A 144,179-nucleotide genomic window follows, 5' to 3' on the forward strand; every position below is an offset into this window, starting at 1 on the left:
TGCCACCGTGCCACCATATAATCATCTTTCTGGTCTATTTTGTTCGATTTCTCACTGTCTGAAGTGCTCTTAGCAGGAAGATGGACTGCCAGAAAAAAAAGTCACAGCATTAATTTGTCATGCATCGTAATTTCTACAGACAATTTCAAATACAGCAATTACAAAATAAATTAAAAAGGGAATAAAGAAATGCATGATTGACATTTGTAGAGCATCTTAATCTGCCATGAGAAATCACTAGGTTTGATCAGGTATTCTCACTTAAATAGGAATAAACTGCACCAACATCAAATGGAAAATCTACAGTCCAGGGATTTCTGAAAAGCGACTAGATGGTTAAGACGACCTACACTATCTGAGTTCCCTCCACTTCACGCCCTGTGCAGTATAACTAAAAAGAATTTGTAAAAGTAGTAAGGTGCTCTCATCAGAATTGTCATCCTGTTGAAATGAATTGGAGCAAGTCTTGCTCACAACAGTATTGATCTGAAGGAGAAAAGCTTACAGACAGGAAGTTGGCAAAGAATGCATTTACATGAACGCTGGGTCAATCTCTTCACAACATCAAAGTTAAATCTCAACAGAGAACTGGCTTTAAAAATTACAATTGCCTCAAAGCAATTTCCTAATTCCTGGAATTTGTTGGTACGCACTGCAGTCTTGTCTGACCGTCACTAACTGTTGTTTCCTAATCTTTAATAATAATGTCAATATTCTTTAAAAACATATTTTGTACAACACGTGCAGGCAAAAAGACAACATAGGTGCATATAAATCTTCACTTGCAGTAGATACTCTGGTCTGGTATTGTGTCTGGACAAAGTGCAGTTCTCTGAAAGTTAACATGCACAAGGCCCTGATCTGTCAGCCCATATCAACAGTTCCCAAGGTCCATGTGCTAACAAAGTGTTTCTGACGGGACCCAGCAGACCAGGCTACAAAGTAGTCTCACCGCCTGTGTCTCTCCAAGCCTTCTCATTATCCGTATCGTCATAATCTGACTCCATTTCTATCTTGACCTGTGGGACAGGGCATATGGCATTCGGGGAGTAGTTGAAAGCGGGGGAAGACGGACAGGAAATCTTGAGGTGTAAAGTTATACTGTGGAGAGATTTAGAGAGAGGGAAACATTATTCACTTCATTTACACACAGTTTCGTTTCCCCCCTCCTCCCCCTCCCCACCCCCAGCTAAAAGTGTGCCACTGAGAGCATCTCAAACAGCCCTATTTGTAGGCAAACTGGGACAAGAAAAGTCCCAGAATAAATCAAAAGCAGAAAATGCTGGAGAAGCTCAGCAGCTGTGACAGCATCTGTGGAGAGAGGATAGAGCCAATGTTTCGCATTGGATGACCCTTCGTCATAGCTCATCATGCTAGAGTTGGTGGAAACGGTGGAGGATGATCCTTTGAATGCGGAGGCTGGCAGGGTGAAAAGACAGGACAAGGAGCATCCCAAATCCCTGGGCTGTGAGTTTGTTTCAACCGCAATGAAGAACTTTGGGATGTTCTTCTACATTTAAAGTATGTAACGTAAATGCAAATGATTAGCTTGCTGGCACTCACTGTTCACACATATTTATTTAAAGTCCATTAAATCACTAACATCTTCTAGTTCTGGTGATATGTAATTGATCTGAAATGACAACTCTCTTTCTCCACAGGCTGCTGCTTGACGTGTTGAGTGTTTCCAGCATTTTGCTGCTTCTACCTACCTTAGAACAAAGAGCAAAGAAAATTACAGCACAGGAACAGGCCCTTCGGCCCTCCAAACCTGCACTGACCATGCTGCCCGATTGAACTAAAACCCCCTACCCTTCCGGGGACCATATCCCTCTATTCCCATCCTATGCATGTATTTGTCAAGAAGACCCTTAAAACTCACTATTGTATCCGCTTCCACTACCTTCCCCGGCAATGAGTTCCAGGCACCCACCACCCTCTGTGTAAAATACGTGCCTCGTACATCTCCTTTAAACCTTGCCCCTCGCACCTTAAACCTATGTCCCCTAGTAATTGACTCTTCCACCCTGGGAAAAAGTTTCTGACTATCCACTTTGTCCATGCCCCTCATAATCTTGTAGACTTCTATCAGGTCGCCCCTCAACCTCCGTCGTTCCAGTGAGAACAAACAAAGTTTCTGCAATCTCTCCTCACAGCTAATGCCCTCCATGCCAGGCAACATTTTGATAAATCTTTTCTGTACCCTCTCCAAAGCCTCCACATCCTTCTGGTAGTGTGGCGACCAGAATTGAACACAATATTCCAACTGCGGCCTAACCAAGGTTCTATAATGCTGCAACATGACTTGCCAATTTTTAAACTCAATGCCCCGGCCGATGAAGGCAAGCATGCCGTATGCCTTCTTGACTACCTTCTCCACCTGCGTTGCCACTTTCAGTGACCTGTGTACCTGTATACCCAGATCCCTTTGCCTATCAATACTCTTAAGGGTTCTGGCATTTACTATATATTTCCCATCTGTATTAGGCCTTCCAAAACCTTGTTCCATGCTTTCATCATTATAACTGCTTCCAAAATATTGTGCAGTAATCAGTGTTACTCCAACAAAAAAAGTGCTTCATATTTTTCAAGTCTTCCTTCTTATTTGTACATCCTCACACCAGTCAGCCTCCTTCTGAAGATTTCTTTGTACTCTCGCTGAAGTCTCCATGCTGTAGTGTGGACCCTAATACCGCATGCAGTCCTCACACTGAAGTCTTACTAAGGTTCTCTGTAGGCTTATCATTAGGAGCAGAAGAGGCTATACAGCTTCTTGAACCTGTTCTAGCATTCAAAGGACAAAGAGCAGTACAGCACAGAAACAGGCCCTTCGGCCCACCAATCCTGCGCCGACACATGATGCCTTTCTAAACGAAAGACCTTTTGCCTCTACACAGTCCGTATCCATCTATTCCCTGCCTATTCATGTATCTAAGATGTCGCTTAAACATTGCTGTTGTATCTGCTTCTGCCACCTCCTCTGGCAGCGCATTCCAGGCACTCACCACCCTCTGTGTAAAACACTTGCCTCTCACATCGCCTTGAAACTTTCCCCCTTTTGTCTTAAATCCATGTCCCCCAGTAATTGACATTTCTACCCTGGGAAAAAGACACCGACCATCAATTCTACCCATGCCTCTCATAATTTTGTAAACTTCTATCAGATCTGCTCCCACCAGATTCACCCTCTCCCCCCACTCGCCCCTCCACCACACCCCTAACATACTGCCCCAGCCCCACCCTCCTTTCCCAACACCTCACTTTCCCTTCCTGCCTTCAATGAGATGGTGACTGATCTACCTCAAATCCATTGATGCCTCTTGGCTCCATATCCCTTGATATGCGTACCTCACAAAAATGTTCAATACTTTACGTTCTAATGTCTCTTGTAAATAAGCGCAGAGCTCCATAACTGTACCCTCAAACATATAAACTACTTTTGAAATACTGTTATAGAGTCATCGGGTGGAATTTTACCAGCACTTCTGCCCAAAGTTCATACGATCCCTTCCGAGGCCAACGGAGAATGCTGTTCTCTGAGCCTCGCCCGCCCCTGGAATCGGGGTGGGCGTGCTGGTAAAATTCCAGCCATTGAGTCATAGAGGCTTACAGCATGGAAACAGGCCCTTCAGCCCAACTTGTCCATGCGGCCCAGTCTTTACCACTAAGCTAATCCCAATTGCCCACATTTGACCCATATCCCTTTATACCCATCTTACCCATGTAACTGTCTAAATGCTTTTTAAAAGACAAAATTGTACCCGCCTCTACTACTACCTCTGGCAACTCGTTCCAGACACTCACCACCCTCTGTTATTTAGAACAAGAACAACATTTTTATTTCAATGCAAGCAATTAAGACAACTCTATTGTTTCTCTGTTCTGCATTTTAGCCAAGGAGAGGAATACAATCTTAACAGAAATCCAGAGAATGCGGAACCATGCACTCAGATCTGGAATTTTGGCGATCTTTTATCTTGCAATTAGAGAGAAGTGAATAGATCAATGGGTACCTGCGGTCGAGTGAGTCAGAGTTGCAGGGTGACATTTCAGCTTGCATAACTCCAGCTAGAGGACCTTTCTCCTGGTAATTAATCACATTCACAGGTCAGATGAAGTAAAGATATTAAACAGACGCCATCTTTACCTCTCAACGTTGGGTGGTTCCATTGAGATCTTCAGTGTTAAATGGCACCACGGAGAAAAGTGAGATCCGTTGAACTGGTAAGAACAGCGGACTTTCCTGCTTCTCAGAAAACCAGTGACATCTAGTTCAACCCAGTCCTGAACTGCAGCCATTTAACACACAGCAGCTTGAGCAAAGATGCTCTGTACTTAGTAAGAAGCCTCACAACACCAGGTTCAAGTCCAACAGGTTTATTTGGAATCACGAGCTTTCAGAATGCTGCTCCTTCACTCACCTGATGAAGGAGCAGCACTCTGAAAGCTCGTGATTCCAAATAAACCTGTTGGACTTTAACCTGGTGTTGTGAGACTTCTTACCGTGCCCACCCCAGTCCAATGCCGGCATCTCTACATCATGGCTCTGTGCTCACTAACAAAAGTCATGTAGATGTGAAATTCCTGGCTAGGGGCGGGGAGGGAGAAGACGTTTGCTACCTATTTCCTCTTAGTTGAAGGGTCGTTGGAGCAGGGAAGACTGAGGGGCGACCTGATCGAGGTGTACAAGATTATGAGAGACATGGACAGAGTGGATAAGGAACAACTACTCCCCTGAGTTGAAGGGTCAGTCACAAGGGCATAGAGGTTCAAGGTGAGGGGCAGGACCTTTAGGGGGGATGTGAGGAAAAGCTTTTTTACCCAGAGGGTAGTGATGGTTGGAATGCGCTACCTGGGAAGGTGGTGGAGGCGGGATGCCTCACATCCTTTAAAAAGTATCTGGATCAGCACTTGGTACATCTTAACATTCAGGGCTATGGGCCAAGTGCTGGCAGATGGGATTAGGTGGGAAGTCAGGTGTCTCTAATGCGTCGGTGCAGATTCGATGGGCCAAAGGGCTTCTTCTGCGCTGTATGATTCTACCAGTGAGGTGATTTCTCTGTTGAGGGTGAAGCTCGGGTGCAGGTACTTGCCCAAGCGGATATGAAATATAATTTGATGATATGACTGATGTGGAAGGTCAAATTTAGGAAAGGTTAGAAGGGAGTGGTCATTGAGTAGGGCCTTCTATCTAAGGCTTAGCGTGGAACACTTTGTAAGTTAGTAACTTCTACTCTTGTGAAAAATTGGCACATGAGAAATATTTTTTAAAAAGCACAAATGTAAATCTTGGTCCTTCCCTCTGGTCAGGCATTGCTTCACTTGACAAAGTCCCCACTGTGATAGAGAGGAGGGAAACCTGGTCTGGGCTTAGATAGAGCAAAGCATCATGGAAGCCTCTGAACTGCACTCTGCCTAACAGGCTGCTTAGTTGTATCAGCAGCACCTTTCCCCGGCAACTGAGGATGAACAACAGACACCTACGCCAAAATTCCCACAGCATCAAAAACAAATTGAAAAACTGATGGAAATACTCTGCAGCACAGGCAACATCCGTGCAGAGAGAAACTCAGTTAAAGCTGCAGGCCTAAGGCCTTTTGTCAGAATTGGAGGAAGTTAGAGATGTAACAGGTTTGAGTTTGTATGGCGGGGTGGGGGGGAGGCCGGGGAAGGTCAAGTCCCAGAACAGCAGAGTTCAGCAAAGAAATTTTTCCCGCCTCAGAACTTGCTTCGAACCTATTACATCTGGAACATTTTTCAGGTGTACTTTCAATTTCACACACTACGTTCCCTGCTCGCCTCCATACACAGATTAGGTGATCTCATACAACTGTTTGTATTTTAATTCCCCCCCACCTCATGCCCGGCTGCCACCCCTGATATCTCTGTCCTCAACCTTCTACACTCTTCCAATGAGACACAATGGAAGCTCAAGGAACAGAACCTCATCTTTCCATTCCACATTTGTTGGACTCGGCACTGAGTTAAACAATTTCAGATGATGAGCATTGTGTCGAGTCTTTTGGGCAGAAGGTGCTATTTTTTTGTTCTTCATTTATGGGACATGGGTGTTACTGGCCGGCCAGCATTTATTGCCCATCCCTAGGTGCCCTTATTCAGAGGGCAGTTGAGAATCAAAACTGCTGTAGCTCTGGAGTCACATGTAGGCCAGACCAGGTAAAGACAGCAGATTTCCTTCCCTAAAGGACATTAGTGAGCCAGATGGGTTTTTCCTCCAATGATTTCACAGTCATTAGTAGATTCTTAATTCCAGATATTTTTTATTGAATTCAAATTCCACCATTTGCCGTGGCGGGATTCGAACCCGGGTCCCCCAGAACATTAGCTGAGTTTCTGGATTACTAGGCTTGTGATAATACCACTAGGCCATCGCCTCCCCCTATTCACCTCCCGCTATCCCATACATACCTCCTCTAAATATCTTTTGTTTCCTTGCATGTTCCATTACCATCCCCTTTTGCTTTGCACCATCACTCATAGAGTCATTGAGGCTTACAGATGGAAACAGGCCCTTCAGCCCGACTTGTCCATGCCACCCAGTTTTTAAGCTAGTCCCAATTGCCTGCGTTTGGCCCATCTTCCTCTACACCCATCTTACCCATGTAACTGTCCAAATGCTTTTTTAAAAGACAAAATTGTACCCGCCTCTACTACTACCACCTTGGGCAGCTCGTTCCAGATGCTCACCACCCTCTGTGTGAAACAATTGCCCCTCTGGACCCTTTTGTATCTCTCCCCTCTCACTTTAAACCTATGCCCTCTAGTTTTAGACTCCCCTACCTTTGGGAAAAGATGTTGACTATTCTTTTGACATTCAATCTCCCCCGTCCTCTATCCTACCTCCACTTTTCCCTTTTGTTCTTTCCGCCGCTCCCATGCTTTCTCTGCCTCTGACTTGCTGAAAATCTGCCGCATCTCCAACTTGATCCAGTTCTGACAGAAGGTCATCAACCTGAAATGTTCTTTCTCCGTAGATGCTGCCCGACCTGCAGAATATTTCCAGCAGTTCCTCTTTATTTTCAATTTTTCCACATCTTTGTAATAATATAGGTCGGAATCCTCCATTCGTTCACGCCAGCGGGATTCCCTGATCCCACCGGCAGAGCACCCCCCCCCCCACGGGTTTGCTGATGACATGGAGCGGCTTCAATGGAAAATCTCTGACAGCGGCGGGACTGGAGAATCCCGCTGCCAGCGAATGGCACCTCTTCCCCCACCCTTGGAAAACACGTGGCTGGGAGGCTGGAGAATCCCACCAATAATCAATTGAGTTGCAATGTTCTTGACTGAAGCTACCAGAGGCTTCGTCCACACTCTGTTCTATCAGTTTCATTCTTTCTCTCAGTGAAAGCCAAAAATAAAGTTGGAGAGATTAAAAAAAATTTCGTCTCATTTTATGAAAACTTCTTAATTTACGTTGTTATCTCTCTTGCTGTTTTTAGCCTCCCGGTGTGCTATGTTATTGATCTGTCTCTGGTTAGAATCTGAATAAAAAGATCATAGAGAAAAAAACCCACAGATATACAGGCAGCACAGTGGTTCGCACTGCTCCCTCACAGCGCCAGGGATCCGGGTTCGATTCCCGGCTCGGGTCACTGCCTGTGTGGAGTTTGCACGTTCTCCCCATGTCTGCGTGGGTTTCCTCCGGGTGCTCCGGTTTCCTCCCACAGTCCAAAGCTGTGCGGGTTAGGTGGATTGGCCAGGCTAAATTGCCCCTTAGTGTCAGGGGGACGAGCTAGGGTAAATGCACAGGCTTATGGGGAAAGGGCTTGGGTGGGATTGTGGTCGGTGCAGACGCGATGGGCCGAATGGCCTCCTTCTGCACTGTAGGGGTTCTATGAAAAGATGCCGGAACTGCACAGCATGAATCTGAAAGAACAATTCCGGTCAGAGTGTTGTGGGGAAGGGTTCCACCCAGCAGGCTGACCTATCTTTAAGATACTGACTCTGTCTTTCGAGCAGTCTCTGTGTTATTCCAAAAAGGAAATGCTCTGTCACTCTCAGTGACAGCAACCCCCAATGAAACAAACCCCTCATTTGTTCCACGCTATGCTATCCTTCGAACAGAGAAACCTACAGCATGGTACAAGTTGAAAACAATGGGAAAGAAGATAAGATAAATGAGCAAGTAATGATTAGGTGGAGCTACAAACATGCCTTTGACAAGGTACCGCATGGTAGGTTGTTGCATAAGGTTAAATCTCACGGGATCCAGGGTGCGGTATCTAAATGGATACAAAATTGGCTTCTTGACAGAAGCCAGAGGGTGGTTGTAGAGAGTTGTTTTTCAAACTGGAGGCCTGTGACCAGTGGTGTGCCTCAGGGATCGGTGCTGTGTCCACTGTTATTTGTCATTTATATCAATGATTTGGATGAGAATATAGGGGGCATGGTTAGTAAGTTTGCAGATGACACCAAGGTTGGTGGCACAGTGGACAGTGAAGAAAGTTATCTCCAATTGCAACAGGATCTTGATCAATTGGCCAGTGGGCTGACGAATGGCAGATAGAGTTTAATTTAGACAAATGCGAGGTGATGCATTTTTGTAGATTGAACCAGGGCAGGACTTACTCAGTTAATGGTAGGGCGTTGGGGAGAGTTAAGAACAAAGAGATCTCGGGGTACATGTTCATAGCTCCTTGAAAGTGGAGTCACAGGTAGACAGAGTGGTGAAGAATGCATTCGGCATGCTTGGTTTCATCGGTCAGAACATTGAATACAGGAGTTGAAATGTCTTGTTGAAGTTGAACAAGACATTGGTAAGGCCACACTTGGAATACTGTGTGCAATCCTGGTCACCCTATTATAGAAAGGATATTATTAAACTAGAAAGAGTGCAGAAAAGATTTACTAGGATGCTACTGGGACTTGATGGATTGAGTTATAAGGAGAGGCTGAATAGACTGGGACTTTTTTCTCTGGAGCGTAGGAGGCTGAGGGGTGACCTCATAGAGGTCTATAAAATAATGAGGGGCTTAGACAAGGTAGATAGTCAATATCTTTTCCCAAAGGTAGGGGAGTCTAAAACTAGAGGGCATAGGTTTAAGGTGAGAGGGGAGAGATACAAAAGTGTCCAGCGGGGCAATTTTTTCACACAGAGGGTGGAACAGTCTGGAACAAGCTGCCAGAGGCAGTAGTAGAGGTGGGTACAATTTTATCTTTTAAAAAGCATTTAGATAGTTACATGGGTACGATGGGTATAGAGGGATATGGGCCAAACGCGGGCAATTGGGATTAGCTTAGGGGTTTAAAAAAAAAGGGCGGCATGAACAAGTTGGGCCGAAGGGCCTGTTTCCATGCTATAAACCTCTATGGCTCTATGAGTAAGCATCTCGGGCTAGCTAACAAAGAGCCTTCATATTGACATTGGATGGACTGAAATGACTGCAGAAATATCAATAAAAGAGAAAGGTTAGAGGCGAATGGATCTAAAGATAGAATCATAGATCATAAAATCCTACAGTGCAGAAGGAGGCCATTTGGCCCATTGAGTCTGCACCGACCACAATCCCACCCAGGCCCTATCCTCATAACCCTACATTTTTACCCTAGCTCGTCCCCTTGACACTAAGGGGCAATTTAGCATGGCCAATCCACCTGACCTGCACATCTTGGGACTGTGGAAGGAAACTGGAGCACCCGGAGGAAACCCACGCAGACACCGGGGAGAACGTACAGACTCCACACAGACAGTGACCCGAGCTGGGAATCAAACCCGGGTCCCTGGCACTGTGAGGCAGCAGTGCTTGCCACTGTGCCGCCTGAGTTGAGTGAGTTCCACTTTCTATCCTTCATACACTTGAGCTCTTCAAACCTCTGCTGCCTAATTCCTAACCCCTGTGCTCACTGGCCTACAATGGCTTCTGGCTGAGTAATGACCCATTTTAAAAATGCTCAGTCTTTTTTTTCCAAACCTCCTTCACGGTCTAGCCCTTCCCTTTTTCTGTAATCTCCTCCAGCCACACCACCCTTTGAGATATCTGTGCTCCTCCCATTCTGGCCTCTAAACATTTTAACCATTTCATTATTGCCTTTGGTTACCAAGGACCTAAGCTCTGAAATTCTCTTGCTAAACCTGTTCACCTGTCTCCCTCTCTTTCCTCCTTTAAGACACTCCATAAGACCCCCTTCTTTGATCAAGCTTTCGGTCACCTGCCCTTATGTGGTTCAGTGTCAAATTTGGTTTGTCAACAGTTCCATGGTGCACCTTTGATGATACTGTGCCTTTAATAAATGTTTCTTGTGGGGAAGTATGTTTAAAATTCAGCTCTGTTTTACACGGTGTCAATTTGTCTGGGCACTAGGCAACTCATGTGCTGAGACTGCAAGGTAATGATTGATCTTAGCTGGGGATGTGTTCGTTTTAATCTGAGTTAATGCATTTTTGTTTAATTGGTTTTTCCCCTGGGGGTTTGAGAGTAGGATTCTGATTAGGTTGATTGACAGAGAGCCACGTGCTTAAGGGGAGGAACTGAGCTCACAGGGAAAAGCCGTCAGTTACTGCCAGGTTCTGAAAGAAGCAAGAGGTGTGTGTCTCTCTCTCTTTCTGGAGGCTGCTGTTTTGGACTTGCTGGGAGAAATGAATCTCTCTCTCTCCATTCTGGAGTCTCGAGGACTGGCAGCTCGAGTACAAGTACGTAAGTCCATGTGCTGCTAACTGATTTTGAAGAGGAGTTTAAGTCTATAAGAGGAACTTTGCTTGAATTAGAACTAATAGGGATAGGGTAGCAGTTAAGAATTGTAGCTTGTAGTGTAATGTTTGAGTATTTCAATTGGTAAAAGTGAAGTTAATTAATTCATTATAGTTAAACTGTATTGTTAAATAAAGTTTGTTTTGATAAAAGCTTCCTACGAGTTAGCACTGCTGCCTCACAGCGCCAGGGACCCAGGTTCGATTCCCGGCCTTGGGTCACTGTCTGTGTGGAGTCTGCACGTTCTCCCCGTGTCTGCGTGGGTTTCCTCCGGGTGCTCCGGTTTCATCCAAAGATGTGCGGGTTAGGTGGATTGGCCATGCTAAATTGCTCCTTAGTGTCAGGGGAACCTGCTAGGATAAATGCATGGGGTTATGGGGATAGGGCCTGGGTGGGATTGAGTTCGGTGCAGACTCAATGGGCCTAATGGCCTCCTTCTGCACTGTGTGATTCTATAATGCATCAATAGACTCACGCTTGGAGTGAAACAACCTATCCTCACGCTAATTGGGGTACACGGAGATTGGGGTACACGGAGTTAGGGGTAAGGTGTTGGCGTGGATTGGGGATTGGCTATCTAACAGGAAGCAGAGAGTTGGGATAAATGGGTGCTTTTCTGGTTGGCAGTTGGTGACCAGTGGCGTGCCGCAGGGATCGGTGCTGGGGCCTCAATTGTTTACCATTTACATAGATGATCTGGAGGAGGGGACTGAATGTAGGGTATTCAAGTTTGCTGATGACACGAAGGTGAGTGGGAAAGCGAATTGCGTGGAGGACGCGGAAAGTCTGCAGAGAGATTTGGATAGGCTGAGCGAGTGGGCGAGGATCTGGCAGATGGAATATAACGTTAGCAAATGTGAGGTTATCCACTTTGGAAGAAATAATAGTAAATTGGAATATTATTTAAATGGAGAAAAATTACATCGTGCGACTGTGCAGAGGGACCTGGGGGTCCTTGTGCACGAATCGCAAAAACTCAGTCTGCAGGTGCAGCAGGTGATCAAGGAGGCGAATGGAATGTTGGCCTTTATCGCGAGAGGGATAGAATCTAAAAGCAGGGAGGTCTTGCTGCAACTATACAAGGCACTGGTGAGGCCGCAACTGGAGTACTGTGTGCAGTTTTGGTCCCCTTATTTGCGAAAGGATATATTGGCCTTGGAGGGAGTGCAGAGAAGGTTCATCAGGTTGATACCGGAGATGAGGGGTGTAGCTTATGAGGAGAGATTAAACAGATTGGGTCTGTACTCGTTGGAGTTTAGAAGGATGAGGGGTGATCTTACAGAGACATATAAGATAATGAAGGGGCTGGATAGGGTAGAGGTGGAGAGATTCTTTCCACTTAGAAGGGAAACCAGAACTAGAGGGCACAGCCTCAAAACAAGGGGGGGCCGGTTCAGAACAGAGTTGAGGGGGAACTTCTTCTCTCAGAGGGTAGTGAATCTCTGGAATTCTCTGCCCATTGAAGTGGTGGAGGCTACCTCGTTGAATATGTTTAAATCACGGGTAGATAGTTTTCTGATCGATAAGGGAATTAGGGGTTATGGGGAGCAGGCAGGTAAGTGGAACTGATTCGCTTCAGATCAGCCATGATCTTGTTGAATGGCGGGGCAGGCTCGAAGGGCCAGATGGCCTACTCCTGCTCCTATTTCTTATGTTCTTATGTTCTTAATGCCAAAATAGAAAAGGCTGTTGTGATCCAGTTGGGCGACATAACAGACTCTGGGGTTTCTGCTCTGTACCCTGACATTTCATCAATCTGTGTAGATGTGAGTTGTAGTTGTAACACAATCACCCACACAAGCTGATAGGTAGAGTAAATTTATCTTGGCACTGGAAAGCATAGATGAGATGATAAGGTTCCCTTTTATGAACACTGGAATGACACTAAAGAGTCTGATATCCAGAAATGTGCACAATGTGATAAAAGGATATGCAGAAAAGGCTTGACATATGTTGGTGCCAGATTTCGAGAGTTGGTTCTGATAACTCATTGTAAAAAGTTTTGCAGGGACAAGTATCGCGTGATTAAGGTCGTGGCTCGAGTATAATTTGCTTCCTTTCGCAAACTAAGTTCCATACCTGCTTTCCTTGTACACTCTTGTACAATTTATCGAAAACGTTGAGAGCTCTGCAAGATGCAGGTCACTGCAGAACTTTTAAAGAAATCTTACTATTCTAACCAGATCACTATTGCATTCATGAAAGTCAATCAAATCTGTCAGTTGTGTTCCAACTGACAATGCTTGTTCCTTATTATCTAAGCTGATCTGATGTGTTTAAGAAATGTACTATTCATGAGGCCATCAAGTTCTCATTCACCTAACCTATTTTTTTTTTGCAGCAAATGCCGTTGAAAATTGAGCAACGTAGCTCTCGGGTCAGCCACGATGATAAAAGAGATTTCCCATGTATTTGTTGGACTTGTGAAAGGAATATCCAAGGAGCTGACCCCAGCCATGGCGGTACTTGGCTGCACAGGGGCAAACTGATCACTTTGGCAAATAGTCTGCGGCGATACAGTGAACAAAAAGGCAATCACAGAATCCTACAGTGCGGAAGAGGCCCTTCAGCCCATCGAGTCATTGCACCGGCGCATGAAAGGCCCTGACCTGCCCACCTAATCCCACTTGCCAACACTTGGCCCATAAACTTGAATGTTATGGCGTGCCAAGTACTCACCCACGTACCTTTTAAAGGATGTGAGGCAACCCATCTTCACCACCCTCCTTGGCAGCGCACTCCAGACCGTCACCATCCTCGGAGTAAAAATGATTTTCCTAAATCTCCCACCCCTCACTTTTAACTAGTGTCCCCTCATAACTGACCCTTCAACTCAAGGGAACAGCTGCTCCCTATCCACCCTGTCCATGCCCCTCATAATCCTGAACACCTCAATCAGGTCACCCCCTCAGTCTTCTCTGCTCCAGGGAAAACAACCCAAGCCTACCCAACCTCTCTTTATAGCTTAAATGTTTCATCCCAGGCAACATCCTGGTGAATTTCCTGGAGCTGGGGGAAATGAACAAGGTAAAGAAATGAATCAGGTAAGAATGCTAATAATGAACTGAGCGCATTTTGAGATTCAATCATTAAAGGAGAACGGAGATGATTAAGTTGTTAACCTGCTTTTAAGGAGCTGGAAGTGGTTAATGGCTTTAAAAAGTGTGGAAGAGACTAGTTGATTAGTCGAGTATGCAGTTAAGATGCTTAGGAGCAAACAACTGTTGTTGAGAACTTTACTCACTAGCTGTGCCCTGAGAGCCATTTTTCTGTGGTTCAATATGTTCCATAGGAATCTTTACTGGCACTGAGGGATTGCGAGTCTTGGGCTGGAAGGAAACCTGGAATTTCAGGCAGAATGACGCAGCATTGTTAGGCTGGAAACAAAATGAACTGTTGAGTATTTTAAAGTCCTAATAATCTGAGAGTTTGTTCTCTACTATCATACGGTGTACCTGTTACTCTTCTGCTGGCAAATTGAGGAGTGATGGTATGAGAGCTACAGAGTGGCTCTGCAGGCAAAATCGGACTTTAACCTCATCAACCTTTAGCTTTGGTTTTCTGTGTTGTTATTTGGTTCCCCCCTTCATACTGAATCTTTGTGTTTCTTCTGCTTATATTTCAGGGTAAAAGTTCTCATCCAACTTGCCCTCCGATTTTATCTATTTATTTCTCTTTTTTACTTTCTATCCCCAAAATGTAGCAACTCGTGCCGTGCTCTGATTTCCAATGTGAAGCCTGCCTTCTGGTATCTCATGGAACTGGCTGCCCTTCACACATAAGCCTGGGCCTCAGTGATCACCTTGGCCTAGGTTTGATGGGTGCACTTCCAGAAGAGACTATTGAGCACCAGTTAGGTCAGAAAATTTGACCTCTTTTCTTCCTCTGGTAAGGAAGGCGAAGGCTGAGTTTGGTCAACTTTGTAAAGAACAAAGACTGATGTTCGTGTGAGGCCCTTGTCATCTATTCACCCATTGACATTCCCCGGTTCTCCTCCCTCACCCAGTGGTGCACTAAGGCAGACTTTCATTTGGTTTCGCAGCTAATAATTCCTGGGACAGATCGTTAGTCTGTCGCTGGGGTTTATTTCTTGAGGGATGCCACTTCACATCAAGGGTGGCTGACCGGGAGTCTCTCCCACTCTTGTTGCAAACCATTGGCATGTTGGAAGGCTTTGAAGGTTGATACTCAACCTGTTCGGCTGCGTTATGAATGCATCTTCCTTGACCATCAAGTCCTGGGGTGGGACTCGAACCCGGAGCTTCTGGCTCAGGGGCAGCTACCCACTGCGCCACAAGACCTCACCCACTGACATATTGGATTTTAATTGTTATTCCAAAAAGATCTTGAATCAACAATGCCTAATTAGGACCTATTACATTCAGGTTCCCCAAATCTCATATTAAAATGATTTATAGAGTCACAGAGGTTTACAGCATGGAAACAGGCCCTTCGGCCCAACTTGTCCATGCCGCCCTTTTTTTTTCAACCACTAAGCTAGTCCCAATTGCCTGCGTTTGGCCCATATCCCTCTCTACCCATCTTACCCATGTAACTATCTAAATGCTTTTTAAAAGACAAAATTGTACCCTCTTCCACTACTACCTCTAGCAGCTTGTTCCGGACACTCACCAGCCTCTGTGTGAAAGAATTGTCCCTCTCCCCTCTCACCTTAAACCTATGCCCTCTAGTTTTAGACTCCCCTACCTTTGGGAAAAGATGTTGACTATCTAGCTGCTCTGTGCCCCTCATTATTTTATAGACCTCTATAAGATCACCCCTAAGCCTCCTATGCTCCAGAGGAAGAAGTCCCAGTCTATCCAGCCTCTCCTCTGTGGCACTCTTCAAAGAAGAACAGGGGAATCCTCCCTTGTGTCCTGGTCAATACTAATCCCAATTGCTATTTGAGGAACCTTGCTGTGTGTGCAAACTGACCATTTTGTTCCTACTTCACAAAAATGATAATGTTTCATAGCCATTTGATTGGTTATAAAGCATTTTGAAAAGTGCTGAAATTGGGAACAGTGCTAAATAAATTAAAGACTTTATTTTTCTTTTTGTTTCAATGAAAACAGCTCTGATTTCATAAAATCTTAGACAAGTACAAGACAGCTGAAGGCCATTTGGCCCATCAAGTCCGTATCAGATCTTTCAAAGAACTATTCATTTTGGCCTATTCTTTGCAAATCATCTCCCAATTTTTCCTCCTGTTTTTTTCCGCAAACTGAGGAACAGGCAGCACGGTGGCACAGTGGTTAGCACAGCTGCCTCACAGCGCCAAGGGCCTGGGTTCAATTCCCACCTCGGGCACTGCCTGTGTGGAGTCTGCGCGTTCTCTCCATGTCTGCATGGGTTTCCTCCGGGTGTTCCGGTTTCCTCCCACAGTCCAAAGATGTGCTGGTTATGTTGATTGGCCATGTTAAATTGACCCTAGTGTCAGCGGGACTAGCAGGGTAAATATGTGGGGTTACAGCAATAAGGCCTGGGTGGGATTGTTGGAGGTGCAGGCTCGATGGGCTGAATGGCCTCCTTCTGCACTGTAGGGATTCTATGATTCTATTCCGACTGGGACCAATTTGTAATTAAAGGCCGTGCTGTGAGATGATCCAGAGTTATGCTTCAGGCCACCAACTAGAATCCCTTTGTCCACTGTGAACATTTTATTCATTATATTATTTTGCTTCTGAGGAGCGTAAAGTTTTGAGCAACATTACCTTGGCAGCTTTCCGTTTTTTTTCCCCCAGGGATCGCATGAATCGATTTAAGATTTCAGTGAAATGGGGCTTTCCTGTACAGATCAGGTTGACCCCAGGCTTGTTGGTGGACACGTACTTTGTCCTTGGTGATTAGATGAGAGAAGACTGCCTGAGATTTGTCCAGGGACTGAGGAATTCTTATGTGTGCCTGTCATGTCAGGTCAAGGTAAGTAAGCTATGCTGTGCTGATTTAAAAAAATAACCTGCTTATATCCAACACCAGGATTGAATGATCAAAAGTGATGACTTGGGTGGGGGTCTGGAGAGCTAACACTCTTCATTGACCTCCACCTTCCAACCCACTCCCCCTCAATTCCCCCTCCACCTTTAAGATGCTATCTCTCTGACTCAACTTGTAGTCTGCCTGCCCTCATGTTGCCTTCTGTAGCTCAGTGCCAATTTTTCTCTGGTTCTGCTCCTGTGAAGCATCTTGGGATGATTTACTATGTTATAGGTGCTATATAAATGCAAACTGTTGTTCTGCTGGGGAGGGGAAATGCTCCAATAGCTTCTTTCTCATGCTTCAGTTTTAAATGAATGAGCTGTCAGCTTGCATGTGCTTTGTTTTTAATGTAGTGCTGTTCTGTGACCAGCAGAGTGCAGTATAATACCAGTGATGCTATATTGAATCTCACATGAAGAGAGCTTCCTCCTTCAACAGGTTCAAGGCAGTAATCCAGTTTAGATTTTTTTTACAGGGTGTGGGTATCAACGCCAGCCCATCCCTAATCGCCCCTTGAGAAGGTGGTGGTGAGCCGCCTTCCTGAAACTCTGCAGTCCCTGTGGTGTAGGTACATCCACAGTGCTGTTCGAGAGGGAGTTCTGGGGATTTTGACCCAGCGACTGTGAAGGAATGGCCAATATATTTCCAAGTCAGGATAGTGAGTGACTTGGACGGGAACTTCCAGGAGGTGGTATTTCCAAGTGTCTGCTACCAATTGGGTTTAGAAGGCGCCGCCTAAGGAGCCTTGCTGAGTTCCTGGAATCCACCTTGTGGACAGTACACACTTACTGCCACTGTGCATCGGGGGTGGAGCGAGTGAACGTTTAAGGTGGTGGATGGGTTGTCAATCAAGCGGGGCTGCTTTGTCCTGGATGGTGTGGAGCTTCTTGAGTGTTGTTGGAGCTGCACCCATCCAGGCAAGTGGGGAGTATTCCATCACACTCCTGACTTGTGCCTTGTCGATGGTGGACAGGCTTTGGGGAGTCAGGAGGTGAGTTACGTGCAATCTAATGGATTAACTAGGAATGATGATGGAAATTGAAGAAACTCCTTTCAAATAAGCGCAGAGTTTAATTTAATATTGTTCCTCTTCACATGCAATTCCCCTCCCTTTTTGGGGAATAGTGGGGAGGTGGTGGAAGGATTCCCATGCTGATTATAAGCCTGCTGAATGCTCCAACAGGTTGGATTTGATCCAAGAGGTAGGGACACTATCCACTGTGTCACAAGACCTCCATTGTTTGGACACTGATAATTCATGGGAAGGTATTCAGATTTAACTGTGTTTAAACAGAAGTTGACTGCAAGTACACTCCAGGTGATTTGAACTAAACAATATTGTGTTTCCTAGATGTACGGAATGATGTATCCATAGGTTAAACTTGATAGTGGGTATATTAACAGCTGAACATATTCCAATCAGAAGGGGTTGAAAGCTATATTAAGAACATAGCATGAATCAAAAGGTGTGTACGTCACTGCAACTCCCTGCATTCCTCACCTCATCAATGCTGTCCCTGTCTTGGTCTTTGGTCTTTGATTTCCTTTTCTTCTTGTCTTCCTCCTTTTTGTCTTTTTCGGGTAGGATGTCGTCTAGCCAAGCAAGGTCATGTTGGGAGAAAACCAAGTCCAGTAACTTCCGCACAAGAATGAGAGCAAGGATCTAGTAGGGGGGTGGAAATAAGCAGAAGACTTTGTAGGTGAACATTTGTGCAAAACCATCACAAACTGCTGAAGTCAATCGACACAAACGCAAATCCCTCTGCAATCGCAGTGTTCGAAACATAGAATCCCTACAATGCAGAAGGGGGCCATTCAGCCCATCGAGCCTGCACTGACAACAATCCCACCCAGACTCTATCCCCATAACTCCACCTTTTACCCCGCTGATCCCCCTGACAGCAAGGGGCAATTTAGCATGGCCAATCCACCTAACGTCCTCATCTTTGGAGTGCAGGAGGAAACTGGAGCACCCGGAGGATACTCACGCAGACACGGGAAGAATGTGCAGGTTCCACACGGACAGGGGCCAAAACCTGGGTCCCTGGCGTCCCCTCTTTGGTTAATGACTTTAATTATTTTTAGAATATGAACTCCCTGATTAAAGGCCAAATTGATGGGCCAATCAGGGAGCCTCTTGCTACTGAACCAGGAGTGTCAGTTCCTCTGGAACTCCGAGTGTAGATTGCAAACTGACAGCACCCTGTATGCTGTTGTCAGACTTGTAAATAAAGGGATTTTGGTGAGGGAACTTCTGCCTCCGAGGACTTATCACAGTAATATTGCCAGTTATCTTAAATTAGATTTCTTATGACAACATGAAAGAAAACCACTGCACTGTATGATAAATTGCAATACTACATAGAGAAAAAAATACATCATTAGAGACTTTGCATTACAAATGGTCAATGAAAATACTCTTTGTTTTAAATATTGTGATTCGGGAACATTGTGTATACTTAGAGGTCACTGATAAACACCAAACCCTGGTACTATTTAGATTACATAAATGCCTCATGACCTCAAAATCTATACTTGGCGAACATCCCCACATTATTGTATTTGGAATCAAATGATTATGGGCTGGATTTGTGGTGTCAAAGTTCCTTCTAGAGATATGACTTTTTACTTTGATAATGACTGGATTCCCCCACAATTGCTGGATGTCATTCTGTCTATTTCTAGAGTTCATTGGGGGTTAATGATGTCAATGTTTGTATATACATCTGACTAAAATAAATTGATTTCCCCATGTGTGATTTTAAGTTTGAAATAGCTTTGATTTCTAATTAATCCCTTGAATTTAAAAGTCTCATCCTTGTGTCTAAATCCCTCCATGGCCCTACTCCTCCCTAGCTCTGCAATCTCCTCAACCCTGCTAGAACTCGGTGTTCATCCAATTCCAGACCCTTGCATACAACTCGCCGCACATTGAGAGCTGTGCCTTGAGGTGTCCTGACCCCAAATTCAGGAATACCCACCCGGAAGCCCTCCATCTCTCCACCTTCCACTCCTAAGATGCTCCTTAAAACGTATCTCATTGGCCAAGCCTCCGGACACCTCCTTTGGCTCCATATCAATTGCTGTCTGGTTCGACCTTGTTAAGGTTGCTTTATAAAGCTGTTGTTTAAAGCCTGCCTGCGACATAAGTTCTAAAATACTGATGACATCTTACCATGATAGGAAAAATGATCGCTGCTACCGTGGATTTCAAAACCCAGAGAACACCCAAACAGATGACTTGCACCGTGGTAAATAAGTGGACCCGGCGCAACGGCACATGCCGGAGATACGTATAGTCTGGTTGGTGTTTGGAGGGCATCAGAAATAGTTTGCACCGATCCCAAAACTGGAGGAGAAAATATATCATGAGGACAAAAGTTTGAAATCACAATAAAGCTCAGCATACTTCAAATTGTTCATCTCAGAAATAGTTTAGCTCAATAACATCCTACATTCTCCCTAACACTGAGCGTCACGACTAGAAGGTAATGTCAGACCTCCCTCTGTGCACATTGTGTTAAAAAGTCTCAGCAGGATGATGGTGGAGCCAGAATGTGGGTTAGTGCTGAGTGAGTGTCGGCAGCAGTGTAACTTGTGTTCCAGGGAAACTGCCAAACCCTAATGTTAAATCTGGGTAAATGTCAGGATCCATCTGGGATGAATAACACGACTGTCTGCAGGTCCGTCCCAATCTGATCACTTCATCCAAAGCTAACTAATTTTTGGACTGGTTCTGATTTCCAGTTTGGATGATCTATTAACTAGTCTGTGCTTTGATATTATGTTCTTTATTACATATGGGACACAGAGCGTGAGCACGTGCCTGTGGGAGATGAGACATGCTGTGAATGAGGGGAAAGGGTGTATGAAGAGCTTATTGAAGGAGAGGCTTGAAGAAAGAGAACACCAAGTCTTTCACCCCTATACCAAGGTCGGACGACCGATTTGCCGTCAGGACAGCTGGGTACCTCCACCACCAGAGTTTCCTCTGGTTTCACCCTGCCCAGGCATAGTTCACTATCATGGGAGGCGATGGCCTCGTGGTATTATTGCTAGACTATTAATCCAGAAGCTCAGCTAATGTTCAAATCCCGCCATGGCAGATGGTGGAATTTGACTTCAGTAATAAGGAAAAAAGAAATATCTGGAATTAAGAATCTACTGATGACCGTAAAACCATAGTTGATTGTCAGAAAAACCCATCTGGTTCACTAATGTCCTTTAGGGAAGGAAATCTGCCGTCCTTACCTGGTCTGGCCTACATGTGACTCCAGAGCCACAGCAATGTGGTTGACTCTCAACTGCCCTTGGGTAACTAGGGATGGGCAATAAATGCTGGCCCAGCCAGCGATGCCCATGTCCCTCGAATGAATAAGAAAAATTGGCACTGATGAGAAGCATAGTTTAGTGGGATAGAGCGAGACGGAATAACAGACAGAACCCAGGAATGATAAAATAGAAAGTGGGATATGAGAGCAGAATGAGAGAGAGAGAGAGAATTTGTTTGTGTGTAAGTAACACTGGACAACATCAGCTGGTAACTGAAAAATTCTGAGCCTGTTTCCGCTTAAACGTTTCTCCAGAGGTACTAATCTGATTGATGGGGGGTGGAGATGATTCTCTGAACCTCATTGCACCATTATTAGATCGCGTCGATCCCGGGGGAATAGTGTGCGGGCCTAAAAAAACATTTCACACCCAGCGCCAAACAGTTTGCGATTTGCCTGGTCCCTTCCTAATGACGCAAACCCGAGAAATCCCACCCCCCCACTCCATGGTTTCATGCTTCTGCTGATTGTTCAAAAGCAATCAAAGAGAAGATATAATTTAAACTAAAGATAGACCGACCTGAATGCCATTTAAAGAAGCCACACCCATATAAAGGAATATTCCATAAAGCACTGCCATTGGAATGAACTGTAGATGAACAAAATAAATCATGACTATTAGACAAAAAAAACATGTTGCAGCTTAAATAGTTTAAAGCTATTAAATCTTCAGCACTCCCATTCCCAATCTGTGACTGCCTAATTCTGTGCTGCTTCAATGAGTGATAACAAATGAAAGAGCTCTCATTAATGACCTATGCATGACTCAAAGCCAGTGAACCATTTGCAGCCAAGGAACTATTTCTGAAGTGTAGTCACTGTGCACACAGTAAGGTTAGTGAAGTGGGCTGAGGGCCATGGGATCTTTCGTGTCCCCGCAGGAAGGGCAGACAGTCCTCAGGTTAATGTTACATTCGAAAGGCGGGAAGATGCTTGTCCCTAATTACCCTTGAAAAGGTGGTGGTGAGCTGCCTTCTTGAATCGCTGCAGTCCACATGCTGTGGGTTGACCCACAATGCAATTCAGGAGGGAACTGACCTAGCGACTGTGAAGGAACAGTGATGTATTTCCAAGTCAGGATGGTGAATGGCTTGGACTTATAGATGGTGGTGTTCCCATGTGCCTGTTGCCCTTGTCCTTCTGGATGGAAGTGGTCGTGGGTTTGGAAGGTGCTGTCTAAGGATCTTTGGTGAATTGTTGCAGTGCATCTTGTAGATAGTAAACACTGCTGCTACTGAGCGTTGGGAGTGGATGGGGTGTCAATCAACTGGGTGGCTTTGTCCTAGATAGTGTCAAGCTTCTTGAGTGTTGTTGGAGCTGCACTCATCCAATAATACTATGGCACTCCTTGGCTTCATTTAAAAAGGTGCTAACTCCTTTGTGATTAAAGGGGGTAAGTTGATTAAATGTTCTTTAATGGAATGCCTCAGCTTTGTTGCTAATCAGTCTGTAAAGGCTTACCTTCAGAATGGGAGCCAAGAACACAGAGACTCCTGTCAGAATGAACACAACAACACCAGTGAGCCTTTGCTCCCTGGAAAAGGAAAATAAACATTTAGGTCCTATGCCATGTACAATCAATCTTCATAGACTACCGTCCATTCCCTTGGTCTGCGTGGTATTTTATGCAAAGGGATATATTCCCTTTATTTCCTGCCCATCTCTCTCCAAATATTGACTTCTCGTGAGCGCACAGTTCCACAGTGACAGATTACCTCGCTTGATTTTGTTCCAATGACCATTGTTGCTGTGAATGTGGACTCTGGGCACTTGATTGTAGAGAACATTACAACAGAGTAGAATGTTGGCTGAAAATGTGGGATTGCTGGATAGATATCAGACCCAGTTTCCCTTCACCCCCATTCCTGCCATCTCTTCCCCCACCCCCCCCACCCATCCCCACAAATATCCAACCTGTTTCCTAGCACCAACTGTAGAACCCTATCACTGCTCTGACAGACACCAGTTCAGAATGGGATTCCCCTTGCCGATGGCTCAAGGCAGGAATCAGTTCGTGGAAGCAAATTATGAAAAAGTTATAGAATTTGGGAATGTAACTGCACAGAAGGGAGCCTCACGCCAGCTCTGTGGAAGAGCTATCTATCTTGTCCTTTCCCTGGTACACTGTTAACTTCAGCGAGGAAATGAAGAACATTATTCTCCTCTGGCAGCAGAAAATAGCTCCCTGACTTGACTGCTACACATTGATACATTGGACAATTTCCTTTGGATTTGGTCTGATCACATACACTGCTGTAATGGTTGAAGGTAAACAGAATGAGTTGCCTGGATTGGACAGACATTGCTAACACGCTGGTAGTCAAGAACTGAACGTTGTTTTCCACTCTCTTCAATAAAGCCTCAGCACGGGCGGCACAGTGGTTAGCACTGCTGCCTCACAGTGCCAGGGATCCGGGTTCAATTCTGGCCTCGGGTCACTGTGTGGAGTTTGCATGTTCTCCCTGTGTCTGCATGGGTTCCCTCCGGGTGCTCCGGTTTCCTCCCACAGTTCAAAGATGTGCGGGTTAGGTTGATTGGCCAGGCTAAATTACCCCTTAGTGTCAGGGGGATTAGCAGGGTGAATATGTGGGGTTATGGGGATAGGGCCTGGGTGCGATTGTGGTTGGTGCAGACTCGATGGGCCGAATGGTCTCCTTCTGCAACATAGGGATTCTACGATTCTATGGTTCAAAGCTGCCTGATGCTATCACTCTGCACCCACTCTGGGCATTAATTAATTTCTACATCACGTGCTACCCCCTAATCAGAAGACCCTTGCGGCTGGACAAGTTTCTTGTAACAGACTTGAAGAAAACCACAAACTACATGTTGTTCTCGGGAATATTGCCATCCAGGAAATCATTCTCAGGATGTTAATTGTCCAAGTACGTGACAGAATTTTGCGAGCGACTGTTAATTTGATTTGTGTAAGCTGACAAAATGGGCTAACAGTGGCTACTGGTACCTCTCCATCTTCTATCATCCCAGATTTAATCTGTGTATTTAGCTGAACAAAGAATGTTCGGGTTCAGGCTCTTTCCACTGGTTCACAGCTAGATGACCGTTCTCTTTGACAAGGTCCCTCATGGGAGGTTAGTTAGGAAGGTTCAGTCGCTAGGTATACATGGGGAGGTAGTAAATTGGATAAGACACTGGCTCAATGGAAGAAGCCAGAGAGTGGTTGTGGAGGATTGCTTCTCTGAGTGGAGGCCTGTGACTAGTGGTGTGCCGCAGGGATCGGTGTTGGGTCCATTGTTGTTTGTCATCTATATCAATGATCTGGATGATAATGTGGTCAATTGAATCAGCAAGTTTGCTGATGATACAAAGATTGGAGGTGTAGTGGACAGTGAGGAAGGTTTTCAAAGCTTGCAGAGGGATTTGGACCAACTAGAAAAATGGGCTGAAAAATGGCAAATGGAATTTAACGCAGACAAGTGTGAGATATTGCACTTTGGAAGGACAAATCAAAGTAGAACGTACAGGGTAAATGGTAGGACTCTGAAGAGTGCAGTTGAACAGAGGGATCTGGGAATACAGGTACAGAATTCCCTAAAAGTGATGTCACAGGTGGATAGGGTCGTAAAGAGTGCCTTTGGTACATTGGCCTTTATAAATCGGAGTATCGAGTATAAAAGTTGGAGTGTTATGGTAAGGTTATATAAGGCATTGGTGAGGCCGAATTTGGAGTATTGTGTACAGTTTTGGTCACCTAGTTACAGGAAGGATGTAAATAAGATTGAAAGAGTGCAGAGAAGGTTCACAAGGATGTTGCCGGGACTTGAGAAGCTGAGTTACAGAGAGAGATTGAATAGGTTGGGACTTTATTCCCTGGAGCTAGAAGATTGAGGGGAGATTTGATAGAGGTGTATAAGATTTTGATGGGTATAGATAGAGTGAATGCAAGCAGGCTTTTTCCGCTGAGGCTAGGGGAGAAAAAAACCAGAGGGCATGGGTTAAGGGTGAAAGGAGAAAAGTTTAAAGGGAATATTAGGGGGGGCTTCTTCACGCAGAGAGTGGTGGGAGTGTGGAATGAGCTGCCAGATAAAGTGGTAAATGCGGGGTCACTTTTAACATTTAAGAAAAACTTGGACGGGTTCATGGATGAGAGGGGTATGGAGGGATCTGGTCCAAGTGCAGGTCAGTGGGACTAGGCATAAAATGGTTCGGCACAGACAAGAAGGGCCAAAAGGCCTGTTTCTGAGCTGTAATTTTCTATGGTTCTATGGTTACTAATCAGTCCATATCCTTTACTTAAGTACAATTTTCATCCTTATTCTCCATTGTGCAGGGACAAGTCTGTCCAAGTTTAATAATTAGACCTTAATTCTGGTGGATCATTCACTAAAGAATGTGTAGGGTACTCACCAGGTTCCCCTATCATCTCAGAAGGCTGAAATCTGTTATACCAATATGTACGAGGATAAATTATTTGTGCAGAGTTTATTATCTGCTAAAGAATATGCAGAAGTTTTGTTTTAAGGCATAAAGTTACTAATGTAAAAACAGAAAATGCTGGAAAATCTCAGCAGGTCTGACAGCATCTGTGGGAAGAGAATAGAGCCAACTTTTCGAGTCTAGATGACCCTTCGTCAGAGCTGACTCGAAACGTTGGCTCTGTCCTCTCCCCCAAAGAAAATTGGGGGTGGCACGGTGGCACAGTGGTTAGCACTGCTGCCTCACAACGCCAGGGACCCGGGTTCAATTCTGGCCTCAGGTCACTGTGTCCATGTGGAGTTTGCACATTCTCCCTGTGTTTACATGGGTTTCCTCCGGGTGCCCCGGTTTCCTCCCACAGTCCAAAGATGTGCGGGTTAGGTGGATTGGCCACGCTAAATTGTTCGTTAGTGTCAGGGGGATTAGCAGGCTAAATGCATGGGGTTATGGGGATAGGGCCTGGGTGGGATTGTGGTTGGTGCAAACTCGATGGGCCGAATGGCCTCCTTCTGCACTGTAGGGATATGATGCTGTCAGGCCTGCTGAGATTTTCCAGCATTTTCTGTTTCTCAAAAATCGAGTAGGACATCGGAAGAAGAGCCCTCATTGTGACGTGGAAAGGATCAAGTAATTTGGAGCAATGTATCTCACCATGGGAGTAATATAAAATAATCCAGCTCAGTGCACACCTACCTCACCCCAAGAAACTGTGGCTGCTCTCCGGGTGCACTGGTCTCTGTTTCCATTTTTAAACCATCAAGGTGAGCGATGGAAATAACAGTTGCTGCTACGTACCATGGAAGGCCCATAAAAGAACAAATTGCCAGAAGAAGACCAACCCAGAACAGGTCCAAATGGTAACCAGCTCCTTTCTGCAGCAGAGATGGAAGAAATACTTCAGTCAAAGAACAACACTGCACAGGAATAGGCCCTTCGGCCCTCCAAGCCTGTGCCAATCACGTTGTCCTATCCAGACCAACCGCTTGTATCCCTCTATTCCCCGGTTGTTCATATGTCTATCACAATGAGTCTTAAATGTCGCTAACGTATCTGCCTCAACCGCCTCACTTGGCAGTGCATTCCAGGCCCCCACCTCCCTCTGTGTAAAAAACTTCCCCCGCACATCTCCACTAAACCTTTCCCCCCTTATCCTGAATTTGTGTCCCCTTGTAATTCTGCCCTGGGAAAAAGCTTCCAACTGTTCACTCTATCTATACCCCTCATAATTTTATAAACTTCTGTCAGGTCGCCCCATCAGCCTCCGTCTTTCCAGGGAGAACAATCCCAGTTTATTCAATCTCTCCTCATACCAAATACCTTCCATACCAGGCAACATCCTGGTAAACCTTTTCTGCACTCTCTCCAAAACCTCCACGTCCTTCTGGTAGTGTGGTGACCAGTCGAGTCTAACATTGCATTGGTTCTAGAACATAGAACATAGAACAGTACAGCACAGAACAGGCCCTTCGGCCCACGATGTTGTGCCGAGCTTTATCTGAAACCAAGATCAAGCTATCCCACTCCCTATCATCCTGGTGTGCTCCATGTGCCTATCCAATAGCCGCTTAAATGTTCCTAAAGTGTCTGACTCTGTTCTCTGAAAGTTTAACTCAATACTTAAACTGAAGCTCACGATGACTTATCATCTTGATCCAAAACAAATTTCAGACTAGCTTTCACACTCATTTCCATCATGTATCATTCAGAAAATTGCTTGATTGGAACCTGCTTGACATCCAATGTTCCCTTTGATATGAGAACTATCTTCTATACTGGCCTTGATGTGAACAAAGAACAGTACAGCACATGAACAGGCCCTTCGGCCCACCAAGCTTGCGCTGACACATGATGCCCTTCTAAACTAAGACCTTTTGCCTCTACGCAGTCCATATGGACTGGCATGGTGGCACAGTGGTTACCACTGCTACCTCACAGCGCCAGGGACCTGGGTTCAATTCCTGGTTTGGATCACTGTCTGTGTGGAGTCTGCACGTTCTCCCGTGGTTTACTCCGGGTGCTCCGGTTTCCTCCCAGAGTCCGAAAGACGTGCTGGTTAGGTGCTAAATTCTCCCTCAGTGTAACCCGAACAGGCGTGGGAGTGTGGCGACCAGGGGATTTTCACAGTAACTTCATTGCAATGGAAGCCTAATTGTGACACTAATAAATAAATAAAATTCCTCTATTCCTTGCCTATTCATGTATTTGTCAAGCTGCCTCTTAAACGTTGCCATTGTATATCCTTCTACCACCTCCCCTGGCATTCTAGGCATTTACCACACGCTATGCAAAAAACCTTGTCTCTCACATCTCCTTTAAACTTTCTCCCTTTTAGTCTAAACCTATGTCCCCCAGTAATTGACATTTCTGCCCTGGGAGAGAGTTGTGCACTTTCCATACCAACTCCAATCCAATTGGTCAATATTGAGGGGTTGGCAAACAAAATATCTGCTCCTATTCTGAGTCAGACCATCTTTTTTTGGTGCATAAAAAGAAGTGAAGGTGTAAAAATAATTTAGAATGTGTGATTATTCACGTCAAGAGATTTTTATTAAATGGAAGACAACCATTGTGTTGTGTCTGTCCTGGATCAAAGAACAAAGAAAATTACAGTACAGGAATAGGCCCTTCGGCCCTCCAAGTCTGCACCGACCATGCTGCCCGACTTACCTAAAACCCCCTACCCTTCCGGGAACCATATCCCTCTATTCCCATCCTATTCATGTATTTGTCCAGACACCCCTTAAAACTCACTATCGTATCTGCTTCCACTACCTCCCCCTGCAGCGAGTTCCAGGCACCCACTGCCCTCTGTGTAAAAAAACCTACCTCGTACATCTCCTTTAAACATGGCCCCTCGCACCTTAAACCTATGCCCCCTAGTAATTGACTCTTCCACTCTGGGGGGGGAAAAAGCTTCTGACTCTCCAGTCTGTCCATGCCTCTCATAATCTTGTAGACTTCTATCAGGTCGCCCCTCAACCTCCGTCGTTCCAGTGAGAACAAATCAAGTTTCTCTAACCTCTCCTCATAGCTAATGCCCTCCATACCGGGCAACATCCTGGTAAATCTTTTCTGTAGCCTCTCCAAAGCCTCCACATTCTTCTGATAGTGTGGCGACCAGAATTGAACACTATATCCCAAGTGTGGCCGAACTAAGGTTCTACAAAACTGCAACATGATTTGCCAATTTTTACACTCAATGCTCCAGCCAATGAAGGCAAGCATGCCGTATGCCTTCTTGATTACCTTCTCTACCTGCATTGCCACTTTCAGTGACCTGTGTACTTGTACATCCAGATCCCTTTCCCTATCAATATTCTTAAGGGTTCTGCCATTTACTGTATATTTCCTATCTGTATTAGACCTTCCAAAATGCATTACCTCACATTTGTCCGGATTAAAATCCATCTGCCATTTCTCCGCCCAAGTCTCCAACTGATCTATATCCTCCTGTATCCTCTGATGGTCCTCATCGCTAACCGCAAATCCACCAACCTTTGTGCTGTCTGCAAACTTACTAATCAAACCAGTTATATTTTCCTCCAAATCATTTATATATCTTACAAATAGCAAAGGTCACAGCACTGATCCCTGATGAACGCCACTTGTCACAGCCCACCATTCAAAAACACACCCTTCCACTGCTCCCCTCTGTCTTCTTTGACCAGTTTTGTATCCACCTTATCAGCTCACCTCTGATCCCATGCAACTTCACCTTCTGCACCAGTCTGCCATGAGGGACCTTGTCAAAGGCCTTACTGAAGTCCATGTAGACAACATCCACTGCCCTACCCTCATCAATCATCTTCGTCACTTCCTCGAAAAACTTGATCAAGTTAGTGAGACACGACCTTCCCTTCACAAAACCATGTTGCCTCTCGCTAATATGTCCACTTATTTCCAAGTGGGAATAAATCCTGTCTCACAGAATCCTCTCCAATAATTTCCCTACCACTGATGTAAGGCCCTCCAGCCCGTAATTACCTGGATTATTCTTGCTACCCTTCTTAAACAAAGGAACAACATTGCAAAGTTTATTTATTAGTCACAAGTAAGGTTTACGTTAACACTGCAATGAAGTTACTGTGAAATTCCCCTAGTCGCCATACTCTGGTGCCTATTCAGGTCAATGTACTTAACCAGCACGTCTTTCAGACTGGTGGGAAGAAACCGGAGCACCCGGAGGAAACCCATGAAGACACGGGGAGAATGTGCAAACTCCACATAGATGGTGACCCAAGCTGGGAATCAAACTTGGGTCCCTGGCGCTGGGAGGCAACAGTGCAAACCACTGTGCCACCGTGCCACCACAAGTTCATAAGCTTCTTCAAAGCACAGTGTTTGTGCAGTCAGCACCGGATTTAACTACAGCCCCTCCCAAACACTTGCACACTGTCATTGTAGGTTTAAGAAATTAAAACCTTGTTTCCCTGTGTTATTATGGGTGGAGGTAGGAGCTGGAGGTACGCGGGCATCCAAACTGGTGATGGATGCTCACAGCAAGTACTGGGCTGGGGGATATTAGGGAGCCTTGGTGGCACAAGGCTGGAGACCTGAAGTAGGATCCCAGATGGATGCGGGAGTGTTGGCAGTCCAAGCACCCAAGGTTTAACAGGCTAGAAGTTACAGAGGTGGGTTTAACTCTGGGGTGAGCAGGCAGGAAAGCAGACAGGCTTTCTGAGCTGAGAGAGCTACATCAAGGAACCTACGCCAATCCGGAAGGACTGGTTATCAAAATTCCCAGATTGATGAACAGCGAAACACTGTAGGGATAAACTTCAGAAACAGCACATTTACCAGTTTAATCAAAAAATCCTCAAATTGCCAGCAATCTAAATCAGCCTTGGCATAACACTGTAAAACTTTCTGTTTCCTGAACAGGTTTCGAATAGTGACCAAAAGAGAAAATGCTGGAAAATCTCAGCAGGTCTGGCAGCATCTGTAGGGAGAGAAAAGAGCTGACGTTTCGCGTCCAGATGACCCTTTGTCAAAGCCCTTTGCAGCTTTGACAAAGGGTCATCTGGACTCGAAACGTCAGCTCTTTTCTCTCCTTAGAGATGCTGCCAGACCTGCCGAGATTTTCCAGCGTTTTCTCTTTTGGTTTCAGATTCCAGCATCCGCAGTAATTTGCTTTTCAAATAGTGACACTCCTTACCCTTAACTATCTATTGCTAAGGAAGCAAAGCATCGATACCTAACCTACTTGACTAGGTATCAATCTCTCACCTACCTTCAATTTGTGCTCCTTCCGGTTCACGATTACCCCTGTGATTTGTTGATCCATGAAGATTAGAATGGTGACAAGAAGAGCTGGTAAAGCACTGGCAAGGTAGATCCACCACGGGTTTTTACCGAAGGGAATAACAAACCAGCCTCGGTCTGAACGGGTCGGCTGTGGGGAGAAGTTTGAAAAAGGCGGTGATTGAGTTAGTGCACAAGCTTTTCAAGTGTGATCTTGGGTTTTATAATTTTACATTTGTCGCAGCCTGGGGTTCTAGAGATAGTGCAAAACAACACAAATCTTGCAAGCCTAACGAAGTACTGAGGTCATTGAAACATTCCCCTGCCCACCTAATCCCACCTTGCCAGCACTTGGCCATAGCCTTGAATGTCATGGCGTGCCAAGCACTCATCCAAGTACATTTTAAAGGATGTGAGGCATCCCGCCTCCATCACCCTCCCTGGCAGCGCATTACAGACCGTTACCACCCTCTGAGTAAAAAGGTTTTTCCTCAAATCCCCCCCCTAAACCTCCCACCCCTCACTTTTAACTCGTGTCCCCTCGTAACTGACCCTTCAACTAAGGGGAACAGCTGCTGCCTATCCACCCTGTCCATGCCCCTCATAATCTTGAACACCTCAATCAGGTCACCCCTCAGTCTTCTCTGCTCCAACGAAAACAACCCAACCTCTCTTCATAACTTAAATGTTTCATCCTGGTAAATCTCCTCTGCACCCCCTCCAGTGCAATCACATCCTTCCTATAATGTGGCGACCAGAACTGCATACAATGCTCCAGCTGTGGCCTCACCAAAGTTCAATACAACTCCAACATGACCTGTCTGCTTTTGTAATCTATACCCCGATTGATAAAGGCGAGTGAGCCATATGCCTTTTTCACCACCCTATTAACCTGCCTTTCCACCTTCAGAGATCTATGGACAAACTCGCCAAAGTCCCTTTGTTCTTTGGAACTTCCCAGTGTCAGACCTTTCACTGTATACTTCCTTGTCAAATTACTCCTTCCAAAGTGCATCACCTCACGCTTTTCAGGGTTAAATTCCATCTGCCACTTATCCGCCCATCTGACCATCTCGTCGATATCTTCCTGTAACCCAAGACACTCAACCTCACTGTTAACCACAGTGCCAAACTGGTACCTCAAAAAAAATCAGATAAAGGAGCAAAATGGCTTCCAGTGGAAAATGTATAGGGCTGAAAAGAACAAACTAATTTTCCAAACAAAATCTGGACAGTCTTCTTTGAAGTTAGAAAATGGCTAACCTCACGTGGTAGATTTGAGATGAAAATTGTTTCTAAATAGAATTGCATTTGTTTTCACATTTAAATCCTTGTGCACTTAAGATGCTGATTGTCATTGTTAGGCAATGGAACACAACCGCTTGATAATTTCCAGTTTGAATGTTATCGAATGTGGCTTTGGGTTAGACCAGTGGTTCCCAAACTTTAATAAGATAGGGTACACCTCTATACTGTAAAAAGAATTTGAGGCACACCTCCTGTTTTTCTGTCTTTTTCCCTGACCGGTAACTTCATTTTTAACTTCTCCCTGCCCTCTCACCTGTTTTTTTTTCTAACCTCTTCCTGTCTCTCTCTCACTTAGAATCATAGAATCCCAACAGTGCAAAAGGAGGTCATTCGGCCCATCGAGTCTATACCAACCACAATCCCACCCATGGGACCTTTGTCTTTAGCTCCAAGTCCCATTGGCCATGTACAGGAGCCTGACCGACAGAAAAAATCTAAACCAAACATGTGTGGCTCATTCCCAGTCAGCACATGCACCCAAGCTTCATCTGGTCTTGGACATGCCAACCTCAGAGCTGAAGATGAAGGTTAGTTTTAGTTTAATTACATGAATTTTGAATCATTTTCAATCTTTTTTCACGGCACACTTGGGGGGGGGGGGGGGGGGGTGGCGGGGGGGTGGGGGGGGGGGGGGGGGGTGGCGGGGGGGTGGGGGGGGGTGGTCTTCAGAGCACACTAGTGTGCCACGGCTCACTGGTTGGGAACCACTGGGTTAGATACAGAATAAAGATAAACTATTTGCATAGAATCCAAACTCCACTGAATGGTTTGTTTTTGCCAGGATCTAATTACTATTTTAGGCATCAGACATTCTAAAAGCCAGTGAAATTTAAAGTTAGGTACATTGACCCGAACAGGTGCCGGAGTGTGACGACTAGGGGATTTCACAGTAACTTCATTGCAGTGTTAATATAAGCCTTACTTATGACTAATAAATAAACTTTTAAAAAAAAGAAATTCTGTGAAAGTAAGAGCAATTGTTTACTCTGCTATTGAAATGTAAATCAAGAATTAGTTAAAATAATCATCATGGAGCGGACATCAATCTCACCATTGAAGATTTGATTTGAACAAGGTGGAACGGTGGCACAGTGGTTAGCACTGCTGCCTCACAGCATCAGGGACCCGGGTTCGATTCTAGCCTCGGGTGACTGTCTGTGTGGAATTTGCACGTTCTCCCTGTGTCTGTGTGGGTTTCCTTCAGGTGCTCCGGTTTCCTCCCACAGTCCAAAGCTGTGCGGGTTAGGTAAATTGCCCCTTAGTGTCAGGGGAGATTAGCAGGGTAAATACCTGGTGTTATGGGGATAGTGCCCAGGGGGGACTGGACTCAATGGGCTGAATGGTCTCCTTTTGCACCATAATACATAGGAGCAGAATTAGGCCACTCGGCCCATCGAATCTGCTCCACCATTCAATCATGGCTAATTTTTTTTTTCTCATCCCCATTCTCTGCCTTTTCCCCATAACCCCTGATCCCCTTATTAATCAAGAACCTATCTATCTCTGTCTTAAAGACACTCAATGACCCGGCCTCCACAGCCTTCTGCGGCAAAGAGTTCCACAGATTCACCAATCTCTGGCTGAAGAAATTCCTCCTCATCTCTGTTTTAAAGGATCGTCCCTTTAGTCTGAGGTTGTGCCCTCTGGTTATAGTTTTTCCTACTAGTGGAAATATCCTCTCCACGTCCACTCTATCCATGCCTTGCAGTATCCTGTAAGTCTCAATAAGATCCCCCCTCATCCATCTATACTCCAACGAGTACAGACCCAGAGTCCTCAACCGTTCCTCAATAGACAAGCTCTTCATTCCAGGGATCATTCTTGTGAACCTCCTCTGGACCCTTTCCAAGGCCAGCACATCCTTCCTTAGATATGGGGCCGAAAACTGCTCACAATACTCCAAATGGGGTCTGACCAGAGCCTTATACAGCCTCAGAAGTACATCCCTGCTCTTGTATTCTAGCTAGAGGTTCTATGATTCTTCTATTCCAAGGTCTCACACATTGCAGGACAGTGTGACAGTACACCACTCAAAGCATTTCCTAATTATTGGATTTATCAACTTGTAACTGTGAAAAAAAAGGCTCTTGGGATTTACCTTCAGCTCAGTAGGCACTCGAAGTTTAGGAGTGTTCAGTCCAAAAAGTAAATCAATCCCAACAAAAATCAGAATAGACGTGAAGATAGAAAAGTCACTGATAAGTTTCCGGAGCTAAGACAGACCCACAGAACAGATGGCAAAAGGTGAGGTATCACATGAGAAGAGAATAAGAATTAATGAGAAAAAGAAAGAGGAAATATTAAAATAAGTACTTTCAACATTGGTTCGAGGAAAGTCAAGTCTTCCCAAGTTACTCCAAGATCTGGTAATCATGATGGCTATTGTGCTTAAAGAAAACAAGCCCTGAAGATACATTTTGGGAGAGAAAACATCCTTGAGTTGCTGATTTACAGAGTGCATCAAGACGGAATGAGAAAATTGATTTGACCCATGTTAACTCGCTGAATTAACTGAAAGTCCCTCTTATTCACGCCCTATTGGTCAACTCCGTCGCTGCATCCCACTGGATGAGTGAGTTGAGGTGAAACAGCGAGTGAAGTGAATAGGGACTTCGATGAATTGCCCTGTAGGAAAAACAAAAATGTATTCTTTCCCGGTTAGATTGTCCTCACGAGCAGGGTGTTACATTTGCCACATTTGACCTGCACGAGAGACCAACAATTTCAGGTCTCAATGCTCTGTGATGAGCTGCTTAACTGGTGTTAGCGTTCTTGTGCCGTTAGCGAGATGCCTTTTTGCCATGAAGAATGGTGGCAAGAGATGGTGGCACAGTGGTTAGCACTGCTGCCTCACAGTGCCAGGGACCCAGGTTCAATTCTGGCCTTGGGTCACTGTCTGTGTGGAGTTTGCACATTCTCTCCATGTCTGTGTGGGTTTCCTCCGGGTGCTCTGGTTTCCTCCCACAGTCCAAATACATGCTGGTTAGATGGATTGGCCCTTAGTGTCCAAAGATGTGCAGGTTAGGTGGGTTGGTCATGGTAAATTGCCCCTTACTGTCAGGGGGATCAACAGGGTAAATACGTGGAGGTTACAGAGACAGAGCCTGGGTAGGATCGTTGTTGGTGCAGACTCGATGGGCCGAAAGGCCTCCTTCTGCACAATTCGGATTCGATAATTTATAATTTTACCTGCACAGGAGACTGGCAATTTCAGGTCTCAGGTGGCATAGTGGTTAGCACTGCTGCGTCACAGTGCCAGGGACCCGGGTTCAATTCCCAGCTTGGGTCACTGTGCGGAGTCTGCACGTTCTCCCTGTGTCTGCGTGGGTTTCCTCCAGGTGCTCCGGTTTCCTTCCACAGTTCAAAAGACGTGCTGCTAAATTCTCCCTCAGTGTAACCCGAACAGGTGCCGGAGTGTGGCGACTGGGGGATTTTCACAGTAACTTCATTGCAGTGTTACTGTAAGCCTACATGTGACACTAATAAATAAACTTTAAAAAAAACAATACTCTGTAATGAGTTGCTTAACCAGTGTCAGCTCCAGTGCCGCGGTGAGCTACTTTTATGGCAGAGCAGAGAAAGCTGAAGTAGGTGCCAGCCCAAAGCTATCTATTTTGACCATCCTCCTTCACCCCCATTACCGCCATTGTGCCAGAGAGAAGATCCAGGGGATAATTATGGTGTATGAAAAATGTTTCTCTGATGGGGGATGCAAGTGATTGAGCTGGACAGTAAGGAGAAGAGAAATTGCCTTGGTGAATAACTGAAGGTTTGGCTTTCATGACTGGGAAACTAATGTAAACCAGCAACCCAAAGAGAAAGACAGACATTCATTCAAGGTGATAGTGTGTGCACTTTAGATTCAAACAAAGTTGGGAGCATGCGTTCGAAACTACGCAGAGCAACAGGAAAACAGCTAGTGATATGAAATAGCCAAATTCTATTCAGACCTTGATTTCACTGGGAACATGCAGTTTGGGTGTATCCAATCCAACTGCGGCATCGATTCCACAGAAAACAAGAATTGAGATCACCGTGGAAAAGTCAGTTATCAGTCCTCGGATCTAATAGAAAATAAAGGGATGAGTATACATGGGGGAAGGAGGCAAGCAGGGAAGGCGGTACATGTACGCAGGCTCAGGGTCACAAGTGCAGGTACAGTGTTGAGGAATAATAATCTTTGCCTACACTACAAGGCTACAATTAGGGAGGAGGAGCAGTGACATAGGCAGACTCAACATTTGAATTACCAAATTTATGGATTTTTATCGAAAATTTCAAGGCTTGAAAAATAACTAGTCTCTATAGCTAGTCCATGCTTCACTGACCTGAATCGAACAGCGAAAGGACATTCCTTGGGGAGGGGAGGTGATGGCCTCGTGGTATTATCTAGACTTGTTCCAGGGACACGGGTTTGAATCCCGCCATGGCAGGTGGTGGAATTTTAAGGGGCGGCGCGGTGGCTACACTGGTTAACACTGCTGCCTCACAGCACCAGGGACCCGGGTTCAATTCTGGCCTCGGGTCACTGTGTGTGTGGAGTTTGCACATTCTCCCCGTGTCTGCGTGGGTTTCCTCCGGGTGCTCCGGTTTCCTCCCACACTCCAAAAATGTGCAGGTTAGGTGGATTGGCCATGATAAATTGCCCCTTAGTGTCAGGGGGATTAATAGGGTAAATACGTGGAGTTACGCGGATGGGTTTTGAGTAGGACTCAATGGGCCGAATGGTCTCCTTCTGCACTGTAGGGTTTCTATGATTCCCATGTGCCAGTCCACATGCAATTGCTAACATGACTGGCAGCCTTTGCATTTGTTACGTTGCCGACAGTTCAGTTATGAATCGTGTCTGGAATCAAAGAAGACTTTGAAATTTGGTGTTTGTGCTCTGTTTCATTTTGTGAACAGAGATATCTTGCCAGCTCTGTAACTGCTTATCAGCGTTTAACTTGAGGACGGCAAGCAGCGCACTTGGAAAGGTCAGTGGGAAATAGGCTGGCAAATGTCATCAGATTGTCAACTGAAACATTACTTGTTTGAACCTTCTCTGAAATTTGGGGAAAACGAAATCAAAATGAACACCATTTAAGCATGGACTATAAATGCACATTCTGCACTTTTGAAGTAACTTCAATAATGTTCAACAAATCTGACTTTGTACTTGTCAGCAAGGTTCTTTTCACCCAGTGGACAATTCTGTTGCCCTGCCTGTACCTGTTAATAATCTGCAAGACCCCATGATTCTTATCATGTTGGCTGGCTTGCACAGATAGACAGATGCCGATTCATGGCTCTGTACTAAGTGACTGCCTTTATGGAGAGGTGCCTGGATCTCACAGGCCATTGGGTTGAGGGAAGAGCTTGGGAGCATAGAGCCTGCCTTTCTCAGAAGATCTAGGAGAACAGTGGCCCAAGTTAGAAACAGGTCATTCTATTATGAACTTGGTTCAAAATCCAGAGGTGTTTCAGTCGAACACTTACCTTGGTAGGAAAATAGCCACTAAACTTGAATTTCTTGAGGGTCACAGTCATGGAGTAGGTGCCAAAAAAGAGGATGAAAGACATTAGGGCTAGGTCTGGAATGTACTTGCAGGACTTTCCAACCAGCTTGCCACCATATGTGAAGCATTCCTTTTTGCTGAGTTGACTCCAGTCCAGTGCTGTTGCATTGACAACATTGTACTTGGGAAAGAAAGAGGAAAATAAAGATTCTTGAAGAAAACCCTCATCTGAGAATGCATTATCTGGCTCTGTATAAAGACTCAAACTGCTGTCACTTAAACAGGGAGCTTCTAAGCTACAATACAAGACAAGCAGTGCAACCTCCCCTTGTCTATCGCCCAAAGAAAACGTTGCCATATGATTAGAGAAAGGTGTGATTTACAGGCGAGGGCTACACTGCGACTAATCTTTCAGAGACACATCAAAACATCCTCATCCCCATATGCAATTGCTAACACGACTGGCATGCCACAGCTGGTTTGAGTAGGTTAAACAGTGGAAAATATAACTAAGTTGGGATGGCGTTGTTAAGGGGAAAGGTGACATCACTCCATATCTCTGTAAAGGTCATAGTTCAATGTGATAATCCATAATAAGATCATGGATGACAAGGGTTTATCAACAATACTTTGGATATAAAAGATCCTATGACACCACATTGAAGAAGATGTGGAATTTGGGCATTTGTACTCAGCGAAAAAACTAAATTTCTCTGGCACCATCTGGATCAGTTACTCCTCCCAAGCTGCTAGAAAATTGAAGCAAATGGTTGATATCTCAACTTTGGCATAGATGTGTTGAAGTGTTATCTCCTGTTGGCATTGAGTTTTCTTAAAATTCATTCTTAGGGTGTGAGTGTCACTGATGAGGCCAGAGTTTATTGACCTTTCCTAGTGATGATAGTCCTTCACAGACTGTGTTGTGAAAGTGCTTCTTTCACAGTGCTGTTTTATAGGAACTACCAGGATACTGACCTAGTAAACTGAGCTAGGATAGTGGGGCGGCATGGTGGCACAGTGGTTAGCACTGCTGCCTCACAGCACCAGGGGCCCGGGTTTGATTGTCTGTGTGGAGATTGTACGTTCTCCCCGTGTCTGCGTGGGTTTCCTCCCACAGTCTGAAAGACGTGCTGATTAGGTGCATTGACCATGCTAAATTCTCCCTTAGTGAACCCGAACAGGCACCGGACTGTGGCGACTAGGGGATTTTCACAGTAACTTCATTGCAGTGTTAATGTAAGCCTACTTGAGACACTAATAAATAAACTTTAAACTTTAGTGGCAATGGAGGAGTGGTTACACATTTCTAAGTCTAAGAATGCTGTCTGCTGCCCTGAACATTTGAGGACAAGCGTTTGCGAGGTGCTTTTGTGGTTACAGAAATTTCCACCCAGTTGCAAGAAGGAGGAGAGTTTGGGTTGTGAGAGAGAGAATATGGGCGGGAATTTCTGGACCTTCCCGCTGGCGGGATCATCTCGTGTTGCCAGAGGCAATCCCCACGGCGGGTTCTCTGGTGGTGTGACAGGCAAGCCACACAAAACTCCATGGACATCGGTGGGGCTGGAAAATCTCACTGACGATCAATGGCAATCCACCATCGGAAAACACGCCACCGGAGGGGGAGCAAAAATCCCGCCCTATACTTTTCCTCGTTCCAGCATTTTCTGGCATTGTGCAAACCACCCCGTCCTACCTGCTGATAGAGACAACAGCTTGAACTGAAATGAAGAATGATGGCAGTCAAATGATGGAAATGAAAAACTTACCAAAGAAATGTTAGTGTTGTTCAGAGATGGTGAATCTGAAGCATTGAAGAAAGTTGTAGTCACTGTGAGGTAACAGAATAGCGTGTTCAGTGTCAGTAGCAAAATCTCAGCCTTACAACCTTTATTGAGGTTGAAACTTCCTTCCCCTTGATGGGGGTGGCATCGTAATTCATCGCAACCAATAACACAAACAACCAATCTACTACAAAACTCAAAACCTGACCTCTGGCAGCGGAGATGACAACCCACCATTTTCTTCCCTTCCTTTCCAAATCAGCAAAATGTTTGACTTTGCTGCCACTCAGACTAAAGGAAATTGAGGATTGATACCTAACAGTCCACGTAACTCATTCATAAACAGAAGCCTGCAAGTTGTCTTATGTTCCATCCTCCCTCTTTGTTTTTATTCATTCATGGAACATGGGTGTCGCTGGCTGGGCCAGCATTTATTGCCCATCCCAAGTTGCCCGGGGGCAATTGCGAGTCAACCACATGGCTATGTGGTCATCAGTAGATTCTTAATTCCAGATTTCTTTTATTGAATTCAAATTCCACCACCTGCCGTGGCGGGATTCGAACCCGGGTCCCCAGAACATTAGCTGCATTTTGGATTTATAGTGTAGCGATAAGACCACTGGACCATCACCTCCCCCAGAAGTTTGCAAGTTGTCTTACTTTCCATCCTCCCTCTTTGTGTCTTGAGGTCACGATAACACCATCAGCTGTAGCCCAGTGGGTAGCAGTTTAGCCTCAGAGTCAAAAGGTTCCTGGATTCAAATCCCACTGCAGAACTTGTGCCTAAACCTCCAGGCTGACACTCCAGTGCAGCACTGAGGTAGTGCTACACTGTGGGAGGTGCTGTCTTTGGAATGATTTATTAAACTGAGGTCCCATCTGCTCTCTCAACCCTGTAGATCAGACTCTGCAAGCGCTAGTATCACATTTAAATAACTTGGAAAAAGGGTGAATATCTGCATTACTTGGAACTGAATACTCTGAGAAGCTTAAATAATTGATGAATCTCACAGTCGAAATGTTGAACTGTTTTTTTTGTTTTAGATGTAGTTCAAAGGAGTATTCCGCACAAAACAAAATATATTATCCACCTGGTTGTAATAAGCAGTTGAATTTTTCTTTAATCTTATATGGATTTAAAAGCCATGGGCAGAATTCTCCCCAAAAAATGCTCAGTGTCGAATTAATTTGTTGGGAAAATGAGAGTAATTCACTGTTTTTTTCAGTGGGAGTTCAGACTAGAACCTCCCACACTCTGTGCAATGCAGAGGGCACCAGTGTGAACATCATTAAGTTTCAGGGGGCGGGGCCTATTCCCTCTGGAGAGGCTGAAATCAGCGGGTCCCTGCGCATGCACAGTGGCCCCGAACTGTCAGTCTCCCTGTTTGCTGGCCAGTTCGATTCGCTGGCCAGCCTGGGACACCCATCCCAGCCTGCCCCAATCTCCAGCCCCCCTCCCCACGCTCCCAGGCAGTGACGCTCCCCCCCCCCCCTAACGCCTACCACCCCTGGAGGCAGATCCCCCCGCCCCCAGCTAACTCTTCCCTACCCCCAGCCCGCTCTGATCACTGGCCTCCCTCCTGCCCCCCCCCCCCCCCCCCCCCCCACCGATCCCAATGGCAGAGTGGGACCTCCCACCCCCACCAATTGACCCCAAGGCCCCACCTCATCAGGCCCCAGCCGCTGCCCCCATATGCCCCATCTCCTTGGCTCTGCCCCATGCCCGGTGGGCTGTGCCAAGGTGCCCCCTTGAGAATCGCGCCCCAATTGTCCTTGAGTAAGCATCCTGTTTAAATCTGATTCATATTACTTGCAGTGGAAGCAAAAACTTGTCCATTGATTGGAACAAACTGTTGATTCACTAAAGGTCTCAGTGAGGATTATTTCCTTAATGTTCTGCAGTTCAACTTGGAAATCGTACATTTACTGTTGCTATCCATAGAGATAGCCCTGGAGAACCCACAACATAGGGCTAGCTTGGGCTTGAAAAGAGAAGGCACTATGTAGAAGTGTGAACATAAAACCACCCTTCTTTTGAAATTCCTACCCTCAATTAAATGACCCTCAAATAATTATCAATTGAGGCATTTCAATAACCCATGGAATGCCCATAGATTGGTAATTGTACAACCAGTTCAGTTTGTCCACATTTAAAATAGTTCCCCAAGTGTGAAAACCCATCTCAGTGAATTTGGAATCAGTCGTTATTTTTTTGTCTCATATACTGCTTTGAAATGCACTTCTTATGATGTTTAAATTGCCATAAAGGACTCTGACACACATTCACCAGGATGTCAACTGGATTAGATTATGAAACACAGTGGTTAGCGCTGCTGCCCCACAGCTCCAGGGAACTGAGTTTGATTCCCGGTTTGGGTCACTGTTTGTGTTGAGTCTGGACTTTATCCCCGTGTCTGCGTGGGTTTCCTCCGGGTGCTCCGGTTTCCTCCCACAGTCCGAAAGATGTGCTGGTTAGATGCTAAATTCTCCCTCAGTGTAACCCGAACAGGTGCCAGAATGTGACGACGCGGGAATTTTCACAGTAACTTCATTGCAGTGTGAATGTAAGCCTACTTGTGACACTAATAAAAAAACTTTAAAGAGAGTTAAACTAGGCTTGGATGCTCCAGAAAAGAAAATATATTGGGGTGATTCGATTGATGATTTTTGGATTCTAAAAGGAGTTGATAGGGTAGATTAAAAAAAACCTTTTGCTGCTGGTAGGGGAATCTAGGACAAGAGGTCATAAACTCAACATCAGAGCCAGGCCAATGCGGAGAGAAATTAGGAAACACTTGTACACTCAAAGCATTGTAGAAGTGTGGGGACTGTCTCTCATCAAACCCAGCAGATGTTAGGTCAATTGATCATTTCAAATATGAGGTCGATCGCTTTTTTTGCCAGCAAATGATACCAAAGGATGTGGAATCAATGTAGGTAAATGGAATAAGGATACAGGTCAGCCATGATCTCATTGGAAGGGGGAATAGGCTCGAGGGGCTGAATAATTTACTCCTGTTTCTATGGCAATCTAAACAGCAATCTGCACGACAATAAGGGCGCGTTCTTCCTCAAGAGAACGATGCCACTTAATTGATGCATGGTTTCTTTGTGATTCAGAATAGCTAGACTCCCAATGTGCAAACTGTAAATGGGAAGGGTTAGGGAGAGAGATTTATCCACAACAAATTTTAATAGAGAGTTTCTGCAGTCCCAACACTTGTTTTAAGAGGCAGGAGTCCCCGTACCATCAAACATCATCAAACGAAAGGTAAATGCGAGCAGTTTCCATCCCAGATCTTATCCAAATGGTCAGAGATAGTGTGAGGAAAGAAAAGACTGACAGGACTTAAGAGGGTTTTCTTGAAGATACTTACCCAGGATTGACAGTAGCCAGAGTTTGCAGCAGATAAAAAGATAGTAAATAATCAGTTACAAAAGTCACATTAACAGTCGTTGACAACAACATGTCCATTTGAAGAATAAACATTTTGAGATAAATGATTCCCAGTGACCCGCAGAAGTTGTCTTCCTAATATTAAAAAAAAAGCTTCAGGCCAGAGCAGTCCTGTTTCTCTTGGCTGCTGCTCTGGTCGCTTCCACTCCATATATTATTACCCTAATATTTCAGAATATTAGAGTTATAGAGGTTTGCAGCAATGGAAATGGGCCCTTTGGCCCAACTTGTCTATACCGCCCTTTTTTTTAACCACTAATCTAGTCCCAATTTCCCACTTTTTGCCCATATTCCTCCATAACCATCTTATCCATGTAACTGCCTAAACGCTTTTTAAAAGACAAAATTATACCCGCCTCGACTACCACTTCTGGCAGCTCGTTCCAGACACTCACGACCTTCTGAGTGAAAAAATTGCCACTCTGGATCCTTTTGTATCTCTCCCCTCTCACCTTAAACCTATGTCCTCTAGTTTTAGACTCCCCTACCTTTGGGAAAAGATGTTGACTATCTAGCTGATCTGTGCCCCTCATTATTTTATAGATCTCCATAAGATCTCCCCTCAGCCTCCGACGCTCCAGAAAAAGAAGTCCCAGTCTATCCAGCCTCTCCTTATAACTCAAATCATCAAGTCCCGGTAGCATCCTAGTAAACCTTTTCTGCACTCTTTCTAGTTTAATAATATCCTTTCTATAACAGGGTGACCAGAACTGTACACAATATTCCAAGTGTGGCCTTATTAATGTCTTGTACAACTTCAACAAGACGCCCCAACTCTTGGATTCAATGTTGACTCAGGTGTGTGAACAGTTGTGTGAGAGTCACAACTTTCACCTCTGTCTGTGGACATACCTTGGTGTTAACTGAAGCTCTTGCTGATGCAGTACTTTCAGGATACCAGCTGGACAGTGATGCAGTCTCTGCATCAGCACCTTTCAAGGATCTCTTGTACGCAGGGGTAGATGTGGGAATTCTGCAAGTGTGAAAACACTTTAGGCCCAATTAAACACCCTGCCCACCCTCTGGGAACTGAGTAGGTGGGTGGTTCCTATTGATTATATATTTACTGATGCACAATAATTGAAGTAATTGGGATCCTCTAGCCTTAATGGACATAAAATCAGGTGGGATTTTCCATTCCCCTCCTCCCCCGTGACCCATTTATTAGCCAGCGGCACGACCAGATGTCTACGGGGTTTTGTGTCTCCCATACACTCCACTTCCAGGGAAATTGCTGCAGGGGGATGGTTGGGCAGCACGGTGGCACAGTGGTTAGCACTGTTGCCTCACTGCGCCAGGGACCTGGGTTCGATTCCTGGCTTGGGTCACTGTCTGTCCGGAGTCTGCACATTCTCCCCGTGTCTGCGTAGGTTTCCTCCGGGTGCTCCAGTTTCCCCCCGACAGCCCGAAAGACATGCTGGTTAGGTGCATTGGCCATGCTAAATTCTCCCTCAGTGTACCCGAACAGGCGCCAGAGTGTGGTGACTCGGGGATTTTCACAGTAACTTCATTGCAGTGTTAATGTAAGCCTACTTGTGACGCTAATAGATAAAAACTTCTAAAACAAAATTCATCATCGGCGAGAAGATCCCTTTGGCTGGAAGGGCTGGAAAATTTCGGCCAAGTGTTTGAAAAATTGTCTACTTCAGGTTAATCTCGAACAGAAATGAGCAAGGAGTAGAAATGGAAGTATGAAATTCTGAAGGAGGATGTGAACTAGTTTTGATGTTAAGGCAGTGCAACTCAAATGTCTTCCTTCTTGACCGAGTTAACGGCGGACTCACCTGAATCTGGAGCCGCGCACTCACACTTGTAAGTGGTCACATAGTCTGGTTTGTAGCCAGAATTGATGGGGTAGTATTTGAAGGCCCCGATTATTTTTTTGATGGCATCATAGATGAAGATGAGGCTGATGAGCATGGAGAAGCCTTCCTCTGTAAAACGGGTGATGTACTTAATGATGAAGCTGGCATCCGTGGCAACAAGAAGAAGGCACTGAAGGGCAGAATGGAGACCAATCCAGAGACGGAATTCAAGGTAGTCCAAATCGTTACCTCTGCAAGAGAGATAGGTCCCTTTAGAGTGAATGTTACAAGGCTTAAGTAGGTTGTAAGCACTACATGTTGAGTGCAATTGTGACAGACTAATGCCTATGGGGATGTTGTTGTCTGGTGAGTGAGTTAAAAGTAAATTATTTGTAGTACCATTGATGGAAATCAAAATTCCATTTCCACTGGTGTTGGCACTGGAAGCAACTGACCATGAGGTTGCTGGATTGTCATAAAAGTCCAGCAAGTTCCCCAAATCTCCTTCAGGGAAGGGAATCGATCGACCTAACCTGTCACTTGCCCATAACCATGCTGTGATGCTCAGTTGCCTCTCAAGTTGCCTTGCAAGCAAGTTCAGGGCAGCCAGGGATGGGCAATAATTATGAGCTATTCTGCACTGCCCACATCTTACCGCTAAATGTTTTTGAAAAGGCAAATGGCATTCAAATGGCTGTTCTAAGGCACAGTCCAAAATTTTGGGTGTTTTAAATGAAAACATGGCAAATGCAAAGTCATGGACAAGCACCTCTCTGCCAGCGACAAGTCCTTTAGGTTAACTAACGTGTGATTGAGGTTGCGATCCAGTTATGTGGGTTAAGTTGTATAGGGCGGGCATGTGGTTAGTACAGCTGCTTCACAGCGCCAGAATCCCAGGTTCAATTCCGGCCTTAGGTCATTCTTTGTGAGGAGTTTGCACATTGTGGTTGTGTGGGTTCCTCCGAGTGCTCCAGTTTCCTCCCACAGTCCAAAGATGTGTAGGTTAGGTGGATTGGCCATGTTAAATTGACCCTATTGTCAGGGGGATTAGTAGGGTAAATGCATGGGGTTACGGGAAAAGAGCCTGGGTGGGATTGTGGTTGGTACAGACTCAATGGGTTGAATGGCCTCCTTCTGCACTGTAGGGATTCTATGATCTATGAAGTTGGTCTAAACCAATCTGCCAACCGGTCAAAAAGCCTCCACTGGGCATCTGGGAAAGGGTAAGACAATGGGTGCTTCTTTAACCAATCAGATGGAAGAGTGGTTAATGAGCAGTGCAGAATCTAAGCTAAGAATTGTCAGTTAGAATCGTGAATTCAATGTCAAATCAGGTAGACAAAGCCACATAAAGAGGGGGTAAAAATGAGAAATAAGTGAGAAAAAAAATAACTTCATTACACAAACAATTGTAGAAGTAAATCTTCTGAGAGGTTTGCTGGGATTTTACCGCCACACCCACCCTGGAATCGGGGCGGGCACGCCTCACAGAACGGAATTCTCTGTTGGGCCTTGGGCGGGATTTTACGAGCCTCGCCCAAGCGAAAGGTCGTTAAATATCGGTACTTGCCTGGCATTAGCACTGCCAGGCTATTGAAAGGTAGCAAACTTGGTCAAGGGGAGCAAATTCAAACTTTGTTTCAATGTGAGTATTTATTTGTTTATTGTGAGTCCCTATTTATGACATAAATACAAGCACTTCACCCCATTCAATACATTTGGACAGTGAATAAGACATTGAGATGGTAGTAGGACATCTCCCACCATAACTTTTGGATTTTGGCATTTAAATGTGCATGGATGTTCGCTGCAAATTGCTGTCCAGTAGTTAACAGTAAGAGTTGTTAGCCAGGCCATTATTTTTGCAGCAAAACTCAACCTATTGCGTCGTTCTTCTGTCGGAAGAACAATGCTCTTAGAGTTGCAAAGTAACATTGTAAATAGTGAGATCTACATTTTTTTTCTCTCAAGGTCATTTGATAGAACAGTTTAAAATTATAACCATTACGTTGAAATACCATTTTGAGAAGAACAACTCCTCAAGTAAATCCCAGCTCATCAGCCCGATCACCAACTCAAAACGTTCAACATACCCCGAAATGATGGAGTCCTGCCTCAGAATTGCTGCTTTGTTAAAATAAGATCCTGACTTAACATTCCAGCGACTCCCCTTGGCAATGAGGAAATTACAATGACAGACTTTCCCCTTCACTGTGGACACTAATGTTTAAGTGACCAAAATACTCACTTGCTGAAGTCAAACAGAAGCTTTTCAAAGATGAGGATTGGACCTGTGCTACTCAGGATGGTGAGAGGTTGTCCACCAAATAAACAGAACACAGTGCCCGTGAACGCTGTGCCCAGAAAACTTTCAATTACACCCTGTTTGTGAAAGACAAAACAGTCTGTTAGACTGAAGTAGGAGTCATTAGGCTGCAATTGAATTCAATGTAACGGAGGATTATCAACTCGTTGCCAATGCTGAAACTAATCTGGCTCAACACACTTCATCACGTAGTGTGACGTCTGGTTATGTTATTGTCGCTGCTGTTCATGTTGTACAAAGTAAACGGGAATGATACATTCATCCACAAGGTCACCTGATAGATTTAGTTGAGGAAACCATTTGGCCCGTGCTAATCACCCTTCCAGATCCAGCCTCCAGCCATCCCGACAACATACATTTATTTTCACAATAATCCTGGCTTTTACTATCAACTCTTGCCTGACCCGGAATTCTATTTCACTTGGTGCTAACTCTTTGAGCGTGACCTTACCGGCCGTTTATGCCACGCTTCCGCTGCAGAGAGGTCGGAGAATTTGGCACCCAGACAATTCTCCGTTCATTGCAGCGGAATGGGAAAATCCTGCTGGCATGAACGGTCATAAAATTCCGCCCTTTGCCTGATGATCTACTTCCTGATACTGTCTGAAATGTATTTTTCACTAATTTGAGCTTGCTCCCCGTGTCCAACTGGCATGATTCCTTCTGGAATAATGCTTTATTTAACGTTGTCAACATTATTTATCACCTGGGGTGGCACGGTGGCACAGTGGTTAGCACTGCTGCCTCACTGCGCCAGGGACCCGGGTTCAATTCCCGGCTTGGGTCACTGGCTGTGTGGAGTCTGTACATTCTCCCCGTGTCTGCGTGGGTTTCCTTCGGGTGCTCCGGTTTCCTCCCACAGTCCAAAGCTGTGTGGGTTAGGTGGATTGGCCATGCTAAATTGCCACTTAGTATCAGGGGGACTAGCTAGGGTAAATGCATGGGGATGGGGCCTGGGTGGGATTGTTGGTGCAGACTCGATGGGCCAAATGGCCTCTGTCTGCACTGTAGATTCTATGATTCTATGAATTGCTTGTCACCCAGTATCGCTTGCAGTTGGTTCCTTTGGAGGGGACAATAATAACCCAATTCTGTTGACAACCAGGACCAGTCTCATGAGTCCTCTCTGCAATACCTCAAGGCTAGGTCGGAGCAAAGAATTGCACAATGTAAGCATCATCTCGACTGACTTGGACTGCGCTGTTTTGGCTAAATACCTGGATGTTCTGTTTGTTTTTTGGATTGTAGCTTCAGATCAAGTAATGTTAAGCACTACTAAAACACCTGGCTATTTCCACTTTGTTCAGGGCCTTCTGCTGCACCATAGAATCTGATAACACAGGACGATCACCGTGGGTGTAGACTCCTTGAAAAGAGTTATCCAATTAGTCCCACTGTGACTGTTCTTTTCCCCGAACCACGCATAGGTTTCATTTTCAAGCTTATATCTAATTTTCTTCTGACACTTGCTATTGAATCTGCTTCCACCATCCTTTCAGGTACGACATTCCAGATCACTGCACTCACTCATGGGACATAAGCATTAGTGGCAAGGCCAGCATCTGTTGCTCATCCCTCATTACCGTTGCGAAGGCTCCTTAACTCTGATAGCCATTTCTTTTTCAATGTGAAACGCACTCTTGTCACTGCCCATAGATAAACGCAAAAAACTCTGCGGATGCTGGAAATTGGAAATACAAACAGGAAATGATGGAAAAACTCGCAGATCTGGTACTATCTGTGCGGAGAGACACAGAGTTAACATTTCGAGTACGCGCGACTCTTCCTCAGGGTTTAAAGTTAATTTTTAAAGTTTATTTATTAGTGTCACAAGTCGGCAACAGATGCTGGCCTTGCCACTAATGCTTATGTCCCATGAGTGAGTGCAGTGATCTGGAATGTCGTACCTGAAAGGATGGTGGAAGCAGATTCAATAGCAAGTGTCAGAAGAAAATTAGATATAAGCTTGAAAATGAAACCTATGCGTGGTTCGGGGAAAAGAACACTACAATGAAGTTACTGGGAAAATCCGCTAGTTGCCACACTCATGTTGCCTGTTCGGGTACATTGAGGGAGAATTTAGCATGGCCAATGCACCTAACCAGCACATTTTTAATGTTAATGTTTATTTATTAGTCACAAGTAAGGCTTACATTGACACTGCAATGAAGTTACTGTGAAATTCCACTAGTCACCACACTCTGCTGCCTGTTTGGGTAAATGCATCTAATCAGCACGTCTTCCAGACTGTGGGAGGAAACCGGAGCACCCGGAGGAAACCCACGCAGACATGGAGAGAACGTGCAAACTCTGCACAGATAGTGACTCAAGTCGGGGATTGAACCCGGATCCCCGGCGCTGTGAGGCAGCAGTGCTAACCACTGTGCCACGAGAAGCTGGAGCTTCTTCGTGCCTGAGATGAGTCATATGGACTCGAAACGTTAGCTCTTGTTTCGCTCTGTATAGATGCTGCAGAGTTTTTTTTCCAGCGTTTTCTGTTTTTATTTCCTTGCCGCTGCACAGTCTGTTTGTCAGTCTGTAGACTCCCGTGCATCAAAATGATCAAATTCTGCTTGATGGTAAGTCCTTGGAATGTTTTGGAGGCACAGTCCAAGACTGAATGCAGCTTGTGCATTGATGTCCTGAGATCCTGAATGAATATAGTAGTGACTCCAGCTACACCACCCAGTTAAAAAACTGCTGGCATTGATGTAAGCTACTCACAGCGCACATATTTGCATATGAGTGTTCTGGCTGTTATAGGGACCACTCCACATAACCTTTTTAAAGTCTCCAAGTCAGTGAGTTGAAGTGGAAAGCAAATTAAAGCTTTCCTTCTTCTGCATTTCAATCTCTTGTAGCTAGTGTGTCAGGGAACAGATGAACACAGCACCAGCTGGTTACCGTGGCAGCTGGTGGCACATGCTCAGAGTGCATTAAAAATGATAGATCTTGGCCACACAAGCCTCCACAATACTTGCAAAATAGCAGGCGGCGGTAAGACGGATCCCAAATTGTCAACTAGATTTCAGAGCAATATCCCTTCCACCTCTCTCTGACAAGCAGACAAGCAGTCCAAAGATGTGCGGGTTAGGTTGATTGGCCAGGTTAAAAAAATTGCCCCTTAGAGTCCTGGGATGCGTAGGTTAGAGGGATTAGCGGATAAAATATGTGGGGGTAGGGCCTGGGTGGGATTGTGGTCGGTGCAGACTCGATGGGCCGAATGGCCTCCTTCTGCACTGTATGATTCTAATCAGGAATGATCCGAAAATAGCCGTGCACAGACACTGCTGAGCAAGAAAGAAAGTTTATTTATTAGTGTCACATGTAGGCTTACATTAACACTGCAATGAACTTACTGTGAAAATACCCTAGTCGCCACACTCCGGCGCCTGTTCGGGTACACTGAGGGAGAATTTAGCACCTAACCAGCACGTCTTTCGGACTGTGGTAGGAAACCGGAGCACCCAGAGGAATCCCACGCAGAGAGGGGGGGAATGTGCAAACTCCACACAGACAATGACCCAAACCAGGAATCGAACACAGGTCCCTGGCAGCAGTGCTAACCACTGTGCCACCGTGTCATGGAGATGTGTCACCAAAGTAAGTGATACTCTTCACCGAGGCTATGCCCTCATTGAGTGGCAGCAAATGCTGATGGTGGCACAGTGGGTCAGTGGTATGGGCGGTATGGTGGCACAGTGGTTAGCACTGCTGACTCACAGCACAAGGATCCGGGTTCAATTCCCGGCTTGGGTCACTGTCTGTGCGGAGTCTGCATGTTCTCCCCCCCCCACCGTCTGCGTGGGTGTCCTCCAGTTACTCCGGTTTCCTCCCACAGTCCGGAAGACGTGCTGGTTAGGGTGCATTGGCTGTGCTAAATTCTCCCTCAGTGTAGCCGAACAGGCGCTGGAATGTGGCGACTCGGGGAGTTTCACAGTAACTTCATTGCAGTGTTAATGTAAGCCTACTTGTGACACTAATAAATAAACTTAAATGTTTTCTCTTTTAGTTAGCAATGGTCTTCATTTAATGATAAACCAAAAAAAAAACAATGGCCGGAATTTTAGCGCCCCTCTGCGGGAATCGGAGCGGGCGAGGGCCGGACAATGGGAAGGTCCATTGGCCATGCTAAATTGACCCTCGTGTGTCAGGCAATTAGCAGGATTAATGTGTGGGGTGACGGGAATAGGGGCCTAGGTGGATTGTGGTCGATGGGCCGAATGGCCTCCTTCTGCTCTGTTGGATTCTATGAGTCTATGATCTTGGGTGGGATTTAACGGTTTTGGGACGAGCAAGGCTGTAAAATCCCGCCCAATGTTTTCACCTCAATTACAAGAGTTTCTAGAGATCAGATGAACTTAATGAACAGCTTAGCTTCAGGGAAGACCATCCACACTCTTGTTCTATGACTGAACCATCTTTTGGGCCTCTAAGTTGCTCACCTCACTCGATTAGTTAGTGTGTGTTTGGGCAAGTCAGGACACAAGGTTTGAAGTGACAGCATGATGTAGTTATCACCTGATAATTGTCTGTCGCATCCCCCAGCAGTCCTCCAAAGGTGATGGCATTCGTGATGCAGCCCAGGTAGATGAAGAGGATGGTGGAGACAGACTGAATGTGGAACGCCTCATAGAAATCACTCAGCATCCAGGGTAGCTTCCTTTTGATATCCAACACCAACCCTCCGCAAAACCTGCAGTCGGTGAGAAACACTTCAGTTCAGGGCAGCCGTTTATTCAGAAAAAACTGGAGGCATCTTAGTCTACATACCAAAGTATCTGCAGTCTAAATTGGGACCTCCAACTTTTTACTCTGTCATCTTTGTTGACACCAACCCCACCCCCTCCCCCCACCCCCCCACAATCTCTCTCTGCTCAGGTTTTAAATGGATTATTACAAACCCCTCCACTGTGTATGGATTTTATATATTAAACACAGTCTGAGGATTCAGGGTAGACCATTTAGGACGGAGGTGAGGAGACATTTCTTCACCCAAAGAGTGGTGAGCCTGTGGAATTCATTACTACAGGAAGTAGTTGATGCCAAAACATTGAATGTATTCAAAAGGCGCCTAGATATAGCATTTGGGGTGAATGGGCTCAAAGGTTATGGGGAGAAAGCAGGATTAGGCTATTGAGTTGGACGATTAGCCATGATCGTGATGAAGGGTGGAGCAGGCTCGAAGGGACGAATGGCTTCCTCCTCCTCCTATCTTCTATGTCTATTCTATGTTTATGTCTAAACAGATCTCGATGTGGAGTTGCCGGTATTGGACTGGGGTAGGCACAGTAAGTAGTCTCATGAAAGCTTGTGCCACCAAATAAACCTGTTGGACTTTAACCTTGTGTTGTGAGACTACTTACTAAACAGATCTCATGTTACTCCATGATATAATAAAGAGGACTTTGTACCAGTATCTTGATGTATAAGGCTGTCTTGGTTCAAACCAAGAGGAGATGGTTGTATTGTCACTGCTAATCCAGAGACACAGGGTAATGACAGATGGTGGAATTTGAATTCAATTAAAAGTCTACTAACGACCATGAAACCATTGTCGATTGTTATAAAAACCCATCTGGTTCACTAGCGTCCTTTAGGGAAGGAAATCTGCCATCCTTACCTGGTCTGGCCTACATGTGACTCCAGAGCCACAGCAATGTGGTTGGCTCTCAACTGCCCTCTGAAATGGCCGAGCGAGCCACTCGGTTGTATCAAATCATGAGAAAAATTGGGCAGGGAATGGAACTGGACAGCTCACTGGAAATGACAATGGAAAACCCAGCCTTCTCGCCCCGACAAAGTCTTCCTTACTAACACCTAGTCCCAAAACTATCTGATTCCAATGTGGGATCATCGACCAGTTGCTGATGCTGGACAGTGTTGTTGGGGTTGTGCCACAGGTCCCACCCCAGGTCCACAGAACTCCCCGGCTCTGGCAGGTTGGTCCAGATTAGTCACCTTGAGATGAAGCATTTTCTGGGTGGCTGGGTATATCTTCTACCAGTGGCAGATCTGGAATTTTGTGCACTCTTTCTAGCAATCGTGCTGTGCTAGCTTCACGACGGATTCCTGGTGGCCCAATGTTGCTGAGCACAGGTAACCAAATTGGGTTTGTTGACTGGACTCAAGGCTGGGCATCCATAAGGAAATTTGGCATGTCCGCTACGACTCTCACCAACTTTTACAGATGCACCATAGAAAGCATTCTTTCCGGATGTATCACAGCTTGGTATGGCCTGCTCTGTCCAAGACCACAAGGAACTACGAAAGGTCGTGAATATAGCCCAATCCATCACTCAAACCAGCCTCCCATCCATTGACTCTGTCCGCACTTCCTGTTGCCTCAGCAAAGCAGCCAACATAATTAAGGACCCCACGCACCCCGGACATTCTCTCTTCCACCTTCTTCCGTCGGGAAAAAGATACAAAAATCTGAGGTCATGTACCAACTGACTCAAGAACAGCTTCTTCCCTGCTGCCATCAGACTTTTGAATGGACCTACCTTGCGTTAAGTTGATCTTTCTCTACACCCTAGCTATGACTGTAACACTACATTCTGCACCCTCTTGTTTCCTTCTCTATGTACGGTATGCTCTGTCTGTATAGCACAAAGAAACAATACTTTTCACCGTGTGCTAATACATCTGACAATAATAAATCAAATCAAAATGAGGCACTGTGGGCCATCAGCTGTAGCAGAATTGTACTCAATCATCATCTGTAACCTGATGGCTTAGCATATCCTCGACTCTACCATTCCCTCCAAGCCAGGGGATCAACTCTGGTTCAATGGAGAGTGCAAGAGGAATGCCAAGACCAACATTAGCATACCTCGGAATGAGGTGTCAACCTGGTGAAGATACAATGCAGGACTAACTGCATGCCAAACGGCAAAAGCAGCAAGTGATGGACATAGCTAAATGATCCCACAACCAACAGATCGGTTCTAAACTCTGCCGTCCTGCCACAGCAGCCACGAATGGTGGTGGACAATTAAAAGCTCGCTGAAAGACGAGTCTCCACAAATATTCCCATCCTCAATGATGGAGGAACCCAGCACATCAGTGCAAAAGATAAGACTGAAGCATTTGCAACAATCAGCGGCCTCGTCTGGAGGTCCCCAGCATCAGAGATGCCAGTCTTCAGCCTATTCGATGTATTCCATGTGATATCAAGAAACGACTGAAGGCACTGGATACTGAAAAGGCAATGGGCCCTGACAATATTCCAACAATGGTACTGAAGACTTGTGCTCCAGAACCTGCCGCAGCCCCTAGTTAATCTGTTCCAGTCCAGCTACAACACTAGTATCTAGCTGGCAAATCCAACTGGCCAATAGCCGCCCCATCAGCCTATTCTCGATCATCAGTGGAGTGATGGAAGGTTTAATGAATGGTGCTATCAAATGGCACTTGAACAAAGAGCAAAGAACAAAGAAAATTACAGCACAGGAACAGGCCTTTCGGCCCTCCAAGCCTGCACCGACCATGCTGCTCAACTTAGCTAAAACCCCTAAAAGAACAAAGAAAATTACAGCACTTGCTTCACAATAACCTGCTCAGTGACACCCAGTTTGGGTTCTGCCAGGTTAACTCAGCTCCTGACCTCATTACAGACTTGGTTCGAACATGGCCATAAGAGCCTAATGTTCGAAGTGAGGTGAGAGTGGCTGCCTTTGACATCAAGGCAGCATTTGACCGAGGGTAGTGTCAAGGAGCCCTAGCAGAACTGGAGTCAATGGGAATCAGGGGGCAAACTCTCCCCCTGGTTGGAGTCATACCTGGTACATTGGAAGATAGTTGTGGTTGTCGGAGGCTAATCATCTCAGCTCCAGGACTCACTGCAGTAGTTCCTCAGGGTAGTGTCCTAGGCCCAACCATCTTCAGCTGCTTCATCAATGACCTTCCCTCCGTCAAAAGGTCAGAAGCGTTCGCCGATGATTGCATAATGCTCAGCACCATTCGCAACTCTTCAGATACTGATTCAGTCCATGTCCAAAACAATCCATCACACAATACATTATCGATTATAGGTCTCTCAGCAATAGGGAAACCGTGGAAACCATGCTATTCATAGCACATATTGATCTCACTCTCTCACAGTACAGAAAGCAGATATTAACTGGAAATTTGTCCTGATTATCCTTTATCACAAGATTTTTATGAATCTCAGAAGCAGTCCATATCTTAATGCAGCCAGACCTGGACAATATTCAGGCTTGGGATGACAAGTGGCAAGTAACATTTAAGCCACGCAAGTGCCAGGCAATGACCATCTCCAACAAGAAAGAATCTAACCATTGCCCCTTGACATTCAATGGCATCACCATTGCTGAATTCCCCACTATCAACATCCTGAGATGCTATATATTTAAAAGGATTGCAAGTTGCTTTAAGAGCTGATTACATGATTTGATGTAATCATGATTAGGGTATTTGCAGAGGCTTCTGTTTTACTTTCAGTTTTATATTCTGTAGTGCAGAGAACATCTCTTTCAATAAAACCTGTTGTGTGTTGGCTTGAATCCGCATGTGCAAACCATGTTCCTTTCTTTCTGCTGAAACCCACAATGCCTGTCATTGTCAGAACATTACATGGGGAATTACATCTTAACCAGAAATTACACTGGACTAGCCATATCAATACTGTGGCTACAAGAGCAGGCCAGAGGCTGGGAATTCACCTCCTTGCTCCCCAAAGCCTGTCCACCATCTACAATGCACAACGATTGTAATGGAATACTCTCCACTTGCCTGGATGAGTGTAGCTCCAACAACATTCAAGAACCATCTAGGACAAAGCAGCCCCGCTTGATTGGCACCCCATCCACAAACATCCACTCCCTCCACCACCCACACACAGTAGCAGCAATGTGTTCCATCTACAAGATGCACCGCAGCAACTCACCAAGGCTCCTTAGACGGCACCTACCAAATCCATGACCGCTACCACCAGACAAAGGGAGCAGACACATGGGAACACCACGACCTGCAAGTTCCCTCCAAGCCACACACCACCTTGACTTGGAAATATATTACTGTTCCTTCACTGTTGCTCGGTCAAAATCCTGGATCTCCCTTCCTGTGAAACCACTGTGATTGCTACACCATATGGACTGCAGCTTTTCAAGACAGCAGCTCACCATCACCTTCTCAAGGGTAATTAGAGATGGGCAATTAATGTTGGTCATTAATGGTCAATTAATGCCCACATCCCACAAATGAATTTTTAAAAATGCACACAATTTGAACTTTTGAACACAGTAGTATTCTTTCTTACTTTATAAGTTGCTTATCAGGATTGGTGGGCAGAAGGGAAATTGGGATTAGGGAGGAGTGGTGGGTGGGAGTTGGCTGGATGGGGAATAGTGGGCAATACTGCGGCGAGTAACTCACCTCCTGACTTCTCAAAGCCTGTCCATCTACAAGGCACATGTCAAGAGTCTGATGGAATACTCCCCACTTGCCTGGATGGGTGCAGCTCTAATAACACTCAAGAAGCTCGACACCATCCAGGACAAAGCAGCCCCGCTTGATTGGCACCACATCCACAAACATTCACTCCCTCCACCACTGACGCTCAGTAGCAGCAGTGTGTACTATCCACAAATGCACTGCAGCAACTCACCAAAAATCCTTAGACAGCACCTTCCAAACCCACGACCACTTCCATCTAGAAGGACAAGGGCAGCAGATACATGGGAACACCACCACCTGCAAGTTCCCCTCCAAGCCACTCACCATCCTGACTTGGAAATATATCGCCATTCCTTCACAGTCGCTGAGTCAAAATCCAGGAATTCCCTCCCTAACGGCATTGTGGGCCAACCCACAGCACATGGACTGCAGCGATTCAAGATGGCGGCTCACCACCACCTTCTCAAGGGCAACTAGGGATGGGCAATAAATGCTGGCCAGCCAGCAATGCCCATGTCCCATGAATGAATAAAACAAATTCACCCTCCTGCCTACTGCTCCTGACCCAATCCCACTCCCATCCACCATAAGCCTCTGACGTGTTTTCCTATAATTTTTCTAATGATGGGTTTTTTAATGCGTTCGGTAATGATGGTGACACTTGCTCATTATGACTAACATTTCACCTCGTCCTAAAGGATTCTCACGCCCATAGTGGTGGATCCCCTTGGGCCCTTCATTAATGCAACACATTGTCTCTAATGGCTACTACAGTGCAACTTCTCCAAATGGAACATGTACCTTCCTGTCCACATCAACTCTTCCCCAAGTTCATGTGGTGCTGGCATATCATCGTCATCACTTCCTCCTCCACCTCCTGCGGAACCATTCATCTGTCCTGCCTCACTCAGTGAGTAAACAGACTTCCTGTTGTCAAGATATGGATGTGGGGAAAGTGAGAGAGTGAGAGAGAAAGAGAGGGAGAGATGGTTAGTCCTCTATTGTCTTGATCTCTGTTCAAAGGTTTAAATTTAAGTTTTAAGCTTATTTATTAGTGTCACAAGTAGGCGTACATTAACACCGCAATGAAGTTACTGTGAAAATCCCCTAGTTGCCACACTCCGACGCCTGTTCGGGTACACTGAGGGACAATTTAGCATGGCCAATGCACCTAACCAGCATGTCTTTCGGACTGTGGGAGGAAACCGGAGCACCCGGAGGAAACCCACACAGACACAGGGAGAATGTGCAGACTCCACACAGGCAGTCGCCCAAGTCGGGAATCGAACCCGGGTCCCTGGCGCTGTGAGGCAGCAGCGCTAACCTCTGAGCCACCGTGAAGGTAATCAAACCATGGGTAGAAGAACTGATTTGTTCTCGCTCAAAGTCAGCTAGAGAATGTCCTGCATTTTTGCTCTCCGCTTGATTGTTGACAGATTATCCGGGGATGGGAAGTGCACACCATTACCTCAATGAAGAAGCCCTGCGTATTGGCAGGAGTCAAAGAATTCTTACCTTTTCTCAGCTGGTGTTACTTTCTTGGGAGGCTCTATCCTGATCTTAGGATCCCATTCTCCAGGGGGCAGGACAATAACTTCATCAAGGAATTCGTCAATACCTGCAATCAAGTCATCTCTGTCTCTGGCCTTGTAAGCCACATCACTGAACAGCTGGATCCCAGTAAAACAAAGACAGAATGTAAATGCCAGGCACACGCAGTAAATTAATAACCTTAATAATTGGTATCACAACAGCGAGGTGTATCCACAAATGCTACTGGGGCGTACAGTATAAAAACCAGCAAGTCATGTTGCTATTGTGTAGAACTTTAGTTCGGCCACATTTGGAATATTGCGTACAGTTCTGGTCACCATACTACCAGAAGGATGTGAAGGCTTTGGAGAGGGTATAGCAAAGGTTTACCAGGATGTTACCTGGTTTGGAGGGTATTAGCTATGAGGAAAGAGTGGAAAAACTTGGATTGTTTTCACATCGGAGGCTGAAGGGCGACCTGATAGAATTTACAAAATTATGAGAGACATGAATAGAATGGATAGTCGGAATCTTTTTTCCAGGATAGAAGTATCAATTACTAGGGGACATAGGTTTAAGGTAAAAAGGGGGAAAGTTTAAAGGAGATGCGAGAGGCCAACGTTTTACATAGAGGGTGGTAAGTGCCTGGAATGCACTGTCAGAGGAAGTGGTAGAAGAGGATACAATCGCAGCATCTTGACAGACACATGAATAAACAGGAAATAGAGGGATACGGACTGCGTAGAGGCAGAACGTCTTTAGTTAGAAAGGCGTCAAGCTGATGGGCCGAAGGGCCTGTTGCTGTGCTGTACTGTTCTTTGTTCTCTTTGTTTTTTGAGAACAAGATCCCCAGCTTGTGGTGCAGACCCAATCTTTACTTCCTCCTCTCTCAGATCAAATTTGTTCTGACTAAAATTACATGAGAGGAAATCAGCACTAAAGAGAAACCCTTTTGTAAGAGAAACTCTTTAGTGCTGGGTGTAAAGGAATGTGACCAAATATTAGCAAGGGCACAAGAAACAAGAATACCAGCAGAAAGAAGCACAATAGTAAATCATAGAATTGTAGAATCCCTGCAGTGCAGAAGGAGGCCATTCGGCCCATCGGGTCTGCACCCCCCGACCACAATCCCACCCAGGCCCTATTCCCGTAACCACACATATTTACCTTGCCAATACCCCTGACACCAAGGGGCAATTTAGCATGGCCAATCAACCTAACCTGCACATCTTTGGAGTGTGGGAGGAAACTGGGGCACCCGGAGGAAACCCACGCAGACATGGGGAGAATGTGCAAACTCCACACAGACAGTGACCCGAGGCCGGATTTGAACCCGGGTCCCTGGCGCTGTGAGGCGGCAGTGCTAACCACCGTGCCACCCCGGTGCAGAAATGGCCTTAATCTATGGAAGAAAGCTTTATTCAGGCCCTTTAAATCTACTGGGTAACTAGAATCATGATTCTGCTGATGTAAATGTCTGGAGATCATTTTCCATTCATACCTCAATCTATGATCACACAAGCTCTACTTTTGCTAAGAGATTTTAATTTGATAACTCACATCATCTACCATCAGTGTTGCCATAGCTCTTCCAATCTCGCTGTAAGATTTACCTTTCCCTTGAGGACCCAAAAGAATAAAAATAAACCTGTTTGGGAAAGATACCAGAATGTTAAAACTGTGAGTGAAGGCCAATTCCTCTTCCCTCATTCCCTGCTAAGCGATTTATTTTTAAAACGGAAGGAAAATTGAAGTACATTCACAAGTTAGGCTGCATACCCACTGTCCTGTATCTAGCCTGACATCACTTAATGCACCTCGGCAGAGAGCTAATTGCTTTTGCAGTACTGTTGACCCGTGGAGAGGTCTCAGACAGATTGAGTGTACTTAAAACACCAGCACTGCGATATTCAATCGAACCTTGTGTCAGCTATCCAACAGATGATTATGCTCTCAACTGAACAAGCAATTATTCATGTCAGCTGAATTATAGCCCAACCTACATTCATGCTTTGAATTAATTCATTTTTGGAAAATTAACTTACAACCCATCAGAACTTCAGTAGATAGAATTGTGCAACGTCATCCTTCAAAACAGAAAGTTAGCATTGCTTCTGTATTGTCCATGAATGGCAGCGCACTCATCTCAATTGTATAATGTGCTTCTATTATTACTGGGCTCATCAACATGCCCTGTAAGTGCACCAGTACCTTGTTGGAACTGCCACTTCCGTCAGTCCACCTAACATCGTCGATTGCAGGAGACGGACAAAGGCTACAAACGGCTTATCCAGGAAGTCGACTTCTCCGACAAGGATGTTTGAGGCTTCCGAGTCTCGAGGTATTTTCTTCTTGAATTTGTTCTTAAGCTGCAAAGGGTTCGAGATGAGTTAGAATTTGGAAAAGAGGATTTCTATTGAGCAGAAGGTGATAAAGGATGGCCACAAAATATGAACTCTAGCTTTTTTAATGCATTTAGAATCACTGACAGGTTAATTACTCCTGCAGTTTCCCTACTCCAGTGCTGAAGAAAGGCTGGTTATCAAATGGATATTGCCGGGCTCCATTAGCTCTTCAGCATGTGACAGGCAGTCAGTGGAAGATACAGACTGACTGGCTCCCAACAACACGATCCCCAAAGATCATGTACTCAAAGGGTAGGATTTTCCAGCCCGCTTGCTCCCTGAGTCAACAGATCTTTGCATAGTTCGCGTCCCGCCCACTACGATTCCCGGAATTAGGAGAATTCTGCCCAAAATGTTGTTAACAAATAAAAGAAAGCAGCACTTCCAGCTTTTAAAATTCTTTTGTGGGATGTGGGCATCACTGGCTTGGCTATTATTTTCTCGCCACCCCTAACTGCCCTTGAACTAAGTGACATGTTGGGTCATTTCAGAGTGCGGTTGAGAGTCAACCACATTGCTGTGGCTCTGGATTGCATGTAGGCCAGATCGGGTAAGGACAGCAGATTTCCTTTGTTAAAGGATATTAGTGAACCAGATGGGTTTTTACAACAATCGATGATAGTTTCATGGTCACAATTACTGAGAATTTATAATCCATATTTATTTTTTATTTATGAGATGTGGGCATCACTCGCTCATTGGGCCAAATGGCCTCCTTCTGCACTGTAGGGATTCTATGATCTATTTTTATTGCCCATTCCTGAGGGCATTTAAGAATCAACCACATTGCTGTGGCTCTGGAGTCACATGTAGGCCAGACCGGGTAAGCACGGCAGATTTCCTTCCCTAAAGGGCATTAGTGAACCAGATGGGTTTTTCCGACAATCGGCAATGGTTTCATGGTCATCAGTAGATTCTTAATTCCAGATATTTTTTATTGAATTCAAATTCCACTATCTGCCGTGACGGGATTCGAACCCGGGTCCCCAGAACATTAGCTGAGCTTCTAGATTAATAGTCTAGTGATAATACCACGAGGCCATCGCCTCCCCTGTGTTTCTGAATTTAAATTCCACCAGATGCCGCGGTGGGATTTGAACCCATGTCCCCAGAGCACCGGCCTGAGCCTCTGGCCAACTAGTTAATTCCACTAGACCACCATCTCCCCAAACCTGTTACATGTACTAATGTCGGTTCAAATTAACAGTTACCAAAATTGAACGTTTCAATGTCAAGATGGTTCATTTCATAATGCACTCTGAACCAATTAAACACTGCATCACCCGCAATCCCAGGCCTGCTAAGACAACTGAACCAGCTGCTGACAAATAACAGTTCTTTGTGGTTTTGAGAGTACCTGGCTGCAGATACCTGTCTGACCTGGACATCATAGAATCCCTAAAGTGCAGAAGGAGGCCATTTGGTCCATCGAGTCTGCACCTACTCTCCAACAGAGCAACCCACCCAGGCCCTATCCCCACAGCCCCACATATTTACCCCACTAATCCCCCAAACCTACACATCCTGGGTCTCTAAGGAACAATTCAGCATGGCTAAGCCACCGAACCTGCACATCTTTGGACACAAAGGGGCAACTTACAAAGAACAAAGAAAATTACAGCACAGGAACAGGCCCTTTGGCCTTCCAACCTTGCACCCACCATGCTGTCTGACTGAACTAAAACCCCCTACCCTTCCGGGGACCGAAAGAACAAAGAAACATCTAGCATGGCCGATCCATCTAGCCTGCACATCTTTGGAGTGTGGGAGGAAACCGGAGCACCCGGAGGAAACCCACGCAGACACGGGGAGAAGGTGCAGACTCCGCACAGACAGTGACCCAAGCCGGGAATTGAACCCGGGTCCCTGGCGCTGTGAGGCAGCAGTGCTAACTACTGTGCCTCTGTGCTGCCCAAAGGTGGTGATGATGTTGAAGACTCAGGGTTTGGATGAGAACCAAGTCTCCTCTTGAAAAAAAGCATTGCAGTAAAACACAGCAACTGAGCTTCAAACTCACACTGTTAAGCAAACAGGGAAACATTCCCACAAGCTCCCCACAGATGTTGGCTGCTGCTGGATCCTATATTGTTCAATAAGCCAGCCAACATGTAGAGGCCTATAAGCAGGGTGTAAAATCAGGAATGTGAGCAGAGAACTAAGCTCCATTCTCGTGATTCCAATCAATGGCAATCTGCTACTTCATAATCTGATTAACAATTGAAAAATGTGGCATATTTTATTAAAACTAAACCGAGGTGAACTGAACTTGAGTGTTTTGTTTATTTCTTGACCATATTTATGTAACTTTTTTTTTCCTGAGCTGCTAACTTTAAAAATCACAGGCGAGAAAGCTTATGTTGAGTGTGAATGGCAGATAATTTCCAGGTGACTTAACATAAGCCTTGAGTTGAACTGTGTTGGGTTATTGAGTTTATCTGCTGTTACCGCCACACAATACCATTGTTCTCACTTTTACATTTTGTACCTGCGCTTCTTCTAAATAAATCTTTAGCTCTCCCAAAGACTGGATGGAGGTATCATCTCTTTAAGAGCGCATCAGGCGTCCCTAGGTTTTCCCCGACTGTGCTGAGTTATCTGGTCTCAGCTGATTCCCAGCGGGGAGAAGAGTGAGCGATGACTTTACTCCTGTCAAGCGATGTGTGGATGTTAGACGGCCTGTCAGCACTCTGCTTCAGTTCCAGCAATGAAGAATAACCACTGTCGGCAGCTTTGACGCACTCATCCTTCAGCCAGAGCCAGAGCATTGGAAAGAATCCTCACCTCTATGGTCTGTGCTGGCGAGCAACTATGAACCAACATCTTTAGTGTGCCTGTAGTCTGAACTTTCCTGTCCCGCCCGCCACGGGAATCGTAGCGGGCGGGACACAGACTGTTGACCTCGGGTGGGATTTTCCGACTTCAGGACGAGCGCAGCCTGAGGTTTTTGAACACTGTCCTTCGCCCCAGGAAAACTCTGAGACCCAATGGTGTGAAGAAACTGAGCGAAGGTTCACATTGTACATGATGATGTGTCCTCTCATGTTCTTCAAGATACAGTGAAGTCTCCCCCCACCCTGGGATTTAAGATTCAAAGGCGAAATGAAGCAAAAGATGTAGGCTTTTAAAGATTGCCTTCTGAAGATAAGCACTGTGTAGCATTTTTATTTGATGGGGCGAATATGACTTGATTACAAAAGATTTAATATTGAGACAGAGTCCATGGCTGGAATTTTACCATCCCGCCCACCACTGGAATCGGAGCGGGCGAGGGGCGGACCATGGAAAGCTCCACTGACTCGCATGGGGTTTTACGGTTTTGGGACGAGCGAGGCCATAAAATCCCACCCCCTGTGTTTCTTTTGAAAATAACCTCTCCAGTCTGATGCATGACATCAGTGTTCAATGCATCAACAGAGTTGGTTTGATTAAGTCCTTCTTATCCAGAACGTGCTCAGAATCAAAACCAATGCCTCGTTACTGAAACTCTCATCTGTTCATTGAAGCTTTGCCGATCGTTTGATACGAAGTGAAGCTCTTGACTTGTCACATGAACCTGCTGGCTTATTCCATGTGATCAGTTTCCAAGGTGACCCCTGGAGAGCTGAGAGCTACTGCGCGCGTACATGTTTCGATGATCGAATCACTTGGACCATTTGACAGCAGCGCAATCAGTAATGGGCTTTTAAATTCCTACATTCACAGGGATGACTCCAGAATAACAGCCATTCGAGTCTGAGTGGTCGTTTGTTACTAATTTGACCAGTTCAGGGGGGTCAGTGTGAAACTTTCCACCAGTTTCCCCCTAATTAGCCTGGATTTTTAACGTGTCTTGTCACTCTCTCATCGGACCAGAATAACAAGAGTGGGTCATTCAGCCCCCGAACCTATTCTGTTCTTCAGTTAGATCGTGGCTGATCTGTATCAGGAAACGCCATGTCTTTAGGGATGTGTTTATATTGTAAAGCTCAAGGCATTGCAATTAGATGTGATAGGCTAGATAGAACAATGCTCTTTTTCCATCTGTTATTGTTTGTATGTTCCTATGTGCCTTTTTTAGAACATGAGGCACATGTTTTTCTATAACATGGATGATTTTATCTCAATAGTTGGTTGGAGTAGTTTGGTCAATGGCTTAATTTTTGAATGCAGCACAGATAAATCCCACTCATCATTGGGCCTTGGAGCGCTGACTGCAGGTTCCACAGCTGGAAGTCAACAGCCTTTCAACTTCCGATCCCTCCATTGGAACACGCCCAATAACACATGGGAACAGTGGAGTGGCACAGTGGCACAGTGGTTAGCACTGCTGTCTCACAGTGCCAGGCACCCGGGTTCGATTCCCGGCTTGGGTCACTGTCTGTGTGGAGTCTGCACGTTCTCCCCGTGTCCGTGCGGGTTTCCTCCAGGTGCTCCAGTTCCCTCCCACAGTCCGAAAGGTGGATTAGGTTGATCGGCCATGCTGAATTGCCCCTTAGTGTTCGGGGGACTAGCTAGGGTAAATTCAAGGGGTTATGGGGATTGGGCCTGAGTGATCGGTGCAGACTCGATGGGCCGAATGGCCTCCTTCTGCACTGTAGGATTCGATGGAACACTGCCTCCGTCATCAGGCCCAATAATAAGTCTCTGGATGTAGAAAGTGCTCTAGTTTATTCTGCCCATCATGCCTGAAGACTCAAAACACTGCTGTGTTTAGGGTTGTAAAGAAGGTGTACAGTGTGTTAGCTTTTATTAGTAGAGGGATTGAGTTTCGGAGCCATGAGGTCATGTTGCAGCTGTACAAAACTCTGGTGCGGCCGTACTTGGAGTATTGCGTACAGTTCTGGTCGCCGCATTATAGGAAGGATGTGGAAGCATTGGAAAGGGTGCAGAGGAGATTTACCAGGATGTTGCCTGGTATGGTGGGAAAATCGTATGAGGAAAGGCTGAGGGAATTGAGGTTGTTTTCGTTAGAGAGAAGAAGGTTAAGAGGTGACTTAATAGAGGCATACAAGATGATCAGAGGATTAGATAGGGTGGATAGTGAGAGCCTTTTTCCTCGGATGGTGATGGCTAGCACGAGGGGACGTAGCTTTAAATTGAGGGGTGATAGATGTAGGACAGATGTCAGAGGTAGGTTCTTCACTCAGAGAGTAGTAAGGGCGTAGAATGCCCTGCCTGCAACAGTAGTGAACTCGCCAACATTAAGGGCATTTAAATGGTCATTGGATAAAGATATGGATGATATTGGAATAGTGTAGGTTAGATGTGCTTTAGATGGGTTTCACAGGTCGGCGCAACATTGAGGGCCGAAGGGCCTGTACTGCGCTGTAATGTTCTATGTTCTATGTGTCTCTTACTTCCTCAGCCAATCGCTGATGGACGCAGAGTTCCTTTTTAAAGCTAAAATCAGATGCTCATAACCCATGAATTCCTCTTGAGGTAAAGTCGTTATATGGGACAAATGTGGCTGTAAACTTCCCCAAGACCCCCCAAACAATTGAGATAAATGAGCAATTCATCTTTTGTTCTGAGCATTGGCAGAGTAAAGAACATTGATAAGAATTCTGGGAGAACTACTTGTTCTTCTTTGAAAGGTGCCGAGGGATTTTTTTCTCTTAGAGTAGGATTTAGTTATAATAATTTAATGACTGCAATGTTTTGAATAGGTGGTTACAATGCTGGAAGCAAAAGGATGAAAGTAACTACCCTCGTCGGTTGACAAACTTTCTAATGAACACTTTCTGAGACTTTTGCCACTTTGTTTTGTTGGCTGGGATACATGGAAGTATCCCAGGTTCAATGTAGAAAATGCACTGCACATAAATTCCTGAGAGTCTCAGGGGATGTGCAAACTTCATCAGTGGTATTGCTTGTTGGTCATTTAACAAAGACACCCCCAATTCAACATTGTAAATGCACCAAGTGCTGTTTTTTCCCAGTTGTGGGCCACTCACAAGAGCATTGCCTCAGAGGCCAAGGCTGTCTTTTAATGAAGTCCACGCACACTCCTGTTGTCGCAGGATTCATGGGGTTACCTCTCAGGAGAAGCAACTCAGGTTAGTCCTTCTGCGCTCCTCCTCACAGCCAAGAGAAATGAAGGCAGTTGTAGTTTGCCTTGCTGTGCGCTAACCAATACAACACCCTGAAAAACTTCACCCCAGGGAGAGAGAGGAGAGTTTCGCTGTGTCTCCCATCAGGAACAATTCAGCCAACATGAAGTCTGAATTGTTGAATGGTTTCAAGAGGGAGAGAGACGTAGTTCTAATAAAAAGAGGGAACAGATGGGGATTTGAGACCAAGGAGAGATCAGTGATGATCTGATTGAATGGCGGAGCAGGCTCGAAGGGCTGAATTTGCCCACTTCTGCTCCTAATTCCAATGTTCCTATGAGCGTGAAAATGGGGCTGATTTAACTTCAGAACAGAAAGTATCCAATCATTCAGACAGGCAGTGCATGAGAATGGTTTTCATCCAAAGGCCACAGTTTGAGACTTACCTGGTCCGTGCTGGGAGTGTCTGCAATGTCGTTCATGCTTCTGCTTTGGGCACGGCCTGTAATGCAGAAAGACGACATGATTACCTTCCTTAATTTGGAACACACTCAAACAGAGAAAGAAAGGGTTGAGAAGACTGCGGAAGGAATGAGTTGATGGATTGGGGACTGAAGGAAATCCTTCAACTTATTCGTTTGGACATTGACCAAGGAAAGATTGCATGCGTGGAGGCTACATGCGGTGCCTTCATCGTAGTTACCCAGTTACTGGGTAACTTGTGTAGGTGACTTACGTAGCCGTCCATAACTGGGAGACTGCCTCATCCCCAAGTCTTCAGTGGAGCGGTAAAAGTTAGTCCCAGCGCCAGGCATTCGGTTGGGACTGCGAGCTGCAGGCAACGTGGTAATTCAAAGAGTTAGTCAGGAAAGAAACAAAGGTATATAGTTAGGGGAATCATTGGTACTTGTGTACACGAAACAATTTTCTCTCGATCTACTGGGCCCTGGAATGTCTTTCCCACTTTGGTTACCAGTATCAGCTTATGAAAAATAAAGCACACGCAAGCAAACCTATCTCCCTGTGCTATCCACACCCTCGGCTCTCTGTGAGACAATCCCTATTAGATCCCCCCAGCCTCAGTGCTGGAAGGCAGCACCAGCTGAGAGTGGAATCCTTTTCAAGTTCTGTTTGCTTCCGAGTGGCAGAAAGTGTTCCGAGAGAAGGAACTCCCCCCTGTCTTTTCCATTCACACGAGTCACTGCATTATCTGGAGCCCTGGAGCAATACAACAATGACTTGCAATCGTGTGGCACCTTTGATCACAGTCAAATGCTGCTTCACATTAGCGTTGCCCAACAAACTTTGACATCGCACCACATCAGGAGATAAAAAAGAAGTGACCAAGAGTCATAGACTCATGTTGGCTGAATTGACTCCATTGACTCCGTCTACACTTCCCGCTGCCTCGGGAAAAACAGCCAGCATAATCAAGGACCCCGGACATTGTCTCTTCCACCTTTTTCTGTCAGGAAAAAGATACAAAAGTCTGAGGTCACGTACCAACCGACTCAAGAACAGCTTCTTCCCTGCTGCCATCAGACTTCTGAATGGACCTACCTCGCATTCAGCTGATCTTTCTCCACACCCTCGCTATGACTGTAACACTACATTCTGCACACTCTCCTTTCCTTCTCTATGAATGGTATGCTTTGTCTGTGTAGCGCGCAAGAAACAATGCTTTTCACTGTATACTAATACATGTGAAATAATAAGTCAAATCAAATCAAGTTTGGTCTGATGGAGTTCCTAAAGGAGAAGAGCGAGGCAGAGAAGAATTAGAGAAGTAGAGGGATCATATACTTGTACATGTTGTTAAACAAGGTAAGAATGAGATTATCCGATACACAAGGCACCATCTGCACAAGAGGTCCAACCACATACTTGAAGATGATAAAGTGTGTGACTGAGCTACTCTCTGTATAAACACACTGCCCCAAGCAAAAGTTAGCAAGCAACAAGCTTTGATACCATTACTATTCTAAAGCAGGCTACTGTATAATACGGAAGATCACTGCCCCTCAAGTCTACTTTCTCAGCAATCCCTCCAAATGGGGCCTTGCTTTCTGCTTGACACCCTCCTCAGGATTGTTCGGACAAATATTAGGACATCAACAAGCAGGGAAGTAGCAGATGCAAATGCTACTTCTTATTGTTCACCAGCACAGTTTGGTGGAGCTTTATTATGTTCTACCACCTTGTAGGTCAGAATCCTTTTTATTTCCCACTTGTCATAGCAGAGACGTTTAGGTAAACAGCTTGGCATTTCTAGCCTCTTCAATGTGTCACATAGCCAACTCTCATTTAGTGAATACATGACAATTAGCCAATTGTTCCCCCATACTCTCAGTTCAAACTCGCCATGTTTACTGATTTCACAAGAGTAGATGCTGGAATTCTGAAACTCTCTCATAGGAACATAGGAATTAAGAGTAGAAGTGGGCAAATTCAGTCCTTCGAGCCTACTCCGCCATTCAATCAGATCATCACTGATCTCCTCCTGGTCTCAAATCCACGTCCCCATCTGTTCCCCATATCCCTTTAACCCGTTTTTTAAAATCAGAAATATACCTATCAAAAGAGAAAATGCTGGAAAATCTCAGCAGGTCTGGCAGCATCTGTAAGGACAGAAAAGATCTGACGTTTTGAGTCCAGATGACCCTTTGTCAAATATATCTGTCTCCTTCTTGTAACCATTCAATGATTCAGACTCCACCGCGCTATGGGGCAGCGAATTCCACAACTTCACCACCGAGAAGTAGTTCTTCCTCATTAGTTTTAAATCTACCGCCTCTCAGCCTATACATCTTGTTCCAGATTGCCCCACAAGGGGAAACATTTGGTCTACGTTTAATTTATCAATCCCTTTTAGTATTTTATACACCTCGATCAGATCCCCTCTCATCCAAACTCTCTGACATAGGATGTAGATGCTGAGTTTAGCGAAATGTTCACAACTCACATAAATATATTTTCCTCAGGTGAGAGCATCAGGAGTAAAAGTGGGTCAGTGGAGCTGGGGCAAAGAACAAAGAAAATTACAGCACAGGAACAGGCCCTTCAGCCCTCCAAGCCTGCACCGACCATGCTGCCCGACTGAACTAAAACCCCCTACCCTTCCGGGGACCATATCCCTCTATTCCCATCCTATTCATGTATTTGTCCAGATGCCCCTTAAAACTCACTATTGTATCTGCTTCCACTACCTTCCCCGGCAACGAGTTCCAGGCACCCACTACCCTCAGTGTAAAAAACTTGCCTCGTACATCTCCATTAAACCTTGACCCTCGCACCTTAAACCTATGCCCCCTAGAAATTGATTCTTCCACCCTGGGAAAAAGCTTCTGACTATCCACCCTGTCCATGCCTCTCATAATCTTGTAGACTTCTATCAGGTCACCCCTCAACCTCCGTCGTTCCAGTGAGAACAAACCAAGTTTCTCCAACCTCTCCTCATAGCTAATGCCCTCCATGCAACGTCCTGCTAAATCTTTTCTGTACCCTCTTCAAAGCCTCCACATCCTTCTGGTAGTGTGGCGACCAGAATTGAACACTATATTACAAGTGCGGCCTAACTAAGGTCCAATAAAGCTGCAACATGACTTGCCAATTTTTAAACTCAATGCCCCGGCCAATGAAGACATGCATTGCCACTTTCAGCGACCTGTGTACTTGTACACCAGATCCCTCTGCCTAACAATACTCTTAAAGGTTCTGCCATCTTTGGTCATCTTTGGTCCAATTGAGTGGTGCAGCAGATTGTGGGGCAGAATGGCTCTACTCCCTCTTCTTTTAAGTTGACTATATTTTAGTCAAGCATTGAACTGGGATACTCAGAAATTACCTCTTAGGTTACAGAAAGTACAAGTTAGCCACAAGCGACACTGAATATTCAGAAACTGACCAACATCGAAACATCGAAACTAGAAGCAGGAATAGGCCATTCAGCCCTTCGAGCCTGCTCCGCCATTCATTATGATCATGGCTGATCATCGAATTCAATATCCTGATCCTCCGCTTCCCCCCCCATATCCCTTGATCCCTTTAGCCCCAAGAGCTATATCTAATTTCTGCTTGAAATCAGACAATGTTTCGGCCTCAACAATAAAAGTTAGAAGGATTTTGGAGACTTTTACCTTTTAGAACAATTTATAAAATACACAGTCTGACATTTTAATTGCTGAAATCAAGGTTTTGAATAAAACGGGCAGTAATGAATTTGAAGGAAGTCAGTTGATGGTGAAACCTTAAATGATGCAGGGTTTTTTTAATAAAAGGAGTTCTCTTTCCACCGCAAAGGTTGCTCATGACTGAGACATCGCTGCCAATCTGGAATTGCTGCCAAATGTGGATGCTGTTCAAACAGGAGAGGTGATAAGAGAGAGACCAAACCCATCCCTTTGATTGAAGAAGTGTCATTAGTGTTTACCGTGAGGACCTCAGTACACATCATGTAGATGGGTCTGGGCAGTTCTCCTTACCTGATGATGTTGTTGATGATTTCCCAATGTCAACGAGGGACCGATGGATGGGTTTCTTGGTTTGGTGACGATGTTTTCTCAGGAGGATGTATGATATCTGTTCTCGGACATCTGCTTTAATAAGACCATCTTCAATTTGCTTGTCAATAATGTCATCTGTAATTATAGACCCGTTGGTCATTTAGTGGTACTGACTGGGCGTTAGTGGGGCTAATTGTCCTCTCTTACCCTTTCTTTAATGCAGAAACATTCAAGCTTTTCAACTTATTTGTGACCCCTCAATGAACAGGTGAGAAAGCAAACTGCAAACGTACAGCCCTCCACTCTGCAGAACTTCCTCACTTTCCTACAAGAAGACTGAGAGGAAGATGCTTAACCCTCTTGTTCCACAATGCTAAATCTACCATTATAATGGCGCACAGACTCAACAAGACTTTCTGGCAACAATGTGCCTCAACTGGCAGTTGTCCTAATTTTGTCCTTCAAACACTCCCACCCCTTATCCTACTGTATCTGAAAGCATGGTGCTGAGCTTATTTCTTCTATCCTGTTAAATAGTTTGCACTATCTTTACAAGGATCCATCTGCCACATCTGCTTTGAAGGCAGGGGACTCCATCTTACCCAAACTTAATCAGAATGCCAATTAATCACACTCAGTTTCTGACGAGTGTCATATTTAACATATAATTAGCAGTAATGTTGCCTTTGGTATGCTGGTGTGTGGGAGAAGCTGGGAGGCATCCTGCTTTATTTTCATTCCGTTGGAAACATTTTCACACAGATTATAGTCCAGGTCATGTGCACTGACTTACTTGCTTTGAATGATTTTTAACCAGTTAATGGCAAAATAAAAGTATAACAATGTTTTACCTATGATCTGTGGCAATGAATATCCATCCAAGTCTAGCAGTACTGTCTCTGTCTGGAGACATGTCCGCAGCTCAAACAGACTGTGTAGAGATAACGTAGACACATGAGGCTTACTCCACCTCTCGCCTCCTTCTTCAACCTTCTCTTCAAATTTTACCCATCTTGAAATTAAAACAAAGGAGAAAGTTTATTTATTAGTCACAAGTAAGGCTTACGTTAACACTGCAATGAAGTTACTGTGAAATTCCCCGAGTCACCACACTACGGCGCCTGTTCGGGCCAATGCACCCTAACCAGCGTGTCTTTCGGGCTGTGGGAGGAAACCAGAGCACCCGGAGGAAACCCACGCAGACACGGGGAGAATGTGTAAACTCTGCACAGACAGTGACCCGAGCTGGGAATTGAACCCAAGTCCCTGGCGCTGTGAGGCAACAGTGCCAACCACTGTGCCACCGTGCAAATAGAGAATGAGAATGATTTAGCACATGCATTTCAAACAGACTCTTTAGTCTGCGTTTAAGAAGAGGATTTCAGTCTCTGTCGGTAAAATTGTGCATTATGCACTGAACCCTGATATTATTACAACAACAATATATAACAACAAAGAACGGCAGATGCTGGAATCAAATCAGAAAGTGCTGGAAACACACAGTGGTCTAGGCGGAATCTGTGGAAAAATAAAGAAAGTTAACATTTTGAGTCAATGACCTGATGACAACCTGCAAGGTTAGAAACATTTATATAGCGCCTTTAACATAACAGAATATCCCAAGCCACTTCACAGGAACGTCGCCTGGAATTCTCTGGGCGTTCACGCCGGCGGGATTCCCCGTCCGTGGGTTTCTCTTCAACACTATTATTCCAAGGAAACTCATCTCCAACCTCCATGGCCTGGGCCTCGGCACCTCCCTCTGCGACTGGATCCTGAACTTCCGAACCCACAGACCACAATCAGTAAGGGATAGGCAACAACACCTCCTCCATGATCATCCTCAACACCGGTGCCCCACAAGGCTGTGTTCTCAACCCCCTACTATACTCCTTGTACACCTATGACTGTGTGGCCAGATTCCCCTCCAATTCGATTTTGTGGCCGTAGTGGGTCGGATCTCAATCAATGACGATTCAGAGTACAGGAATGAGACAGAGAATCTGGTGAATTAGTACGGCAGCAATAATCTCTCCCTCAATGTCAACAAAACGAAGGAGATAGTCATCGACTTCAGGAAGCGTAAAGGAGAACATTCCCCTGTCTCCATCAATGGGAATGAAATAGAAATGATCGAGAGCTCCAAGTTTTTAGGTGTCCAGATCACCAACAACCTGTCCTGGTCCCCCCATGCCGACACTATAGTTAAGAAAGCCCACCAAAGCCTCTACTTTCTCAGAAGACCAAGGAAATTTGGCATGTCCGCTATGACTCTTACCAACTTTTACAGATGCACCATAGAAAGCATTCTTTCTGGTTGTATCACAGCTTGGTATGGCTCCTGCTCTGCTCAAGATCGCAAGGAGCTACAAAAAAGGTCATGAATGTAGCCCAATCCATCACGCAAACCAGCTTCCCATCCATTGACTCTGTCTACACTTCCCGTTGCCTTGGCAAAGCAGCCAGCATAATGAAGGACACCACACACCCCGGATATTCTCTCTTCCACCTTTTTCCTTCGGGAAAAAGATACAAAAATCTGAGGTCACGTACCAACCGACTCAAGAACAGCTTCTTCCCTGTTGCCATCAGACTTTTGAATGGACCTACCTCGCATTACGTTGATCATTCTCTACATCTAGCTATGACTGTAACACTACATTCTGCACTCTCTCGTTTCCTTCTCTATGAACGGTATGCTTTGCCTGTTCTCGCGCGCAAGAAACAATACTTTTCACTGTATGTTAATACATGTGACAATAATAAATCAAATCAAATCAAATCAAATCCCGCTGGCATGGGGTGATGTCAATGGGAATTCCCATTGACAGTGGTGGGACCAGAGAATCCCACCGCTAGCAAACAATGCGCCGCCTCCTGCCAGCAGGAAACACGCAGCTGGGAGGCTGGAGAATCACGCCCGTTATCAGAGCAAAAATTACTTTGAGCCAAGATAGGAGACTTAGGACCAAAGAAACCCAGTCTCCATGGAGGAGGGAGATGGAGGGAGGCAGAGGGCTTTAGAACATAGAACATATAGAACATAGAACAGTACAGCACAGTACAGGCCCTTTGGCCCATGATGTTGTGCCGAACCTTTTCCGAAACCAAGATCAAGCTATCCCACTCCCTATCATCCTGGTGTGCTCCATGTGCCTATCCAATAACCGCTTGAAAGTTCCTAAAGTGTCTGACTCCACTATCACTGCAGGCAGTCCATTCCACACCCCAACTACTCTCTGAGTAAAGAACCTACCTCGGACATCCCTCCTATATCTCCCATCATGAACCTTATAGTTATGCCCTCTAGTAACAGCTACATCCACCCGAGGAAATAGTCTCTGAACGTCCACTCTATCAATCCCCCTCATCATCTTATAAACCTCTATTAAGTAGCCTCTCATCCTCCTCTGCTCTAAAGAGAAAAGCCCTAGCTCCCTCAACCTTTCCTCATAAGACCTACCCTCCAAACCAGGCAGCATCCTGGTAAATCTCCTTTGCACTCTTTCCAATGCTTCCACCTCCTTCTGATAGTGAGGTGACCAGAACTGCACACAATATTCCAAATGTGGTCTCACCAAGGTCCTTTACAGTTGCAGCATAACCCCACGGCTCTTAAACTCAAACCCCCTGTTAAGAAACGCTAACACACTATAACCTTCTTCACTGCTCTATCCACTTGAGTGGCAACCTTCAGAGATCTGTGGATATGAACCCCAAGATCTCTCTGTTCCTCCACATTCCTCAGAACCCTACATTTGAACCGGTAATCCGCATTCAAATTTGTCCTACCAAAATGAATCACCTCGCACTTATCAGGGTTAAACTTCATCTGCCATTTTTCAGCCCAGCTCTGCATCCTATCAATGTCTCTTTGCAGCCTACAACAGCCTTCCACCTCATCCACTACTCCACCAATCTTGGTGGCATCAGCAAATTTACTGATCCACCCTTCAGCCCCCTCCTCCAAGTCATTGATAAAAATCACAAGTAGCAGAGGACCCAGCACTGATCCCTGTGGTACACCGCTGGTAACTGGTCTCCAGTCAGAAAATTTTCCATCCACCACCACCCTCTGTCTTCGATCAGACAGCCAGTTACCTATCCAATTGGCCAAATTTCCCTCTATCCCACACCTCCTTACTTTCTTCATGAGCCGACCATGGGGGACCTTATCAAACGCCTTACTAAAATCCATATATATGACATCAACTGCTCTACCTTCATCGACACACTTAGTTACCTCCTCAAAAAATTCAATCAAATTTGTGAGGCAAGACTTACCCTTCACAAATCCGTGTTGACTATCCCGGACTAAGCTGCATCTTTCTAAATGGTCGTAAATCCTATCCCTCAGGACCTTTTCCATTAATTTACCGACCAACGAAGTAAGACTAACTGGCCTACAATTACCAGGGTCATTCCTATTTCCTTTCTTGAACAGAGGAACAACATTCGCCACCCTCCAGTCCTCTGGCACTATCCCCGTGGACATTGAGGCCCCAAAGATCAAAGCCAAAGGCTCTGCAATCTCATCCCTTGCCTCCCAAAGAATCCTAGGAAATATCCCATCTGGCCAGGGGACTTATTGACCTTCAGGTTTTTCAAAATTGCTAATACTAAAATTGCTAATGCTAAAATTGCTAAATTGCCAATTTAGGGAGCAAATTCCAGAAGTTGGGGCTGATGGTGGGACAACAGGAAGTGGGGAGTGGTGCTGCACACTCGAGGCGAGAAGAAAGAGATGTACACAAAGATACACCAAGATCAACACATACACACACATGAGAGCACACCTTCAACACACTGGAGCAACCCACCAGGTACAGAAGTTGTGTAACTGATGATAGACAAGGCGAGGCAAACCAGCCTCCCATCCATTGACTCTGTCTACATTTCTCGCTGCCTCGGCAAAGCAGCCAGCATAATTAAGGACCCCACACACCCCCGGACATTCTCTCTTCCACCTTCTTCCGTCGGGAAAAAGATACAAAAGTCTGAGGTCACGTAGCAACCGACTCAAGAACAGCTTCTTCCCTGCTGCCATCAGACTTTTGAATGGACCTACCTCGCATTAAGTTGATCTTTCTCTACACCTAGCTATGACTGTAACACTACATTCTGCACTCTCTCATTTCCTTCTCTATGAATGGTATGCTTTGTCTTTATAGCGCGCAAGAAACAATACTTTTCACTGTATGTTAATACATGTGACAATAATAAATCAAATCAAATCAAATCAAATCCCGCTGGCGTGGGGTGATGTCAACGGGAATTCCCATTGACAGCGGCGGGACCAGAGAATCCTGCCGCTAGCAAACAACGCGCTGCCTCTGCCGGTGGGAAACACGCGGCTGGGAGGCTGGAGAATCACGCCCGTTATCGGAGCAAAAATGACTTTGAGCCAAGATAGGAGACTTAGGACCAAAGAAACCCAGTCTCCATGGAGGAGGGAGATGGAGGGAGGCAGAGCGTTGGGGCTGATGGTGGGACAACAGGAAGTGGGGAGTGGCGCTCCACACTCGAGAGGGGGAGAGAGAGACACACACAAGGATACACACAAGTGCAACACACACAAACACACACACACACAGCAACCCACCCATTACAGAAGTTGTGTAACTGATGATGGACAAGGCATGTTAAATGCGTCAGCAACACAAGTTAGCAAATCGCACAACATCAGCGACATAAAATTGAAAATGGTGGAAAGACTTTGAGAGTGAGGCAACATCTGCGGAGAGAGAAACAGAGTGAACTTTTCAGGACAATGACCTCCCATCAGAACCGGATGAAGTTGGAGACTTCAACAGCTTAGAAGCAACCACTAAGCCAGTGGAGAGTGGGTCAGGGGGGCAGGGTGAGGGGGTGAATGGGTGGGCTGGGGGTGTGTGGTGGGGCTATGATGGGGTAGTAGGGAGGAGTGATTAAATTACAATATGTCTGGTGAAAGGAGGTGGGGACAGGATCTCTAAAGAGCTGCAAATGATGTGATTTGATTTGATTTATTATTGTCACATGTATTAGTATACAGTGAAAAGTATTGTTTCTTCCGCAATATACAGACAAAACATACTGTACATAAAGTACATAAAGGGGAGAAGGAAAGGAGACGGTGCAGAATGTCGTGTTACAGTCATAGCTAGGGTGTAGAGAAAGATCAACTTAATATAAAGTCGGTTCATTCAAAAGTCTGATGACAGCAGCAGGGAAGAAGCTGTTCTTGAGTCGGTTGGTACGTGTCCTCAGACTTTGTATCTTTCTCCCGATGCTGGAAGGTGGCAGAATGATTCAGCAGAGTCATTTACAGCAATTATTTTCTGAGATCATAATTCAAATTTAGGCTGTTTGCAACACGGGAAAATGACAGGAGGGTGTTTTACGGAGTTGCGGTGGCATTTCGCCTCTCTGCTGTTGTAAGGATGAAGCTGTACATTCCACAAGGCATACCAGAGAATGAGAGTCGATTAAACTGTGTGGGATTGGCAAGTGTAGACAGGATCAGAAACTCAGCGGCAGCTGGCGTGCGGACTGTTCATTTTGAAATCTACAAATTCCATGGGATTCCACCCGACAAGCTCTCGCACCACTTTATGCAGTGGTTCGATATCATGACAATTAATAAACAATGTCAAAATCAAGAGTAAGGAATGTGACTTATTGCTACATTGTCATCAGTGCCACAAGGCAGGAGGGGAATTGATGTTTCTTCCTTTCCTCGCACAGGCAGCTCCTACTCAGTGGCTGTGCCATGAGTTGGGGAAGAGTAGGTCCAGTCTCACTCACTCAGCAGTCGGGGGGAAGGCTGGAGGGACAGGCTTTTGGGTAATTTTGCATTTTCTGCAGCAGAAGGGGAGTTTTCCTCTTCTCACTAGATGCACCCACACATATAAAATCGCAGGCTGCAAACTTCAGCGCGGTGGAGTCTCTTGCTGGACTTGCGTAAAAGATGGCATTTGCGCCGTTTCTGATGTAGCCCGTGCTAGACTCTTAGTGAGAAAATTTACCCTGGAGCGTGTGCCCAAAACATGCAGAGTAGATACCCTGTGACACTAGTCGCAGTGTCTGCTAATCTAACATCACTGCTGCCCATTGTAACCTCCAGCTAACACAGAGTCATAGGCTGGTACAGCAGATAATAAAGAAAGCAAATGGGACGTTGGCATTTATAGCTAAAGGAATAGAATATGAAGGTAAGGAAGTATTGTTGCAACTATACAAGGCATTGGTGAGGCTGCACCTGGAGTATTGTGCACAGTTTTGGTCCCCTTATTTGGGGAAAGATGTAGTGGCATTGGAGGCAGTTCAGAGGAGCTTCACCAGGTTGATTCCAGAGATGAGGGGTTTGTCGTATGAAGAGAGATTGAACAGTTTAGGCCCATACTCTCTGGAATTTAGAAGAATGAGGGGAGATGAAATTGAGGTATTCAAGATGATAAAAGGTATGGATAAAGTAGACGTGGAGCAGATGCTTACTCTTGTGGGGCATTCTAGGATGAGAGGTCATAGTCTTAGGATAAGGGGCGGCAAATTTAAAACAGAGTTGAGGAGAAACTACTTCTCCCAAAGAGTTGTGAATCTGTGGAATTCGCTACCCCAAAGTGCGGTGGATTCTGGGACAGTGGGTAAATTTAAGGAGGAGTTAGACAGATTTTTAAATGGGTTGAAGGGTTATGGGGAGAAGGCAGGAAAATGGGAATGAGGAGCATATCAGCCATGATTGAATAGCGGAGCAGACTCGATGGGCTGAATGGCCTAATTCTGCTCCCATATCTTATGAACTTATGAACTAATTCTCCAGCCGTTCACGTCCCGTCACCGCTGCCAGTGGATTTGGCGCTCAGTCAAATCTTCATTCACTGCAGTGGGATGGGAGAATCCCGCTGGCATGAATGGCCAGAGAATCCCGCCCATAGTCTTGTCTCAAACATACGCAAAGAAGAAAGGCACCATCAGTCACTCTCAGGTTGGTCACTAATTGATTCTCATTGGCTCTGTCTGAGTTTGTTTTAAGGTCTGCATTTCAACTCAAGCCCCCAATTTTGACATCTTTGACTGGACCCTAAATGAGAACATAAAAGTTGAACAATACTGCAACACACTGCGACTCAAGTCAATCCCTGCAAAAACAGCATCCAGCTTAATCCATCTTCACAATGCAAAAGCCAATAAAGAGCTCAACTTTGGGTCACTATCTGTGTGGAGTTTGCGTGTTCTCCCCGTGTCTGCAAGGGTTTCCTCCGGGTGTCCCAGTTTCCTCCCATAGTCCAAAAGATGTGCTCGTTAGGTGGATTGGCCATGTTAAATTTCCCCTTTGTGTCCAAAGGTGACCAGGTTAGGTGGATTGGCCATGCTAAATTGCCCCTTAGTGTCCCAAGGTTAGGATGATTAGTGGGATGAATACGTGGGGTTATGGGGATAGGTATTGGATGGAATTGTTGTTGGTGCAGGCTCGATGGGCCGAATGCCCTCCTTCTGCACTGTAGGGATTCTATGATTCAAGTGAATGGCTACAAATGAAAGCATCATCCAACTCCAACATAACTGGAAATGAGAAAATGGATGAGGCATTGAACAGGTATTTTGTGTCGATCTTCACAATGGAAGACACAAGTAACATGCCAAAAATTGATGACAGGAAGGCTCTGGCAGGTGAGAACCTAGAAACTATCATTATCACGAAAGAGGTAGTGTTGGGCAAGCTAATGGGGCTAAAGGTAGACAAGTCTCCTGGCCCTGATGGAATGCATCCCAGGATACTAAAAGAGATGGCGGGGGAAATAGCAAATGCACTAGTGGTAATTTACCAAAATTCGCTGGACTCTGGGGTGGTTCCCGCAGATTGGAAAACAACAAATGTGACGCCACTGTTTAAAAAAGGAGGTAGACAAAAGGCGGGTAACTATAGGGCCATTAGCTTAACTTCTGTAGTAGGGAAAATGCTTGAATCTATCATCAAGGAAGAAATAATGAGACATCTGGATATAAATTGTCCATTGGTAAGACACAGCATGGGTTCATGAAGGGCAGGTCATGTTTGACTAATTTGGTGGAATTCTTTGAGAACATTACATGTGCAGTGGACAATGGGGAACCTGTGGATGTGGTGTATCTGGATTTCCAGAAGGCATTTGACAAGGTGCCGCACCAAAGACTGCTACATAAGATAAAGGTGCACGGTGTTACGGGTAATGTATTAGCATGGATAGAGGATTGGTTAACTAACAGAAAGCAAAGAGTGGGGGTAAATGGGTGTTTTTCTGATTGGCGATCAGTGACTAGTGGTGTGCCTCAGGGATCAGTGTTGGGACCGCAACTGTTCATGATTTACATAGATGATTTGGCATTGGGGACCAAGTGTAGTGTGTCAAAATTCGCAGATGACACTAGGATGGGTGGCAGAGCAAAGTGTGCAGAGGATGCTGAAAGTCTGCAAAGGGATATAGATAGTCTAAGTGAGTGAACGGGGGTCTGGCAGATGGAGTACAATGTTGGTAAATGTGAGGTCATCCATTTTGGTAGGAATAACAGCAAAATGGACTCTTATTTAAATGGTAAACAATTGCAGCATGCTGCTGTGCAGAGGGACTGGGTGTCCTTGTGCAGGAATCTCAAGGAGTTGGTGTGCAGGTGCAGCAGGTAATTAAGAAGACAAATGGAATTTTGTCCTCCTTGCTAGAGGGATTGAGTTTAAAAACAGCGAGGTTATGTTGCAGCTGTAGAAGGTGCTGGTGAGACCACACCTGGGGTACTGTGTACAGTTTTGGTCTCCTTACTTGAGAAAGGATATACTGGCACTGGAGGGGGTGCAGAGGAGATTCACTAGGTTGATTCCGGAGTTGAGAGGGTTGGCTTATGAGGAGAGACTGAGTAGACTGGGGCTATACTCATTGGAATTCAGAAGAATGAGGGGAGATCTTATAGAAACATATAAGATTATGAAGGGAATAGATAAGATAGAAGCAGGGAAGTTGTTTCCATTGGGAGGTGAAACTACAACTAGGGGCATGGCCTCAAAATAAAGGGGAGCAGATTTAGGACTGAGTTGAGGAGGAACTTCTTCATCCAAAGGGTTGTGAATCTGTGGAATCCCCTGCCCAGTGAAGCAGTTGAGGCTACCTCATTGAATGTTTTTAAGGCAAAAATAGATAGATTTTTGAACTGTAAAGGAATTAAGGGTTATGGTAGCCATGATCTTACTGAATGGCGGAGCAAGCTCGAGGGGCCAGATGGTCTACTCCTGCTCCTAGTTCTTAAGCTCTTATACCTTGGAGTGACTCTAGATAGGACACTGACCTTCCGGGAACATCTAAAAACAACTTCAGCCAAGACCCAGAAACAACTTGATTGCCAATATGGCCAAAACAACTTGAGGTGCTGCTACCACACTCCCTGAATTGCAGCCCTCACACTCTCATACTCAGTAACAGAATATTGCGCCCCTGTTTGGTCAAAACACACAGAGTGAATGTTACCATGCGAATGATAAAGTTAAGTTAATTTATTAGTGTCACAAGTAGGCTTACATTAACACTGCAATGAAGTTACTGTGAAAATCCCCTAGTCACCACGCTCCGGTGCCTGTTCAGGTACACTGAGGGAGAATTGAGCATGGCCAATGCCCCTAACCAGCACATCTTTCGGACTGTGGGAGGAAACCGGAGCACCCAGTGGAAACCCACGCAGACACGGGGAGAACGTGCAAACTCCACACAGACAGTGACCCAAACCGGGAATCGAACCCGGGTCCCTGGTGCTGTGAGGCAGCAGTGCTAACCACTGTGCCACTGTGATGCCCTGGAACACCACACTCAGCACCACTCCTTTGGCTCCCTGTCCTGGCAAACATCACTCCACCATATATCTGTCGACTTTCAATAACCCATAAAATGATGGAAAAGGTTTACAATGCCCCCCCCCCCCCCCCCCGCCTGCCAGTTCAGCCCACGCAAAGTGCAACCCCGTCAAGAAGTCCGATCCGGAAGAACCCTCCCACACAGGACATCCGTGAAAATTCCAGCTGGACAAATGAATGGGAAATCATTGGACACGACAAACAAGTAGCTGATCTCAAATCCAACACAGCTGCTGCCTGGTTTCAAGCTCAGTAAGAAGTTTAACAACACCAGGTTAAAGTCCAACTTTAAAGTCCAACGGTCACTGTTGGACTTTAACCTGGTGTTGTTAAACTTCTTACTGTGTTTACCCCAGTCCAACGCTGGCATCTCCACGTCATGGTTTCAAGCTTCCAGGGAAAGAGTGGTCCCCCCTCAAGAGGTTCAGGACCAGCCACGGCCCCATGCTTGTCCACTCTCCACAGATGGGGCATTAATGCCAACCCCATATGTGCCTGTGGGAGAGACCAAACTATGCGTGGCATCATAGAAGGGTGTCCAATCTACAAACTCAGCGGACGCCTATCCGCACTCAACACAGCAGGATCAGAAGAACCTGCTTAGCTTAGAGACTTTGTATTCGCCAAGACTTTGTATCAATTCCAGCCTCGTGTCACTGTGTAGAGTCTGCACATTCTCCCCATGCCTGCGTAGGTTTCCTCCGGGTGCTCCGGTTTCCTCCCACACTTCAAAGATGTGTGGGTTAGGTGGATTGGCCATGCTAAAATTGACCTTAGTGTCAGGGGCATTAGCAGGGTAAATGTGTGGTGTTCTGGGAATAGGGTCTTGGTGGGATTGTGGTCGGTACAGACTCAATGGGCCGAATGACCTCCTTCTGTGCTGTAGGGATTCTATGATTCTGAGTAAATAAGGTTTATGCTGCTCCTTAAAGTTGTTAAGTTGACAGGAAACGGTGCTGTTGGTGACGGCCTTGTTTTCAGGCTTCAAGATTTCAGACCATTTTCTGGCAGTCATGGATGTTGTAGTTACATCTCCCTCGATAACAGAATGACAGGGAGGTTGATCTGACGCAGCTCAGAAGAAGACAAGCGGGTGGAGGGGGAGACTAAGGGCTGCAGCAGGAAGCCATATTATGCACCCAGAGTCTTCAGGGAACAAATCCCTTTGCTTAGCCTCACCAAGGAACGGTGTGCTTGTCTCAGTTTTACGATGGAATCTACCTCTTGAAGGTAGACTGCAGCCTCAGAACTGGTCGAGGAAGGAGCTGCCAGTGGCTGCGAAGATGAAAATGGCACGGAGGAAGATCTGTGTGTTAGGGGTTGGTACCCGGCTGAAATGGTAACATCTGAAACATCTGGGGAGGCGGTGGCGTCGTAGCATTATCACTGGACTGGTAATGCAGAGACGCAGGGTAACGCTCTGGGGACTCTGGTTCGAATCACATCACAGCAGATAATGAAATTTATGGGTGGCAGTACGGTGGCACAGTGGTTAGCGCTGCTGCCTCACAGCGCCAGGGACCTGGGTTCGATTCCCGGCTTGGGTCACTGTCTGTGTGGAGTCTGCACCTTCTCCCCGTGTCTGTGTGCGTTTCCTCTGGGTGCTCCGGTTTCCTCCCACACTCCAAAGATGTGCGGGTTAGGTTGATTGGCCAGGCTAAACTGCCCCTTTTAGTGTCAGGGGGCTAGTAGAGTAAATAAATTGGGTAATAGGGATGGAGCCTTGGTGGGATTGTGGTAGGTGCAGACTCAATAGGCTGAATGGCCTCCTTCCGCACTGTAGGGATTCTATGAACTCTATGAACTCCAAGCCAGTTTGTCATCCACTGTTGTAGAGGGGAGCTGACACTGTATGCCAGAAGAAGGAAGAACTTAAATTATCACAGACCAGATAGACGTAGGCGGAGTGTGCACGTGACTTTGCCATGAGTGCGGGCTTCTCCACATTGCAGGCTGCCAGAGATGCATTACAGCGTGGGCGGCACTGTGGCGCAGTGGTTAGCGCTGCTGCCTCGCAGTGCCAGGGACCCGCGTTCGATTCCTGGCTCGGGTCACTGTCTGTGCGGAGTTTACACATTCTCCCCATGTCTGCGTGGGTTTCCTCTGCATGCTCCGGTTTCCTCCCACAGTCCAAAGATATGTGGGTTAGGTTGATCGGTCATGCTAAATTGACCCTCAGTGTCAGGACTAGAGAGGGTAAATAAATGGGGTTATGAGAATAGTGCCTGGGTGGGATTGTTGTCAGTGCAGGCTCAATGGGCCAAATGGCCTCTCTCTGCATTGTAGGGATTCTATTCTAACCTATTAGGCTTCTATGTCCTGAAGGTGCTCAGCACATCATGATGGTGAATGCCTGGTACCCTGGCAGTCATTATGATGCCTTCATTGACCTTGGTGAGACCACATTTGGAATATTGTGTGCAGTTCTGGTCACCTCACTATAAGAAGGATGTGGAAGCATTGGAGAGAGTGCAGAGGAGATTTACCGGGATGCTGCCTGGTTTGGAGGGTAGGTCTTATGAGGAAAGGTTGAGGGAGCTAGGGCTTTTCTCTTTAGAGCGGAGGAGGTTGAGAGGCGACTTAATAGAGGTTTATAAGATGATGAGGGGGATAGGTAGAGTGGACGTTCAAAGACTATTTCCTTGGGTGAATGTAGCTGTTACTCGGGGGCATAACTATAAGGTTCATGGTGGGAGATATAGGAGGAATGTCCGAGGTAGGTTCTTTACTCAGAGAGTGGTTGGGGTGTGGAATGGACTGCCTGCTGTGATAGTGGAGTCGGACACTTTATGAACTTTCAAGCGGTTATTGGATAGGCACATGGAGCACACCAGAATGATTGGGAGTGGGATAGCTTGATCTTGGTTTTGTACAAAGCTCGGCACAACATCAAGGGCCGAAGGGCCTGTACTGTGCTGTACTGTTCTATGTTCTATGTTCTATTGTCTGCCAGTGGGCAGTACCATTCGTATTTGAGCCAATACACCGAACCGGGGAACTATTGGGAAAGAAAGACTACACGCCAGCCACCTTGCCCAGGTTAGACCTCTACAACCTGAACATTGTGAAAGCCACACGGAATTGAACACACACCGCTGGATTATTTAAACAACATTGTCACTAAATCCATACTCATCACCCTCCCCTTACCCTTTCTTAATTGATCCTATTTTCAATCCCTACATTACAACATTGAGGGTCTGAATTACCAACAATAAATACACAGTGCCTGATAAATGCATCTGATTTTAACTCAAAGTGATCTCACTGGCATTTTGGGACATTGTCATGTTGTGAAAGGTGCTATATAAATGTAAGTTAAAAGCAAAATGCTGCGGATGCTGGAATCTGAAACAAAAACTGAAAAAGCTGGAAAATCTCAGCAGGTCTGACAGCATCTGTGGAGAGAGAATAGAGCCAATGTTTCGAGTCCAGATGAGCCCTCATCTGAGCCAAAGACAATTGGAAATGGGATGAGATGTGGGGCTGGATAGAGGGTCAGTGATAGGTCGAGATAAGGAAGAGATTGTATGTGACATAAATGCAAGTATTTATTTTTTTGATTGTGATGATACTGTGCCTTTATAAAATGTATTTCAATCATGTTTCTCTGCAGAATATTTCCAGCAGTCCCTGGCATTTTGTCAGAGCCGCTTTGCCTGCAACTGCTCTCCTCTATTGTTGCTGAAGCAGTATCATTGACTTCATGTTTGTTTGATCTGAACTAATGCAGTGTTCTGCTGTTTTGGTGTTCCCCGAGGATTGCGGAATGGAGCTTGATTCGGATAATTGACAGGTCAGGTCATATGACTGGGGACCGCTATGTTTTCACAGAGAATTCCAGCTTAGTTGTTTCAGATGCTGCTTTTGAAGCTACAGAAAGAGAAGTATCCTTTCCTGTCTCTGAAGTCTAAAGACTGGAACCCAGAGACTAGGTTGACTTCTCTGTTTTGCTGTCTTGGAGATATACACTTCTCTGAAAAATGCTACTTGAATCTGTGTCCTTAGGCGTTAAAAGCTGGACATCTGGTATCATGTGAGCATACTTACTTTAGTGCTAACTAATTCTGAAGAAGGGTAACCAAAAGAGAAAATGCCAGAAAATCTCAGAAGGCCTGGCAGCCGTAAGGAGAGAAAAGAGTGGACATTTCAAGTCCAGATGACTCTTTGTCAAAGCTGGGTCCATGGGGTATTGCTTTTAAATTGGAACAACAGAGATAGCTAGCTATTAAGAGTTATACTGTATCATGTGTAAGTATTGTAATTGGTAAAAGTTATGCTGATTAATTTGTTGTATTCTAACTGTGTTCTTAAATAAACTTGTTTGATAAAAGCTCCCTAGAGGGTCACTTGAATCATACCTGGAGTGAAAGACCTTATGCTCACCCGTGTCAAAATCAAATGTAAAACTTAACGTCTCGGCTAACTTAACAAAACAACTTGGAGTTTCTGGCCTGGGGTTTAACACGATCCATTTCCCTTTTTAAAGCTTATAACAGATTTCACCGATGTGGTTACAGGGCATTCTACTCAAAAACAAACACTTAAATATTCATGGAAAACAATGGAGTGTGGGTAATTCCCTCCCCCTCTCCCTCTCAATAGCCATGGACACCAGATCTATCCAAGACAGTTTACCAAATTGTGTGCCAAGTTCCAGGGAAGAAAGAAGCTTATGGGAGCCATATTTTAATTATAACACGATTTCTGGTTTCCTTGGTGCAGACGGGTCTTCTTGTGATTTATTGGTATACATAGTTATCAGAGGAAAATATAATTAAACAGGCACAAAGGGCCCTTTTAGGAAAAGAAAAATTGTTAATCCTAAAATCTAAATTATGACTTAAGTCATGCTGCAGATTACAGCTATTTATTGACTTCAAAGAGTTGTGTTTAGCAAATACATTTTGAATAAACAACTGAATAACTTCCCCTCCTCCTGATGTCTCTGCTTAGCATGCAAGCAAATCTGGGAATATTCTGGTCATTGGGTTAGAAACTACAGGAACTACTGTTTAACAGTGAAGCAATAGTTGCATGAGGGAACATGACATGCATAGACAGCTGGGATCAAGTGAATCCTTTCAAGAGTATAGAGGGTGCAGGAGTAGAGTTAAGAGAGAAATCAGGAGGGAAAAAAAGGGGACATGAGATTGTTTTGACAGATAAGGCAAAGGAGAATCCAAAGAGCTTCTACAAACACATAAAGGCCAAAAGAGTAACAAGGGAGAGAGTAGGGCCTCTTGAGGATCAACAAGGTCATCTATGTGTGGATCCACAAGGGATGGGTGAGATCCTAAATGAATATTTCCCATCAGTATTTATGGTTGAGAAAAGCATGGATGTTAGGGAACTTGGGGAAATAAATAGTGATGTCTTGAGGAGTGTATGTATAACAGAGAAGGAGGTGCTGGAGGTCTTAAAGCGCATCAAGGTAGGAAAATCCCCGGGACCTGATGAAGTGTATCCCAGGACATTGTGGGAGGCTAGGGAGGAAATTGCGGGTCCCCGAACAGATATTTGAATCATCGACAGTCACAGGTGAGGTGCCTGAAGATTGGAGGGTGGCAAATGTTGTGCCTTTGTTTAAAAAGGCTGCAGGGAAAGCCTGGGAACTGTAGGCTGGTGAACCTCACATCTGTAGTGGGTAGGTTGTTGGAAGATATTTTGAGAGAAAGGATCTACAGGCACTTAGAGATGCAAGGACTGATTAGGGACAGTCAGCATGGCTTTGTGAGTGGAATATCATGTGTCACAGGGGTAACCAAGAAGGTAGATGAGGGCAGCGCAGTTGATGTTGTCTACGTGGACTTTAGCAAGGCCTTTGACAAGGTACCTCATGCCAGGTTGTTGCATAAGGTTAAATCTCACAGGATCCAGGGTGAGGTAGCTAAATGGATACAAAATTGGCTTCTTGACAGAAACCGGAGGGTGGTTGTAGAGGGTTGTTTTTCAAACTGGAGGCCTGTGACCAGCGATGTGCCTCAGGGATCGGTGCTAGGCCCACTGTTATTTGTCATTTATATTATTGATTTGGATGATAATATAGGAGGCATGGTTAGCAAGTTTGCAGATGACACCAAGATTGGTGGCATAGTGGACAGTGAAGAAAGTTATCTCGGATTGCAACGGGATCTTGATCAATTGGGCTGACGAAAAGCAGATGGAGTTTAATTTAGATAAATGCGAGGTGATGCGTTTTGGTAGATTGAACCAGGGCAGGACTTACTCAGTTAATGGTAGGGCGTTGGGGAGAGTTTCAGAACAAAGAGATCTAGGGGTACAGGTTCGTAGCTCCTTGAAAGTGGAGTCACAGGTGGACAGAGTGGTGAAGAAGGCATTCGGCATGCTTGGTTTCATTGGTCAGAACATTGAATACAGGAGTTGGGACGTCTTGTTGAAGTTGTACAAGACATTGGTAAGGCCACGCTTGGAACACTGTGTACAGTTCTGGTCACCCTATGAGAGAAAGGATATTATTAAACGAGAAAGAGTGCAGAAAATATTTACTAGTATTTGATGGTTTGAGTTATAAGGAGAGGTTGGAGAGACTGGGTCTTTATTCCCTGGAGCGAGGCTTAGGGGTGATCTTATAAAGGTCTACAAAATAATGAGGGGCGTGGATCAACTAGATAGTCAATATCTTTTCCCAAAGGTATGGGAGTCTAAAACAAGAGGGCATCGGTTTAAGGTGAGAGGGGAGAGATACAAAAGTGTGCAGAGGGGCAATTTTTCACACAGAGGTTGGTGAGTGTCTGGAACGAGCTGCCAGAGGTAGAAGTAGAGGCGGGTACAATTTTGACTTTTAAAAAGTGTTTAGACAGTTACATGAGTAAAATGGGTATAGAGGGATATGGGCCAAATACGGGCAATTGGGATTAGCTTAGGGGGTTAAAAAAAAAGGGCGGCATGGACATGTTGGGCCGAAGGGCCTGTTTCCATGCTGTAAACCTCTATGACTCTAATAGAAATTGCAACATCGGCTATCACACGCTGCATTGTGGGCAAGTCGGCAAGCGCGAGAAAGGGGTTGGCCACCATTTCTGAAAAGGATGGTCTCAATCTCTGTGCAAAAACTCGGTGTCAGGTTGGTGCTGAATTCCTCCGTGTTCCTTGAAACTGACTGTTTTCTGGCAGGCTTCCTAATGTCCCAAGCCTTTCATTGTGCATCTCCATCATCATTCGTCTGTAAACTGCCCCTCCACGTCCTCGTCTAAGTGCTCTGCAGAGGGACTCATGTAGGACCTCACCCTCTGGTGAGCTGGCAGTAGCGCTATTCTTGCCCCCGGCACTCGTTGCCCCACTTGTGTCCAGTGTCTCCCCACAAGCAGATCCCACCTCCAATCTCTCCTCTCAGATATGCACAGTGTCAGGATCTGAGTTGGTGGCTGTGACTGTGGGACAGCTGATGGTGCTATCTCTTCATCATCACTCACTCTTTGATGGTCCCCCACTGAATGCACTGGGGATGGCACAATGGTTAGCGCTGCTGCCTCACAGCGCCAGAGACCCAGGTTCAATTCTGGCCTCGGGTCACTGTCTGTGTGGAGTTTGCACTCCCCGTGTCTGCGTGGGTTTCCTCGGGGTGCTCCGGTTTCCTCCCACACTCCAAAGATGTGCAGGTTAGGTGGATTGGCCATGCTAAATTGCCCACTTGTATCGGGGGATTAGTAGGATGAATGTGTGGGGTTACTGGAATAGGGCCTGGGTGGGATATGGTTGGTAGAGATGCAATGGGCCAAATGGCCTCCTTCTGCACTGTAAGGATTCTAAGATTCTATGAAAAGGTGCAAAAGTGGTGCATGGAAGGGGGAAAATAAGAAGTGTGTCTTTGCACCATCTTTAATTTGTGAATCAGAAAAGATTGTGTGGCGAGAGGGAAGTGAGGTTTGAGAAGGAGGATTAGTTATGAGGATGCCATCAGCTCCAATGGTTTGTGTCCTGCTGCTGACTACAACCTCAGCAATGGCCATCTGAATAGTGTCCTGTACTGTCTCCTCAATGGGGGTTAGGACATACAGTCAAACCACTGCCCCCCCCGCCCCCCCCCCCCCCCCCCCCCCCCCCCCCCCACCTCCAGTTAGCTCCTGCTAGCTCCAGCTGTTTTTTTTATTATTTGTTCATTCAAAGGAATGTGGGCATCGTGGTCACTGGGCTTCCTGTGGCAATGCATCCTGGCCTTCAGGGCTTGACCCCTGGCCATTATCTGCTCCCTCGGGAGTCCCCTGAAGATAGATGACACTTCCCCTCCTTTCCATCTGCTATGCCCAGGCCTCCAGTGCAGGCTCTGAAAACCTCGGAGCTCGCACTCTCCATCGCTGCGCCATTCTTCATCGCTTCCCAGGATTAAATTCGCTTCCCGCACAACTTCCGGCAGCTACTCCAGCCACAGGGAAGCTCCCACTTTGCGAGGTGCGGGTTGGCTTTAACCAGTGTGGTCTCGCTTTAAGTGGTGTGAGGAAGTTACGATTTGGGGCCCCCCTGCTGATGTGTCCAGCCAATGAAGAGCACAGTTAGCAGTAGCTGCACACAACACTCATTCAAATGAGCAGGCAATGTGAAGTTGGCATGCGGCCTGCATTCCACTGAATGGGCACAGGCTGATCGTACATTGCAATCGGCATGACTGTTTTCAGGGGGCTATCCAATTTAGCCCCCAGTGTTTCTCCTCCTCCTATCCCCCCTTCCCCTTCCCTCCTTCCTGCACCCCACCAATCAGGTACTCTTTCTCCCCTTGCATACATATATGGGACCTTCATTGCCATGGCAATGATTCACACAAGGAGGCTGAAGTTTAGAATTTGTGTGGTCTCAATAGCCTGAGTAACTGTTGTGCCACTCTGCATTACATTCGGAGCAAAGATAAATTAGAGGGATTCTGACAGTCAAGATTTCAGTTTCTCATTTTCTTTCGCTCTTCTGCACAGTCCTAACTTACTTCAATTATATTTCTAGAACTTGTTCTGATCAGAGGCTTCCTGTCACTGCTGACGTTAATCCATTGTGTCTTGCCGTTGCCACTTATTTATGTGGTATTCCTTCATATCGTCCTCAAGTCCTTCAAACAGAGTAGCAGCAACCCAGAAAACCACTGCTTGTGTGTTTGCACCACAACAGTTCCATCACGCTGGCTGCCCATTCAAACAAAAGAAGCTACAGAATGGCATAGAAAAGGTTCATTAAACGGAAGTAAATCTCGCTGGACTTTAAATCACTAACCTGGCAGATTCCTTCCATTCTAGCTCGTCCCCATCGTGCTGTAGAGTATCCATCTCTGTAAAAAGGGTCGGAGTTGGGCCATCATACTCTTCTCCAAGAATGTATCTCAGACGCTCCGCAGCAGGGGACACTGTATAGAACAGAGGGACATCATCACATTCGATTCATGTCTGCGGGAGAGTATCAAATATTAATGGGGAGGGGACAGAGGAACCACTAGCACTGCCCTTATACATCTCTGAACATAAGCTTGCTGTTGACTCTTTCCATGGATCTCTGGTGACTGGACCCTCATCTCCAATCGATCTGCGCATCAAAGATTCAATTCCTGCGGTCCCCCACCTCTGCTCCATCAACAGGCCAATTGCTGGCAATTTTGCTCTTTACACGCCACTCAAGGTTTAGAATGGAGGTCATTGCTTTTGGGATCATTTGTCGAAAATGGCTATCGCCAAATGCCAGTGGCATGAGGAGGAAACAGAGCACCGCGCCAGCCTTTGATCCCAGTCACAGTTGAAGTTCTTTCCACTTACTGGCACGGAGAACACTTCAAAAGCCCTCGCATTGCTGCAGTGCCTCTGAGCATTCAATCAACTTATTTTTTTGCAATTCCCCTGTCAATGTGTCTCCGACAAGCTGAACCAAGAAAAGGAACGAAGCTCGAGGTTACAAGGCAATAAAGTGACAACAATGAAATATCTGTAAGGCTGGAATTGAAACCAGTATCCTGTGTTTGACTCAATGGTGTGTGTCTCCAACATAACAGGAGACCTGAAGAGGAATCGCTTATCCCTGGTAACTGATTGTCAGATTCTGCTAACTTCCCATTCCAGAATTGGTTTTGCCTTTTCTTGTTGCTGATAGTTTCTCCCCTTCGCTTGCTCGGTGAATCCAGAATGTCTCTCGATGTACACTATCCGTAACTGCAGCCCTCGCTGTCTTCTCAATCACTTTGATGCTGCACTTACTTATTCCAGCTGCATTGCTCATTACCTATAAGAGGCAACAGAGCAGGACCTAATCGATCTTGGCCCATTCCTCTGGGCTCTGGATAACTGACCTTAATAACTGAGAGGAGCTTGTCACCAACCACTCGGAACAGTGACAACTTGGCCATCGAGCCTCACCACACTTCAAGGCCCAACACCTTCACGATGAGGCAGAGCAGTGACAGAGAAGGAACGAAAAGGAAGCAAATGCTGCCCTCCCTATCCCACTACCTGCCCCATGTATTGGCAGGGCGGAGAATGGGCCTGTTCAGCCACATGAAGGCCCATGGCAGAACCCTCAGCAGACGTCAACTGAGGGGCAACTGATGACTCTGCACATTTTCGGGTATCTGTCATTCACAAGGCCATTCCCTTACCCGAGATAAATTAGCCGACTGATTCCATCTGAATGATTCGTCCCTATTTTTGTGTTCTCTGTCAAAATAGTTCCATTAGCGCTCTCATCCAAATCAGAGAGGAACATAGAATCTTGTCATCATTAGGTTTCATTCAAAGCTTCCCCCTTGATAAAACCATCTTATTCACAAGATGTGTTCACAGCAGACTTCCTATCCACCCTCATATCTGCCCTAGAAGCCCCTGCAGCTGAATCTTTCAATAAGTTGCTTTAGTCAGTTGTGGAAAACAAGGTAGACAACATCAATAGGAATGCCAAGGGCCACTATTTTGACCGTTTCCTTCAAGAACTCAATTAGGTTAATGAAACGGGACTTACGCTGTCTGAAGTAATACAGGGAATCCTTTCTAACTATCAAACACTTCAGGTGATCGTAAATCTTACCCTATGTCAAACTGATAATTGCCAAGGTCTGAATTTATAGAATCTTAGATTCCCTACAGTGCAGAAGGAGGCCATTCGGCCCATTGAGTCTGCACCGACCACAATCCCACCCAGGCCCTATTCCCGTAACCCCACATATTTACCTTGCGAATCCCCTGACACTGGGCTCAATTTAGCACTGGCCAATCCACCTAACCCACACATCTTTGGAGTGTGGGAGGAAACCGGAGCACCCAGAGGAAACCCACGCAGACACGGGGAGAACATGCAAACTCCACACAGACAGTGACCCAAGCCGGGAATCGAACCCGGATCCCTGGCACAGTGAGGCAGCAGTGCTAACCACTGTGCCACCATGTCTCCCCAAAGTGGGGGAAATTCCCCCCCCTTCTTAAATTATACAACCACATGAACCCTCTTCCAATCAATGGGAACTAACCCAGATTCTTTAAGCATTCTGGGCCAGCTTCGATTGACCTCATGAGCCTCTTACTCTTCAGTTTCTCAACTTATCTCGACTTTCGCTCTGCGCCTACTCTGCACGAGGGCTACAGCGTCACTTCAGGAATTCAAACTGACGCAAAGTACCCATTTAGCTCAGCACTCATTCACTTGGCCGCACACCTAACCTGACCTAATAACTCCCTCAAAGGAACAATAACGTCTTTGATTGATTCCTGACTTCGAACGTAACTGGAAAATAGTTCACCATCGCAACTACAGTTCTCCACTCTGAAGTTATAACACTGCTCACACTGCTGGCCTTCATTGTCCTGAGCTACCTTTTATATTTCTCTCTATTCTCCTGGCCCACCTGCTGGGGAATCCAGAGCCACTCGGCACTGGTTCGGAGGCAGCATTTAACTCCATTGCTTCACCTCAGCATGTGTGTGCTTCTGCTCATAAAAGTTAATCCTATTAAATAGAGTATTAATTCTATCAACCATCCCTTTTGCACTCCAGCATGAATCATGTAAAAGCATTGGCTCTATCCCTGAAATTAAATGTCTCCGACATTTGAATTGCTGCCATGTCCTCTTTCCCATCATTTACCTATCATTTCCAAGACCGCTGGTTCTTCTGAACTGCCAGTGAAACTTTCTGACTCAAAAGCAATTGTAACTAATTCTTCCGGGCAGGAATTCCAGTTCCTATGGTTACTAGCCAATCCTACAATGTTGTCTTCTAGTAGAACGCTCTTAAAGTGGTGATGGAAGGCAAGTCAAATTTTGACTGTTCCTCAAGCTCGAATCCTTTGAGTCGCTTGCAAAGTAACTATCTGTAAACATTTGCATGATTTCTATTGTTTGCTGCTGTGACTTTCCATTCAATCTCTGTCAGTAGTGCCACAACTGTTCAGAGATGTGCCTCATATCCGCCTCCAGTTACAACCAGGGGGACCATGCTGTTAAACTGATCAGATGCCTGTGGCCCCTTGAAGTGGGGTCCAACCCAACTTGGGTTACTGGCAAGCCAAAGCTTTATTCAGGATCGATTCGTTTCCGCCGACTTTCTCTCCTCCTGGTGACTCCATGCGATGTACACCTCCGCAGCAGTGGCAGCCTTTATGCTTCCATTGTCCAAATGCCAATCTTGATGTGACAGTGACTGTTGAAGACTTTAAACATCGGTAGGCGTCACAGCTGAACTTGAACTTGAACTCGGTCTATGCAAACACATACACACGCACACACATAGACACAAGCACATTCATACACGCATACACACAAATATGGAAATGCACACCGTGTACACACACACACACACACACACATGCATGTACGCATACATATACGCACACATGCATGCATACACACATACACACACACACATACACGTGCACATTCATAACTGGGCAACAGCAATCTTCATGTACTCATTAATCTGTACGAAAGGGCAGTAGAGATCAGAGGTCCTGTCGAACTTGTTGACCTACACATATATCCATTGACTGATTTCGTCCTGAAAATTGACTTTGATTCCCCACCTAGGAAAGTTGCCGAGCCTCGCGCCATGTCTTGCATCTGATTGGAAGGATTCAGCGGTCAGAGTGTAGATATGTCGGCTTCTTGTCTCCTTCAGTGGACAAAAAGGGAGCAAGCATAATTATTCCGCTGCGCCAGGTTGTGGCTTTTGTTCGCAAGGAGAATTAGATTCCAAAGGGCTGAAAAATAATATCTGCCTCCTTAAAAATCTCAGTTGTATCCAAATCGAGCAAACGACATCAGTGTCGACAGACTGGTACACACACACACTCACACCCCCTCTTTAAAGTTGCAAAGTACAAACCACTCTTTGTACACTTGTGAAACCAGTCGCTGTGAAGCAAAGTTCAAGAAAACAAGAGAAAAGACCATTTCACTCAACTACCTTTTGCGTGACCCGGCTATATCCTTTCCTGCAATGTTGCTGCAATCCACAAAGTGTTAACAGAGCGAAACAAAATTAATTACATCAGTTCTCTTGTGGCTACAAGAGAAACACGCCAATCGTGGCCTCACAATAAAAAAGCAACTGACAAATCGACAAGAAAAGCCACGGTTTTGACCCTACCTGCTTCACCCTCACTCATTTTGTCTCACACACATTAAAAACAGGCCTGGCTGTGCTCGGGGGTAACTTGCTGCAGCCTTACAGAGTGTGTCAAAGCCTGTTACACAGAGCTGCTTGCCCTGGAGATTAAATGGAATAGCACGCCCTTTGCTGAGTTGAGTCCTATTGATGATTATGCCAAACTCAGTAGAGCTTACCCATTTCAATTCTGAGAAAGCTTTGACCTTAACCATTCCTGAACCTTCTCCCCTGTGCATCAAGAAAAAAAGGCCCCCCCCCCAACAAAAAAAATCAACAGATAATTCATTGCATTGAAATGTCCCCCTTACCTTTGACCACCCGTTCCCTGATTTTTTTTTTGTTTTAAGGAGTCGGAGCTAAAGTTTAGTCAATGGTCAATATTTGGTCCTTTCTGGCCCAAGCAAACTAATGCTGTCCTTTCAGTGTGAATGAAAGGAAATGAATGAATACTTGCGCGTCCCAGTCCCAGCAACTTGAGGATGAACTTAGCACACAATACATTCACTCAAGAGGGAGGGAGGGAGGGGGCTTGCTAACCACACTTCAACTTGCTAACCCCCGTCCCCACCAGCACCTCACCCCACCCCACACGCACAATTTCCCATCTCCTTAAAGTCAGTTCAATGTTTTGAAAGGAAAGATGGCTTTATATTAATTTCAATCATGAAGTCATAGAGGTTTACAGCATGCAAACAGGCCCTTCAGCCCAACTTGTCCATGCCCCCCTTTTTTTTTAACCACTAAGCTCGTCCCAAATGCCCACGTTTGGCCCATATCCCTCTATACCCATCTTACCCATGTAACTGTCTAAATGCTTTTTAAAAGACAAAATTGTACCCGCCTCTACTACTACCTTTGGCAGCTTGTTCCAGACACTCACCACCCTCTGTGTGAAAAAATTGCCCCTCTGGACCTTTTTGTATCTCTCCCCTCTCATCTTAAACCTATGCCCTCTAGTTTTAGACTCCCCTACCCTTGGGAAAAGATATTGACTATCTAGCTGATCTATGCCCCTCATTATTTTATAGACCTCTCTAAGATCACCCCTAAGTCTCCTACACTCCAGGGAAAAAGTTCCAGTCTATCCAGCCTCTCCTTATATCTCAAACCATCAAGTCCCTGTAACATCCCAGTAAATCTTTGACTCGGTCATCCCATTCTTTCTTCAAGAACAACACTAAAAGTCTCCAGGGAGAGCTAGCAATCTAGGACATGTCTGAAATTTGGAAGAATGGGAGCGGGGGAGGGCGGTGGCGGTTGGGGAAGGGAGCGAAGTGGGGGGTGGGGTGGGGGGGATGGTGGGGAGTGTAGAGGACAGGGTGAGGGGAAGAGCATTTCTTCCAGGATCTGAGACCGTAGGCCACGGTTCACATTTTAGTGGGTGGGTGGGAATAGAACTGACCCAGATTGAGACTTATGATGAGTGAGGGTATCAGAGAACACAGCATAGTGGCACAGCGGTTAGCACTGCTGCCTCACAGCGACAGGGACCCGGGTTCGATTCCCGACTTGGGTGACTGTCTGTGCGGAGTCTGCACGTTCTCTCCGTGTCTGCGTGGGTTTCCTCCGGGTGCTCCGGTTTCCTCCCACAATCCGAAAAACGTACTGGTTAGGTGCTAAATTCTCCCTCAGGGAGTGTGGCGACTAGGGGATGTTCACAGTAACTTCATTGCAGTGTTAATATAAGCCTACTGTGACACTAATAAATAAACTTCAACTTAAAGACAGATAAATGGAGTTGAGGTACAAATTAGGCAAGATTTAATTGAATGGGGAACAGACTTGAGGGGCTGAATGGCCCCCTCTTGCTCTGAATGCTGAATAATTGAATTGTTACTGATGGATGTTTCGTTCCCAGCCTGATTAAAGTTGCAGATGGGCTTCAGTGAGTTCTTTTGTTTTGATAAATTGGCAAATTAGGATCTTTGCAGAGTTGAGTGTAAAATATTCCCTGGTCAGGCCCAGGGAGTGGCAACAGTTAACAGATTAGCATTTGCAATGCCGAGATTTATTTGTACCTTGAATTCCGACTGGAAACAATGTGCCTTTAGTTCCTCGCGACTGTCTATGCTTCCAGAATCTGGCACTGAGTACACAGCAATCCCAATGTCCTTTATACACAATCAGCGGAAGCTGACCTGGAAGCTGGTTTTGACCCCTGCGTGACCCCGGTAAGCAGTCGAGCCGCAAGTGGCGTGCGGCTGCGACTGAGATCAGGCAAAGTGTCAGAACTATTGCTCAGCAACACGGTTCTTGTGACAATATTGGAGACAAGTGGAAAAAAAACCCCCCTCGAAGTGAAGTAGCTGATGGGCCAAGATTGGCTACTGTGGAATTTATTTTCCAGCAATCCAGTTCTGAGTGCAGACTTGAGCCAGTGGTGCAGTTTTGAGTGTAGGACCTTATTATTGTTCAACGTGGGGAGGGGAAAAGAGTTTAATATAAAGCCAGACATAGCATAGGTTCATAAGATATAGGAGCAGAATTAGGCCATTCGGCCCATCGAGTCTGCTCCGCCATTCGATCATGGCTGATATGCTACTCATCCCCATTTTCTTGCTTTCTCCCCATAACCCTTCAACCCTTTACCAATTAAAAATCTGTCTAACTCCTCCTTCAATCTACTCACTGTCCCAGCATCCACCGCACTTTGGGGGAGCGAATTCCACAGATTCACAACCCTTTGGGAGAAGTAGTTTCTCCTCAACTCTGTTTTAAATTTGCTGCCCCTTATCCTAAGACTATGACCTCTCGTCCTAGAATGCCCCACAAGACGAAGCATCCGCTCCACGTCTACTTTATCCAGACCTTTTATCATCTTGTATACCTCAATCTGATCTTCCCTCATTCTTCTAAATTCCAGAGAGTATCGGCCGAAACTGTTCCATCTCTCCTCATACGACAAACCCCTCATCTCTGGAATCAATCTAGTGAACCTCCTCTGAACTGCCTCCAATGCCACTACATCTTTCCTCAAATACGGGAAGCAAAACTGTGCACATACTCCAGGTGCAGCCTCATCAATGCCTTGTATAGTTGCAACAATACTTCCTTACCTTCATATTCTATTCCTTTCGCTATAAATGGCAACATTCCATTTGCTTTCTTTATTATCTGCTGTACCTGCATGCTAGTTTTCTGTGACTCATGAACAAGGACACTCAGATCCCTCTGCACTGGAGAACCCCAAAGTCTCTCCCCATTTAGATAATAAGTCGCCTTCCCATTTTTCCGACCAAAATGCATGACCTCACACTTATCCACGTTAAATTCCATCTGCCATACTTTGGCCTCCTCTCCGAACGTATCTATGTACATTAGTACGGTTCTTATTTCCTCACTGCAACTTACTGTCCTGCCTATTTTTGTGCCATCTGCAAATTTGGCTATAGAACCTTCTATCGCTGTATCCAAGTCGTTAATATAGATTGTAAATAGCTGGGGCCCAAGGACCAAACCCTGTGGCACCCCACTAGTTACCTTTTTGCCATCCAGAAAAACAACCTATTTACCCCGACTCTCTGTCTTCTGTCCATCAGCCAGTCACCTATCCAAGCTAATAAATTACCCCTAATCCCATGTGATCTAACCTTGTGAATTAGCCATGGGCAGGATTTTCCACTCACACTCGCCCCAAGGCCAGAAAATCCCACCCGAGGTCAACGGACCTTTGCATCATCCATGTCCCACCCGCTATGATTCCCGTGGCGGGCGGGACGGGAAAATTCTGTCCCATATTTCCAAGCTTGACTTACGGACGACACAATAACCAAACTGATGAATCGTCTCTACTCTGAGGGTCAAAACCTGTCAAGACAATTCAGGAAACTGATATGACTTTTCATAGAACCTAGAAGCAGGAATAGGCTTTCGGCCCTTCGAGCCTGCTCCGCCATTCATTTTGATCATGGCTGATCATCGAATTCGATATCCTGATCCTCTCTTCCCCACATATCCCTTGATGCCTTTAGGCCCAAGAGTCACATCTAATTTCCTCTTGAAATCAGACAATGTTTTGGCCTCAACTACATTCGGTGATAGTGAATTCCACACATTCACCACCCTCTGGGTGAAGAAATTTCTCCTCACCTCAGTTCTAAAAGGTTTACCCCTTATCCTCAAAGTATGACCCCTAGTTCTGGACTCCCCCGCTCTTTCTGAATCTACCCTGTCTAACCCTGTTAGAATTTTATAAGTTTCTATGAGATCCCCTCTCACTCTTCTAAACTCCAGTGAATATAATCCTAACCGACTTAATCTCTCCTCAGATGACAGACCTGCCATCCCAGGAATCAGCCTGGTAAACCTTCGCTGCATTTCCTCTATAGCAAGGACATCCTTCCTCAGATACGGACACCAAAACTGCACACAATACTCCAGATGTGGCCTCACCGACGCCCTATACAATTACAGCAAAACATCCCTATCCCTATTCAACAAATGTAATTCCTTATCAGTGAAAGCTGCCTTCTAATGAATATGGAAACAACAGAGTTGTCCCAAAGATTCTTCCTTGATTCAGTTCCATGGGCAATTTCCTGGGATCTCAGGCGAAAGCCAGCTTTCCAAACACATAGAGCTCCACAGTGCGAGAATTCGGATCCTGATTTGGACCTGACTGTGTGTGTGTGTGTACGTGTGTTCTTGCGGAGTAAGTGGATTGGCTTGGGGAGTTTCGGAAGCTGCCTGATTTTCCCTCTCCTCATCCCAGGGCTGCTGAAATAGCTTGTACCCAGCCTGCTGCCACCCAAAATGATTTCCGTTAACTCAGCAACGAATGGAGATTAAATGTGGACCCTGGCGTTTTGAGCTCACCATTGAGTGATCAATGAAAACTCTTGGGTCAATCTTCAATCCAGAGCTTCCTCCCAACCCTTCACCTCTGCCTTGTGAATCTACAGTTCTTTAGATAATGGTCTTTCAGCACATTTTAGCCCAGTGTACTGGGTTATCTGGAGGTAGTGCTTCATATTTATCTGATCTCCACTGTCAAGATATCTTCTGTGTGTTAAGGAATAACATTGATCAGCAGCCATGTATATCCCTAGCAGTCATCAAAACTCTGAATCAATGAAACGACTAGATTAACCTAATGCAGGTGACAATTTGAGAATTTACTCCCGTTGCGACATAGAGATCTCCACAATGGGAATGGACTGAAAAATCCAATGATTAAAAACAGTGCGGTAACTTCCAATTTAAATGTGTTAAATGTTCTGTAGCCAACGTCAAACAGCGTTTGGCTTTAAGTTGTTGAAGAAATGCTAACATGAGCAAAAAAGCAATTTAAACAATTTAAAACACCTCCACTCACCTGATGAAGCAGCGACACTCCAAAAGCTTCTGAGACCAAATAAACTTGTTGGACTTTAACCTGGTGTTGTGTGACTTCTTACCGTCTCCACTTTAAAACCAGTGTTTGCGGCATCACGATACCAAATCCCGGATGGTACAGCCCCGCTGTTTCAATGCCAGGTGGCAGTGTTGGCTTTGTTTGTGAAATCTGTTTCTCGAAGTAGGGCAGTGCTGCGTCACAATCCGCAAGCCCTGGGCTCTTGGACTAACCTCATCTCACCCATTCCTTCAGAACCTCCAAGTGGAAGTCAATGATTTCCACTGGAACAGCGTTGGCGTTGACAGTGGGGAAGGCAGCGGGGAGGTGCCGTTAGCGGCAGCCATGCTGAAACAGTTGCTACTTTTCTGGGGCAAAGTATGAGAATATGGTGGGGGGGGGGGGCGCGGGGGGGCGGCAGGAAGATTAAAAAAGAACATATTTCTCAATGTTTTACCTCTGAATTTGTGACCGGGGAGGGAGAGGGGGCACAGTGGTTAGCACTGCTGCCTCACAGCGCCAGGGACATGGGTTCGATTCCCAGTTTGGGTCACTGTCACTGCACATTCTCCCCGTGTCATAGAACATAGAACATAGAACATTACAGCGCAGAACAGGCCCTTCGGCCCACGATGTTGCACCGACCAGTTAAAAAAAAAAACTGTGACCCTCCAACCTAAACCAATTTCTTTTCGTCCATGAACCTATCTACGGATCTCTTAAATGCCCCCAAACTAGGCGCATTTACAACTGATGCTGGCAGGGCATTCCAATCCCTCACCACCCTCTGGGTAAAGAACCTACCCCTGACATCGGTTCTATAACTACCCCCCTCAATTTAAAGCCATGCCCCCTCGTGCTGGATTTCTCCATCAGAGGAAAAAGGCTATCACTATCCACCCTATCTAAACCTCTAATCATCTTATATGTTTCAATAAGATCCCCTCTTAGCCGCCGCCTTTCCAGCGAAAACAATCCCAAATCCCTCAGCCTCTCCTCATCGGATCTCCCCTCCATACCAGGCAACATCCTGGTAAACCTCCTCTGCACCCTCTCCAAAGCCTCCACATCCTTCCTGTAATGTGGGGACCAGAACTGCACACAGTACTCCAAGTGCGGCCGCACCAGAGTTGTGTACAGTTGCAACATAACGCTACGACTCCTAAATTCAATCCCCCTACCAATAAACGCCAAGACACCATATGCCTTCTTAACAACCTTATCTACTTGATTCCCAACTTTCAGGGATCTATGCACACATACACCTAGATCCCTCTGCTCCTCCACACTATTCAAAGTCCTCCCGTTAGCCCTATACTCAACACATCTGTTATTCCTACCAAAGTGAATTACCTCACACTTCTCCGCATTAAACTCCATCCGCCACCTCTCGGCCCAACTTTGCAACCTGTCTAAGTCTTCCTGCAAACTACGACACCCTTCCTCACTGTCTACCACACCACCGACTTTGGTGTCATCAGCAAATTTGCTAATCCACCCAACTATACCCTCATCCAGATCATTAATAAATATTACAAACAGCAGTGGCCCCAAAACAGATCCCTGAGGTACACCACTTGTAACCGCACTCCATGATGAATATTTACTATCAACCACCACCCTCTGTTTCCTATCCGCTAGCCAATTCCTGATCCAATTTCCTAGATCACCCCCAATCCCATACATCTGCATTTTCTGCAGAAGCCTACCATGGTGAACCTTATCAAACGCCTTACTAAAATCCATATATACCACGTCCACTGCCTTGCCCCCATCCACCTCCTTGGTCACTTCCTCAAAAAACTCAATAAGGTTAGTAAGGCACGACCTACCTGCCACAAAACCATGCTGACTATCACCTATCAATTCATTACTCTCCAAATAACTATAAATCCTATCCCTTATAATTTTTTCCAACATCTTGCCGACAACAGAAGTGAGACTCACCGGTCTATAATTCCCGGGGAAGTCTCTGTTCCCCTTCTTAAACAATGGGACAACATTCGCTAACCTCCAATCTTCTGGTACTATACCAGAGGCCAACGACGACCTGAAGATCAGAGCCAGAGGCTCTGCAATCACATCTCTTGCCTCCCAGAGAATCCTTGGATAAATCCCATCCGGACCAGGGGATTTATCTATTTTCAGACCCTCCAGAATATCCTGCACATCCTCCTTATCAACTGTAATACTGTCTATTCTACTCCCCTGCAACCCAGTGTCCTCCTCAGCTATATTCATGTCCCCTTGCGTGAACACCGAAGAGAAATATTGGTTCAATGCTTCACCAATCTCCTCCGGTTCCACACATAATTTCCCTCTGCCATCTATAACTGGCCCTAAACTTGCCCTAACCAACCTTCTGTTCTTGACATACCTATAGAACGCCTTAGGATTCTCTTTAACCCTATCCGCCAAAGTCTTCTCATGTCCCCTTTTAGCCCTTCTAAGCTCGCTCTTCAACTCCCTCTTAGCCAATCTAAAGCTTTCTAGTGCACTACCCGAGTGCTCACGTCTCATCCGAACATAAGCCTCCTTTTTCTTTTTAACCAACAAAGAAACTTTTTTGGTGCACCACGGTTCCCTAGCCCTACCAATTCCTCCTTGCCTGACAGGGACATACCTGCGTGGGTTTCCTCCGGGTGCTCCGATTTCCTTCCACAGTCCAAAGACGTGCAGGTTAGGTGAATTGGCCATGCTAAATTAACCCTAGTGTCAGGGGATTAGCAGGGTAAATATGTGGGGTTACGGGAATAGGGCCTGGTGGGATGGTGGTTGATGCAGACTCGATGGGCCTCCTACTGGACTGAAGGGATTCTATGACCTGTGGAGGGAAGGGCTGATGACTTCCAAAAGTTGTGAATAAGGATGTGTGCCCAATATTGTCATAACTCTTTGGAGAAGAGGAACATAACATCACTGGAAAGGAAGTGCGTCATGGAATCCAGGTTTAATTTCACTTTTGCTTTCAAGCAGAACACACACGCATGCATGCACACACACACACACACCTACACACACAGACACACACACACACACACACACACACCTACACACGCAGACACACACATACACACACCTACATACACACACACACGCACCTATGCACACACACACACGCATCTACACACATACACAGACGCACCTACACACACATACACACACATACACACACCTACATACACACACGCACACACACACACGCACCTACACGCACACACAGACACGCACCTACACACACATGCACCTACACACACTGACACACACACACATCTACACACACAGACACGCACACACATGCACCTACACACACATACACACACACACCTACATACACACACGCACACACACACGCACCTACACACACACACGCACACACAGACACGCACCTACACACACACACACATGCACCTACACACACTGACACACACACATCTACACACACAGACACGCAAACACATGCACCTACACACACAGACACACAGACACGCACACACATACACCTACACACACACTTACACAGACATCTACACACACACCTACACACGCACACACGCACACACACACACACACTCCCACACACACGCACGCACACACATCTACACACACAGACACACACACACCTGCACACACAGACACACACACGCGCGCACACACACACACCTACACATACAGACACACACATCTACACACACAGACACACACACACACACACCTACACACACACAAACACACACACACATACAGACACACACGCACACCTATACACACACGCACCTACACACACACCTACACACACACACCGACACACACACAAACACACACACACCTACACACACAGACACACACACACCTACACGCACACAGACACACACACACGCACCTACGCACACACATGCACCTACACACACAGACACACACGCACACACACGCACCCACACACACACACACACATGCGCCTACACACACACACAGATACACACGCACCTACACAAACAGACACACACACATGCACACGCACACACACACGCACCTACACACACACATGCGCGCGCACACACACGCACCTACACACACAGACACACACACACACACACACACACACATATGATTGGTACCTTTATATCATTATAAAAACTCACCTGCAGGTGGCTCCTTGAAGTTGTAATGCCTGGACAAAGGTGTAAAGATCTTTGGCATTCACATGTCATAATATTGCTGTCTATATTGATGACCATCGAATGGAGTCATTAGGTTGAATTGATTGTAGAATCTGTAATGACTTCAATCAGGCCATTGCGATTGGCCTATTGGAATATTAAGTCCCTGATTAAGGATCCAATTGATAGGCCAATCAGCGAGTCTTTTCCTTGTATTTAACCGGGAGTGTCAGTTCCTCTGGCACCCCCGGAGACAGACTGCTAACTATTAGCACTCTGAACTGCTGTTAGAGTTTGTAACTAAAGGGATTTTGGTGAAGGGACTTCTGCCTCTGAAGACTTATTAGAGAATCTTAGAATCCCTACAATGCAGAAGCAGGCCATTTGGCCCATTGAGTCTGCACCGACTCTCCAACAGAGCATCCCACCCAGACCCTTTCTGTAACCCTATGTATTTACTCCACTGATTCCTCCTAACTAAAACATCCTGGGACACTAAGGGGCAATTGAGCATGGCTAATCAATCTAACCCGCACATCTTTGCACTGTGGGAGGAGGTTACAGGTTAATGTCTGTGAGCAACCAGGAGAACATTATGGGAAATAGGAACATTAAAAATTGTGATGTTTTTAATTTATTTGAACACTTTATTGATTATAGGCGTATTGGAAATGGGTGGGTGGTTGAAGATGAATTATTATATAATGAAACTGACTCCCCTGGTTAAGCTATGACATCTCGAGAGTAAAATGTAAATGACGTACTGGTAATATTGGTAGTGTCTACAGGTGTGAGTGTTCTGTCACCTCCTTCATCCGTATCGGATCGCTCTTGCCTCTTGGGGTACCATTCCCCGTCGGTGGTTTTATCCCGGCTTGCCGAGATTTTCCTTCGCCGTCTCTTTCTCCTGTAGCCTTGGGGTGCAGGGATGCCAATGTAGATGGCATTTTGATCTGGACAGAAGAGACATATTTATAAAATTCTTAAACTCGGTTAATTTCTGTGGCAAGATTCAATTCTCTGGTCAGGAACAGAGAGCTGTTCATTTTTGCACACACACCTTCTTCTTTTTTGCCTTATTTGGCAACATTCAGTCCAGTCCATACTTTTTAACTTAAGAAAATAGGTAAATGATGAGGCCATTCAACCCTTGAAACCTGTTCTACCATTGAATTAAGTCAGCGATGATTAGCATCTTACCTGCACATTCCACTCACCCTGGTTCCATTGCCCATTAATACCCTTACCACTTTAGATGGCACGACACGCCCAAGGGCAGTATGGTGGCACAGTGGGTTAGCACTGTTGCCTCACAGCGCCAGGGACCTGGGTTCGATTCCCAGCTTGGGTCACTGTCTGTGTGGAATTTGTATGTTCTACCCGTGTTTGGGTGGGTATCCTCCCAGTCCAAAGATGTGGGTTGGGTTGATTGGCCATGCTAAATTGACCCTAGTTTCAGGGGGATTAGCAGGGTAAATATGTAGGGTTACGGGCATAGGGTGCAATTGTTGGTGTGGGCTCGATGGGCCGAATGGCCTCCTTCTGTACTGGAGAGATTCTATGATTCTACACCCCCTTGTTCTGGACTCGTCACAGGAGAAATAGGTTTTCTTTACCTATGATTTCAGATCCTTTCATCATCTAAAATCCCTCAAACTGATTAGCTATTAATCTTCTATACTCAAGGGAATACAGTTGGTCCAAGCGACCGGGCCTCATGTCTAACCCCAGGACCATTCTGGTGAATCTTTACAAGCAATAGTAACACGGGGACAAACCTCGTGAACAGAAATTCATGCCGCGACATGCAGACGTTTTAAAAAGGAGCGGGATGGATTTCTGATTCTCAAAAGGATTTAAAATGATGAATTAGTGAATGATGTGGCAAAAAGCAGCCATTCAGCCCATTCAGCTGGGTTGGCTCTTTGAGAGAGATACTCAATTCGTCCCTATCCCTTCTCTTTTCTCATCACCATTTCGTTCATTTCCTCAAGCTGATATTTTATGACTGCAAAATGGAATAGTGACACAATGGTGGCGTTGACCACTGCTGATGATCTTTCTGCAGTTTTTAAAATCCCTTCATGGGACATGGGTGTCGCTGGCTGGCCAGCATTATTCGCCCATCCCTAGTTTCCCCTTGAGAAGGTGGTGGTGAGCTGCCTTCTTGAATCGTTGCAGTCCACAGGCTGTGGGCTGACCCACAATGGCATAAGGAAGGGAATTTCAGGATTTTGACCCACTGACTGTGAAGGAACGACTGATATATTTCCAAGTCAGGATGGTGAGTGGCTTGGAAGGGAGCTTGCAGATGGTGGTGTTCCCCATGTATCTGCTGCCCTTCTAGACGGAAGTGATCATGATTTTTGGAAGGTACTGCCTAAGGATCTTTGGTGAATTTCTGCAGTGCATCTTGTAGATAGTACACACTGCTGCTACTGAGCATCAGTGATGGAGGGAATGGATGTTATACATACAGATGCTGGGTATTTGACTACTATGCTGAATCCCATGCCCCCCCCCCCCCCCCCCCCCCCCGCCACCCGCCCAACAAACCGCCCCACAACTTTGCAAGGAGGTATGCTAGGCTTGCCAATGAAAAGAATGATCCAGATTAATTCTTCTTGCTTTCACTGGTTCCAAGGAATTGATAGATCTCAGAGAAGGTGGGGAAGAGGGAGTTCCCATTGGAGGAATCCTACCTGCTCCCAGCCCTTACTTCCTCTGCAATAATGGGCGGAAGCTTAACCCACCCCTCGAAACTGGCTCCAGCATCAGCTCCCTGCAAAAACAGACCATTGCCTATTCTTGGTTTGAGGTTCGGTCCCAGGGAAACTGTGCAGGTCTTTGTAACTTTGCAGTCCTTTTGCTGAGTGTTGGTGGGAGTATGACAGAAGCTGTGAGGGTGTTGGGCCCTGATAGGACTAATCATAGAATCCTAGAATCCCTACAGTACAGAAGGAGGCCACTTGGCCCATCGATTCTGTAGTGACCACAATCCCAACCAGGCCCCGTTCCTGTAACCCCATGCCTTTACCCTGTTAATCCCCCTGACACCAGGGTCAATTTAGCATGGCCAAGCAACCTAACCCGCACATCTTTGGAGTGTGGAAGGAAACTGGAGCACCCGGTGGAAACCCACGCAGACACGGGGAGAACGTGCAAACTCCACACAGTCAGTGACCCAAGGCCGGACACGAACCTGGGTCCCTGGCACTGTGAGGCAGCAGTGCTAACCACTGTACCGCCTTAATTGTGTTTGCACACAGACTCCATATGGCAGCATTAATTGGGTGTCAGTCAGGAGTTTTGACCGAGTGATTTTTCTCCTCTACCTAACTCTTTCTCTCTGAAACCTTTCCACACCCTGACGGTTCATAGGTCAGATCTTTGTGTGCTTCTGTAGCTATTTAGTCCCGGAACAGGTCACTAGTCTGTCGCCAGGAGCCTATAGCTTGAGGGGCATTACACCCTATCAAGCGTAGCTCCACCTAACTCAGGACCACTCCAATCAGCAACATCACAACAGCTAACATAATATCACTGAGAAATCAAAGCTGAAACACTCCAAGTTATCGGGACTCACTGATACACCGGGTTTTTCTGCTTTTATTCACATTTTATCTGCATTTACTTACCCTCCTCCTCTTCATCATCATATCTCTTTCTTGAGTGCCCCGTTCCCCGTTCATGGTCCATTCTGAATGAAAACAAAGACAAGACTGAGAAATTGGATGATTCTGCTGCATTTTTTGATGGCAGCTACAATCATCACCGATTCAGAGAAAGGACAAAGACTCTCTTTCTAATACAGACAAGGTGTGTTGAAATGTCCAGGGGAACATATTTCTCACAGTTGGGCTCCAGCATGAAATTATTTGTGTTGCCACAATTTGAAATCATAGAATCATAGAATCCCTACAGCGCAAAGGGAGGACATTCGGCCCATCAAGTGTGCACTGCCAACAATCCCACCTAGGCCCTATCCCCTTAACCCCACATATTTACCCTGCTAATCCCCGGACACTAAGGGGAAATTTAACATGTCCAATTAAGCTTACCTGCACGTACAATCATAGAATCCCTACAGTACAGAAAGAGGACATTTGGCCCATCAAGCCTGCACTCACAATCCTCAGGATTCTAAAAGAGATAGCTGAGGAAATTGTAGAGGCATTGGTGGTGATCTTTCAGGAATAACTGGAGGCAGGGAGGGTCCCACAGGACTGGAAAGTAGCTAATGTAGCACCGCTGTTTAGGAAGGGAGTGAGGCAGCAGATGGGAAATTATAGGCTGGTTAGCCTGACTTCGGTCATTGGCAAGATTTTAGAATACATTATTAAAGATGAGATCACAGAGTACTTGGAAGTGCATGATAAAGTAGGACTGAGTCAGCACGGCTTTGTCAAGGGGAGGTCATGTGTGACAAATCTGTCAGAGTTCTTTGAGGAGGTAACAAGGAAGTTAGATAAAGGAGAACCAGTGGATGTGATTTATTTAGATTTCCAGAAGGCTTTTGACAAGGTGTCACACAGGAGACTGTTAAATAAGTTAAGTGCCCATAGTGTTAAGGTAAGATCCTGGCATGGAATGGTTGACTGGTAGAAGGCAGAGAGTGGGGATAAAGGGGTCTTTTTCAAGCTGGCAGCTGGTAATAGTGGTGTGCCTCAGGGCTCGGTGCTGGGACCACAACTTTTTGCAATGCACTTTAACGATTTGGAGGACAGAACTGAATGCACTGTTGCTCAGTTTGCAGATGATACAAAGATATGTAGAGGGACAGGTAGTATTGAGGAAGCAGGGGGGCTGCAGAAAGAATTGGACAGGTTAGGAGAGTGGGCAAAGAAGTGGCAGATGGAATACAATGTGGAAAAGTGCGAGGCTATGCACTTTGGAAGGAGGAATGGAGGCATAGATTATTTTCTAAATGGGGAAATGCTTAGGAAATCAGAAACACAAAGGGACTTGGGAGTCATTGTTCAAGATTCTCTTAAGGTCAACAGGCAGGTTCAGTCGGCAGTTAGGAAGGCAAATGTAATGTTAGCATTCATGTTGAGAGGGCTAGAATACAAGAACAGGGATGTACTTCTGAGGCTGTATAAGGCTCTGGTCATTCCCCATCTGGAGTATTGTGAGCAGTTTTGGGCCACATATCTAAGGAAGCATGTGCTGGCCTTGGAAAGGGTCCAGAGGAGGTTCACAAGAATGATCCCTGGAATGAAGAGCTTGTCGTATGAGGAAGAATGGTTGAGGACTCTGGTTCTGTACTCATCGGAGCTTAGAAGGATGAGGGAGGGATCTTATTGAAACTTACAGGATACTGCGAGGCTTGATAGAGTGGATGTGGAGGCGATGTTTCCACTAGTAGAGAAAACTATAACCAGAGGGCACAACCTCAGGCTAAAGGGACAATCCTTTAAAACAGAGATGAGGAGGAATTTCTTCAGCCAGAGAATGGAACTCTTTGCCGCAGAAGGCTGTGGAGGCCAGGTCATTGAGTGTCTTTAAGACAGAGATAGATAGGTTCTTGATTAATAAGGGGATCAGGGGTTATGGGTAAATGGCAGGAGAATGGGGATGAGAAAAATATCAGCCATGATTGAATGGCAGAACAGACTCGATGGGCCGAGTGGCCTAATTCTGCTCCTATATCTTATGGTCTAATCCCATCCAAGCCCTATCCCCGTAACCCCATGTATTTACTCTGATACTAAGGGGCAACTTAGCATGGCCAATGCACCTAACCAGCATGCCTTTCAGAGTGTTGCAGGAAACTGGAGGAAACTCACGCTGAGATGGGGAGAACGTGCAAACTCCACACAGACAGTGACCCAAGCCAGGAGCTGAGCCTGGGTCCCTGGCGCTGTGAGGCAGCAGTGCTAACCACTGTGATTCAGTGGAATAATATGGCTTAAAAGTTCACTTGGCTGTGCCTTTGACACACAGGGCGTGATTTTGAGCCTGCACTTTCCACCTGCAAACTCAAAATCCAGACAGCATGATTCACGCCGGCGAGTTTCCAAGTTTTGATTGTCCAGGTTGCATGCCGGTGGAGTTATGGGAAACATGTCACGGGACCGCAGGAAGCTCATTTTAATACATTTGCATGTTATTAACGAGCATTCGCTCCGGGATTTCCAGCCTTGCCGGATATTCAGTGGGCGCCGGTGTTATATCGCCGCGCCACTTTCAACAGATTCACCTAGAGTTGAACCTGTTGTGGGAGTCTCCCCCCCGGGGTGTAAGAGGAGGTGCATATAGCCCCTGGTGGAGAGGGACACGGCCAGACAGTGGCCTGGTCATCTGCCCCCTGACACTGGTTGGCACCATACCTATGGCATCCTGGCAGTGCCAACCTGTGCCAAGGGCAGGCCCCAGTGGAAGCCTCATCGGGGGGAGGGAGAAATTTATTCGGATCCGCTTGTGGGTTGGTAGCAGATGGAGGAGCAGAGAATGCAGGGGATGGCTATTGGATGGCTGCCGGCTCTGACCCTGAGGCGTGTGAAGGGGCCGATGATAAGGGGGGGAGGGGTGATGATTGGGAGTAGGACCGACAATTGGGAGGGGGACATGGGAGAGAGAAGTGCTGACTCTGATCGGGTGTTGGAGAGTGGAGTCCTGTGGTGGGCTGTGTCGGGTGGAGATTTATTCCTCTTATGACTGGGGCACCCTTTAAAGGTGGCACCCCATCACAGTGCAGCCGGGTTTTGCTGGTGTGTTGAGGCCCCGCCCTTCTGTATGAAACATGCCCCCTTGAGTTTTTTAGGCAGAGTGTCATAAGATGTGGAGAGAAAACCGATGTGTTTTCCTGGAACGAAACACGCTGGTTCTCTGACCAGAAGCAACACTGCCATTTTCTGGCAAGATTCCCCCATGGTTTTGATGTATATTGCGATGCTACTGTGCCTTTAAGAAATGTATTTTTAATCAGGTTCCTCTGCAGTTCTTTTAAGAGGGCCTTCTGTGCTTGTTGCCAACCTGGCTGATAAGATGTCCTTTTATTGCTTCTTGAATGGTTTAAATGGGTTTTTTTGTTCATTTTAATCTGGGCCTAATGCACTCTCTGGGAGTTTACGACCTTTTTAGAATTGTTGTGGGAAGATTGATTGACAGGTCAGGTGGGACAGTTTTTCGTCCTCTCCCAAGAATTCTTTCACTTTCAGTTTTCCCTGCTGGCTGGTTAGAAGCTATTGGACTCCAGACTGGAAAGCAGTGTGTTTCTGTGTCTCTCCTTGGCAGTGCAAAGTTAGCTCTTTGGTGGCTGGGTGGCTAGTAACTAGAGGCAACGATTGCCTCTCTCTTGTGAAGTGGTTTGCTGGTTAAAAGCTAGAGATCAGCAATGGCTCTATCTCTAGCTCGAAGTATACTGGAAGTTACAGGGCTGGGAAATCAGAGTTTCAATTCTCTATCCACAGGACTAATTCAAGCAGGTGTTGCAGAACTCTGAAATCCAGGTTCACGTGAGCATCCTTGTTTTCTGTGCTAAACCTGGAACGGATGTATAAGGAGGCTTGTTTGGTTGGAACATTACATTGAGCTGTTAAGGTTTACACAATATCATAGTTGTTTTTTTCTTGTTTGTGATTGGTAAAAGTTATTGCTAATTTTTTTTCTATACATGTTAACTGTATTCTTAAATACATTTTGTTTGATAAAAGCTCACTAGTGGGTCATTTGAATCATACCTGAAGTATGAGACATCTTACGCTTACCCTAGCCAAATTCAAAGAGCAAAACTTATGGTCTAGACTGATTTCATAAAACACCTTGGCGTTTCTGACCTGGATTATAACAATATCGCAAGACTATAGATAACCCCACATGAGACAGGTGTCTGGCTGCCCTCTGTTTCACTACCCGTAAAACAATCTGTTCCTCATGGTTCTAATATGTACAAATTTACAGCTCTATCAAACATCAACAACAGGTTCTCCTGTGGCTCCAGTCCACACATTCCGTATTGGAATTGTAGAAATGACACATACCCTCATTTTCTGACAACTGGCAGTATGTTACGTCACAGAAGTTGATCCCCTTTTGAGAAACCATACTGAGTTCCCCAAAGATGAATACCTCGCTTTGAAATCTGTTAAAAGTGTTTGGGGAGGTGTGAACTGTTCTTCATTAACGTTTAGAGGGTCATTAACAAAGATACCTGACACTCGCTTTCAGTGAACAATTAACAAGTTATTTATTTAACCAACCGGGAACTTTAACTAAACAAGTAACATACCGATTAAAGTAAGAAACAGCTGGAATGCTGTTCAAAAAAATACAAGTTCCAAACAAAATAATAACAGAATTTAGTCAGTCTCAAAGAAATTATACAACCAGGTTTTGTGGGTTGGGCAAAACCTTTGGAGTTCTTCTATCAATTCCACTGTCTGTAAACTCTTTCTGATTTTGGTATCCTTTGTTAGATAGATGGAAAGTTCTTTTAAGAGATATTTTAAGCTGGCAGGGAGCTGCTCTTTCCCTCTCTAGGTGTTGAGAGGTGGCAGCTGTTCAGTTGAACTGCCAGCAGGCAGTTGAGTTCCTCTTTATAACGTTGATGACCTATCAATTTTCCTCCACCAGAATTGGTCTGATGTTGTCAACAACAGAAAATTCAAATTTGATAGGTTCCTGATAGCTGAGTGTCTTCTTTAAACTGATAGGCTGTCAAAATTTAAAAACCTGCAAAGCCTGTGACCAAGGCAACACTGATGCTTGGTCGTTGTTTCAAATGTTGCAATCTGTGTACCCTGTAGACACCTGCATTTTACACATCCAAGCACTGACACAAAACCAGCTTTAAAAGAGACCACATTTCACAAACTCAACATCAAAACACAATACAGTTACTTGGCTATTGAAACCTGCAATTGGAATCATCGGCTTCCAAATGGTTGCGTATTTCACATGTGATGCAGAAGCCAGTGATGTGAAGTCACTACTTGAAGTAATTCATAGATTAGGTAGATCTCATAGAATATACAGTGCAGACATCACACCAGCATTCCTGCTCTACTCGAAACTGTTACCATCCTTCCTTATCTAACTCTCAGTTCCTCTCTCTATTATTTGCCTCAGTTACTCCCTGTGGTAGTGAGTTCCAGTCAGCAGGGTAGATGCTGGGAAGGTATTTCTTCTGGTGGAGAACTGGTGCGGCAACAATAATCTCTCCCTCAATGTCAACAAAACGAAGGAGATTGTCATCAACTTCAGGAAGCGTAAAGGAGAACATGCCCCTGTCTACATCAAAGGGGAGGAAGTAGTAAGGGTCGGGAGCTTCAAGTGTTTAGGTGCCAGATCACCAACAACCTGTCCTGGTCCCCCCATGCCGACACTATAGTTAAGAAAGCCCCACCAACGCCTCTACTTTCTCAGAAGACTAAGGAAATTTGGCATGTCAGCTACGACTCTCATCAACTCTTACAGGTGCATCACAGAAAGCATTCTTTCGGGTTGTATCACAGCTTGGTATGGCTCCTGCTCTGCCCAAGACCACAAGGAACTACAAAAGGTTGTGAATGTAGCCTGATCCATCACGCAAACCAGCCTCTCATCCATTGACTCTGTCTACTTTTTCCGCTGCCTTGGCAAAGCAGCCAGCATAATTAAAGACCCCATGCACCCCGGACATTCTCTCTTCCACCTTCTTCCTTCGGGAAAAAGATACAAAAGTTTGAGGTCACGTATCAACCGACTCAAGAACAGCTTCTTCCCTGCTGCTGTCAGACTTTTGAATGGACTTACCTCGCATTAAGTTGATCTTTCTCTACACCCTAGCTATGACTGTAACACTACATTCTGCACTCTCTCGTTTCCTTCTCTATGGACGGTATGCTTTGTCACGCAAGAAACAATACTTTTCACTGTATACGAATACATGTGACAATAATAAATCAAATCAAATCGAAATCAAATCAGGTTGTGAATCTTTGAAATGCTCGACTTTAGAGAGATTGTGGATGTTCAGTTGTTGGAAGCGTTTGAGGCAGAGACCAATAGATTATTGGAATTTTGGAAAATTAAGCAATCTGGGTGCAGTGCAGGCACAGGCAGGTTTACACTTTGTGGGACCCTGTGCTCAGCCTCATTTCTGAGACCCCTCAACCCCTGAACTCACACCCCTCCGACCCGACCCACCCTCACCCAACAGAACTCAAAGGCGCAAACCACAAAAATACATAAATTGATCACTGCTTTAACTTGTAAAAAGACGCCTGTACGAATAATGGCTGAATTGAATCCAAGCTTACCTTTGGCAGAATGACAATAAACATGGTCAATATTGTGTGTCTGGAGGCGAGTAAACATAGCACTTGCTAATGAGCAACGTGATGGAAAAATCAGCCGATAACGTCACTGCAGCACAGGCCAGAGCAGGACAGAAAGAGCCAGTCTAGTGCTCATTCCCCAAATGGGTGGCATGGTGGCACGATGGTTAGCACTGCTGCCCCTCAGCGCCAGGGCCCCGGGTTCGATTCCCGGCTTGGGTCACTGTCTGTGTGAGTTTGCACATTCTCCCCCGTGTCTGCGTGGGTTTCTTTCGGGTGCTCCGGTTTCCTCCCACAGTCCAAAGATGTGCAGGTTAGGTTGATTGGCCATGATAAATTGCCCCTTAGTGTCGGGGGGACTAGGAGGGTAAATATGTGGGGTTACGAGGTTAGGACCTGGGTGGGATTGTTGTCGGTGCAGACTCGATGGGCCAAATGGCCGCCTTCTGCACTGTAGATTCTATGATTCTATGATAACAAGATGCATACCCTGCCATTCGGTCTCATTCAGTTTCAGACGTCAACTTCCTTGCTTCCCCTGGCGTAATCAAAGGAGTTATTGCTGCAAAGTGGTGTGGCCAGTGAATCCAAGTCCAGTGTCAGTGGCTCTGGCTGCAGGATTCCATTCTTTGTCCTGAAAGGACTTTCTGAAGGCCAGTCTTGAGAGCAATGGTGGTTAGAACGACCAGTGTGACACCAGCTGCAGCATTACATCAGACCAGCAATGGTCCGTTTTGAAAACAGAATTTAAACAAGAGAATATAGAAGACAGATAGATTTTGAGGAGTATCAGGCTTCATCCCTTGTTGGAATGGCAACTTAGCTGCTTTTCTATACATCTTCTTTATAAAATCATCAATCACATCATTGGAGGTGAAATCTTACAACGACGCACTTTCAATCGTCAGTTGCTGAACTTGTCAAATGTTCCTGACTTATTGTACTTCGCAAATAATATTTAACCCGTTTCAATACATAAAACGAACCATTATCAGAAGCATTTGTGAAAGGTATTGTTAAAAATATTTTCAGAATGGTTTCCACATTTGGAAAGGTTGCCTGCAAACCATCACATATGAGTCTGTACAAATTAGCTGGTGATTTCAAAGCACAGAGCTCATCATTATCGATTAAATGAATGAGTTGTTTCATTTCATCTTCAAAAAGATTTATCTATGTCCTCTCGGTAGTATTCACTTAACTTCTTACTGCAGTGGTATTTAGCATTCTTATCCAAACGTCCATCAAAAAACATGTAAAATAAATCAGCGGTTTTCTTCAGAGATCCACTTCTACTCTGCAACTGCACCGTACTGTGTCACAATCAACACTGACAGCTTCAAGCACACAGAGTGGCAAAGATTAATGGGAAGCCAGGGGATTGGGAAGCCTTTAAAAACGAGCAGAGGACAACTAAAAAAGCAAGAAGGGGGGAGAAGATGAAATATGAGTGTAAGCTAGCTAGTAATATAAAAGAAGATAGGAAGAGTTTTTTTTCAATATATAAGAGGTAAGGGAGAAGCAAAAATAGCCATTGGACCACTGGAAAATGAGGCTGGAGAAGTAACCCCTGAGCACACCACTAGTCACCGGCTGCCATCCTGAAAAGTAATAATAGGAAACAAAGCAATGGCAGAGGAACTGAATAGTTACTTTGCATCAGTCTTCACGGTGGAAGACACAGGGGGATGTCAGAACTCCAGGAGAGTCAGGGGGCATAGGTGAGTGTAGTGGCCATCACTAAAGAGAAGGTTCTGGGGAAACTGAAAGTTGGGGAAGCTGAAAGGTCAGAAGGTGGATAAATCACCTGGACCAGATGGACTACACTCCAGGGTTCTAAAAGTGATAGCTGAGGAAATTGTGGAGGCATTGGTGGTGATCTTTCAGGAATCACTGGAGGCAGGGAGGGTACCAAAGGAGTGGAAAGTGGCTAATGTAACACCGCTGTTTAAGACGGGAGGGAGCCAGCAGACGGGAAATTATAGGCCGGTTAGCCTGACTTCGGTCATTGGTAAGATTTTAGAATCCATTATTAAAGATGAGATCGCAGAGCACTTGGAAGTGCATGATAAAGTAGGACTGAGTCAGCATGGCTTTGTCAAGGGGAGGTCATGTCTGACAAATCTGTTCAAGTTCTTTGAGGAGGTAACAAGGAAGTTAGATTTATTTAGTGGATGTGATTTATTTAGATTTCCAGAAGGCCTTTGACAAGGTGCCATATAGGAGACTGTTAAATACATTAAGTGCCCATGGTGTTAAGGGTAAGATCCTGGCATGGATAGAGGATTGGCTGACTGGCAGAAAGCAGAGAGTGGGGATAAAGGGGTATTTTTCAGGATGGCAGCCGGTGACTAGTGGTGTGCTCAGGGGTTGGTGCTGGGACCACAACTTTCCACAGTATACATTAACGATTTGGAGGAAGTAACTGAAGGCACTGTTACTAAGTTTGCAGATGATACAAAGATATGTAGATGGATAGGTAGTATTGAGGAAGCGGGGGAGCTGCAGAAGGACTTGGACAGGTTAGGAGAGTGGGCAAAGAAGTGGCAGATGGAATACAATGCAGAAAAGTGTGAGGTTATGCACTTTGGAAGAAGGAATGGAGGCATAGATTATTTTCTAAATGGGAAAATGCTTAGGAAATCGGAAACACAAACGGACTTGGGAGTCATTGTTCAAGATTCTCTTGAGGGTAACGTGCAGTTCAGTCGGCAGCAAGGAAGGCAAATGCAAAGTTAGCATTCATATCGAGAGGGCTAGAATACAAGAGCATGGATGTACTTCTGAGGCTGTATAATGCTCTGGTCAGACACCATTTGGAGTATTAGGCCTCATATCAAGGGAAGGATGTGCCGGCCTTGGAAGAGGTCCAGAGGAGCTTCACAAGAATGATCCCTCGAATGAAGAGCTTGTTGTATAAGGAACGGTTGAGGATTCTGGGTCTGTACTTGTTGGAATTTAGAAGGACGAGGGGGGATCATATTGAAACGTACAGGATACTGCGAGGTGTGAATAGAGTGGATGTGGAGAGGATGTTTCCACTAGTAGGAAAAACTAGAACCTGAGGGCACAACCTCAGGCTAAAGGGACAATCCTTTAAAACAGAGATGAGGAGGAAATTCTTCAGCCAGAGAATGGAACTCTTTGCCGCAGAAGGCTGTGGAGGCCAGGTCATTGAGTGTCTTTAAGACAGAGATAGATAGGTTCTTGATTAATAAGGGGGTCAGGAGTAATGGGGAAAAGGTAGCAGAATAAGGATGAGAAAAATATCAGCCATGATTGAATGGCGGAGCAGACTCGATGGGCCGAGTGGCCTAATTCTCCTCCTATGTCTTATGGTCTAATTCAACGATGATCTTCTCTTTCCCTTTTAAGGTGATTTCTCTTTATCCATCAAAAAATAACTTCCTGCATCCAGTATGCTTCTCATCATCAGAGGGAACTGTATTTTTTATCGTGAATGTTAGTGCCTCAATTGTGCTAACAATTGTACAGCATTCAATAAAGTTGTATCAATTTTTTGCAGCGATTTGTTGGCGGCATTCATTATTTGAAGCAAATGATTCCACCAAACAGCAAAAACAGCAATGTTATACTCTTCAAAATGCTAAGGATTTTGTCTCAGATTTCACACTTGGTTTTGCGGCATTTGATGCAGCAATGTATAATATATTAACAAAGTTCATTTGCAGAGCCAAAGCAGCATTCTTCATGAATGGAACACCTGTGTCACGAATTCTTTTAACCGCCAAACATTTTCCCTTTGCCTCTCCAAGTGCTATTGCAGCCATATTCCACTGACACATGGAAATCGAAAAAAAAAGGCATACACACTTTGAACAAAGTGAAAAAAAGTACAGTTTTCTCTCAGGATTCAGCTGCAGCGTTGCAGATTAAATTTAAGGAGTGACTGGAACATGGGATGAATAAAGCACAGGGGCTTGCATTGTTCAGTCTTGCTTGTAGACCTGAATATTTTCCCGCCATATTTGCGGCATTTTCAATGCTTTGTTTCGGACATCAATTTTTGATGTTCAAACCTAAACTTGCAATGATTTTCAAAACAGCTGTCTCCAGACACTCAGAAGTGAGGGGTTGTAGCTGGACAAAACCAAAAAAAATCTCTACAACTTCCCAATCGTTGGTCTCATACCTTAAGATTAATGTTAAATGGTCCACATGACTCATTTGGTGTTGAATCAACTATTATGGATCAGTATTTGGCATCTTTTACATGGTTAGTGAATTGAGTTGCTCTGCCTTTATCGCGGAGAAGTTATTATGGGCTTGCTGCGTTAAAAAGTTGATCTTCCTTGAGCCACAATATTGATAACGTCTTTGGAACTGTACTGGAACTGTATTGGAACTGTATTGGAACTGTACTGGAACTATATTGGAAGTGCACTGGAACTATATTGGAACTGTACTGGAACTGTATTGGAGCTGCACTGGAAGTACACTGATTCTGTACTGGAACTGCATTAGAACTGTAGTGGAACTGTGCTGCAGCTGTACTGGAACTACACCGGTACTGTAATGGAACTGTATTGGAACTGCACTGGAGTTGATTGGTACAGTACTGGAACTGTACTGGAACTGTACTGGAACTACACTGGGCCTGTACCAGAACTGTACCGGAATTGTACTGGCACTGCACTGGAGCTATATTGGTACGTACTGGAACTACAGCGGTACTATTTTGGGACTGTACTGGAACTGCACTGGAGCTACATTGGTACTGCACTTGGACTACAATGGTACTGTAATGGGACTGTATTGGAACTGCACTGGAACTGCACTGAAACTGTATTGGAACTGCAATGGAAGTACACTGTTATTGTATTGGAGCTGCACTAGAACTATAGCGGAACTGTGTGCAGTTGTACTGGAGCCACACCGGTACTGTATTGGAACTGTATTGAAACTGTACTGGAGCGGCACTGGAATGACACTGGAATTGTACCAGAACTGAATTGTACTGGAACTGAACTGGAAACTACACTGGAGCTTCATTGGTATTGTGCAGGAACTGTACTGGAACTGCACTGGAATTGTACTGGAGCTGCACTAGAAGTACACTGGTACTGTATTGGAACTGCACAAGAACTGCAGCAGAACTGTGCTGCAGCTGTATTGTAATGAAACTGCACTGAAACTGCACTGGAACAACACTGGAATTGTATCAGAACTGAATTGTACTGGAACTGAACTGGAACTACACTGGAGCTACATTGGTACTGTACTGAAACTACACTGGTACTGTACTGGTACTGTACTGGAACTGCACTGGAGTCACATTGATACTCTATTGCGACAACAGTGGTGCAGTATTGTACGGATACTGTACTGGAACTGCACTGGAGTTACATTGATACTGTACTGGAACTGCACTGGAGCTACATTGGTACTCTACTGGAACTATACTGGAACTACACTGGAGCTACATTGGTACTGTACTGGAACTGTACTGGAACTACACTGGAGCTACATTTGTACCGTATTAGAACTGCACTGGAACTGCACTGGAGTTACATTGTTACTGTACTAGAACAACAGTGGTACTGTACTGGAACTGTACTGGGACTGTATTGGAACTTTACTGGAATTGTACTGGAGCTGCATTGGTACCGTACTGGAGCTACATCGGTACTGTACTGGAACTACACTGGAACTACATTGGTATTGTACTGGAACTGTACTGAAACTACTAGAATTGACCAGTACTGTACCGAAACTGTACTGGAACTGCACTGGTACTGTACTGGAAGTGTACTGGAACTGCACTGAAGCTACATTGGTACTGTACTGAAACTACACTGGTACTGTACTGGAACTGTACTGGAACTGCACTGGTACTGTACTGGAACTGTACCGTACTGTGTTAGAACTTTACTGGAACTGCACGAAGCTGTACTGGAACTACACTGGTACATCAGTACTGTACTGGAACTACACTGGTACATTGGTACTGTACTGGAACTACTGTGGTACTCTACTGGAACTGTACTGGAACGGCACTGGAGTTACATTGGTACTATACTGGAACTGTACCGGAACTGTAATGGAACTGTAGTGGAACTGCACTGGAGTTACATTGGTACTGTACTGGAACTGTACTAGAACTGTACTGGAACTGCACTGGAGTTACCTTGATACTCTACTGGGACTGTACTGGAACTGGACTGGAGTCACATTGATACTCTGCTGGAACAACAGTGATGCGGTATTGTACTGGAACTGTACTGGAACTGTACTGGAACTGCACTGGAATTACATTGAGACTGTACTGGAACTGTACTGGAGCTACATTGGTACTGTACTGGAACTGTACTGAAACTACACTGGAACTACATTTGTACTGTATTAGAATGGTACTGGAACTGTGCTGGAACTGTATTGGAATTGTACTGGAACTGTACTGGAACTGCACTGGAGTCACATTGATACTCTGCTGGAACAACAGTGATGCGGTATTGTACTGGAACTGTACTGGAACTGTACTGGAACTGCACTGGAGTTACATTGAGACTGTACTGGAACTGTACTGGAGCTACATTGGTACTGTACTGGAACTGTACTGAAACTACACTGGAACTACATTTGTACTGTATTAGAATGGTACTGGAACTGTACTGAAACTGTATTGAAATTGTACTGGAGCTGCATTGCTACTGTACTGGAATGACAGCGATACTGTGCTGGAACTGTACTGGAACTGTACTGGAGCTACATCAGTATTTTGCTGGAACTACATTGGTACTGTACTAGAACTGTACCAGTACTGTACTGGAACTACACTGGAACTACATTGGTATTGTACTGGAATTGTACTGAAACTGTACTAGAACTGTACCAGTACTGTACCGAAACTGTACTGGATCTACACTGGTACTGTACTGGAACTGTACTGGTACTGTTACAGGAACTGCATCGTAACTACATTGGTACTGTACTAGAACTATACTGGTACTGTACTAGAACAGTGCTAGAACTGCACTGGAAATGCACTGCACCTGCACATCAGTGCGTCAGACCTGCTGCAGAACTGGAGCACAAGTGCACTGGGCCCACACTGGAGATGGCCTTTCGCCATGTAAAATGCAATTCTCCCCCACAGCAACATCAAGTACAAGTGATGCTAAGATAATTACCAGCTCTGGTCACTTATTTCTCTTCCCAGCTCAGGTAAACTCCACCCTGGCTAAGGTCAGTTCACTCAGCACAGAACCAGAGCCTCTTTTGGGATGTTATGGTCTCTGTGGCTTTGTAACAAACCAGGCCATGTCATTACCCTCTAGACCACAGTCCCACAGCACAGGAGCAGTCTCGAGGTATTGAACTCTCTTCCTGGAGAACATACATGCATAATGACCACTGTAACAACAGGCAAACAGCAAAGTTAAACATTGCACTGTTTCTTAGTCCTTTTCAACAGCAGTGCTTAAAGTTTTGATTTCAATAGGCAGGCTTATCTTCCTGTGTTGTACCTGATAGTCATTGAATCCAGCATGCAAAGAGGCTATTTGTCCATCCGGTCCTGTCCTGGCTTTTTGACAGAGCTGTTCAGCTAATTCCAGTCTCCTGATCTTTCCCACAGCACCGGACGTTTCCCCTTTAATTATGTTTTCAAATTCCTTTTGAAAATGCTTATTGAATCTGTTTCCACCATCCTTTCAGGTTCTGCATGCTCAACCTGTTGCATGTTCTCCCCGTGTCTGCGTGGGTTTCCTCCGGGTGCCCCAGTTTCCTCCCACACTCCAAAGATGTGCGGGTTAGGTGGATTTGCCATGCTGAATTGCCCCTTAGTGTCAGGGGGACTAGCAGGGTAAATGGGGATAGGACCTGGGTGGGATTGTTGTCTTTGATTTGATTTGATTTATTATTGTCACATGTATTAACATACAGTGAAAAGTATTGTTTCTTGCGCACTATACAGACAAAGCACACCATTCATAGAGAAGGAAACGACAGAATGCAGAATGTACTGTTACAGTCACAGCTAGGGTGTGGAGAAAGATCAACTTAAATCAAGGTAAGCAGGGAAGAAGCTGTTCTTGAGTTGGTTGGTAAGTGACTTCAGACTTTTGTATCTCTTTCCCGAAGGAAGAAGGTGGAAGAGAGAACGTCCGGGATGCATGGGGTCCTTAATTATGTGGCTGCTTTTCCGAGGCAGTGGGAAGTGTAGACAGAGTCAATGGATGGGAGGCTGGTTTACATTCACGACCTTTTGTAGTTTCTTGCGGTCTTGGACAGAGCAGGAGCCATCCCAAGCTGTGATACAACCAGAAAGAATGCTTTCTATGGTGCATCTGTAAAAGTTGGTGAGAGTCGTAGCTGACATGCCAAATTTCCTTAGTCTTCTGAGAAAGTAGAGGCATTGGTGGGCTTTCTTAACTATAGTGTCGGCATGGGGGGACCAGGACAGGTTGTTGGTGACCTGGACACATAAAATCTTGAAGCTCTCGACCCTTTCTACTTCATCCCTATCGATGTAGGCAAGGGCATGTTGGTGTAGACTCGATGGGCCAAATGGCCTCTTTCCGCACTGTAGGGATTCTATAATTTTATGATCCCAACAATTTGCTTCATTAAAAAAAATCCCGTCATTCATTTGTCAACAACATTCAACCTGTGTCTTGTGGTACCTACACATCTACCACTGTTCACAGTCAAAACCATTCATAATTTTAGACACCTCTATCGAATCACAAATTTCCCCTTAACCTCCTCTGCTCCAAGGAAGACGACCCTTGTTTCCCTCTGCCCTTACCACTGGTAAATCCCGACAACCTCGGCATTCTTCAGAAAATGTGATGCCTTGTTAATGTGATTTGATTTATTATTGTCACATGTATTCGGATACAGTGAAAAGTATTGTTTTTTGCGCGTTATCCAGACAAACCATACCGATCATAGAGAAGGAAAGGAGAGGATGCAGAATGTAGAGTTACAGTCATAGCTAGGGTTAGAGAAAGATCAACTTAATATAAAGTATAAGGCATAAAAGTGAACACATGACCTCTGTCCTCCTGATATATGGTAAGAAGTCTCACAACACCAGGTTAAAGTCCAAAAGGTTTATTTGGCAGCACTAGCTTTCGGAGTCTCAAGCTCCTTCATCAGGTGAGTGAGGACTTGTGTTCACAAACAGGGCATATAAAGACACAAACTCAATTTACAAGATAATGGTTGGAATGTGAGTCTTTACAGGTAATCAAGTCTTAAAGGTACAGACAATGTGAGTGGAGAGAGGGCCAAGCACAAGTTAAAGAGATGTGTATTGTCTCCAGCCAGGACAGTTAGTGAGATTTTGCAAGCCTAAGCTCCTGATACATGAACAGAAAAGGTTGGAAGCTCTCAGCTGGTCTGGCAGCATTTGTGAAGAAATGTTTCAGGTTTGTGACCTTTTGTCAGAAGCCCAGTATCTGGAATATTTTACCCTTCTGATGTCTGTTCCTGTCCTCCTCATTGTTTACTACATTGCTGAGTTTTGTATCATCTTCAAGCTTTGAAATTTTCCCCTGCATACCCAAGTCATTAATATATATCAAAACACGCAGAAGTTGGAGAAGCAACAATGACATTTCCCTCTGAAAATCAACTGGTCACCAGTACTATGGGCTTTCCATCTCTTAGCCAATGGGGTGGCACGGTGGCACAGTAGTTAGCACTGCTGTCTTACAGCGCCAGAGACCCGGGTTCGATTCCCGGCTTGGGTCACTATCTGTGCGGAGTCTGCACGTTCTCCCCGTGTCTGCGTGGGTTTCCTCCAGGTGCTCCAGTTTCCTCCCACAGTCTGAAAGACATGCTGGTTCGGTGCTAAATTCTCCCTCAATGTACCTGAACAGGCACCGGAGTGTGGCGACTAGAGGATTTTCACAGTAACTTTACTGCAGTGTTAACGTAAGTCTACTTGTGACACTAATAAATAAACTTTAAAATGTCATATCCATAGAGCCACTGTCCCTTTAATTCCATTAGCTTCAATGTCGCTATCAGGTCTATTGCGCGATTTTTCTTTTTTGGTCAAAATGCCTTTGACAATTCATGTACAAATCTTCAATCTCAACAAGCCTAAAGAGTTCAATCAAGTTGTACAAATGTAATTTGCGCCTTTATAATATATTTTGCTGGATTGCATTTATTATTCTATAGTTTGCCAAGTGCCGATTAATTTTTCCCCAAACTAGTCCCTTTGTGCCACCATGACTCAGACTGGTCTGTAGTTGCTGGTTTTACCCATTTTCCCATTGGGATAAACCATTTGCAATAAGAATTGTTTCTCATAGGGTGGTGCAGTGTTTAGCACTGCTGCCTCACAATGCTATGGAAATAGGGTTTAATTCCAGCCTGGGTAAGATGCTCTCTCAGAGAGGGGATCTATGCTTTTTGGAGAGGGTAAATTTAAACAGACACAGTTTTATTGTAATGCATTTGCGGCGCATCTAAATTTAATTCCATCAGGTTGCACCTTATTTGGCTGTGCTATAATTCAATGTTACCAGGATGTTGCCTGGTATAGAGGGCATTAGCTATGAGGAGAGGTTGGAGAAACTTGGTTTGTTCTCAATGGAACGACGGAGGTTGAGGGGAGACCTGATAGAAGGCTACAAGATTATGAGTGGCATGGACAGAGTGGATAGTCAGAAGCTTTTTCCCATGGTGGAAGAGTCAATTACTAGGGGGCATAGGTTTAAGGTATGAAACCATAGAAACCCTACAGTGCAGAAAGAGGCCATCTGGCCCATCGAGTCTGCACCGACCACAATCCCACCCAGGCCCTACCCCCATATCCCTACATATTTACCCGCTAATCCCTCTAACCTACGCATCGTGGGACACTAAGGGGCAACTTTAGCATGGCCAATCAACCTAACCCACACATCTTTGGACTGTGGGAGGAAACCGGAACACCCGGAGGAAACCCACGCAGACACGAGGAGAATGTGCAAACTCCACACAGGCAGTGACCCAAGCCGGGAATCGAACCCAGGTCCCTGGAGCTGTGAAGCAGCAGTGCTAACCACTGTGCCACCGTGCCGCCCATATGAGGGGCAAGGTTTAAAGGAAATGTATGAGGCAAGTTTTTTAAGTGGTGTCTTGAAAAATACATGAATAGGATGGGAATAGAGGGATATGGTCCCCAGAAGGGTAAGGGGTTTTAGTTCAGTCGGGCAGCATGGTCGGTGCAGGCTTGGAGGGCCAAAGGGCCTGTTCCTGTGCTGTAATTTTCTTTGTTCTTTGTTGCTCAAGTGGAGAGATTTATTAACCTTCCCTTCTTGCCATCAATAATTTATACTGTGCTGGTGGGTAAAGGGTGCCATCAGGTGGAGGACTAAGTTGTACACATTCAGAATGCCCAGAATCCAGGTATGTGTTGAGTAAACTTGATCTCTGACAGGGAAGCAGTTTTTAAGTTAAACTTGGCCTCGGTGTCCCTGGATGAGGGAACAGAAACAGTGGGAAAAGTTTCCATTGTCTGATTTCTATCCTTACAACCCCTGCTGCTGATTACATGTGGGACTAAACTAGGATCAAGTGCAGCTCCAACAACACTCAAGAAACTCGACACCATCCAGGACAAAGCAGCCCCCTTGACTGACACCTCATCCGCAAACATTCACTCCCACCACCACTGACAAAGAAGGGCAGCCATGTGTACCATCTCAATGATGCACTGCAGGAACTCACCAAGACTCCTTCAACAGCACCTTCCAAACCCACAGCTACTACCATCTAGACGGACAAGGGCAACAGACACATGGAAACACCACCCAGTTCCCCTCCCAGTCACTCACTAACTTGGAAATATATGGGCCGCTCCTTCACTCTCGCTCGGTCAAAATCCTGGAGCACCCTCCCTAACAGCATTGTGGGTATACCTACACCACAGGCAGTGCAGCGGGGTCAAGAGGGCTGTTCACCACCTACTTCTCAAGGGGCAATTAGGGATGGGCAATAAATGCTGGCTGAGCCTGTGACACCAACAACCCGTGAGATGATTTTCAGAAAAATTAATGCACCTATTTTATATCCCGTCAGATTATTGGCTCTAGTCTTGATGTCCCAAAAGTAATTTTACCCCCAGTGTCTTCAGCCAGAAGGTGATTATAAAAATTGGACCTGCTACATTTGGTGATTTGATGACGTTATATCACTGCATCTGCCTCTCTGCACAGACGTATCTTGCAAGGTTTTTTTTCACCAGGCCAACGCTAGCCCTTTAAATAGTTTCAAATTGAATAGATTCTAAATGTGGGTGAAAATCGATACTTTCCTTTGGGAGTGTGAGTCACTGTCAAACCTAATTAATTGCCAGATCAAATCCCTTACACTGAGCTTCGAGAAATAATTGATTGTAGTTTGTGCATGCACTGTGTGACATGTTAAAATGTCATCTCATTTGTACAAGTGCATTATGCTGGATGCATTAAGCTCAGAGTTATGAAAATTGCAAGGTCCCAGCATATTGCCATGGGTTCAATCATTTGTAGAAATGAGTACACGTTTCTTAGGATAAAAGAAAAATTTGACACTCACGCTAAAGCCATCAAGTTTGGTAAAGAAGGCAGTGTGTTTGATGCTGACGTGCTCCAGCTGTCAGTTTGTGCATTTTACTGGCTGCCATTTGGTGGAGACTGACAGCTAGAGTTTGAGAGAGATTAACGCTGGAATTTTACCGCCCTGCCAGCATCGGGAAGCGGAACGGGCAAGGGGCGGACAATGGCAAGGTCTGTTGACCTCGAATGGGATCTTACGGTTTCGGGATGAGCGAGGCCGTAAAGTCCCACCCTACAATGCCAACTCTGGATGTTGCACCTTTAAATCAGACTGCATGCAATCTTGATTTGTTAAAAAATTCACCACTTCATCGTGGACAACTAGAAGGAATATTTTGTTGATGATGATCCAAAAAAGTAAAATAGCTCCTGCTCCAAGAATAGTGAATTTCTGAGAATGATAAAAACTCATGCTAAAGGATAATCGGGACACAGTTTCCAGGGGACATCTGCTTTCTGGACTGAGAGAGAGAAACAGATCAATGTGTGCTATGGAGAGCATTGTTTACATGGTTTCAGTGTGGCTGACAGATTTCTAATCTATAATGTATTATGTGAGGGATTGTTCTGCCCAGATTCTGTTGTTGGTGGCTTTGTACATCACCGCGGAGGATGTGATGTGCGAGAACCGGGACATTTCCTGCATTAAAAGGATTGTTCATATTAATAACTTGCCCTGATTGCAGTGTCTCAAACTCTGCACGCCAATACGAAGCAGGAGTTTCAGCGGGTCGATTCTAACGTTACCAACAATTTGAGATGATATTTTACCCAATCTGGGAATTTTCTGTTACTTGCTAACTAGAAATCATCTGCTCTTGAGTTTTGGTGGCTGATTGAACCACAGGAAGGACTTCTAGAACCACTGAATCTTATGGGGAGGCGATGGCCTAGTGGAATTATCGCCAGACTATTAATCCAGATGCTCAGCGAATGTTCTGTAGACCCGGGTTCGAATCCCGCCACGGCAGGTGGTGGAATTTGAATTCAATAAAAAAAATCTGGAATTAGGAATCTACTGATGACCATGAAATCATTGTCAATTGTCGGAAAAACCCATCTGGTTCACTAATGTCCTTTAGGGAAGGAAATCTACCTTCCTTACCTGGTCTGGCCTATATATGACTCCAGAGCCACAGCAATGTGGTTGATTCTCAATTACCGTGAAGCAGCCAGGGATGGGCAATAAATGCTGGTCCAGCCAATGACGCCCATGCCCCACGAATGAATAAAAAAAAGATACAGACAGAGGCCATTTGACTATTCGGCTCTGTTGAAACTGCTTCAATTAGTCCCATTCTTTCTACATAGCCTCCCATATTAATCCCCTCCAAGTACATGTCCAATTGTCTTTTCAAAGTTCAAATTAAATCTGATTCCACCAATCTTTCAGGAAGTCGTAAAAACCTCAGTATGAAAAGGGTCTCCTCAGTTTCCAGATAGTCCCTTTACCAATTAGTGCAAATCTATGACCTCTGCTTATCAAGTCCAGATGACCCTTTATCAAAGCTTTGACAAAGTGTCATTTGGACTCGAAATGTCAGCTCTTTTCTCTCCTTACAGATGCTGCCAGACCTGCTGAGATTTTCCAGCGTTTTCTCTTTTGGTTTCAGATTCCAGCATCCGCAGTAATTTTCTTTTATCTGCTTATCAAGCCAGAGGAAACACTTTCTCCTGACTTGCTCTCACCATTTTGAATACTCCACTTCATCTCTTGGTCTCCTCGTCATATCTACTCTAAGGAGGGTAATCCCAGCTACTAGCAGGCAAAGCAGTCACAAACAAAGGAAGACCTTTAACACGAAGGTAACTTAGGTACAGAGTAGACATATCCGCACTGAACAAAAGAGAAGTGTGTCCAAAGTTAGAAGTCTGTGGGTTACTAAAGACATTAGTCTGGGCGGTAGATATGTTTCACAGTCCATGTCTGCCAAATACTACAAACCCACCACCATCTCCACAAACCCCCCTTTCCCAGAAGTTGTTAATTTAGAGTTATGGAAAACACAAGAGTGATGACTGCCTTTGGGCGGCACGGTAGCACAGTGGTTAGCACTGCTGCTTCACAGCTCCAGGGACCTGGGTTCGATTCCCGGCTTGGGTCACTGTCTGTGTGGAGTTTGCACATTCTCCTCGTGTCTGCATGGGTTTCCTCTGGGTGCTCCGGTTTCCTCCCACAGTCCAAAGATGTGCGTGTTAGGTTGATTGGCTATGCTAAAATTGCCCCTTAGTGTCCTGGGATGCGTAGGTTAGAGGGATTAGCGGGTAAAATATGTAGGGATAAGAGGGTAGGGCCTGGGTGGGATTGTGGTCAGTGCAGACTCGATGGGCCAAATGGCCTCTTTCTGCACTGTAGGGTTTCTATGAATTCTATGACATAGAGAAGGGGGCGTGTGACAAGTACATAGAGAAACAACTGTACATCAATAGTGCAGAGGAGAAAACAAAAAATGAATGGTTTTTGATCGAGGAGAAATTGTTCTCAGTTGCAGAAGGGTTAGTAACCAAAGGCCAATGGAGTAGAAAAATAGGGAACTCTTGCTAAAACTATACAAGGCACAAGTTAGACCACACCTGGAATAATGTGACCAGTTTTGGTCCCCTTATCTAAGGAAAGATATACTGGCATTGGAGGCAGCCCAGAGGAGGTTCATTGGGTTGATCCCAGGTATGGAGGGATTTTCTTATGAGGAGAGACTGAGTAGGTTGGGCCTGTACTCATTGGAGTTTAGAAGAATAAGAGGCGACTTTATTGAGACACAGTGGATTCTCAGGGAAAATGCAGAAAGGCTATTTCTCCTTGCTGAAGAAGCTAAAACCAGAAGGCATAGAAATCATAGAAACCCTACAGTACAGAAAGAGGCCATTCGGCCCATCGAGTCTGCACCGACCACAATCCCACCCAGGCCCTACCCCCATATCCCGACATATTTTACCCGCTAATCCCTCTAATCTACACATCCCAGGACACTAAGGGGCAATTTTAGCATGGCCAATCAACCTAACCCGCACATCTTTGGACTGTGGGAGGAAACCGGAGCACCCGGAGGAAACCCACGCAGACACGAGGAGAATGTGCAAACTCCACACACACAGTGACCCAAGCCGGGAATCGAACCCAGGACCCTGGAGCTGTGAAGCAGCAGTGCTAACCACTGTGCTACCGTGCCGCCCCTAAGTGTTAATGCCCGCATAATCTCAGAGTAAGGGGCTGCCCATTTGAGACAGAGGTGAGTAGGAATTTCTTCTCTCAGAATGTAGTGGGCAGCACAGTGGCACAGTGGTTAGTTAGATCTGCTGCCTCACAGTGCCAGGGACCCGGGTTCGATTCCCAGCTTGGGTCATTGTCTGTGTGGAGTCTGCACGTTCTCCCCATGTTTGCGGGGGTTTCTTCCGGGTGCTCCGGTTTCCTCCCACAGTCTGAAAGACGTGTTGGTTAGGTGCATTGGCTATGCTAAATTCTCCCTCAGTGTACTCGAACAGGCGCCAGACTGTGGCGACTAGGGGATTTTCACAGTAACTTCATTGCAGTGTTAATGTAAGCCGATTTGTGACACCAATAAATTAACTTTAAACTTAGTGAATCTGTGGAATTCTTTACCGTAGAGGGCTGTAGATGTTGGGTCATTATGTATATTCATGGCTGAGATAGATTTTTAATCAGTGTGGGAATCAAGGGTTATGGGGATAAGGCAGGGAAACGGGATTGAGGATTATCACATCAAGTCAGTCATGACCTCATTGAATGGTGGAGCAGACTCGGTGGGCCCAATGATCAATTTTTGCTCCTACATCTTATGATCTTATGGTCTTATGACACAGATGTAGGTTTGAAATTCCCCTGTCAATGGGCTTTTAGGCTGAAGGTAGTGTGAAATTGAAGGAGTGGGAATTCCCTTTGGGATCCCACCTGCCCTAAACTCACAGCGATTTACGCTGGGGTGGCAAGGCCTCAGATGGGAAGCCCATCTTTGCCCCAGTGCTGACCAATTTTTAGGGCTGTTCCCTGCCCAGCCTCAACTTTTAGGCTGTTAGAAGGGTTTATCTGGCATGGGGGGAATGCCCAAAAATGGACGGGCTTAGATCTTGGTGGGAAGTGGGGAGGTCATGCCTCCATTAGAAGCACTCTTTGGACTTCAGGTACCCCCCTCCCCCCTCTTCTCCCCCCGCCGCAGCCCCAACATAAGGTCCAGAGGCTGTGGCATCTCCCTCTCTCTCCCCCACCCCTCCTGCCTCTCTCCCAGCATTGCCCCGATTGCCCCCTTTGTGCCTGTCAGGGCCTTTCCTAGCCTCCCCACACTGGACCTCTTAGATTTACCTTGCCATCCAGTCCTGGGACACAGGCTCAGGCACCTTCCTGAAATTCCTCTTTGCAACTCTTGCCACTGCTGGAAGTGGAGAGCTGCCAACCAATCAGATTGGCGGGTAAATCTCTAAGGCGGGACTTCCTCCTGAGTGAGGGGCAGAAGTCCAACCTGCAGCCAATAGATGCTCATTTGAAGGTGAACTGACTGTGGGGCACTTGGAGTTGGCAGGGATGTGTTTCCTGTTGACTCTTCAGATGGAAAAAAATTCAGGCCTTAATTCTGGTAAATCTCCTTCAGGGTCTTAACATCCTTCCTAAAGTGTGTTGCCTAGAATAGTTCATAATACTCCAGTTGAGGTCTAACCCACTGATTTGTAAAGGAGGAGCACGACTACATTACTTTTGTATTCAGCACCTCAATTTACAATCTTTCCCATCGTTGGAGAGGTTATTAGTTTGGACAAGTGGGAAAGGTCAGGGATATATTTTGGGTCGGGCTTCTTTTATTCATCCGTGGGACATGAGTGTCGCTGGCTGGGCCAGCATTTATTGCCCATCCCTAGTTCCCCTTGGAGGGCAATTGAGAGTCAACCACATTGCTGTGGTTCTGGAGTCACATGTAGGCCAGACCGGGTAAGGATGGCAGATTTCTTTCCCTCAAGGACATTAGTGAACCAGGTGGGTTTTTCAGGCAATGATTTCATGTTCATCAGTAGATTCTTGATTACAGATTTTCTTTAAAAATTCAAATTCCACAATCTGCCATGGACGTGATTTGAACCCAGGCCCCCAGAATATTAGCTGAGTTTCTAGGTTAATAGTTTAGTGATAATTCCACTAGGCCACCCAGTGATACCGCTCCTTCATAACTTCATAGACTGCAAAGCTCATACTGTGTCCATGAAGTCATGTATATGACCTGGACCTCAGCACAATCATGAAACGTTTTACACTGAGCTTTGAAAGTACCTCAAATATCAAATATCACAGACTCCATCCAAAATGTGCATCCCACGAATAATGGGATAATGAATAATTGGGCGGCACGATGGCACGATGGTTAGCACTGCTGCCTCACGGTACTGGGGGCCTGGGTTCAATTCCCAGCTTGGGTCACTGTCTGTGCGGAGTCTGCATGTTCTCCCCGTGTCTGCGTGGGTTTCCTCTGGGTGCTCCAGTTCCCTCCCATATTCCGAAAGGTATGCTGGTTAGGTACATTGCCCGTGCTAAATTCTCCCTCAGCGTACCTGAACAGGCGCCGGAGTGTGGCGATTAGGGGGTTTTCACAGTAACTTCATTGCAGTGTTAATGTAAGCCTACTTAGGACCAATATAGAAACTTTCGTCATTGGTCATTTTAATTAACGCTTCATCCATTTTAGCTGAGTGCTGTGAATATTTTAGTACAAAGAACACCCATTTTCAATCAGTGTTAATATAAGCCAACTTGTGACACTAATAAATAAACTTTGACTAATGTGGTTTAAAGCTTGCCTTAAAAAATTAATTCACCATTGCCTTGGGACATTGGTTCACAAGCTACTTTAACAGAGGTAGTAATTTGTTTAAAATAAATGGGCTAATGTCTGCATTAAAATAGTACAGCATGAATATCCGAGTTGAGTGTTTGGATTTTGTTATTCCACAGCTGACTGTTAACCTTGGGCTATTTTTGAGGGGCAGCGGGTGATTACGGGGATTAGGCGGGTTCTTTTACCTCTTGGTCCCAGGTTCAAATCAAATTCAAACAAATGTATCAGAATTCTCTGCAATCTGGAACTGATTGTTGGGGCCCATCATAGAATCATAGAATCCTACAGTGCAGAAGGAGGCCATTCAGCCCATCGAGCTTGCACCGACCACAATCCCATCCAGGCCCTATCCCCATAACCCCATGCATTTACCCTAACTGGTCCCTCTGACACTAAAGGGCAATTTATCATGGCCAATCCACCTAACCCGCACATCTTTGGACTGTGGGAGGAAACCGGAGCACCCAGAAGAAACCCACGCAGAGACAGGGAGTTGTGCATTCTCCACACAGACAGTGACCCAAGCTGGGTATAGGCTAAATATTATATGTTAAATGTTATAAAATAGGCTAAATGAGCTAAATATTTTCCAGTAACCAAAGGAGAAAATGCTGGAAAATCTCAGCCGGTCAGGCAGCATCTGTAAGGAGAGAAAGGAGCTGACATTTCGAGTCCAGATGACCCTTTATCAAAGTTGTTTTCCAGTGTTGTCCAATTCTGTGCTGAAACTGGATATGTGAAGTGACAAATGTTGCTTGTCTTGCTGAGCACAGGGATTCCGAAAATATTATCATGGAGAAAAAAACACTCCCTGGATTTGAACATCTGGTGCCAGAGGCACACATCTGGAGACAACACTGCCTGTGAGAATCTGTGTCCATCATGGCTGATGTGTTAGTTCCACAGAGAAGGGCAACATTTCTAAGATAAGGGAGACCATGCTGGTTCTCATACTGAAGCTTTCTCTAATTATTTATGTCACGGTGATGTCCTTCAAGCTCGGTTGGACCTGCTTACATATGATTAGCACTGACAGAAGTGAAATCAATGCTGTCAAAGACATTTTCAAAGTAAGCGCAGGCACAACATTTGGGACAAATCCAATGTGTGAAGCGATTAATTTATGGTTGCATGGTAGAGTATTATATAGGTAATATTTCATCATTTCATCACATTAGACTCTAAGACCATAAAACATAGGAGCAGAATTAGGCCATTCAGCCCATCGAGTCTGCCCCGCCATTCGATCATGGCTGATAAGTTTCTAAACCCACATTCCCCTTTTCCTGGCCTTTTCCCCATAACCTTTGATCCCCTTACCAATCAGAGATGTGCGGGTTAGGTGGATTGGCCGTTCTAAATTGCCCCTTAGTGTCGGGGGACTAGTTAGGGTAAATGCATGGGGTTATGGGGATAGGGCCTAGGTGGGATTGTGGTCGGTGCAGACTCAATGGGCCGAATGGCCTCCTTCTGTACTGTGTGATTCCATGATTCTATGATTCTAAGAACCCACCTATCTCTGTCTTAAAAACACTCAATGACCTAGCCTCCACAGCCTTCTGTGGCAATGAATTCCATAGATTCATCACCCTCTGGCTGAAGAAATTTCTCCTAATCTCGGTTCTAAATTGCACAGTAGAGTAATATATAGGTGGTAGTTTATCATTTCATTACATTGCACAGTAGAGTAATATTATATAGGTGATAGTCCATCACTCCATTTTACCCCAAACTTTAAAATAAATCCAATCTTTGCCATGTTCATGAAGAGTCTGTCTCCACCTATGGGGTTGAAAAGCAAATCAGCTGACAAGTTTGATCATGAAACAGAAAACGGATATTGTTGATGAAGTCTGCTCTGAGGATGAATTCGCTGTTCCTATGCTCCCAGTGGAAAGATAAGATAATAGGAAGCAAGGAACATAGAAACAGGAGTGGACCAGTCAGCTACTTGAGCCTGTTCCACTATTCAGTTGGATCAGTGCTAATCTGTATCTCAAGTGTATCTGTATCTCAACCTGCCTTAATTCTGTAACCAAAATCTCAGGTCTCCCACCGAGAGAAAGGTCCTGCTGATGAAATGCAAAACTCTAGGTCTGTTATGTTGACTTTTAGCAATATTCTGACAACAATATTCTAACATAATGATTATGTTATTATATAATATATAGTGCAGTTATTGCACATCCTTCATTGATAGTAATGTTTTACTGAGATATGGACTGAGTCTTTAACACAGGCAGTTGAGCATTCTAACATATCATAAGATCCCTACAGTGCAGAAGGAGGCCATTCGGCCCATCAAGTCTGCATCGATTGTCTGACAGCCATCTTACCCAGGCCCAACACCCCCCACTCAATCCCTGTAACCACATGCATTTACCCCACTAATCCCCCTAACCTATACATTTTTGGACACTAGGAGGCAATTTAGCATGGCCCATCCACCTAACCTGCACATCTTTGGACTGTGGGAGGAAACCGGAGCACCCGGAGGCAACCCGCACAGACACGGGGAGAACGTGCAAACTCCACACAGACACACCCAAGCCGGGAATCGAACCTGGGTCCTTGGCGCCGTGAAGCAGCAGTGCTAACCACTGTGCCACCGCGCTGCTGACCAAATCATATAAATGATATAGACTAATAGCTGTTACGAATATATACTAACACAGTTAGTTACACTCTGGAATATTTACAATGAATTCCTCCAGTCTACGATTTAAGATGCTGCTTAAGTGAAATTAATCCTGTCCAGAATTTAAGCGGAAGCAAATTCTTGGATATGAAAACTAAATCCCATTGTGTAATGATGAAACAAGATGATTGTTCTTGGACAGAAGTTTACTCCATGCTCACTTTCGTTACTAATCACATTCCTTTGATTTTTCTGCCTTCATTTTTTTTCTGTCCACAGCCACTTGATTGATTTCCTGCATTAATCAAATGCCAGTTCTCACATTTCTTCCAGTAAATGCATTCCATTACAGTATTAATAGAAGGCAAGTGCAGTGCATTCCAAGCCAAACTGCAAAGCCATCCAAAGCTGGTAGGAAAGATTGCGAGCGTAAAACTCCTCTGTAACCTGTCTGCTCAGTCCCACAATTCAAAAATAATGCTATCTACATTCATCTCATTCCTCCGACGTGTTGAGCAAAAGCCTTCCCCCTCCCTCTTGGTATGTGGTAACCTTACCTTCAGATCTTTGCAGATACAGAAGCAGAAAGCGAGAGAGAGACAGTCTAAATGAGGCTCATTTAATGGTCCAGATTCCTAGAGCATCCTTTCATCAACTCAGATACCATGGACTTCCTTTAGTCGAATGCTCTGTGCAATGAGAGCCCAGAGCCAGTTCCGCAGTGATAATTGATTGACAGAACTGTGTCAGGAAGAATCAATCTGTGCCAAGCTTTGTAAAGGTCTGTCCATGTTTCAGATGGATCTACCGGATCTACAGGGGTTAAAAGGAAGGGAGAATTTACATTCAAACAACAGCATTCACAAACTCATGATGTCCTCAAACTCCCTACAACTAATTAGATACTCTTCAAGTCACTGTTGTCATGCAGGAAATGCAGCAATCAATTTTGTACACAGCAAGCTCCTACAAGTAACAATGTGATAATGACTGGATAATGTGACGTGGCTTGAATTTTTTGGGACATTGGCGTCGCTGGTTTGACAGCATTTATTGCCCACCCTGAGTTACCCTTGGAGGGCAGTTGAGAGTCAACCATATTGCTGTGGCTCTGAAGTCACATGTAGGCCAGACCAGGTAAGGATGGCAGATTTCCTTCCCTAAAGGAAGTTAGTGAACCAGATGGGTTTTTCCGACAATCGACAATGGTTTCATGGTTATCAGTAGATTCTGAATTCCAGATATTTTTTCTTGAATTCAACTTCCACCATCTGCCGTGGCGGGATTTGAACCCGGGTCCCCAGAACATTAGCTGAGCTTCTGGATTAATAGTCCAGCGATAATACCACTAGGCCATCGCCTCCCTGACAATAGTTAATAAGTGATGAATAATGGCCAGGAAGCCGGGGAGAAATCCCCTGTTTTTCTTTGATTCATGCCACACATCCAGCTTAGATGGCCGATGTCTAACATTTCACCTGAAAGAAGACACCGTTGACAGAGCAGCACTCCCTCAGGATTGCACTGGTGTGCCAGCTCAGATTCTGTGTTCAAGTCCATGGAGTAGCATTTGAAATCCAGAACCTCTGACTCTGAGGCGAGAGTGCTACCATGGCTGATACATGGCAAAACCGATTGTGTCAAGCGATTGTGGGCAGCATGGTGAGCACAGTGATTAGCATTGCTGCCTCACAGCGCCAGGGACCCGGGTTCAATTCTCAGCTTGGGTCACTGTCTGTGTGGAGTTCACATGTTCTCCCTGTGTCTGCGTGGGTTTCCTCCGGGTGCTCCAGCTTCCTCCCACAATCCAAAGATGTGTGGGTTAGGTGGATTGGCCGTGCTAAATTGCCACTTAGTGTCAGGGGAATTAGCAGGGTAAATATATCGGGCTACAGGGATAAGGGGCGGGGTGGGGTTGTGTTCGGAGCAGACTCAATGGGCCTAATGGCCTCCTTCTGCACTGTAGGGGTACTATGATTTGGGATTCTATGATACAAAGCAAAAGTGATTGTGTCAACCATCATTTGAATAAAGAATCATTATCTGGAATAATTTGTGATTGCCAGTGGGTGAGAGGAAATTGCTCTTGTGGTCTAGACATGATAGCTGAAATTGTACCTCCAAGCTCCCTCACAGCTATTGTTCTCAGTCCATCCTTTACAGGTGTACAGAATTCCTCCTGTTTTAATGCTGTCTGAACCCTGTGGCTGTGAACCTTTTAATGCATCAATTTAGGTGCCTGGTTTATTACAGCAAATCAAGGGAAAAATTGTGAAATGAGATTTCTCATTCATGTTTTTTGAATAATAAAGTCTGATTTGTCCTGATTTAAAAAGGAATCTGGCCCCAACTCTATTCATTACCCCGTTTCCTCCTCCACTTCCCTCAACTAATCACCAACTATTTCCCCTCTGACTCTCCCTCATCTCCTCCCACTCCTCCCTCCACCACCTCCTACGCACCATCACCCCCACTCCTCCCCTTCCTTCCCAATCACCCACCTCCTCCCACACACACAGGAGACACATAACTTCACACCCAAGACAACTCCACACCCCTCCCACCCCCACATATATAGGAGACACATATTCCTCATGATAAGAGCCGATAACATTTCTTAACTGCCCCAATCTTTCCAAAAATGCGGAGTAAAAATGGTTGGGTAGGGGCAGGAGGATAACGCTGTATTTAGTGTCCAAATATCATTGCTAACAGTGGTTAGCACTGCTGCCTCACAGCGCCAGGGACCAGGTTTGATTCCGGCCTCGGGTCACTGTCTGTGCAGAGTCTACACGTTCTCCCCCGTGTCTGTGTGGGTTTCCTCCGGGTGCTCCGGTTTCCACCCACAGAGGAAAGAGGTGCAGTTTAGGTGGATTGGCCAGGCTAAATTGTCCCTTTGTGTCAGGAGGATTAGCAGGGTTAATACCTGTGGTTATGGCTAGGGCCTTGGGTAGGATTGTTGTTGGTGTAGACTCGATGGGCCGAATGGCCTCTTTCTGCACTGTAGGGATCCTATGAACCCCCGAAAGTACCACTGCTGCTGTGTGGGTAGGCATTTTACCGGATTGGACTGAATGTGTCATGTCTCCTCATTTATAACAAGCACAAGATGGCAGTAGAGCACTGAACTCCCTCACAGACTTGCTATACCATCAGGAGAAATTAGGGATGCAATTGTTATTAATGTATCACCATTCTAATCAGATTGGCCAGAGTGCAATGTAATAAGGAAGTTATGAAATCTGTTTCCTTTGACTGAACACAGACTCACGCCATCGTGACAAACACCCTCAGTTCAGTTTAGTTTTATCAATGGACGTTGGAGAATGATAAATGGACGGAGTTTGTATTGAGGAATGATTGGATCCCTGTACGTTTTTCTACCGCGCACAGAATTTAAGTGTAATGGGGTCATTGTTATAAATGAAGGACAACAAAAGAAGCCATTAGACTGGTTCTTGTCAACAAATAGGATTGTGACTTATTAGAAACAGGTGGATTAAAAGTCTTCTGCCTAAAACTCTTGCTCTATCACTGAGAACTCTTGCAGTGCTTGCTGCGAATTCTCGCCTTTCAAAAGGACCTGGAATGTTAACTCTTCTCTCCACAGATGCAACCTGGTCTGCTGAGCATTTTCATGTCATAAGAAGTCTCACAACACCAGGTTAAAGTTCAACAGGTTTATTTGGTAGCAAAAGCCACTAGCTTTTGGAGCGCTGCTCCTTCGACAGGTGAGTGGGATTTCAGTTCACAAACAGGGGGGGCATATAAAGACACAAACTCAATTTACAAACTAATGGTTGGAATGGTAATCAAGTCTTAAAGGTACAGACAATGTGAATGAAGAGAGGGTTAAGCACAGGTTAAAGAGGTATTGTCTCCAGCCGGGACAGTTAATGAGATTTTGCAAGCCCAGGCAAGTTGTGGGGGTTACAGATAGTGTGACATGAACCCAAGATCCCAGTTGAGGCTGTCCTCATGTGTGGGGAACTTGGCTATCAGTCTCTGCTCAGTGACTCTGCGCTGTCGTGTGTCGTGAGGCCGCCTTGGAGAACACATATCTGAAGATCAGAGGCTGAATGCCCGTGACCGCTGAAGTGTTCCCCAACAGGAAGAGAACACTCTTGCCTGACTGTCGAGCGGTGTTCATTCATCCATTGTCGTAGCGTCTGCATGGCATGTGACTAGTGGTGTACCGCAGGGCTCTGTATTGGGACCTCTGCTGTTTGTGATTTATATAAATGATCTGGAAGAAGGAGTAACTGGGGTGATCAGTAAGTTTGCAGACGACACAAAACTGGCAGGACTTGCAGATAGTGAGGAACATTGTCAGAGGCTACAGAAGGATATAGATAGGCTGGAAATTTGGGCAAGGAAATGGCAGATGGAGTTCAATCAAAGAACAAAGAGAACAAAGAACAAAGAACAATACAGCACAGGAACAGGCCCTTCGGCCCTCCAAGCCCGCGCCGCTCCCCGGTCCAGGATTGAATCCTGAATCCAGGATCCCCGCCCAATTTCCCAGCCTATCTACATACCAATATCCTATCCACCGAGCTGTCCCTCACAGCTACGATGCTTTGTTCATTACAACCTATTAACTCACCCCCACCTCCCCATTCCAGACCATGTAATCTCCAGGGAGAGGCGAAAACCCAGAGTGAAAAACCCCAGGGCCAACATGGGGAAAAAAATCTGGGAAATTCCTCTCCGACCCCCTGAGGCGATCAAAACGAGTCCAGGAGATCACAATGGCCCTGATCGGAAAATGCTTCCCAACCCTAGTCATTTCCACTTCCACGAACACCATATGAATTCCCTGCCCTCGAGACAGGTTCCCAACCATCCGCAGTCTCGCTCTGTACTGGCACCAGCAAGATGATCATAGAATGAAGCCTTGAAACGAGAAACAAGGAACAATTAGCCCGCGCCGCTCCCTGGTCCAAACTAGACCACTCTTTTGTATCCCTCCATTCCCACTCCAGTCATATAGCTGTCAAGATAAGTCTTAAACGTTCCCAGTGTGTCCGCCTCCACCACCTTGCCCGGCAACACATTCCAGGCCCCCACGACCCTCTGTGTGAAATATGTCCTTCTGATATCTGTGTTAAACCTCCCCCCCTTCACCTTGAACCTATGACCCCTCGTGAGCGTCACCACCGACCCGGGGAAAAGCTTCCCACCGTTCACCCTATCTATGCCTTTCATAATTTTATACACCTCTATTAAGTCTCCCCTCATCCTCCGTCTTTCCAAGGAGAACAACCCCAGTTTCCCCAATCTCTCCTCATAACCAAGCCCCTCCATACCAGGCAACATCCTGGTAAACCTCCTCTGTACTCTCTCCAAAGCCTCCACGTCCTTCTGGTAGTGTGGCGACCAGAACTGGACGCAGTATTCCAAATGCGGCCGAACCAACGTTCTATACATCTGCAACATCAGACCCCAACTTTTATACTCTATGCCCCGTCCTATAAAGGCAAGCATGCCATATGCCTTCTTCACCACCTTCTCCACCTGTGACGTCACCTTCAAAGATCTGTGGACTTGCACACCCAGGTCCCTCTGCGTCTCTACACCCTTTATGGTTCTTCCATTTATCGTGTAGCTCCTCCCTACATTATTCCCACCAAAATGCATCACTTCGCATTTATCAGGATTGAACTCCATCTGCCATTTCCTTGCCCAAATTTCCAGCCTATCTATATCCTTCTGTAGCCTCTGACAATGTTCCTCACTATCTGCAAGTCCTGCCAGTTTTGTGTCGTCCGCAAACTTACTGATCACCCCAGTTACTCCTTCTTCCAGATCATTTATATAAATCACAAACAGCAGAGGTCCCAATACAGAGCCCTGCGGTACACCACTAGTCACAGGCCTCCAGCCGGAAAAAGACCCTTCCACTACCACCCTCTGTCTTCTATGACCAAGCCAGTTCTCCACCCATCTAGCCACCTCCCCCTTTATCCCATGAGATCCAACCTTTTTCACTAGCCTACCATGAGGGACTTTGTCAAACCTGATAAATGCGAAGTGATGCATTTTGGTGGGAATAATGTAGGGAGGAGCTACATGATAAATGGAAGAACCATAAAGGGTGTAGAGACGCAGAGGGACCTGGGTGTGCAAGTCCACAGATCTTTGAAGGTGACGTCACAGGTGGAGAAGGTGGTGAAGAAGGCATATGGCATGCTTGCCTTTATAGGACGGGGCATAGAGTATAAGAGTTGGGGTCTGATGTTGCAGATGTATAGAACGTTGGTTCGGCCGCATTTGGAATACTGCGTCCAGTTCTGGTCGCCACACTACCAGAAGGACGTGGAGGCTTTGGAGAGAGTACAGAGGAGGTTTACCAGGATGTTGCCTGGTATGGAGGGGCTTGGTTATGAGGAGAGATTGGGGAAACTGGGGTTGTTCTCCTTGGAAAGACGGAGGATGAGGGGAGACTTAATAGAGGTGTATAAAATTATGAAAGGCATAGATAGGGTGAACGGTGGGAAGCTTTTCCCCGGGTCGGTGGTGACGTTCACGAGGGGTCATAGGTTCAAGGTGAAGGGGGGGGAGGTTTAACACAGATATCAGAAGGACATATTTCACACAGAGGGTCGTGGGGGCCTGGAATGTGTTGCCGGGCAAGGTGGTGGAGGCGGACACACTGGGAACATTTAAGACTTATCTAGACAGCTATATGAATGGAGTGGGAATGGAGGGATACAAAAGAGTGGTCTAGTTTGGACCAGGGAGCGGCGCGGGCTAATTGTTCCTTGTTTCGCGTTTCAAGGCTTCATTCTATGATCATCTTGCTGGTGCCAGTACAGAGCGAGACTGCGGATAGTTGGGAACCTGTCTCGGGGGCAGGGAATTCATATGGTGTTCGTGGAAGTGGAAATGACTAGGGTTGGGAAGCATTTTCCGATCAGGGCCATTGTGATCTCCTGGACTCGTTTCGATCGCCTCAGGGGGTCGGAGAGGAATTTCCCAGATTTTATTTTCCCCATATTGGCCCTGGGGTTTTCACTCTGGGTTTTCGCCTCTCCCTGGAGATCACATGGTCTGGAATGGGGGGGTGGGGGTGAGTTAATAGGTTTTGATGAACAAAGCATCGTAGCTGTGAGGGACAGCTCGGTGGATAGGATATTGGTATGTAGATAGGCTGGAAAATTGGGCGGGGATCCTGGATTCAGGATTCAATCCTGGACCGGGGAGCGGCGCGGGCTTGGAGGGCCGAAGGGCCTGTTCCTGTGCTGTATTGTTCTTTGTTCTTGTTCTTTGTAATTTGGGGGAGGTAGTGGAAGCAGATACGATAGTGAGTTTTAAGGGGCGTCTTGACAAATACATGAATAGGATGGGTATAGAGGGATATGGTCCCCGGAAGGGTAGGGAGTTTTAGGCAGCATAGTCGGTGCAGGCTTGGAGGGCCGAAGGGCCTATTCCTGTGCTGTAATTTTCTTTGTTCTTTGTTCTTTGTATCCCCAATGTACCATGCCTCGGGACATCCTTTCCTGCAGCGTATCAGGTAGACAACGTTGGCCGGGTTGCAAGTGTATGTACCGTGTACCTGGTGGATAGTGTTCTCACGTGAGATGATGGCATCCGTGTCGATGATCCGGCACGTCTTGCAGAGGTTGCCGTGGCAGGGTTGTGTGGTGTCGTGGTCACTGTTCTCCTGAAGGCTGGGTAGTTTGCTGCGGACAATGGTCTGTTTGAGGTTATGCGGTTGCTTGAAGGCAAGAAGTGGGGGTGTGGGGATGGCCTTGGCAAGATGTTCGTCTTCATCAATGACATGTTGAAGGCTCCGGAGAAGATGTCATAGCTTCTCCGCTCTGGGGAAGTACTGGACGACGAAGGGTACTCTGTCCACCGTGTCCCGTGTTTGTCTTCTGAGGAGGTCGTTGCGGTTTTTCGCTGTGGTGCGTCGGAACTGTCGACTGATGAGTCGAGCGCCATATCCTGTTCTTATGAGGGCACCTTTCAGCATCTGGAGGTGTCTGTTGCGATCCTCCTCATCTGAGCAGATGCTGTGCAGATCCTGTCCAGTGCAGATACTACCCAGCCTTCAGGAGAACAGTGACCATGACACCACACAGCCCTGCCACAGCAACCTCTGCAAGACGCGCCGGATCATCGACACGGATGCCATCATCTCACGTGAGAACACTATCCACCAGGTACACGGTACATAGACTT

At 45.6% G+C, this 144,179-nt stretch overlaps 1 protein-coding gene across 1 annotated transcript; it reads right to left on the minus strand.

Annotated features, from left to right (window-relative positions):
• Positions 1-969: 969 nt before the first annotated feature.
• LOC144509710 (electrogenic sodium bicarbonate cotransporter 4-like) lies at positions 970-108,394 on the minus strand. Its single transcript, XM_078238491.1, has 27 exons — positions 108,334-108,394; positions 105,460-105,648; positions 97,222-97,410; positions 90,839-90,968; positions 71,616-71,776; positions 70,744-70,899; positions 66,999-67,094; positions 66,709-66,764; positions 60,040-60,197; positions 59,389-59,476; positions 57,811-57,965; positions 57,097-57,222; positions 51,397-51,571; positions 46,798-46,931; positions 44,529-44,800; positions 39,273-39,334; positions 37,487-37,687; positions 35,959-36,072; positions 30,690-30,851; positions 26,153-26,331; positions 22,484-22,556; positions 21,543-21,611; positions 19,867-20,040; positions 18,193-18,354; positions 13,957-14,053; positions 4,014-4,084; positions 970-1,101 (listed from the first exon to the last, which is right to left on the minus strand). Exons 1-26 carry the CDS (start codon positions 108,392-108,394, stop codon positions 4,050-4,052), a joined length of 3,474 nt encoding a protein of 1,157 aa, XP_078094617.1. The 3' UTR covers positions 970-1,101; positions 4,014-4,049.
• Between the last annotated feature and the right edge of the window lie 35,785 nt (positions 108,395-144,179).

Source organism: Mustelus asterias, chromosome 22 (assembly GCF_964213995.1).
Source record: "Mustelus asterias chromosome 22, sMusAst1.hap1.1, whole genome shotgun sequence".
Lineage (NCBI taxonomy): Eukaryota > Metazoa > Chordata > Chondrichthyes > Carcharhiniformes > Triakidae > Mustelus > Mustelus asterias.

What these genes read in the sequence shown, in the direction of transcription:
- LOC144509710 (XM_078238491.1), bottom strand. Translation starts at nt 108,394, where the DNA reads ATGGACCATGAACGGGGAACGGGGCACTCAAGAAAGAGATATGATGAT. An exon ending in GAATGGAAGGAATCTGCCAG is followed by an intron (nt 71,777 to 90,838) that starts GTTAGTGATTTA and finishes TTTAATTTCAAG; the next exon opens with ATGGGTAAAATTTGAAGAGA. An exon ending in TGGCTCTCAGGGCACAGCTA is followed by an intron (nt 4,085 to 13,956) that starts GTGAGTAAAGTT and finishes ATTAATTACCAG; the next exon opens with GAGAAAGGTCCTCTAGCTGG.